At 35.3% G+C, this 144,179-nt stretch overlaps 1 protein-coding gene across 1 annotated transcript; it reads right to left on the bottom strand.

The window, feature by feature from the left end:
* Window positions 1-56,961: 56,961 nt before the first annotated feature.
* LOC136032701 (uncharacterized) lies at window positions 56,962-135,369 on the bottom strand. Its single transcript, XM_065713005.1, has 6 exons — window positions 135,170-135,369; window positions 132,738-133,081; window positions 119,356-119,505; window positions 97,343-97,522; window positions 82,647-82,841; window positions 56,962-58,343 (listed from the first exon to the last, which is right to left on the bottom strand). Exons 1-6 carry the CDS (start codon window positions 135,210-135,212, stop codon window positions 58,143-58,145), a joined length of 1,113 nt encoding a protein of 370 aa, XP_065569077.1. The 5' UTR covers window positions 135,213-135,369; the 3' UTR covers window positions 56,962-58,142.
* Between the last annotated feature and the right edge of the window lie 8,810 nt (window positions 135,370-144,179).

Here is a 144,179-nt window from a genome sequence, read left to right as displayed (position 1 = left end):
TGTGTAGTAAAATTACTTCGCTTAGCAATGAGGCGCCCATGGTGTTCCATTTAAAGCAGTAAATGCATTGCGTTTTTATGGCACTTGGTATTAACGAAGTGACATATAGCAATCGCAAATTCTGTCGGTCTGTCTGTCTGTCGGTCCCGGTTTTGCTACTTTAGGCACTTCCAGGTAAGCTAGAGCGATGAAATTTGGCAGGCCTATCCGGGACCGGACCAGATTAAATACGCCCGCCCTGTAAATTTTCTTATGGACAATTTTTTAATCCTTGCTGAAAATTGCCCCACCTCCCCTCTTTAAAATTTCTTGCAGAAGATTCGGTCGGATAAATACTCCTTAGCATAGTTTCATTTAAAAGACTTCAAGTTCTCATCGGTTTTTCCGATCACTCCAGAAATCTCCCGTTCCGTGGAAGCTATTTCCTGGAAATCCAACCACGGCGAAAATTTCCCTCTGACAGTTCCCTCGAAACACTTCCACATGCAAATGAGGTGAATAGGCAAAGACAAAAGTAAGAGAAATATTAAGAGTTCCGTACAGGAGTTCTTTGAAATCTCCCTAGTGTAAAACTTACCCTGGAAAATTCTCCCCCGGAAGTTTTCCTCCACATGGAAAATTATTCCCATAGAAACCCATTCAAAGTACAAAATCGACCCTCCCCCGAAAAGTATGTTCATTCTTTCCTGAAAACAAATATTATACCTAGACAATGGGCAAATTTTATATTTATAGACCTTTCCCCAGGGATAATTCCCAAGGCATAATTTTACGAACTTTTCAACTACGTTAAACAAAATAGCTATCTCAAAATTTTGATCGGACGATTTTGGGAAAAACAGGGTGGGGAGGGGGGCTAGTTGTCTTCCAATCTCCAGAACTTTGGATCTCCGTTCAAAATAGCCCCCTCACAATGTTCTTGGGCCATTGGTTCGGTATAACCACCCCTGGGAAAACAACAAAACGAACAAATAAACACTCATCCATGATCTTTCTTATGACAAACATACACAATTCCACATTTTTGTGGATAAGAATTTGAAACTTCTATCGTACGGTTCTCTGATTCGCCAAGTCTGATGTTATGATTTTCGTTAATATTCTTTTACTTTTAGGGGGTGTTTCGCCCTTTTTCAAAATCAAAAAAAAATTTCTCAGGCGCGTAGCCTTTTATGGGTATCATTAAGCGCAATGAATTTTTTATAGTCGGAATTAGCATAAGAAGCAAATTCTTGTAATATATTAGTTAAAAAAAAAAAAATCTGCAAAACAAGTTTTTCAAAGAAAAGTTAAGAGCACCATTAAGCCGAAAGTGGGCTGAAATATAAAATAATATTTAATTATAATAATTAATAATTAAAATAATCCTCCTAGCGTATAACTATCACAAATCACAATAAATAAATAAATAAAGTTCAAAACGAACAGAAATTACAATAAATAGCCTAGATAAACTCAAAACGAGCAAAAATTAACATTAATACATCCCACATTTCTAACATTAGTTATAACCCCCCATTCCTTCTCAAGGTTAGAACATTATTTGCGCTTTACTGAAAAAAAAAAAAAAAACAAGAAAAACTTAAAGCGTGTTTTGTTTTTAGTAAAGCGCAAATAATTTCCGGAGCTTTCAATTATGTTGAACAAAATGGCTATTTCAAAATTTTGATTGGTTGAGTTTGTGGAAATGGTGGGCGTGGGAGTGGGTTTAATAGCCCTCCAATCACTTTGGACCATTAAAAAGGGCACTATTCCTTTTAATTTTCAACCGAATGAGCCTTTTTCGAACTTTCTACGACAACAAATAGCCATCTCAAAAGTTCTATCAGACGCATTTCAGGAAATCTTGCCCTGAGGGCTCTAAGGGGGGGGGGGTTATCCTCAAAGGCATAATTTTCGGACCTTTTATTTACGTTGAGCAAAATGGCTATCTCAAAATTTTATTTGAATGTGTTTGGGAGAATGGTGGGCGTGGGGGGGACTTAGTTACACTGCAATAAATGTATATATATATATATATATATATATATATATATATATATATATATATATATATATATATATATATATATATATATATATATATATATATATATATATATATATATATATATATATATATATATATATATATATATATATATATATATATCCGAAAAACAGAAGAAAAATAGCTTTAAATGAATAAAAAATTGCAATTAAATAGCTGTCAGTGTTGACCATACCAACCCTGATGTTGTGTATCGTGCTTATGCCATAATTTCGGGTATTTCGTGCAAGATATTCAAACGGCTAAAATACTTATTCTTAGTTTTTACCAGAGTCCTTCCCGTCATGTCAAGATTCTATCTTCAAATCAAGTGTCATACATAACTAAAAACTATCTAATTTATGGTCAATCAGAAAATAAAGCTCTTTAACATGCAAATCTTGTGGCAACAACTTGACTGAACAACCTGATGCTACGCACGATCAATTTCTAGCTGTATCAACGAAACGTAAAATCACAGGGAGTCCTACCGAACAGGAACGTACATGGAAATTTGTTTTGAATGATGTTAACATTTAGGGGGGGATAGGGGGAATTGCTTTGAAAAGAGTAAAAGAAATTAGCTATAAGGAAAATAAAGAATCTCAAGCTTTCAGAGAAAAAGGGCTGATGCCTTTCTCCCTGTGTACATGACTGTTGCTGTGAGCTCAAATTATCACTTTTTAGAGGGAAACCTGATGGTCTTTGTGAGCTCCCTTGGCACGTGTAAGGAACATCTCGTATAGCATTCATGATTTCACAATAATTCACAAAAAAGAATGACAGCTGAGAGCTAGGTATCACATCATTACTTCTAACTCATCACTCATCAGTTGCTTTCTGTTCAAAGGCTTCCACTGTCCCCAAATTTTCAGGGATTTCCCTGTAAATCTTTGTGTCTCCCCGAAAAAATTGCTTGGGCCTGCGAGTGCTAAAATTTAAATCCTTCCCTGGTTATACTGAGTAAAAAATTAGTCTTCCAAGGTTACTGATTAAAAAAAATTACTGACAATAGTCAGTCAAAACTAGTTAATATTCCGCCTGCATCAATGAGTTAAAGATTCATTTTTGTTTTACTTGCCAATGGTATTTTCAAGCCAGCCAAATCAAATTCTTTCAACTTGGATAAATTTATGTAATTTTTTGTTTTTGTTTTTTTGCGGATCCCTTCGCAATCATCTTAGTAGTGACGGCCTGCTAGCACGTACACTTACGTTAAAATCCGTTGGCTCGTAAAAGAACAATAGACTTGGAAGTCACGTATTATGACCAAGGTCGTATTCAGGGGGTACGGGGTTTGACCCCCCCCCCCGAATTTTTATCCAACTCGTAAAAACGTAAAAAAGGGCATATAAATAATCTTTATGCGATTTACAAAGCTTTTTGTGCCCTCCTCCCGAACAAAAATCTTGGATTTGCCCTGGATTATGACTGTCATTTGTTTGATAGTTACTCTATAGTTTCTTGAATTGACCGATTTAAGCCACTTTGCCAACTGTAGTGGCATAAAAATGATGAAAAACTTCTCTCGTAATCATTTTTGACAAATCCTTTTGATAGAATCTTCGTATGGGTATTTCCTAACATTTATGCTTACACAAACATCCATTCAGAAAACTACGAGAAAATACAGTAAAGATTTAAAGAAAAATTACGATAGTTTCTTTTTAAATTTTTTTCAGTGCCCTTGGGTATACCACTGTTAACACTATTGATGTGCATAGCACATAAGAATGTCTTTTCTGGATTTATAGTACCTTTATTGGCTCGTAAAACAGAAAAAACTTGGAAATTACGTATTGTAATCTACAATCAGTTGATAGTTCTTAGATTTATAGTCGGCGTTTCAACTTCGAATCAGAATTAATAGTTTGCGGTTGAACACAAATTTGAAAACCAGTTAATATTATGATAATCAACAGAAATAAAGTTTTAGTAAGAAATACGCCTATGGTTTGAAACTAAATAATTTCTAGGCGTTAATTACCAATCATTCTCACAAATTTTAGAATATAATAGTTGAGAGCTATATGCCGGCTGTATCATCTTTTTTAAACAGTTCATCATGAACACGAGATACAGTTCGTTGCTGCATAAGTTTTAGGCCAGGAGGCAAGATTAGCATATCAAGCTCGGTGTATAATAACACCCTAGACCGCCTTAATTAATATGTGGCAACTGGCCCAAGGGCGGATCAGGGCGCCACGAGAAAAGAACTTGAAAATAAATAATTGTTGCTTCTCACGGAAGTTTCAACTTCTATATTAACTATGGTTGTGTGCCAACGAGCTTATATCATGAATATCATTGTGAAGATCAATAAACTTATCTAAAAATAGTTCCTATTCTTTTTTATTGGTAGCCATTAAGTTTGTTTAGTGAAGACACGAAACTGGGTGAAGCAAATGACTAGGTGAAACAAATGACTAGGTCAAACTAGGTGGAACATTTTTCAAGGTCTAATTTTTGAAGAAATCTTTTTATTTAATGCTATCTTATCTTATTAGCAATATTTTTTATTTTTCTAATTACTTTATTTAATTATGCTTCATCAATTGTTGTATTATTTCATAAAAAAAAGGTTCATCGAAAACCAATGATGGTTCATCAAGATTATAAGATGGGTTAAGGTTCACCGATAAAATCTTCAACAATCCGGAAGAGACGAAAAAGGCCTTCGCCGACTTTATCGACTCCTGAGGATGGAATTCCAATGGAATTATATTTCCATTGGAATTACTGGAATTCCAATGGAATTAATAGACCTAAGTTAGGTTGACAAAAGTGCAGTGAATCAAATGTTGCTTACTATGATTAAATTTAAGCATTCAGCAAGATTGAAGATGGGTCACAAAATTGGATAAAACTTATGAAACAACCTAATATTCATCAATAGTTAATATAGTTATTAATATTTTACTTCTAATTATTTATTAATTGATTATTGTGTATGAATTATTAGAATTAATTAATAACTACCTGTTATTCATATCTATTATATATAAATTAATATACATAGTTTAGATTGTTTATTTATTAAAAAACATATCAAATAACAAACAATTAAACTAATTATTTTTTTTAATATTAAGTTATGACCAAATTATTTATGAATATATTTATTACTAAGTTGTCCTAAAAAGGCCTTTTTTTCAGTGAAAAACTGTGCAACTTTTTGTCCTTTTGCTTCATAAGTAGCTGAACAAAAATTTATATTTTATTTTATTTTGAATATACTGTCTCCATACTTTCGTATACAAAGCAAAAGGGTGTATCTGGTAATTTTTGAAAATTAGTTATAAAAGGTCGATAATTTATCAGATTCGATTTTTACCTATTGTAGTTTCCGAAAACACTACATGTTTCTAGCACCACGTCCTTAGTCCTTAGTACTAAGGACTTGGGACTAAACCCGTTCAGATTAAATAGTAATAGATAATAAAAGACTAAGGACTGATAATTAGGATCAGTTTACGTACGAATGGATTAAATCATAAGATTTGTGGTTATGGTCTTTTCAAACAATTCGTGGTAACGAGCTAGGAGCGACTCGGCCCGACAGTAACCGAAACTCTAAGAGACGGAATTTCAATAACAGTAGTTACTTCATAAGAATTGGCTTTTTATGCTGATTCTGAGTAAATGAAATTCATTGAGTTTAATGTTAACAATCAATAGATACAAGCCGAAGAAATGTGCCGTATTTTCGAAAAAGGGGTCAAACAACTGTAAAAAGTCAAGGAATCTTAGTGAAAATTATTTCATCAGGTTCAGCGTATCAGAGAACCCTACTGTATAGATTCAAGCTCCCATCTGTATTTATTTATTTCTTCGTTTCCTTAGGGGTGATCGTATGGAAGGAATGATCCAAGAGGTCGGGAGAGGGCTCGTTCGAACGGAAATTAACATTGTGTAACCCTTTCTTGTGACCATAAGGATTGGATGCCAACTATTTCCCCTCCCTTGCCCTTTTTTCTCCGAAGTCATCCAAAATTTCGAGATAGCCATTTTGTTAAACATAAAAGAAAAATCTAATAGCCATGCCTCTGGGAGAGACATGATTCCCCCACAACCCCCAGGGAAAAGGTTGTTATTTATAAAACTTGCCCATTGTTTACATATTAACTAAAAAAACTTTCCGAAAAGAAGTTTTCAAAAGAAAAGTAAAACGCTAAAACTGAACTTGAAACTGACAGACATAAATTCCTATAATAATTCAAATTCAAAACGACCAAAAATTACTACTAAAGAGTAAATCATACCCAAAACGAACATAAATTAAACAAACAATCGTAGCAAAGATATAGATAACATGAAATTGAAATTGAAATTGAAATTTAAATTTAAAAGAATAAATTTTACTACGAACAGGAGTTTACCCACGGCCCTCCTCCCCCTCCCCTATCCACAAAAGACCAAAGCCTATTGTGTCGTTTACGTTTTTTAAAAACTATACGTCTCTTGATTAGTCCTTGAAAAGAACAAATAGAACTAAACTGATATTTGATATACAATGGTGCTAATTGGTTAAATCTCAGGGGTTAACGATCTTATTTCAATAAAATGTTATTTTTGTTTTTTAATCTTTTAATTATAAGAGAAAATAATTATAATATAATTTGTTTTCGGTAAAGCGCAAAAGACGCAATAGGCTTTGAACTTTAACGGTTAGGGGGAATTCGCAGTGAATTTTGTTCATTTGAAGTTTGATTTGAGAATGAAGTTTAATTTTTACTCGTTTTTGATTTTTACTGGTGAAATTTACATTTTAATTTTTAAGATTGGTGGCCACTCTACTAAAAACCGCATTGCTACATATAAAGGCATTTCTTATTAAAAATTAATTCTCTATTTTTTCTCTTTAATTCTCTATTTTACCATGTACATGGTTATGGATTCTACCTAACCCTTCCAAACATTCATATTTCAATATCACTGTCCTCTGTACTTTAAACAATGCGAACATTGAATGATCTGCTAAATTTCAAACTCATCAGTGAGAAATCACGCAATCTATAGAATTGATTAGAGTGGTATAAGCCGGATCAAGGATTTACTGTATCATGATCGTGTGCTGAGAAGCAGCAGGGAACCTCTAGTATTTTAATCACCACCCTCTTGCACCCTGAGCCAAGTAATTTGCAGTAAATCCTAGACGAAGGCAAAACTAGCCCGAAGAAAAGTTTGAGAGCACGAACTTTGAAGAAGGAAAATATTTTATCGATTATAATTGATAACTAATGATCAATGATACTTAATTACTGAAACAGATTTAGTCGGTAAAATGTCCATATTTATTATGAAACCTGAAGCGAATGTTATAGGTACTTCCCCCACCCTGCGTTTAAGTTAAAGCTCAAACCAGCGGCATCAACTCACGGGAATGTGGGGGGGGGAAAGTATTTTTCCAAGACAAGATTCGTAATTTTTGTCCAAGGAAAACACTCAAAGGAAATCTCTATTAAAATAACCCATCGAAGATAGTTTCAAATATAGAGAGTAGAAAAACCTAGGGGAGGGGTCGAATGTCTCTCCTTGCCTCCCTAGTTGACTCAAGCTGTAACAGACACATACCCAAGCAAGGAAGAGAGATACGAAGAATCTCTTTAGATCAATTCAAAGAGCCCTTATCCCCCTCCCCCCAAAAAATATGGGCTGAAAACTTTACTCTTTGTTACTCTTTAGTTATGCATATGTTTACTTGTCAAATTAACGGAGCAACTGCTTCCGGTTGAAGACTTGTAACCCATGCAAAGTTCAAAATAGTTTTGTGAGTATCGAAATGCAACTTGATACTTCATTTTTTTTCATTTTTTTCATAATTATTTTCTGCTTATGGACATATTTTACTTATTTATCTTCATTTCATATTAATTCATTTCTGAATGGGAATTTTACTCTCTGGTAATTTTGGCAATACCATTAAATAAAGCTATATATTTAACTTGTTATATATAATGCTATATAACAGTACAATGGTAAAATAAATAATGTTCATTAGAACTCAAAACAGAGGGGTTATAAAACATTAAATAAAATATAGAAATATTTGTAGGAAGGGCGAGCATGGCTCGTAGTTGAAGAATGTTGTGTTTTGGGACACAGTTCACCCTCTGCGCGGTAAAGGGGAGGGGTTGTCCATAAGCAAAATCTAATAGTTTAATAATTTAATTTCGGTGCCAGCCCACTAAAGCGGATCGAGGTTCAAGCCTCGAAGGTCCATTCAGAGAAATGAATTAGAGAGGAGAGAGAGAGAGAGAGAGAGAGAGAGAGAGAGAGAGAGAGAGAGAGGGAGAGAGAGAAGGGAGAATTATGGAGATCACAACATCACTCAGTAAGAAAAAAATAATGAAAAATAGACTAAGTAAATTAAATAGAGTCCGATCAATAATGGAAAAAAAGTATACTTCTAAGAAACCCAGTTTTTTTTTTCATATACTTAGTGACTAGCCCCTTTGAACTGATTCATGCATCTCCTACCATGCAATATGACTCACTTTTACAGGACTCGAGTCATTCAAACAATAGAATTGCCGATCAAACTGTTCTTGGTAACGAACTGTAAGTAAGGTGTAACTCAGCTCAATAGTAACTGAAACTAAAAAAAAACGAGTTATGATGACAATAAATATATCACAAGAATCGGCTTTTAATGCTGATCCCAAACATATAAAATTTATTAAGTTGTTGAAACGCTATAAGTCTAAGAAAATTGACCTGATTTTTGATCAAGGGAGGAGACATCCCCCAATAGTCAAGGAATCATATTGAAAATTAAACCAACGGGTTGAGCGTATCAGAGAACCATGCTACAGTTTTTAAAGCCATCTTTAAAAATGTGAAATTTTGTGTTTTGTTTTTCGCTAGAAAAAAAACCATGGATACATGTTTATTGATTTGTTTTCTTTTCCTTATTTCTTTGTTCACCCCAGGGGTGATTGTATAAAAACAAATAGACATAGTAGAATGGGATAGGGCTCATTTGAACAGGAATTAGAAGTTCTAGTTCCCTTTCTAAGAGACAAAAAGTAGGAGGACAACTAGCCCTCCTCCCACGACTTTTTCCTCAAGTCGTTGGACCAACAATTTTGAGATAACCATTTTGTTCAGTACAGTTAAAGGGTAAAATAACTACGTTTTGGGTATGACACGGCACTTCAGAGCCCCCGGAGGAAGGACCGTAAGTTAAGAAATTTGCCCATTGCTTACATATAGCATTTGTCATTGGGAAGTATATCGACATCTTCAAGGGGAGGGGGAGATTTATTTTTTATTCTTAGCCCTTTCTGTTTGTTTTCGAATGACATATTACATAAGCCAATTATGTTGTTGCAGCAACACCTTGGGTTTGTCCTGTTTTATATGTGGTTATCTTCTTTTTCAATCTTATGCTACGTATTTCAATTATTGTAAAAGAAGTGGTAAAGATAAAACCTTATTGTGAATACCGTATCCTATGACACGGTATTCCATCTTTAGACTACAAACAGTCAAGCAAAGTCTATTAGGCCTAGGACACTTGTTCGCCTGTGACTTCAAGCAAATTCAGTCCCCCATTTTGCATATAAGTCCACTGGACATATAGAACGAGGTATTGAGGATGGGGCAGCTCCCATTACATACGGAATAATTTCTGTTCGTTTTAAGTAATAATTTAACTCCTTGCTTTCAGTTAAAAAAAACTTATTTAAAAAAAAAAATCTGATCGTTTTCAAACAACATCGGGAAAGCCGCCTCCCACCTCGATGAAAAATCCTCCAAACGAAAAATTCCTCCATGAAGACTTCCTCCCGCGAAAAATCTCCCGCGTAAAATACTCTCTCCCAATTCCATCAACGCTGAAAATCCCCTTCAGGAAGATTTCTTGCGGACAATTCCGCATGGAAAATTTCCTTACCCTATTTTCATTTTAAAGAAGACTTGTATTTTACTTGATTTTTTTCTAATCATGCCAGCAACCTCTTCCCTGTGGAAAACATTTGCCTGGAATCCCCCCTTCCAAATAAAAAGTTTTTCCCCTGGAAAATTTCCCTGGAAAATTTTCCTCACGAAAAATCCCCCCTCGCTAAAAATCCCCCCAGATAATTCTGACCCCGCTGAAAAATCCCTGGAAAATAGTCACATGTAAAATTGAGTCGTCAAAGAGACAGTAAGACAAGTAAAACAAATTCGTGGAGGAATTTTGACAAAATATCCCCGTAGAAAATTTACCCAGGAAATATCAGCCCTAGAAACTTGCCTCCCCGTAGAAAATTCTACCCGTGAAAAGTCCCTCCCCCGCAGAAAAATGTATGTATACTGCCCAATAACAAATACCATGTTTAAACAATGGGCTACTTTCATAACTTACAGCCCTTTCCCCAGGGGATGTAGGGAGCGGGTCTTGTTATTCCCAAAGGCATAGTTATTGGGTCTTTCAACTATGCTGAATAAAATGGCTATCTCAAAAGTTTGATCAGATTATTTTGGGGAAAAAGAAGGGTGATAGAAGGCTAGTTACCATCCGATCTTTTTTTTTGCTTAAAAAGGGCACTAGATATTTCAATTTTTGTTCGAATGAGCCTACTTCAGATCTTCTAGGACCATTGGTTCAATATGATCACCCATGGAAAAAAAAACAAAGAAAAAAATTGCAGATGAGAAAGCTACAGGGTTCTTTGAAACGCTGAATCTGACCGTCAGAGGCGCCATTTGGGGGGGGGGGGGCGGGGGGGGTAGATTTTTCAGGGGGGCCCAAGCTTCCACCACAAAGGGCCTTTTTCCGGCCATAATTATCCATTATGTCCAATATAATCCATTCTGTTCAAATGATTTGAACTAACTGCACGCGTATTAGCCAAAGAGCGTAATTACCTGACAACCCTTGGGGTAATTACGCTATTTGCTATTAATCATTGTAAACTTTGAAAACATAATATTAGTCTCAAGTTCTGTCAAATGCCCCATGCCCACCCCAAGATTTGGCCCAAATGGCGCCTCTGCTGACCGTGCAATTTCCCTTTTGATTTCTTGACTTTTTGGGAGTGTTCCCCCTTTTTCGAAAATCAGGAAAATTTTCTCAGACTCGTAGTTTGATGGGTAATATTAAACTTAATAAGTTTTATATAATTAGAATAAACAGAAAAAACCTATTCGTTTGACGTATCTATTGTAATCAATTCTGTTTGTTAGAGTTTGATTACTATTGTACCGAGACACTCCTTAATTACAGTTCGTTACAGCGAACTGCGTGATAAATGAATTAATGAATGAATGAACTTTATTACCCGTTAAAGTATAAAAAACACAAAGTACGGAGTATTATAAATAAACAAAAACGATAAACAGCGAAGAAAAAATTCAAACTAACAAAGACAACATGGACTAATTAACCAGTATCAAAATGGCAATGTTGATTTTCATTCAAAAGTCGATAACTAAAATAGTGAACTAATATCTGTCATTAGGGCAATTGAAAAGTAAAATCGCAAGTTAATTGAACTGACATTTATTTCTTTCAAAATTTGTGCTTCTGTTTTCAGCTTATTGACTGAATACACAGGTTTTTGAACTTCGTTTTCTGATTGTGTAATTTAGCTTCAGTAGTACTTTCGTGTCACGTAAAAGAAACAAGAATTTTTCAACATCAATTGCCATATAGAAATTTGCACCGATTTTAAAACCAGTAAAATTTGGGTGGAATTCACGCAATTTTCAAAATTAAATGATCTAGACCTTAGCGTATGTTATTTTGGTGTAGGCTATATCTGAACTGAATTGAATTTACTGAAAAAAAACAAGAAATATATAAACATTTACAAAATCAACAATAATTTACATACAAAATACTTCAACTTGCCCCCCCCCCTAAAGCTCTATGTCCAGGAAAAACAGGGGAGAAATAAAACGAAAAATTAAACAAATACATCCATCAAATGTGTTTTAAATAATTCACTCACATCACCAGCCCAAGCAATCCCCCCCACAAGCAATCCCCCCAAGCTATGCTGGGGAGTAGTCTATGATTCTATCTACACAGATAAACAGCAGACCCAATCTGCAGACAACATCAGAAAACCAGGGGTAACGACATCAATTTTTTTTCTAGCTGCAAAATAAGAAAAGATTTGAGCTAGAACTGTCTCTTATTTGGAACCAATATTTACCTTTATACTGTTGTGAAGAATCTTTGTTAATTGAAGCACGAGTTCCTTGGTTCTTATCTCTCTCTTGCTGGTATTACTTTTGGTGCCCGTAATATTTGATTTTTATGGCACTTGGTATTAACCAAGTGACATATAGCAATCGCCAATTCTGTCGGTCTGTCAGTCGGTCTGTCGGTCCCGGTTTTGCTACTTTAGGCACTTCCAGGTAAGCTAGGACGATGAAATTTGGCAGGCGTATCAGGTTAGCTTAAATTAGCTAAATAAAATTGGAGCTTAATACATAATAATTAGCTTAATAGCTTAAATTAGAACTAGTTGTTTTCCCAATTTGACCATCTGGGGGGGGGGAGTGGGGGCCGGTTAATTCGGAAAAAATAGAAAAATTGAAGCATTTTTAACTTACGAACTGTTGATCAGATCTTAATGAAATTTGATGTTTGGAAGGATATCGTGTCTCAGAGCTGTTATTTTAAATCCTGACCGGATCTGGCGACATTGGGGGGGGATATGGGAAGGGGAAACCCAAAATCTTGGAAAACACTTCGAGTGGGGGGATCATGATGAAACTTGATGGGAAAAATAATCACAAGTCCTAGATACATGATTGACATAACCGGAACGGATCCGCTCTCTTTGGGGTGGTTGGGAGGGATAATTCTTAAAAATTAAAAAATGAGGAATTTTTAACTTACGAACGGGTGATCGGATCTCAATGAAATTTGATATTTAGAAGGATATCGTGTCTCAGAGCTCTTATTTTCAATCCTAACCGGATCTGGTGACATTGGGGGGAGGGGGGAGTTGGGAGGGGGAAACCTAAAACTTGGAAAACACTTAGAGTGGAGGGATCGGGATGAAACTTAGTGGGAAATATTAAAAAATGAGGAATTTTTAACTTACGAACGGGTGATCGAATCTCAATGAAATTTGATATTTAGAATTTTGAATTTAATGAATTTTGATATTTAGAAGGACATCATGACTCAGGGCTCTTATTTTAAATCCTGACCGGCATTAAGCCTCTTATTTTCCTTTTTAAATCAATCTATTGATTTATAGAATTTTGTTAGAGCTCATACCATATGATCTCTTGGCTCTTAGCTCTTCTCGCCTCGTCACAACTGCCATATGAGCTCTTAGCTCTTGTTTTTTTTTAACGCTAAAAGGCTGGGTAGACGCAGCGTTTTTCAATTTAAAAACGGCCGTATATATGCAACACGGTATTTGTAAAAATAAACTAAGAAGAAACTAAGAAGGCAAGGGGACGGAGTTTACTAAAATGACAATTAGGTTACTGTTGTTTGATTATCTTAACCAAAACAAGAGCTAAGAGCTCTTACGGCACTTATGACGAGGTCGGAAGAGCCAAGAGCCAAGAGCTTAAATGGTATGAGCTCTAGCAAAATTCTAAGAATGAATAGATTGCTTTAAAAGGAAAATAAGAGGCTTAATGCCGGTCAGGATTTAAAATAAGAGCTCTGAGTCACGAGGTCCTTCTAAGTATCAAAACTCATTAAGATCCGATCACCCACTCGCAAGTTAAAAATACCTCAAATTTTCTAATTTTTCCTCTCCCTTCAGCCCCCCAGATATTCGAATTGGGGAAAACGCTTTACCAAGTCAATTTGTACAGCTCCCTGGCACGTCTACCAATTTTCATCGTCCTAGCACGTCCAGAAGCACCAAACCTGCCAAAGCACTGACCCCTCCACCTAACTCCCCCAAAGAGAGCGAATCCAGTCCGGTTACGTCAGTCACGTATCTACGACATTTATAAGCATTTTCTAAGATTTTTCGTTTCCCCCACCAGCTCCCCCAATGTCAACAGATCTTGTCGGAATTTGAAAGAAGAGCTCTGAGACATGAGTTCCTTCTAAATATCAAATTTCATTAAGATCCGGTCACCCGTCCTTAAGTTAAAAATTAAATAAAAAAAACGAGTTTTTTTAACTGAAAGTAAGGAGCGACATTAAAACTTAAAACGCACAAAAATTACTTCGTATATGAAAGAGGCTGCTTCCTCATCAACGCCCCGCTCTTTACGCTAAAGTTTGACTCTTTCTCTCAATTCTTCTTTTTAAAACAGTAAAAAACTTTAGCGTAAAGAGCGGGGCGTTGATGAGGAAGCAGCCTCTTTCATATACGAAGTAATTTCTGTACGTTTTAAGTTTTAATGTCGCTCCTTACTTTCAGTTAAAAAAACTCGTTTTTTTTATTTAATTTCTGAACGTTTTTGAATCAATGCATGTTTTGATTTTGGCTCTCCGCAGAGGAATAATCAAAACGAAATTTTGCATATTTTTTTTTTTTGGGGGGGGGTGCTAAATGGCATTCTCATAATTTTAATCGAATGATTTTGAGAAAAAAAGAGCGGGGGCGAAGCCTAGTTGCCCTCCGATTTTTTGGTTAATTAAAAAGGCAACTAGAACTTTTAATTTCTTACGAATCTTTTTATTGGTAAAAGATTTACGTAACTTATAAATTAGCTTACGTAAAGAACTTTTGTATTCTCATGTTTTTATTATATATATGAGGGGATTCGCCCCATCGTCAGTACCTCGCTCTTTACACTAAAGCTTAAATTTTATCCCAATTCATTAAGAATGACCCCTGAATCACAAAAGCCGTAGCATAAATAGTTGAAATTACTAAAAATACTTTAGCGTAAAGAGCTAGGTATCATAAGGAGGTGAGCCCCTTGTATGGGTAATAATTTCTGTTTGTTTTAAGTTTTATTGCTGTTCCTTACTTCCAGGTGAAAAAGCTTTTTCACATTTATTTTTTAATTTTTTTTTTAAATAATGCTAGTAAATCCTGCTCTCCATTCATGGAAGTTTTCTTCTCCCATGACAAATTCTCGATGGAAAGTTCCCCCAGCATATCCCCCTCTTCTCAACCCCTCCCCCCAACCAAAAAAATCCTCCTGAAAACGCCTGTATACTTCCCAATAACCATTACTATATGTAAGCACAGGTCAAAGTTTGTAACTTGTTGCCCCTCCCACGGGGACTGTGGGGGAGTAAGTCGTCCCCAAAGACATAGTTATAAGGTTTTTCGACTACGCTGAATAAAATGGCTATCTCAGAATTTTGATCCGTTGACTTTGGGAAAATAATTAGCGTGGGAGGGGGCCTAGGTGCCCTCCAATTTTTTTAGTCACTTAAAAAGGGCACTAGAACTTTTCATTTCCGTTAGAATGAGCCCTCCTGCAACATTCTAGGACAACTGGGTCGATACGATCACCCCTGGGAAAAAAAAAAAAAAAAACAAAAAAACAAATAAACACGCATCCGTGATCTGCCTTCTGGCAAAATATGCAAAATTCCACATTTTTGTAGATAGGAGCTTGAAACTTCGACAATAGAGTTCTCTGATACGCTGAATCTGATGGTGTGATTTTCGTTAAGATTCTATGACTTTTAGGGGGTGTTTCCCCCTATTTTCTAAAATAACGCAAATTTTCTCAGGCTCGTAACTTTTGATGGGTAAGACTAAACTTGATGAAACTTATATATTTAAAACCAGCATTAAAATGCGATTCTTTTGATATAGCTATTGGTATCAAAATTCCATTTTTTAGAGTTTTGGTTACTATTGAGCCGGGTCGCTCCTTACTACAGTTCGTTACCACGAACTGTTTGATACCTCAATTTTTCTAATTTTTCAAAAGTAACAACCCCCAGCTCCCTCAAAGAGAACGGATCCGTACCGTTTATGTCAATCTCGTATCTGTAACTTGTGCTTATTCTTCCCATCAAATTTCATCCCGATATCTCCACTTTAAGCGTTTTCCAACGATTTCCGGTTTCCAAGATTTCTCTTTCCCCCTTTCAACCCTCTATGTCCCCGGATCCGATTCGAATTGAAAATGGAGCATCAGAGACATAAGATTCTTCTATATATCAAGTTTCATTGAGATCCGATCACCCATTCGTAAGATACCTCGATTTCACGTTTTCCAAAAATTCCGGCTTCCCCCTCCAACTCCCTTCAATGTCACCGGATCTGGTCGGTATTAATATGATCCTTCTAGATATCAAATTTTACTAAGATCTGATCACCCGTTTGTAAGTTACAAATACCTCATTTTTCTAATTTTTCCAAATTACTCCCCCCTCCCAGACTCCAAGAAAGAGAGTGGATCCGGTCCGGTTATATCAGTCACCTATCTTGGACTTGTGCTTATTCTTTCCACCAAGTTTCATCCTGATATCTCCTCTTTAAGCGTTTTCAAAGATTTTCGCCCCCCCCCCCTTAATGATACTGGACCCGGTCGGGATAAAAAATAAAAGATCTGAGTTTCGAGGTCCTTCTAAATATGAAATTTCATTAAGATACGATCACTCTTTCGCAAGTTAAAAATACCTCATTTTTTCTAATTTTGTAGAATTAACCCCCCCCCCCAACTCCCCTAAAGAGAGCAGATCCGTTCCGGTTATGTCAATCCTGTATCTAGGACGTGTGCTTGTTTTCCAACCAAGTTTCATCCCGATCCCTCCACTCTAAGCATTTTCCAAGATTTTAGGTTCCGCCCCCCCCCAACTTCCCCTTGATCGGATAAGGTCGAGATTTAATATAAGAGCTCTGAGACATGATGTCCTTCTAAACTTCAAGTTTCATTTAAGATCCGATCACTCCTTCGTAAGTTAAAAATACCTCATTTTTTCTAATTTTTCAGAATTAACCCCCTTCCCCCCAACTCCTCCAAATAGAGCAGATCCGTCCCAGTTATGTCAATAACGTATCTAGGACTTCTGCTTATTTTTCCAACCAAGTTTCATCCCGATCCCTCCACTGTAATCGTTTTTCAAGATTTCAGGTTCCCCCTTCCAACTCCCCCAATGTCACCGGATCTGGTAGGGGTTTAAAATAAGAGCTGTGAGACAGGATATCCTTCCAAACATTAAATTTCATTAAGATCCCATCACCCGTTCGTAAGTTAAAAATATTTCATTTTTTCTATTTTTTCCGAATTAATCGGCCCCCAATCCCCCCCCCCCAGCTGGTCATTCTCATTTACAACTAGATATGATCCTCGCTGTCACTTATCGTCTTACCGCTAATTTCGTTGTCCATCACTTTCATTTAGGGTTCGTTGTGATGCGTGCTGCCACATGCCTTCTAATTACAGATCTGTCTCTGCTTCACTTTCATTCATCTTTATCTCAGACACTGTTTCCATTCCTTTTGCTTAAACTGTTTGTATTCATTCATCGTCTTACATCTTTCATCTTTCAAACATCTCAGGATGCTTTTTCACTTGAAGAAATCGTAGAAATGGAATGGTGTGCCTAAAAATGAGATTTGTGGAGTTGCTTAATACTATACGTAATGTGCTAATTGATTTCTTTGCGAAGCAAATTGTGCTTCCAAAATGGAAATAATTTACCAAGAATACGCTACATTTTCTGTGAAAAAGCATTATTTTGTGCAAGCGCCCGTTCTTAAATGCTGGAAGAAAATTGCCTGACAAGTCCTTTAGGTTTCGCCAGTTTTTATTTAATGACTGTCTCAAAATTTTGATCCCATACCCTTTTTTTGTAGAGGCACAACACAAAGCGCATAGAAGATACCTTTATCTTTTGCGAATCAGCATTATTCCATTGACTTCGTTTAAATTAATCAAAACTAATAAAGAAAATAAAACAATGACTCTAAAAAACTTTAATAGCATCGATCACAATAATGACTAAATTGTGATAAGCAAGGTATTACTCACAAAACGATATTTCTAATATGTATACCCTAAACAATATAAAGAATAGTACCTAAGACAAAGGAATTACCTAGACTTCGACCCTCCTACGACTGAGGGCGCATAGGGTAGTGAGGGTTGACCTCCAACTTGACCGATCTTGTGCCAAAGACCAAAGTTCACTCAAAGTGGTTCGGAGACTCGTTGCTTCTTTCTCCTGGGATCTGCCAAGTGTACTGCGTTGTTTTCCACTCCTTCGAATGCCGGGAGGGGTCCAACACCATAAATCGTGTGGGAGGCGTCCTTCGCTCATACAGTTCATATACCCCAATACTTCCATCTTTTCATTCTGATCTCGTCGGTTATCAGTGGTTGTTCGGTATCAGCCCTAATCTGGGCATTTGTTACTCTATCGGTCCAGTGTACCGCAAGGATTCTACACAGGCAAAACAAAGGAACTATGTATAAACCTAAGTCGCAAACATATACCCTCTTCAAATCCCTTTATTTTTACAATTGTTTAAGTGAATTTTAAGTTGCCCTCACAAGTCATTTGCTTCATATTTATGCCATCATTCCAAAATACTCTCCTTCGCATGTTTCTGTGTGTGACCTAAGTTAAATCTATTTTTTAAATGTTTTTAACGCTTGATTAAAGTCGATTTTGAAAGAAATCCATACTAAACCGGGATAATTTCCACGAACAGATCCAATCTGCGCATTTATAAGGGCTGCTATTTGAAATGTTGATATTTCCCCCTAAAACATATTCAATCCATTTAATGATATTCCTAACAATGTGACAAACATAATATTGCTAAAACATAATCAATGACTAACAATGTGACTAAAACGTATTCAACCCATTTGATGAAATTCCTAACAATGTGTCGAAAAATAATGTGACAAAAATATATTCAATAACTGACATGGTAATGAAACCCATTCAATCCATTTGATAAAAATCTGTCTAAAACCTATTCAATCCATTTGATGATATTTCTAACAATGTAACATGATATTACCGTTATATAGTGACAATTAATAAAGACTTACTCATCACCCATCCAAAAATATGCAAAGAATCCTCGGGGCCATGGTTCGGGAGGCTTACAAGCATCTGGGTAGCTGGGTCGTAAACACTCATTAAAACACTAGACTTCAAGCACTGGACTCAAGCGTCCGGATTGAAAATTCCTTGATGTTCAAATGATTTTAGATGTGTCCAATGGAGATGATGCTTGTTTAAATGGGTTCATCCCAATCTTCAGTAAGGCTATAGAGTATATAGAAAAAATTATAAATTTTGCTATAGCAGGAAAGCATTGGATGTATTTCTGGTGAAGAAAAAAAAATGATTGCTGATTCACATTGACCCATCCTCACCTTTCGTAATATTAAAAAATTAACACATTTTTCATCTAGTCCTGTTTTTGCACAATTCACCTATTTTGATCTCTTTTTCAGTCCCCTTATATCCCCCTCCCCAACCATGAAATTAGTTCGTGTCCATTCCTTTTTAAATAGATATTAAATGACAATAGGGCCTCAAATACCCCCTTAAAAGACCCTATGTTTACTGCTATAATTCACGTCGTCTTCCTAGCTTGTTTAAAATTTTTAGGTTGCAGAAGATTCACAGCTTTATGTTTATGATTCCAAATTCTTAAATAACAAAGGTATACCTAATTTTGAATTGTCTATGGTCTAAAATTGCGTTGGCTACCAGTGCTAGCTTGTCCAAAAAGAAAAAAAAAATGGGTTTTCACTTTTGTCTACCTGCTGACCGGTTTTTCACGTCCTTTTTACTCCTATAGTGCCCCATTAAGCTCTTATTTCTACACCTTAGTTTTTTTCGTTTCTTCTAATTACCAGACTGACAGACGCCTTGCTTAGTTTCACTTGTACAATTATGACTTTTGAAGTAAAGATTGCGAAACTTGGAAGCACCTGAAAAAATTAATATATTTAATTTCTTTTTTATTCAAACAATATGGAGTTATTCTTTGCATGATTCAGTTTTGTTTTCATTCTTTTTGTTCTTTATAAATACTTTGTCCTTTCTTTCTTTCTTTTTAATTGCTTTCTGATTGCTTTCTTAATCCTTGAATCCACCTCTTCAAGATGTATAGTGGTAAGTTGTAATTTTAATTTTTAAGGTTAGAGGGTCGCATAAATGCAGGTCATCCTCGAATGGGGTGAGAGGATGCCGCAAGGAAAGGTTTAAAGGAAACGGGTTATAATTTATCCCAGGAATAATTATATCATATTTGATACCTATGATGGATGCGACAGCGAGAGCTAAAAGCGACACCGAGAAACACATGGAATCGCAAACAAAAATATTGTACACCTAAATTAGCGGTTAGAAGACAAATCAAAATTACAATGACGCCATGCAAGTTTATGCATGATGATGAAAGAATCTGAACAGTTAAGGCATAGAAAAATACATCAAACAGTTCGTGGTAACGAACTGTAAGTAAGAAGCGACTCGCCCCAACAGTTACCTAACTCTAAAAAATCGCATTTTGATAACGATAGATATTTCAAAGGATTGGCTTTTTATGCTGATTCCAAATATGTAAAATAATGTTACCCATCAAAAGCTACGAGCCTGAGAAAATTTGCTTTATTTTTGAAAAAGGGGGAACACCACCAAAAGTCAAGGAATTTGACTGGCACCATCAGATTCAGCGTTTCCAGAGTTGAATTTTCCACCTCCAATCTTTAAAGATGTAAAAAAGTTTGTTTTTTGCCAGAAGACATATCACAGATGCGTGTTTTTATTTTCGTTTTTTCTTGTTTTTTGTTCTTCCCAGGGGTGACTTTATGGAATCAATAGTCCTAAAAGATTAGAAGAGGGCACCACAAATTTGGAGGGCAACTAGCCCTTATTCCATGCCCTTATTCCCCCAAAGCCACTTAGTCAAAACTCTCAGATAGCTATTTTGTTCAGTATAGTTGAAACATCCAATAGCCATGATTTGGGATGACATGAGTCTCCAAAGCCCCCAGAGGAAGGGTCACAAGTTATGAACTCTGTCCATTGTTTACATATAGTATTTGTTTTTAGGAAGTATAGCGACATTTTCCGTATTTTATGGGAAAAAAATTATTGCAGGGAGAATTTCCCTTTGGAATGCAAGTTTTCGGGGGTGAACTTTCCAGGGGAAATTTTACATGAGGGGGGACTTTGCCAGAATCCAAACGACACACTCAAATTTTTCGGCTTACTCTCTCGTTGGCGAGCCCATTTTTTACCTGACGATGCTCGGGGATTATTTTCAGCAGGGTTGTAATTCTCTAGCGCACTTCTACATGGGAGGGGGGATGTCCAAAGGAAAACTTCTCCTAAGAAAAATGTTCTGCGGAAGAAACTTTCCATGTGGGGAATTCTGGAAAATATCCATACATGGAGACTTCCGCCATGACCTGAAAAACGATCAGATATTAAATATAAATAATTTTTGCTTTCGAATGAAAGTATGCTAGGGAGTATTGTTCTAGCGGAATTGTAAATTTTCTGGAGGAAATCTTAGCGAGGATGGAATTACCCGGAGGTAATTTCCCGGGGTAAGGATTTAAAGCAACAGAGTTTCTATAGAGGAGTTTTTCGTAAGGGGATTTTACACGGGTTAGGGGCGGATTTCTTGAGATTATGAGAGAAACGATCAGAAACTAAATAAAAAACAAGATTTTTCTAACTAAAGTAAGGAGTAGTATTAAAACTTAAAACAAACAAAAATTATTCCGTATGTAAGAGGGCGATGCCCCCTCCTCAATACTTCACTCTTTACGCTAAAGTTTGACCTTTCGTCCTAATTCTTTAAGAACGATTTTTGAACGCAAGGGCCATTTAATTAGAATCAAAACCATTTAATTAGAATTAAAACCAAAAAAACTCTAGCGTGACTCGAGGGGTATGAGGAGGTGTGTAATATACGAAATGATTTCTGTTTGCTTTAAGTTTTGTTGTTACTCTCAAAAACTTTCAGTAGAAAGTTTAATTTTTTATTCAATCTGAGGTAAAGATGAACGAAACGGAAGCACAAATAGGCCTTCGGTTAGAAAACATGCAATAAGAATAGTTATAACCAAGAACGTGTCCAGGATTTTGTCGAAGTAGGGAGGGGGATTTGAAGAAAAAAATTGAGAAACAAATCAAACATTTATCATCCTGCCCGAAGTCACCAAAAACTTAAAAACGTGTTTTAATAAAATTTCAAACCAGGCTCACGAATTACAGGGGGATGTTGCATTCATATTGCTCTCCCCCCTAGACTCTGAAAAATAAACTTTTGTATTTCTGAAAATTCCTCCCTCAGCTGCTCATTGATTTAGAAAGATGTCTTTTTTATACCTTCATTAAAGGAATTAAGAAAAATCTCCACCCATTCCCCTCAATTCTCTGTGAATTTGCTTCCCTGCTTAAGAACGAGTAGAGATATCAGCTGTAAGTTGAGCACATAATGAATGAAACAATCAATGAAAACACCAATAAAAACAATAAATGAAAACAACAATGAATTATGAACGCATTGTGCCAATGTTTCAGTTACGCTTTAAGTTGACAGAAAACTAACCTGAAATGGGCAGTAATCAGCACCAAAACACTTTCAGGAGTATAGATCGTATAGATCATATAGAGCACAATATAGAGCACATATAGAGCACAGTATTAAGGGGTTTATTTTAAAAACTACTATACTAATGATAATAAAATAAAAATTCTAGATAGAAATGAAGGCTAGCTTTCATAATATAACTCGACTAAGAACAACTCCTATGACTCATATGCACAGATGCATCTATAGTTTTTATATATGAAAGCTAGCCTACATTTATATCTAAATTTTTATTATTATTATTAGTACAGTAGTTTTTAATGGAATTTTTGGTCAGTAAATACCTATAGCAGTGGCAAATTCAGTGCATTTGAGGTAGGGAGGGGGAGATGAACAGTGAATAATTTGAGTTATCCTTAATAGCAAACACATATACGAAAGGTACTAATATAAATAAATAAATCTTGAATATTCAAAGACACTCTCATAAATCTTCCAGGCAGGAGGAATTAGGCACTCAAAAACGGAGGCGTAGAAAAAAGTTTGAAATTGCAACGGTTTTCGTTGAAAGATTTATCATATAGAGTACAAGATTAAGGGGTGGCCACCTCCTTCACAATTAGGGAAATTTAGTTTTTTTTTTAAGTTTTATGGTCACTCAGTATTTACATTTGAAAACATATGTCTTTTCTTTTTCGTTTAATTGAAGAAAAATTCTTTTTCTTTCCCGCAGAAAGAAATTTGTCTTTTAATATTTTTTTTTTCATTCTATGTAATGTTTTCCAGCACCCCGAAAAGTCCTAATCAAATTGCAAAAAAAAAGAAAAAGAGATGTAACCAACAAAAATCATAAATCAAAATAAGATTCCTCTTCCTGGATTCAATTTCCCAAAACAAGGTCTTACCTAGTGCGATTTTGTGCTTTCGAACTGAATTTATCTCTGCTTGGTTCTGAGCTGGGGGCATGGATTGATTTATGGGGCTTAGGCCTAATCCAATCCGCTGCCAGGCTGGGTGAAAGGCTAGCTACCTATGCCTGTAAAAAATATTCGTTAACTGGTCGAAAATTGTCGATGTCCTAAGCACCATCAGTGACTCTGAAGGATTTTTTTTTTTTACTGGGTTTTAGTTTACCTGAAGGGTTATAACCAATCAATCCAAAAACACAAACGTTTTTACATTTAAAGGGGACCGGTATGAATTTTATTAATCCGCATAATCTAATCATTGTTATATTAGTCTATCTTTTATTATTCACTCTAATGAAACATAAACACCCTACACAGTCTAGCAGAAGATACACAGTTAGCCCCCTTGACCCACTTTTAAGCAAACAGCGGTGCAAAGCATGTACATGTTTATATGTTTTTTATATGTATATATTTTTTCAAGTCATATTCGGACTTGATGCGCTGTCCCTTCTTTTTTTTTCTTATAGTTTGGTTTGTCATATAGATATTATCATTGCAAAATCTTATCAACAGATTCTAATTCCGGCAATCTGCTGGCGTGCCAATCCAGGTTGGTTCGTTTACCCATAGCTTCCCAATAAGGTCCCTTGAACATTTTTAGGAGACCTATTTGAGTGCTATTAATCCAAATAATATAATTACTTAAATTTCTCACTCTGTCTTTCTTTATTAATGCACTCCAACGATCTACAATAACAAATGAAACTTGTTAAAATAGTTCGTACCGAAGTTGTACCATGTTATACGAAGTGGTACGTTTGCGGGAACTTAGCAGAGATAGAAGTCTTCTATGTGTGTGTGTGTTTTTTTTAATAACCACTTTTCAAACATTACGTGGTGCCGATCCATCTCCCATCTTCAAAAATGTTGAATTTTGCATTTTTTGCAAATTATTTTGCAATTTTGCAAATTTCTAATTTCCTTATTGACTATTGGTTGACTTTTCATAAATTGGGTCAATATTTACATTTCCCGTGTCCCTATTTGTTGAAAGATTAGCAAACATATATTTTTTAATTTCTAAAGCCTCCCTTGCCCACTGAGAAAAACCCCTTCCATTAGAAATAGCTAAGGTTTCATCAAACTGTATAAAATGTTCAGGTTGAAAGAATGTATGTTCAGCCAGAGCCGAAACAAAAGTTTCAGGAGACTTGCTTAATTGTAGGGTTTTTTCTATTGTGTTGCGATGTTCAATAAATTTTTCAAGAAATTGTTGGTGAGTTCTACCAATATAAGACTTTCCACAAGAACAAGGAATTTTATATACCCCACTAACTAAATCTCCCGGGTTGAATCCTTCCCAGAAAGGAAACTACCTAATGGTCTCACTGATTGGAAATATGTACAAATGTTATGTTTACGCATAATTCGCTTAAGCATATCTACCAAAATAGGTGCATAAGACAAAGAAACAAAACGCTTAGGCATATTTAATTCTGTACACTGCGAAACTCCAATAGCCACATTGTTATGTTTAATGTGTGTATTTTATAATGTTTTATCAATGAATTTAATCGGGTACTATTACACAATAAATTATCCCTCAAATACAACAATTCAGAATCAAAAAACTCCTGGGAATAAATTCTGAGAGCTCTATCCACCAGTGCAATCACAACCCCTCGTTTTACTGAAATAGGGCGGCACGAATGAAAGTCCAAATACCTATCACTGTGTGTGGGTTTTCTATATGTTGGGAACAGTAAATGGAAATCACTTTTAATCAATAGGATATCAAGAAAAGGTAGTTTGTCATTTTCTTCAAACTCCACTGTAAATTTTACATCTTTACAAAACTATTTAAATGTTTATGGAAAAGGTCTAAGGACTCTAAGCCGTGCTTCCAAATGCAAACCACATCGTCCATGAATCTGTCCCAGAAACAAGGGGAGAGCCTAAAACTGTGTGTAGCGGAGATTTCAATAGAGTCCATGAAGAGATTTGCCAACAAAGGAGAGAGAGAGATGCCCCCAAAGGCAAACCAAACACCTGTTTGTAAGATTTACCTCTAACTCCAAAATAAAGAGAATTTTCATTTGCAAGGATAACCAACTTCGTAATGATTTTAGTCTCGAAACTCACCAAGGTCACATCTTGTATCAAATCAAAATGCTTCTGTAATTTAATCATTAATATATCTTTGAAATTTTTCCATTACAATGTGAAAAAGTTATTTATATAATATAATGTAATAAATAAGCAAAAGTTATTTACTATATTTAATGTCTGTTGGAAGGCACAAAACGAAAATTTGCAGTTGCAGTTAGTACAAGTGATGATTCTTTGCAACCAACACCTGAACTATTAATCGTGATAAGGTGTGAAATTTGACAACCTGGACCATCAATTGCGACAGCATCAAGGCGGGTAGCTAAAGCAAAGTCCATTGCTAAATTGTCTGAAGTGATCAAAATCCAAAAACGTGTCAAAAATGAAAATGAAGAGCAAAGACACGGGTGGTTAGAAGATATGCGAAGACGACAATTACAGCATGTAAAAAATGAAACGGAAGAGCAAAGACATACTCGGTTAGACGAGATACGGTTAGACGACATTGAGCAAGTGAGCAAGTCAAAAATGAAAAATGAAGATCAAAGACACACGCGGTTAGAAGACTTGTGACACTGAGCATGTAATCGAGTGAAAAATCAAGATGAAGAGTAAATACACACACAGTTAGAAGAACAGAGGTGGTGTGTCAAAAATGAAAATGAAGAGCAAAGACACGTGGTTAGAAGACATGGGAAACGATGCATGTGATCAAGTCGAAAATGGAAATGAAGAGCAAAAACACACGCGGTTAGAAGACATGTGGCACCGAACATGTGAGTGAGTCAACGAAAATCAACCTGGACAACGAGAATCAAAACGAGTCAAAGATTGAAAATGGTAGTGAGGATGTTTGGGTTTGGGATTTTGACATGGATAAGGTCATCAATGTCTGCCATACCTTTGTTAAAAAAACAACAACAAAAAAACAAAGGTTCGGCGATATATATTTCATAATGACGAAAGATAAACCGAGGTAAAACGAACTAAACAAATAGAAAATGATATCTATGATGATTGGGTTTTGGATTTTGAAATGGATATTTCTAGAAATGGATACCTTTTTTTGAAAATGGATACCTTTGAAAATCAAAAATATAGACTAGTTAAGTTGTTGGAAGAAAAAGAAGATTTTTGTCCCTCCACCTGAGCAATTAAAAGAAACAAAGGGGGTCGTTAATACCTTTCAAACCTTTGAAGATCAAAAACCTCGACTACATAAATCGTTGAAAGAAAAACAAGTTTCTGTCCCGTCACCTGAAGAATTAATAGAATCAAAGGCTCAGCGTTATGTCTTTCGTAATGACGAAAGGCATGCCGAAACAAAAGTTAAAGGTCCAATAAAATAAGATGTAATTTTAAAAAGGTAGCACTTCTAATTTAAGGTCCACTTGGACCTTATGACATCAAGAAAAGGCTCAACTTGTCTGCATTTAGAAGACAAGCGACAATAAGAATCTATATATAGAAGCCTGCCGCGTTCCGAGTGCCGGGACCCACCGGTGAAACTGCCTGGCTATCTTTGAAGTTTTTCCTACGTCCTAGAAACATTTTTGTGTCCATACTTTTTCATTTATCTCTATTTCCATCAATAAAAAAAAAAATATTTATTGGCTTGTTAGAATCCTTGATGATTAGACATTGTATGTAATGCCATCATTTATTTTTATAATGCACTTGTCTCCTCAGATTTTGGTTTTGGTGTCTTGGAGGCGGGTGGTGCATACTGCGCCAGTATTAGGTGGTACATAGTGAGCCACTGACTCACTATGTACCGCAGCATTATTCATCCTCTAAAATTTATTGTTACCTTCTGTACATGGCAAAATGCCAAGAAAAAGAATAAGAAAACAAGAATTAACCAACAAAAGTACGGTAAGTAAACCAGGTCCCTATAATCAGCCGTTCTCAAAATATGGCAGACATGATAATTTGATGACCTTCACATCCTGACCATCTATGATATAGGTCAGAAAATTGTCGGCAAATTTACTTCAGCCAAACGAGGCTCTCTAGTTACAATGACTGGAACAGTTGCTGTAAGTGGAAATTTCTTACCGCCTTATTTTTTCTTTCCAAGAAAGAAGTTCCATCCCACCATGTGGGAGTCCAAATGGATCTTGGAGCAAACCCGTCTGACGCACGGGTCGAGAGCTGGTCTGGGGCAAACCCGTCTGGGTGGATATCACTAGAGTTGTATTGCGAGTGCTTGCAGAATTTAGGGTATCACGGATAGATAATCACAAATCATATAGTTTGGTAAACGCTTTGAACATAGCAGAGGAAAATTGCGCTAAAAAAAGATCCCATTTTCAAAAGTCCAACTTTTAAGATGTTGTGCCCTCGCCCTAAGACATAATGCATTGATATAGGATTTTTTTTTAATTTATTTACTTCTTGTGATGAAACATTCAAAAATCCTATACGATATGCTAATAGAGTGAAGATACCTCAAGTCTTTAGAACTAGATTTTTATTTTCCATACGACATATAGAGGCAAATGTTGGAATAATTTGCACGAATTTTTTTAGAAGTCGGCAAATGTGTGTGATTTCCTTTCAGATTGTAAAACAATTTGTCTCCAGTTGTATGATTTTTGAAGAATAGTTTAATTGAATTTCTTTCACTCTCATGCCCCCCCCCCAAAAAAAAAAAACAATGCAAATAAATAGCATAAATTTTATTCCTATATTTAAGGGGTTACTCCGAGGAAGCGAAAGCTTAAGGAGGGTTAATAGTTCTGTTGTATTGCTTTTTTTCAGTGTTTTATTTGTATCTTTTGTTGTTTTTTGTTTCCTTGAATAAACCCCGTTATTAAATTGAAAATTGAATTGATAATTATTAACAGTTGACAGTTATTATGACAGTTTGTACGGTAATATTCACAATGAAGTTATGCTAATTATTCTATAAAAGCTATTAGGGAGAGGTCGGTGGATATTTTTGAGAGATAGGGTAGGCTCGAAGCCTCAAAAGTATATTTTCAGGCCCAAAATTTTCCATTTTTTCTTTAGAGATCCTTCAGATATGTATGTAAGGGGGATAGACCCCTCAAAACATTCTCTCTTTATTTTGAAGGATTTGCGTACAATATCAATACTGGGAGCAAAAGATATCCTTCTATTGATTAGATATATGAGTGGGAAATGAGATCATTCTCATATATTTACCTGCAGAGAGGTGGGAGGAATGTGGAGAAACAAGACGTACCCTATTAGCCCTAATCGCTTATTTTTGAGAAGATACAAATAATAAAAAAAAACAATAATTTTTTTTAGTTCATACCATCCAGAAATTTTTTTTAAGTGGTGTTTTTTTAGGAATGATCAGTGTATTGGAAACATCGTAGCGTAACAGTTAAAACTAAGTCGAAAGAGTGGACGGTGTAGAGGTAGCGACTCACCCTGTAGCAAATGATATAAAAACGAATATAAATTAAGTTAAAAAAAAATCGCATGATGATAAAGAACAACAATAAAGCATAAATCAGAAACTACGCTCTGCAAATATGAAGGAGGGTATCCATCCTGAAGTTCATCCAACTTTTAACCACAATTTCAAAATACTATGGGATTCGATCAAGGGCTCAATAAAGCATAAGATATTCAAGAGCGAGAGGACTAGGGGGCGATAGATAGATAGATTTATTTTCCATATAACAGTAAAATAATTACGTAGCATTCTACAAATCCCAACATAGGCTCAATGGCCTGTAGGAGGGGGGTTATGAAAAGATCAAATAAACATTAAATATTTAAACTCTCAACATTTAAACATATAACAATAACATTAACAATTAAACGTAAAAACATAAACATTTAAACTCTTAACATGTAAAGAATTTGCTTCATGAAACAGAGAAAAAAACAAGGGAGTTCACAAAATAAGCTATCAAACTCTAATTAAATCACAATATCTATAATAATAATAATAATAATAATAATAATAATAATAATAATAATAATAATAATAATAATAATAATAATAATAATAATAATAATAATAATAATAATAATAATAATAATAATAATAATAATAATAATAATAATAATAATAATAATAATAATAATAATAATAATAATAATAATAATAATAATAATAATAATAATAATAATAGTAAATGGATAGCACTATATACGTCAAGGAAAATTAATCACATGAAAAACTAATTTTTTTTACGAGTCTTTTGAAGGTGCCGAAAGAGTAGCTTTCTCGAGCCGAATCGGGAATGGTCTTCAATGTCAAATGACACGCAAGAAAAGGATTAAAATCGGATCTTATTGTTGGTGTATGCGGAATTTGGGTATTTAGAGAACTATGGAGCAGATAATTTGACTTAGCAGATATAAAAGAAGACGTAAATCTAAGGAGCCTAGGAATATTACCATGGAGATGAAGAGAGTTGGAAGACGGACAGGAAAGAATATGAAGTTTTTTATATTCGCTTAGTTGCCGAACGATTTACATCCTGGATAAGATTTATAGCTTTATCACAAGTATTCGGAAGTGGTTTGAGAAAAGAACGGAAATTAGACATCCATATGACTGGACAATAAGAAACATAATAATGAATTAAGCTGTGAAATAGGATTCTTTGAATTAGTCAAAGAAAAATATGTTTGAATATCCTTAGAATACCGAGGTTTCTGCATACCTTCATTTTAATCAAATTAATATAGTGTTTAAAAGACAAATTTTCATCTAGGTGAATACCTAGGAGACAGACAAGACCATCCTTTGGTCTACCAATAAAGCCTTTGGATATATGAATTTCAGATAATTAAGGACAAGTCTGAGATATACGAGAAAAAACTAACAAACTAGTTTTAGAAACATTTAAGGCAAGAAAGTTAGCATCAAACCAAATTGAAACTCTCTCGAAGAGGTCCGCTAACTGTGTACGAACCTCATCCTCAGTTCTCCCAGAAGTAATAAGGGCGGTCTCATCGGCAAAAGTAACAACAGAGTCCGAGGAATGCAAACTATGGTTATGGGCACGGGAGAATGTTGGACGAAATAGACGACAGCAATAAAGAGGATTTTTATTTCTAACTGCAAAAATTAGGTCATTTACATAAAAAAACAGTACCGGCCCTAAAATTGACTCTTGAGGGACCCCCTGGTCAACACGTGATGGTGAGTGAAAAAGCGGGTCAACAGAAATGATTCTACCAGACATGAAAGGCTTGAACCAAAAAACGCACTACCTCTTACAGAAATATGAGAAAGTTTAAATAGAAGAAAACTGTGGGTAAAGGATCAAAGGCTTTACGAACATCCAAAAACAAAGCAGCATAAATCAAAAGGGAGTCTAGGGCAGAGTAAAGATAATTCAGTAAAACTGTACGAGCATGCTTAGTAGAATCATTTGCTCGAAAACCAAATTGAAAATCGTGAAAAAAAAATATTAAGACGAGAAAGCATCACCTTCTCAAATATTTTGTTAAACACAGACAACAAAGAAATTGGCCGATAGTTTGCTGGGTCATTTCGTGTTGGCTGGATCATATATATATATATATATATATATATATATATATATATATATATATATATATATATATATATATATATATATATATATATATATATATATATATTGCAACTTCTTAACTTCGGATACGGCATTATAAATGGCATTTAAATAATTTTTTTTTAAATGGTAGTAGCTAGCGACGTTAAATTGAAAAGAACGTAGTGTCTTGACAGTGACGTCACTGAAGGTGAGGGGGACGGCAGTCCCCTCTCAATAATTTGGAGAAAAAACTATTATATAGCCCATTCCTCTTGACTCTCTAGATGTGAACCTCTCTTGTCCCTCCAACAAAAACGCTGGAGCTACGCTCCTACTTCTTCACATTAAAATTTAATATTTTTACTGGCATTCAATAAATCTTCAATAAAGCCTTGATTAAAGCCTTTGGGTGGCAGCGCTTCTCATATAAAGAATAATAATTTACGTTCCTTTTTTAAGTTTTAGCGCCTCTTTAGACTTCCATTTGAAAAATCTTTCCTATATAGCCTATTTAATCTAAATGAATTTTTACATTTAATATCAATATATTTAAACCAAGATCAATACAAACCTGGGAGATAAGGTCATATTACAATAAATGAAGATTCCACATTACGTAGGTCTGAAACCTCCGTGTTCTTCATCTTAAATAGATATGATAAGTAAATTTTATGTTCTTTAGTGTGATTTGATAGTTTTGAAACAAACCTTACAAATTCGATTACAGCACGTTGCATGGGTCACTCATGGCTTAAGTATGTCCAATATGTCTTTAATTACGCCTTGCGTGATATGAAGAGGCATGGCAGGAATTTGCCATTTGAGAAAATGGCCCTCTAAGATGTAAATTAGGTGGCAGAGATTCGGTGGCCTCTCGAAACCTTTCAATGCTTACTTTTTACTTCTTGCAAAGTCTTGTTACATTTTGATACCAAAATTAAATCAAATACAGTTCTACTTCCATATGTCGTGACTATGATTTTAGTTGCTCAATCATTTGCCAAAATGAGAGTTAAAATTTATTGGTAGTATGCACACTTATGTCAATATTTCGTGATACCCTACGCAAGCTCATGCTTCGCGCAAATGTTAAATCTTGTGATAGTTTGCATTATATTTGCATAAGAAGTAAGTTGTACAAACGTTTCGCAAATACTTTGCACTTTTGTTTAGTGAACAAAATGTCCCAGAACACTCGAATTCGATATTTATTTTATTTTACGAGCATATTTAGAATGTATTTGTGAAGAAGCCAAAATTCCCCCATCATGACTTCACTTCTCTTGACGTCATACGGTTCTAAAAGTAGAATCTTAGTGTTTAAATATTTAATTATTCGTTTTAAATATTTAGTATATTTATTTTTTATTATCTATAATTAATTATTTTGATATTTAAGTATTTATAAAAATTAAAATGTTTAAGCAAACGTTTCAAATTGTTCCTTACTGACGGTTTTCTTTTTATACAATTGTGGTCTTAGGCAATTCAACTGAGACCAATCAGGCAGACCCTCTCCGATTGGGGTGAAAATGGTCATACTAAATTATTTAAAGAAAGTAGGAGCTTTGTAAGAGGGATTAAGGGGCGAATCTCCGAACAGAGTAGGAAGGAAGAGAAATCTATGTAGCTCTTTGGCATTAAGGGGCTTGGTGCTGCTAAAGGGGGCTCGGTGGCATTAAGGGACATGGTTTTAGTAGTAAAAGTAGCAGTCAGTTTAGCGATTTGGGGCGGACTTGCACAATTTGGCACTTTTTAAGGTGGTTTTTTGTTAATATATTAAATTACCTCAATTTTAGAGCCACTTTTTTGAAAAATTCAATCTTCAGAAAATTTTTGGAGGAAAAATGGAACCTTAGGTGTCATTTCACTTTTATAGTGGCAATGCTTTATATCAAAGATCTGGCAATGCTGTTTGAGGCGTTTTGAAAATTATACATGGACATTTTTTTTATTAGAGTGATTCTGGAACACTTTTTCGTGGCAGTTCTTTTTTTTTTAACTTTACGTTAGACACAACTAATATTAAACAAGTTTCCTGTACACTTATTCATTAAGCTTCAAGTTCTTCACTAGAGCCCACATTTTCAAATTTTGTAATTTAGGATATGTTCTGGTACCAATACTTTAACTAAACATGGAGCAAAACAGTTTAACAGTCAACGAATCTTCATGAAAATCCCACCATCAGATTCAGCGTATCAGAGAACCCTACAGCTGAGGTTTCAAGCTCCTAACTACAAAACTGTAGAATTTTGTCAGAGGAAAGATCATGGATGTAAGGTTTTTTTCAAGTGGTGATTGTATCAACTATTGGTTCTAGAATACGGGGAAAGGCCTCAATCGAGCAAAAATTAAGTTCTAGTCCCCTTTTTAAGAGACAAAAATTGGATGGCAAATAAGCCCCCTCCAACACCTCTTGTTTACCAAATTTGATCAAAAATTTGAGACAGCCATGTCCTTCAGCATAGTTGAAAGGCCCAATAGCTTTGCCCTTGGAGATAATATAACCCCTCAAAGCCCCTGGGGAAATATCTTAAGTTATAAAATTTGCACATTGTCTACGTATAGTATTTGTTATTTGGAAGCATCCATACGTTTTCAGGTGGGAGGAGTAAATCTTCTTCTAGGGGGATTTACCATGGCGGAAATTTTCCATGGGGATGGGAGTCTCCTGGAGGAGAGTAACTTTTAAGTGGAAATTTTAAACAGGGAGAATTTGCCAAAATTCCTATACGGCATTCTTTTTATTTGTCTTGCTTTTTCTTTGCAGACAAGATTCTACGCGTAGAGACGTTAATAGTAATTGTCTGGGGTAAATTTTCACCGGGATTGAATTGTCTAGAGGATCTTTTCCGTAAGGGGAGGGGATTATCCTATGGAAGTTAAGCTAGATTTTCTAGCATCATTTAAAAAAAGCTATCAGATATTACATAAAAAACATTTTTTTTTCAAGTGAAAGTAAGGAGCAACAATCAAACTTAAAAAAACAGAAGTTATTACGTGTATGAGAGGGGATTCCCCCTCCAATACACCTTCTTCTTTACACTAAAGTTTGAATTTTGTCCCAATTCCTTAAGACCAACTCATGAAGTACAAGGGATGGTTATTTAGATGAATAATAAGCTTCTTTAAAAGTACTAAAAAAATATACTGTGAAGAGCGAGGTGTTGAGGAAGGGAAAACCTCCCTCATATACGTAATTATTTTCTGTTTTAAAGTTGCCCCTTACTTTCAGTTGAAAAATCTTTTTTTTTATAAACACTAGTGCTAATGAGCAGGACAAAAAGTATTTTCGAAACATTATAAAATATTAGCATAAAGAGTTGACAAAAAGTATTTTCGAAACATTATAAAATATTAGCATAAAGAGTTGAGGGTCTAGGAGGGAACAGGATCAAAATTGTGAATACAAGAATTAAAAATTGTTCATTCTAAGTTTTAATGCCCGCCTTAGCTTTCATTCAGAAAAGCTTGCTTGTATAATTTAATTTTTACTTGTTTTTAATGCCATGCCAATATTAGCTCAAAATGCAGGGAGGTCTACATTTAGTGCAAAAGTTATTGGATTCAATTAAGAAAAACAATTTCTTCTTGAGAGAGCATTTTACTTTAAACAAAAATGAACCAGGCCAAAAATATGCACCAAGACTTACGATTGACAATTAATCATAATTTTCCCACCAGTCATCATCGAAATGCGCCATTCAGGGTTGCCAACTGACGACGTCGTCAACGTGCAACAAGGAGAGCCGAATAAGTGCTTTTTCTACCTAATAAGTGTGAAGCCTGTTCATTGAATTCTTTAACCAGAGTTTTGGAGCCCAGTGATTAAAATCAATCCATTAAATAATAAGCATCATATATTGAACCACATACTGAAAAGATCATAAAGAGGACACAATGCATAATTTATTTTTATTATTATTTTTTTGAAAAGGGCACTTCGTATAAAAGGAATTGTCGTAAAAAATTCAAAAGGGTCTTATTTGATTGGAAATCGAAAGGGCTAGGATCCGTTTTAGTATTCAAAAGTGATTGGAGGGTAAACAGCCCACTCACGCTCATAATTTTCCCATATACACCCAATCAAAATTTTGTGATAACCATTTTGTTCATTGCAGTTGGAAAGCTCAGTAATTATTTCTTAATTATTTCTCTCGAGAGAGAGAGAGAGAGAGAGAGAGAGAGAGAGAGAGAGAGAGAGAGAGAGAGAGAGAGAGAGAGAGAGAGAGAGAGAGGGAGGAGAGAGAGAGAGAGGGAGAGAGAGAGAGAGAGAGAGAGAGAGAGAGAGAGAGAGAGAGAGAGAGATACAGACAGACAGAAAGACAGAGTCAGACACATAAACACACAAAGACAAAAACAGAGATAAGCAAACAGCCACTCAAACACATAAAAACAGAGAGTGTACCTCTTAAACCTTAAAAGTTCTGTCATTGCTAAAGAAATTGCAGCTTATCCTTTGCTCCTTTCTAAGTTGCGACGTTAAAAATTTTGCCTACGGCAAAAAAAATCAACTTTTGAACTGAGACAGATGGAATTTTTTTTTTCGACGGCAATCGATAGCTCTTGATACGCTGATTAAAGTATATGCATTTTTGAAACTTTTTTGAAATTTGAAAGATCCAAGGGGTTGACAACTTCAATAGTAGGGTACACACTGAAACCAAAAACAGACCGATATCAATTGTGAGACAAGTAGAGGACTTGTAAGCAACAGTTGGCTGTTAGACCATAATCATCTTCGGCAATAAGGGGTTTGCAACTTTGGCTAGTTGGTATGCAAAATATTTGTTTCCGGTGTATTTGATGGTAAGACCAATTTGGTACCAATGGTAAGATATGCAGGGGACTTGTAAGTAATAATCGTCTGTTAGGCTACAATTATCTTCGGTGAAGAGGGGCTTGTAACTTTTGCTAGTTGGTGTAGCCTACCCATGCTCACTGTAACCTAGAATTAAGTGTTTACGCAACGGGTACAAACGATAACGTAAAACAATGAGGTAGTTTCTTAATAATTAGTGTCACCTATGATATTTTAATCCTGAAAAGTTACGGATAGCTTTATAATACCTACTAGATTATATAAGATATTGTTCCAAGTTTTCATCCGTCACGATGTCTACGATTGAAAAGAATAAAGTTCAACTGGCTGCAAAGTCAATTTAGTCCCTTCTTTCGATATTCTTTTATTATTTTGTTTTTTCAACGCTGAGGAATATCCTTTGATTATGTGATTACTGAACGCGTTCTTCTTTGAACAGAATGTTTTAAAAGCTTCGATAGGCTGACAACTTCAGCGTTTAACCAATAGCAAAGAAACAAAACCAAAGTGTTGCTCTCGCAACACTTTATTCGGCGAAGCCAGAGAAAGGTTGCCGCAAAACTTCACGTTGCTCAGGCAACGTAGGTCTAGTTTTAGGTTCAGTTTGTTTTGATATCCATTTATTCATTCAGAGTTATCTCTTTTTGTTGCAAGTTCATGTTATTATATAGATAAATATATGAATTAGTTTTTACTTGGTTTAGGTTCTAATAAAGCTCTTTATTTTTGTCTTATTAACTTTTTTTTTCAAATTTCAGAATCGTTGCTAAAAGTTTTGTATACGTCTTTCATAGCAAAATTTAGATTAATCTTATTTTGTTATTGAAATCTAATCATAACGGTTTTTTTTCAAACTTTCCCTATTATTTGTTTCTTATTCCAAAGAAAAAACAGAGATAATTGTCTTAACGGCTATACGCTAGCTAAAGCCCCTACAATCCCACTACAGCTCTAAAAGAAGACAACGGAACAAAAGAAAGGCGGATGCCACGGATGGCTGCACAGTAAGAATTTTAGTGGGTCCATTATTACTATATACCCTGTCGATCCTCGTTACGCTCAGCTGAACCTCTTGATGTAATCCTTATTCAGTTTCTTCAAATGTGGCTATTTGTATGCTTATTGGAACAAGCATCCAAGGATAATCCTTTTTGTGCAGATGGAAATGCAACGGTTATACCGCGCACGCGTGGGATAACGGCTGTAAATATAAAGGGATTGTGTCAAGGAAAATGATGGGTACTGATGAAAATTACGAGCAACACATATGACCCTTAAGCTGAAAACAATTAACCTAACATGCTGAGTCCGTATACATTCGACTGCCTAAAATCAACAGACTCGACGTGAAAAAAAAGAGTTGTTTTGAGTTAGATGCCTTATCAAACAGTTCGTGGTAACGAACTGTAGTAAGGAGCGACCCGGCTCAAAAGTAAACGAAACTCTAAAAAACGGAATTTTGATGCTAAAAGATACATCAAAAGAATCGGATTTTGATGCTAATTTTGAATATATAAGTTTCATCAAATTTAGTCTTTGTCATTAAAAGTTACGAGCCTGAGAAAATCCTTATTTTGGAAAATAGAGGGAAACACCCCCGAAAAGTCATAGAATCTTAACCGAAAATCACACCATCGCATTCAGCGTATCAGAGAACCTTATAGTAAAAATATCAAGCTCATATCTACAAAAATGTGGAATTTCATATTTTTTGCCAGAAGACAGATCACGGGTGCGTGTTTATTTGTTTTTTTGTTGTTTTTTTTCCAGGGGTCATCGTATCGACCGAGTGGTCCTAGAATGTCGCAAGAGGGCTCATTCTAACGGAAATGAAAAGCTCTAGTGCCTTTTCGAAGTGACCAAAAAACATTGGAGGGCACCTAGGCCCCCTCCCAAGCTCATTTCTTCCCAAAGTCAACGGATCAAAATTTTGAGATAGCCATTTTTCCGCATAGTCGAAAACCACAATAACTATGTCTTTGGGGATGACGTACTCCCCCACAGTCCCTGGGGGAGGGCTGCAAGTGACAAACCTTGACCAGTGTTTACATATAGTAATGGTTATTGGGAAATGTACAGACGTTTTCAGGGTGATTTTTTTTGGTTTGGGGTTGAGGGGAGGGGGCTATGTGGGAGGATCTTTCCTTGTAGGAATATGTCATGGGGGAAGAGAAATTCAATGAAAAGGGTGCGGGATTCTCTAGCATCATTACACAAAAAAACAATGACAAATAAACATGAAAAAGTTTTTTCAATTGAAAGTAAGGAGCAGCATTAAAACTTAAAACGAACAGAGATTATTACGCATATGAGGGGTTCTAAAAATATTTTAGTATAAAGAGCGAGGTATTTAGGATAAATACTTCGCTCTTTATGCTAAAGTATTTATAGTAATTTCAACTATTTATTCTACGGCCTTTCTGATTCAGGGGTCATTCTTAAGGAATTGGGACAAAATTTAAGATTTAATGTAAAGAGCGAGGTATTAACGAGGGGACAAAGCCCCTCATGTACATAATAAATAAATAAGAATATAAAAGTTTGTTACGTAAGTTAATTCTTAAGTTACGTATATTTTTTACTAATAAAAACGTTCGTTAAAAATTAAAAGCTCTAGTTTCCTTTTTAAGTAACCGAAAAATTGGAGGGCAAGTAGGCCTCCTTCACCACCACTTATTTCTCAAAATCGTCTGATCAAAACTAAGAGTAAGCCATTTAGCCAAAAAAAGAATTAATATGCACATTTCATTTTAATAATTTATGTGCGGAGAGCCAAAATCAAACATGCGTTAATTAAAAAACGTTCAGAAACTAAATAAAAAAACTATTTTTTTTTAACTGAAAGTAAGGAGCGACGTTAAAACTTAAAACGAACAGAAATTACTCCGTATATGAAAATGAATTGTTCCTCCGCAATCCCTCGCTCTTTACGCTAAAGTTTTTAATTGTTTTAAAAAGTAGAATTGTGGCAAAGAGTCGAACTTTAGCGTAAAGAGCGAGGGATTGCGGAGGGGACAACCCATTTCATATACGGAGTAATTTCTGTTCGTTTTAAGTTTTAACGTCACTCTTACTTTCAGTTAAAAAAATAGTTGTTTTTATTTAATACACCATTGAAGATTAGCTCTACTGGATCTATTGGCGAGGCTTGTATTATTTTGAATATCTTCTAGTGATGTCTGTGAAAACAATAGGTGCGAACAATAGGTCAATCCTTGTTTTAGAAGACAAATAAACTCTCGTTTTTCATGAAACCAAGCAACTTCGAGCCGCATATGCTCATAACTTTTACTCTGATTTTCTAAGCTGATGTTCAGTCTATTTTTTCGACAGTGTTCTTTTTTCTTATGAAAATGTAGATGACCATATCCACTTATAATATAGCACAGGCCTATATACACGATATTCATTAGGAGGGGGTGTAACTTCAAAACTGACACTTGAAAGTAGCCTAATTGTAAGAGAAAGGAAATTTTATGAGAAATATTGATTTTTTTGGCGGGGTGAATTTCCCTCTGTAACTTGAGCTTATTTTGTGAAACAACGCAAAAGTTATGACGCGTTTAAGTTTCTTACTTGCTTTGAAACATAGGTCTAATCAAAATGACGTAAGACCTAATCATTTGACGGTTTTGTGTTGGTTGGGTTCGAGGAATTTTCGAGTTTTTTCATCCTCAGTTTCGAACTTTGATACTTTTTTAGTGAAACAGATATCCTTCAATTTCACGTCCGGTTTTAACAGTGGAAAAAGCGTCATTTGTAATATAACGTCTCTAACGATAAGAGGTAGGTTGAATTTGCCGTTTCCATCCAACCGTGGTAATTCAAAAGGAGGTATATTGCAAAGCACAAATTTTACACGATAATTAGAAGAGTGAAAAAACTACGAGATATTTCTTGGGCTATTAATCATTAATTATTATTGTTACAATTATAATTGATCATTATTAATTATCTTTATCAATTCGGTTATCAATTATTAGTTATCTTCAATTACAATTATTAATTACAATAATTATCATTGTTATCAAAAAATAATTGTTTACACAAGGAAGGTTTTCGTTTGGTCTTTAAGATAGGGTAAACACAATTCTGGTATAAGTAGTTGAAAGACGATTCTGAGTTTCAATCACTTACACATTTGGGAAATGGAGACATAGTACATATTGAAAAAAAAGAAAATTGTAATTTTCTTGACACCCAAATCAGATGTACGAAAGCTTTTATCCTACCTTAGTGGAGGGTATTACCCCTCTCCTTAGAAACTAAATACCATTTTCTAAATTGTATTAGCACATTATACACATTATACACATCATATAATAATAATAAACTCATTTTCTATTCCAATAACTGAAAATTTTGCATTTGAAGAAAAGGAAATATAAAAGATTTTGATAAAAGTTTAGAAACTCCCTGCGTTGAAAAACAGGAATCAAAATACTGCAACTATGCATCATCAAACAGCAATTAAAATGCATATACAACACAATTATAATAAATAATATAATTTTACACAATAAACCAGTCTCATACAACCAAATATAAAATAACCAGATAAAATAAATCTTAAATGATAAATACGATAACTCTTAAATCAACTGTTAAATACGTAGAATGAAAAAAACTTATAGAGAAGGAACCAAACCAGTAGTCTTCTTAACTAATCTACCTAAAGGTTTGTGCTTAGTCACCTAGCTCAAGGAGGGTACGTGTGGTGCCCCAAAACAGAATGCAAACAATGCCTTCTCACATCAAATACTTAGTACTTCCCTCTCTTTTTCATATTTTTACAGTTAGAGATGATGTGAAGTCCTCATACGCTCCGCATGTGTTGCAGTTGGGGAGTGGGGCCATTTTTTACTGGAATAGTGTTGACTATTCCAATTTTTGGAGTTCTATTCTTTTGGTTTGGCTTAATCCCTGGATATTTGATTGGAGATCTGAAAGGGAGCTAGAAATTGGTGTGTGAGGGAGCTAGCCTGGGTCTGTAGCTTATTACTACTATCTTCTGGGCTAGGTATAGCCTCCTTTCCTTTACGTTTTCCTTCAACTTTGCCAGTGCCGCTGGTTTGTGGAGGGGCATTACTGGTTGTAGGGGTTGATTTAACTCCGTTTAGGTTTTCTACAACATTGGTCAGACTGAGGGCAGCATTTTCAAGACCAACTGGGAGTATCTCTGAGACGAGTTTGCAAAGTGATGTTATTATCTGGACAGATCAGAGATCTGTCTTGCCACACCTTCAAACATGTTCGTATACTTCTTGTTTAGGTCCTCAACTGGATGGTGGTTAGGTGCCAAAGGAGGGAAGGAGTCTTTATGGGCCATAGGGACATGTTTTGTTTGTGTTGTAAGTCCCTTCTTCAAGACCTCAGCAGCAGTTCTCATGGGGACATTATTGGTGAAAGAATAAATTACAATTGCTTTCTTCTCCATGAATACTGGGTACTCCTGGGTATGAGCAACATGGTTGCCAGTGCGGTTAGGGCACTTGAGAACCTGATCTTGCTTTACTGTTTTGGATTAAGGACATTCATTATTCGTGTGTTGTCAACTACATAGTAGGCATCTTCTGCCTCTGCGACAATTTGAAGCCATGTGGCCAAAACCTTGGCAACTGAAGCACTGTATTGCTCAGGGAATAAACTGCTTAAGTGTATACCTTTCACCCCAAACAGAGATTTTCAGAGGGAACTGAATATCCAGATTGAAGGTGCAAACTAAAAGGATAATTGATGGGTTTGGTTTTTTAAAGGCCAATGTCACTTGTTCTATTCTATTGCCAACTTGGATCTCCTTGACAAAACCATCCAGATTGGTGACCTCCTCAGATGGGATAAAAACGATACCTTTTCTATTTCTGATTGAAGCAGGGTTGGAACTAGGACTAAGCACAAACTTTACTTTACATCCATTTACTGCTATATCGGTAATAGAAAGTAAAGCAGTAGCTACTGATTGGTTTGCAGCTATTATGATAATAGAGCCACCTGGTCCAAGTCTTTCTAGCGTTGAACTATAATGGATCCTGCGCTTATGATTTTGGAGGTGTTCAAACAGTTTTCTTGCAATAACTGCTCTGCTACCTAATTTCAAAAACCCACTGGTCTCATTTGGGCCTTCAACCCCTAAAGCTAAAATCCTAACACTAGAGTTATTTGGGTCAGGGGATGCAGGACTACTGACTGTCCTGTCAGTCATCACAAAAAGAAAAAAAAAACAAAAACAAAACGCAATGGGTTAGACATAATCAGGTAAAACAACAAAACCAAACCACAAAAAGGAGTCAAGTGGTATAATAATTCCCTCTGCTTGAAGCTTATATACAACATATATAACAACAACAACATTGTTTAGTTTCCAGGGATTAACATTATCATATATTAGTCAATTTGGTATCATTAGTCCTTTATTGTTATTTGAGCTTCGACATTTTGAAAAATAAATCACGCTGTTAAAAGACAAATAGTTTTCTATAAAACGGAAATGACGCAATAGGCTTTAGAGCCTTTACTGTTAGAGAAGGAGGAAGGAGGCAATAGCAAAACTCCTGCTTGAAGTAATTCATGTTCGTTTTAAGTTTAATTAATTATTCAATTTATTGTTTACTCGTTTTAAGATTTATTTTTTGATCAATATTTGTATATGTTACCTTTATTTTTAATACGATCATTTATTTTAATTTCTGTTCGTTTTGGGTTTCATTTATTCTTTAGTTGTTATTTCTGATTGTGTTGAGTTTGAATTGTTGTAGAACTTGACTTCTCCTGATTTCAAGGTTGAAATGACAATTTATTTTTCTTTAAAAGTTTCTATTTTGGAAAGTTTTCTTTTAAATTAATTTTCTAGTAAGAGAGGTTTTGTCCAAAGATCAGATCTTAAAACGTATAGAAAGAACAAGAGGCTTTAAGGGGGGAGTGTTATATGCCGGTGTTTTCGCTCTCAAAGACTTTTTTATTCAAATTTTCACCACGAGGCTGCATGGTAATTAAAAAACTTACTAAAATTGTGACAACTAATTTAACCAAATTTTGTTCTTGGGAAAAATAAAATGCGTATTTTCGCAGATATGCTGGCACAGTCACTCCCCTTATCTCCTAGTTATGCCACTGAATGACTGCCTAGATTTTGAAATACACATATGTCCTTCTCTTTGTGTTTCCCCGAATTGACGCCACTGATTAAGCTCAAACTTTTATTTGTATACAATCATTGAATTACTTCATCAATGATAGCCGTCTCAGTGGCATGAAGTATTTATTTTTTAGTCTAGTATGCCATAAGCCTGTGGTACTATCTTTGAATAGATCCTCCTCCAAACAGTGCTATCAAATGGCTGATAAAGAACGCGTAACTATAAAGCGTAAGTATGCCAAAAATGTCCTTTGTGGAGCGAAAATGACATATGTTGAGAGGAAAAAATGCTTGGAAGAATAGTTTGAACTGAAGAATTTAATACACAATCTCCTGAAAAATTATTCAAATGGAACATCTGTGCCCCATTTACCAACACTGCCTAAAAAAGATGCAGAAAGCATCTTTCACTAATAAAGGGGAGAGGTCGCTCTCTCTCTCAGAAATCATGTACACGAGGTGGCGCGTGCCAAGTGTGGAGGAACTTTGTCGAGCGTTTTGGAGAGTGTTCCATGCGTTTTGGAAACTATGCCAAGCGTGGCAGAATTGTACCAAACGTGACAAAACTGTATGGCGCATTTGACGTTCTGAGATGTAAGCCATGTGGAGGGAAGTCAACAGCCCTCTACTAAAAGGTTCCCATTACGTGGTGACAGAAAGTACCTTTAATGAAACTTTAAGGTTTCTAGCAGATCTGGGAGACACTGTCAGCATGGTATACCTTTAATTACTTATTACTGGAGTGACACGGATACCTTACGTTGAGTTTGAGAAACGGCACCACAGAGACATATTTAAAAGTGACTTTTACAGACGTTACATTGTCACGTGAATAATAGAACAAGTAAAGAAATGACAATACTAATTGCATACAATTCAAAAACGGACAATGATGTTTTGTGCGCTTTACCGACAGGGTATAAAGCTACTGTCAATTATAGTTTAAAAAGAAGGTGTCTATGCGAAGGTATTAGTAGAGGTTTGGGGGCTGTTTACCTCCATTGCAAAAACCAGAACAAGCTGTCATTTAACAGTAGGCTCGGGTACAGAGGTCTGCCACAAAATGCTCCTTGTGATATCTATTATGAACAAGGAAAAGGGTTCAGGGTGTGCAGGAGGGGTGTCAGGCCCTCCTTCTATTATCGTGAGTTTAGCAAATTTATTGATAATTTTTTTCTAACCATTAAATTACTTTTTCGCTCTGTTCCAACCCTCCCCCCTGAAAAGAAAATCATCTGTATATGTTCAAAATATGATAATTCTTATGTTAAAAATGTAACAAGAGCTTATTGGTTATCCATACTAAAGGGTCAGGGTAAGACCAGAGAAATGGGAGTCACTTAAAGCTAAGACGGTGTGCAATCCTTTAAATCTTTCTTGAGCTAATTTTGACCCCCCCCCCCCCAACCTTCTGAAGAGGATAGCAAATACATTTCTTACTATTTTAGCTTGTTCCTACAATTCCTATAAGTTCCTACAATTGAAAATAAGTGAACAAGCAACAAAAGCATGGCTGGTTATTGCTAAATTTCAAAGTTGAATTTTTTACGTTCAATTTCAAAGTTACTAAATCGTTGCAAAATTAATTACTGCATTTTTTTTTGTTAGCAATAATTCTAGCCATTTGAATGGGATGTGAGAAGGGGGGGGGGGTTGTAAATCTATAAAAATAACAAAAAAGCTGTTAAAGTTCCTTTGAAAAATTCAAAAATGTTGACAAAATCAGTTATGTTTATGTTCAATTTCGACGTTTCTAAATCGTTGAAAAACTAATTACTGCATTTTTTTTTTTTAGTAAGAATCCTAGCCATTTGAATTGGGTGTGAGAAGGGTGGGGGTGTAAGTCCATAAAAATAACAAAAAAGCTGATAAAGTTCCTTTGAAAAATTCAAAAATATTTACAAATTCGGTGCATTGACAACATGTGTGCGGGCAAGCTAAATACAACGGTGAATACTGGATACAATGAAATCGTTTTATTACATAATATAAATTTCAAAAGTTGAAAGGTTGAGTTTTTTTTAAAGCTCTTTTTTTGTTAGTGAAATATTACTTTAAGAGGCATAAAAGACTTGAGTTTTGAAATATTCAACCTTAACCAGAAATAACAATCTACGTATTACATGGACTCTTTTTTTTTGAATAGATTGTTTTTTGTATGGACTGAGTTTTTTATTATTATTTTTTTTTTTTTGAGCGCTCTGTCTCACCAAATGGTGTTTAGGCTGACCTGGCCTTCAGTTTCCTGGACTCGAAGTACGGCGTTACAAGACTTTACATTGTACATCTTAAAACTGTAAGTAAAGAGAATTGAGAACTGGAAAGAATAGACTCTGGTGCTGGTATTAAAAATCTCTGTCAACACCAAGTGCTATATATTATTTCCGAGCATCACAATTCCTTTGAAGCCGAAATCACCATCCTAGGAAATAATTTTGGTTCTAGAAAAATTCTTGAAAGTATCGTTTCAAAACTCAACGACTCAAACTCAACTCAAAACTCAACAGCCAAGGTTATGAAAAGTCTTCGATCTGGATTTTCCAGAAAAGAATTTGAAGCACATCCCAATTTAAGGTTTCTAAATATATCAGGTCTTTCTTAATAATAAAAAACACCCTACATACTGCTGCCCACTAGTCACTTTATGCTGTTAAAATATAAGAGAGGGTACATAACATTGAAATTGTGGCCCTTGTGCTAGCTTAAACTCAGTCAATACCTACTTTCTGTAGACTAGATTTGTAATTAAAAGAAAAATATTGACGACCAAAAAATTTTAATTAAGTATTGCTTCCAGAAAAATTCAGCTTCAATCCTGTAAAAATACTGAGTGATTATTTCAATAATCTAATTCTCTTATACAGACACGCGGGAATCGAGGATGGGACAGGGTGCCATTGCCCCTTCTCTAGATTCTGAAAATACTTTTTTTGGCATTTTTATTTTAAAAAAAAGAGCTAAGAGCTCATATGGCACTTGTGACGAAGCCAGAAGAGCTAAAAGCCAAGAGATCATATGGCATGAGCTCTAGCAAAATTCTAAGAATCAATAGATTGATATAAATTGATAATTGATATATAAAAGGAAAATCAGAGGCTTAATGCCGGTCGGAATTTAAAATAAGAGCTCCGAGCCACGATATCCTTCTAAATATCAAAATTCATTAAGATCCGATTACCCACTCGTAAGTTGTAAATGCTTCATTTTTTTTACTTTTTCCTCTCCCTTTAGCCGCCCAGATGGTCGAATCTGGGAAAAATGACTTTATCAAGTCAATTTGTGCAGCTCCCTGACACGCCTACCAATCTTCACCGTCCTAGCACGTCCAGAAGCACCAAACTCTCCAAAGCACTGAGCCCCTCCCCCAACTTCCCCTAAGAGAGCAAATCCCGTACGGTTACATCAATCACGTATCTACGACATTTGCTTATTCTATCCACCAAGCTTGATCCTGATTTCTAAGCGTTTTCCAAGATTTCCGATTTCTCCCTCCAACTCCCCCCAATGTCAACACATCTGGTCGGTATTTGAAGTAAGAGCTCCGAGACATGGATTCCTTTTAAACATCAAATTTCATTGAGATCCGGTCACCCGTTCTTAAGTTAAAAATACCTCAATTTTTCTAATTTTTCCAAATTAACACCTCCCAGCTCCTCCAAAGAGAACGTTTCCGTTCCAATTATGTCAATCACGTATCTAGAATTTGTGCTTATTCTTCCCATCAAGTTTCATCCCGATCTCTCCGCTCTAAGCGTTTTCCAAGATTTCTGTTTCCTCCTCCAACCCCCTATGTCCCCAGATCCAATTCGAGTCGAAAATGGAGCATCTGAGACATAAGATCCTTCTATATATCAAGTTTCATTAAGATCCGATCACCTATTCGTAAGATAAAAATACCCCGATTTTCACGTTTTCCAAGAATTCCGGTTTCCCCCTCCAACTCCCCCAATGTCACAGGATCTGGTCAGAATTTAAAATGAGAGCTTCAAAGCACAAGATCCTTCTAATTATCAAATTTCATTAAGCTCTGATCACCCGTTCGTAAGTTACAAATACCTCATTTTTCCGAATTACCCCCCTTCAACTTCACCAAAGAGAGCGGATCCGGTCCGATTATGTCAGTCACGTATCTTAGACTTGTTCTTATTCTTCCCATCCAGTTTCATCCTGATCTCTCCACTTTTAGTGTTTTCTAAGATTTCCAGTCACCCCCCCCCCAACTGCCCCCCCCCAATGACACTGGATCCGTTTGAGATTTAAAATAAGAGATCTGAGTTACAAGATCCTTCCAAATATGAAGTTTCATAAAGATCCTATCACTCTTTCGCAAATTAAAAATACGTCATTTTTTCTAATTTTTCAGAATTAACCCTCCCCCCCCCCAATTCCCCCAAATAGAGCGGATCCGTTCCAATTATGTCAGTCATGTATCTAAGACTTCTGCTTATTTTTCCCACCAAGTTTAATCCCGATCCATCCACTCTAAGTGTTTTCCATGATATTAGGCCCCCCCCAAATTCCCCCAATTTTGGCATTGAGACACGCCAAGCTTTGAGACACGACATCCTTCTAAATATCAAATTCATTGATATCCAACCACCCGTTCGTAAGTTAAAAATACCTCATTCTTTCTAATTTTTCATAATTAACCCCCCCCCCCCCAAACTACCCCAAAGAGACCTTATCCGTCCCAGTTATGTCAATCATGTATCTAGGACTTGTACTTATTTTCCCCACCAAGTTTCATCCCGCCTCCACTCTAAGTTTTTTCCAAGATTTTAGGTTTCCCCCTCCCAACTTCCCCCCCCCAATGTCACCAGATCCAGTCGGGATTTAAAATCAGAGCTCTGAGACAAGATATCCTTCCAAACATCAGATTTCATTAAGATCTGATCAACCGTTCGTAAGTTAAAAATACTTCATTTTTTCTATTTTTTCCAAATTAACCGGCCCCCACTCCCCCCAGATCGTCAAATCGAGAAAACGACTATTTCTAATTTAATCTGGTCCGGTCCCTGATACGCCTGCCAGATTTCATCGTCCTAGCATACCTGGAAGTGCCCAAAGTAGCAAAACCGTGACCGACAGACAGACAGGCCTACAGAAAGACTGACAGAATTTGCGATTGCTATATGTCACTTGGTTGATACCAAGTGCCATAAAACGGAGGGAAATCTTTTCCCCTGCCTACATTCTAATGAATTGACACCCCTGCTTTTGTTTTTTTGTTTTTGTTTTTTTTCAAGCTGCCAAACGCAGTAGTAAAAGTGACCCTGCTTTTTTTTTATCTTTTGTATTAGATCTCTGATATTTAATCACCGTTTGTCAGCTCCTTCTTCCATCCCTATATACAAAGGGGAATTTCGGTTATGTGCCCTCACAGAAATATCCGGGTGGAACTTTCGCGAGTTTGCCTAACCAAAACGGTAATTTCAAACGGTATTGCAGGAAGACTTTGAGAATTGGCAGGATGACCTTAGGAGTGGCGACCCCGAAAAAACTGTAGCCCAATAGAAAACACCCATTGCACTTCATTCTTATTAGGATCGAAGAAGAGCGTGCACAGCTCTGTGGCCTTAGGTGGCTTAGTGCTGCAGTGAGTTGTTACTGTCAGTAATAGTAATATCTATCAGTTTTTCACAATCTTTGGCTACTTTTGAAAAAGATAGGTCATTTTTCTACTTTACCTTGACCTTTCCTTTATTATGGGATGTTAAGTCTATGAACAAGACTTTTCTTAAATAATCAAAAATAAGGCAAAAAGCACCAAAAGAAATTATTTCAATAAGTGGGATTTTCTACTAAATTTCATATAATTCAGAGTAGACAAATTTTTGGAATCATGACCACTGTAGCTATTTTTTCATTATAACAAAGACGCTGTAAAATATACCAGAAGGGTGCGCTTTTAAAGATGAAACTATACACTACCTGGTCTTAAAGCGACAATTTTGGAAATTGGTAACGCGGTCTTCTTACTCAAGGGATGGTAAATTGTCAAAAATCATTAACGCCAGGTGTTGAACGCCCTCTATGGAGGAACTGGGCCACACATGGCATAAGCTATACCATTTGCAGTAGAAAGAGACGTGGCATAATGGAAGTATTCCTCTCATGGCATTGTGAAATATGCACCAGGCGGTTGAGAGTTGCACCATATGCACTAGGCGGTTGCCAATCTCTTTTCTCACTTCTATTTAAGCCTGGACTTGAAATATCGTCAAGCTAATTTTTTTTTATTGTAATTATTGTCTTTACCATAGAATTTGAATGACTAATACGACATTCCTAAATCATGTTTAATAATCATGTAAATCCCCTAATAATCTGCATCTTTAACCATAGTCTTAGCTAGGTTGTAGAAGTCCTTGCAAGGAAAGATGGCTCACTTATAGGAAAGCCGTTAAATATTTTGTCTCTACCAAACGCAGCTTAATTACACAGGTCTACGAACGAAACATGTGCTTTATGTTTATTATATACGGTTATATGTCAACACGTATAATACAAATTATGTGCTTTATGTTAAAATATTTATTATTACAACCTCCCATGTTTTCATGACAAGATATACAATGTCCGATAAGGAAAATAATTGCCTTTTACAACTTAATGTTATGTCTTTATCTTATGTTACTTAATTTCAGAGGTCTCTGAGGAAGCATGTGCTTATGATTATTATATATGTTCTATAAGCTTGCACATATAACAGACATGGTACATTAAATGTAAACATCTAATTCTACCACAATATTATATGTTTCCATGACAAGATATACAGATATCGAAAATGATTACTTATCCGCAACTTCATCTTATAGTACTTTCCCAGAGGTATCCGACGAAGTATTTTTTTATACTATTATATAATCGAACAGTTTGTGGAACAGTTCGTTAATATGGTACAATATTAACGAAAATCACACCATCAGATTCAGCGTATCAGATAACCTTATTGTAGAAGTTTCAAGCTCCTATCTTCACGAATATGGAATTTCGCATTTTTTGCCAGAAGACAGATCACGGATGCGTTTTTATTAATTTTTTTTTCCCAGGGTTGATCGTATCGACCGAGTGGTCCTAGAATGTCGTGAGAGGGCTCATTCTGACGGAAATCAAAAGTTCTAGTGCCCTTTTTAAGTGACCAAAAAAATTGGAGGGCACCTAGGCCCCCTCCTACGCTCATTTTCCCAAAATTCACCGGATCAAAATTCTGAGATAGCCATTTTATTCACCATAGTCAAAAAACTTAATAACTATGTCTTTAGTGACGACTTACTCTCCCGCAGTCCCCGTGGGAGGGGCTGCAAGTTACAAACTTTGACCTGTGTTTACATATAGTAATGGTTACTGGGAAGTGTACAGACGTTTTCAGAGGGATTTTTTTGTTTAGGGGGAGATCTGAGGGGGGAGGTACGTGGGACGATATTTCCATGGAGAAACTTGTCATGGGGGAAGAGAATTTCAATGAAGGGGACGCAGGATTTTGTAGCATTATTTGAAAAAACAATTAAAAAATAAATATGAAAAGTTTTTTCTACTGAAAGTAAGGAGCAGCATTAAAACTTAAAACGAACAAAAATTATTACGCATATGAGGGGTTTACCTCCTCGTTATACCTACTTCTTTACACTAAAGTATTTTTAATAATTTCAACTATTTATTCTACGGCCTTTGTGATTCAGAGCTCATTCTTAAGCGTGGTATCAACGAGGGTTGAACCCCCTCATACACGCAATAAAAACATACGAATATAGAAGTTCGTTACGTAAGTTAATTCGTAAGTTACGTATGTTTTACCAATGAAAACGTTTGTAAAAAATTAAAAGTTCTAGTTTCTTTTTTAAGTAATCAAAAAATTGGAGGGCAACTAGGCTTCCTCCCTCACTCCTTTTATCTCAAAATCTTCCGATTAGTTGCAATTAATTATTATGCAAATTTCGTTTTAATCATTTATGTGCGGAGAGCCAAAATCAAAACATGCATTAATTCAAAAACGTCCAGATATGAAATAAAAAAAAACAAGTTTTTTTAAATGAAAGTAAGGAGCAACATTCAAACTTGAAACGAACAGAAATTACCCCGTATATGAAAGGGGCTTTTCCTCCTCAACGCCTCGCTCTTTACGCTAAAGTTTCTTACTGTTTTAAAAATAGAATTAAGAGAAAGAATCAAACTTTAGCGTAAAGAGCGAGGTGTTGAGGAGGAAAAGCTCCTTTCATATATGGAGTAATTTCTGTTCGTTTTAAATTTTAATGTTGCTCCTTACAACATTTAAAAAAAATTTGTTTTTTTTTTTTATTTGATCACATCATAAACGCCATGTTCTATAGTCAATATTTTAGTATAAAAAAACTTATTTAAATAAAATTCGGATAAAAATAAAATTCTAACTATTTGTTTGTATGCAGATGTTGACTTGCCTTGGTCTTAAATAAAAGACATTTTGTTGCTTAAATAAAATTTTGAAATTTTGAATAGAAAAATTCTGGATATAGTTTGGGAAATTTCGCATTTTCTACATAAAAAAAAAACAAAAAAACTCAAAAACTCCTGCCACTGTGGTGAATCCGCATATGGGCCAAATCTTGTAGTAGTGTTTTAGCATAAAGAAATTTGTTGAAAAGAAATTCTGCTAAAAATATAATTCTAATTTTGGCTTATTGAAACACAATTCTTCATTTGAATATTATATAGACCGTGAAATATTAAAATAGAATATCACAAATACATTACCTGGTCTTAAAGTACCAATTTTCGGGTTCAATGACTATTTTTTTTTGCTTGAGAGACAGTGGCGTCAATTCCCGAATATTAGGGGAGGAGACAAAAATGTATATTTCAAAATCTAGGATTGCACTTCTGATGTGTTTTTTTTTCAATGTCTTTAATAAATGTATTTTTCAATTGAAATACTGAAGAAAATATTTTTCAAGATTAGAGAGGGGGAGAAAAATCTTGGGGAGCCAATGCAATTGACTCCACTGTTGGGAGATTGCAAACTCTTGAAAATTGGTGACACCAGGAGTCTCACCCCATGTATGGTGGAAGAGTGTCCAAAAGCATATCCGGAAAAGTTCCATGCGTAGCATGAAAAGTTATATCATGAAAGAGTTGTACTACGTCTGGTGGGATAAGTGTTGCTCCTAAGTGTAAATGTAACTGTAAATTCTTAGCTGTGGGCTTAATAATTTGCATATTTTGTGGACTTATATTTGCATATTTTGAGTTGGTTTGGTCTTTGTTTCTTAAATATAGTAAATTTGAGTAAATTTAAATGTAGTTTCCCAAACTTCCTTAACGCCAGGTGTCTTACGTATGGAGGAAGGGTGCCATCAATCATGTCCCGAGGTGTACCATGCGTGGCGTAAAGAATTCCATAATAAGAGAGTTTTGCCACGTATGGTGGAAAAAAAAATTCTGGGATGTATACCAGGCAGCGGAGAATGGCCCATCTCTCGCCCACTACTACTCAAGTATGATATTGAAATAATATCATCGAGCTATTTTGAACGTAATTATTGTCTTTGCCCTAAGTTATGAATTACTTATAAGTCATTCTTAAATCAAAAGGTATATTTACCATCTTTAACCATTGCCTTTTTTAGATACTTTATAAAAGTTCTTACAAGGAAAGATGACTCACTTATAGAAAAAGTTTTAAATATTCGTCTTTGCCTTATACAACTTAATTACACAACTTTACAGCTTCTTTATTTTTATTATAAAATGGTTCCATATTGACACGTATAATATACACTAAATTTTTATTTTACTATATATGCTGATACAATATCCCATGTTTTCATGACAAGATATATAATTTGTGATAAGGAGAATAATTACTGTTTACAAATTAATCTTATGTCCATATTCTTGCTACTTATTGCAGATGTCCCTTGCGAAACATATATATACTGACACATATAATGCACTTTGTATGTTAAATGTTAACATTTAGTATTCTACCACGACATTATATGTTTTCGAGACAAGATATATAATATCAGTACCAAAAAATTTAATATTATCGGGCTATAGTTCTTGAGGTGTACGACGAATTATTGTTTTATGACTACTATATATGTTTTTAGGTTAAGAAATGTTTTACACACACTGTATTTTTTTTATCTAAAACATACTTTTACAACATTCCTTGTTCCATAAAATATAATATTCCTTTTTTCATTAAACATATAATGTCCACAGAGGTGTAGCTAGGGTTTCCGGCATCCGGGGGAAATTCCAGTTTTGCCCCTCTAAAGAGGTCCAGTTTGGCACCCCTTATATCCTTACTAACGTAGCGATTGAATCAAACAAAGATCTATCCGTTTGTCGGAGACAAAATGGTCAGCTTCTTACCAGTCAAAAGGAAATGACAGAACAATGGAGACAGTACATAGCTAGTGTTCTTAACCAACCACACCCCAAGAACCATCTGACATCTCATGCCAGTCACTCTTTAATTTTAATATATATTCAGAACCAATTATTCACAATGAAGTTGATATTGCTCTTAGGTCCTTAAGGCATGGCAAAGCTGCTGACCATGATAAAATCCCATTAAACTACTTAAGTACGGCTAAAATGCTACCAGAAAACCACTTTTTGAACTAAAAATAAAAATATGGAATGCTGAGTCCATCTGAATTGGAAAGGGGATGATTGTCAAACTTTTAAAGAAATTAAATCAGTATATCAGTATGCAATAACTGGAGAGGAATAACACTCCAGACTATAGGAAGTAAGGTTCTCTGAAAAATAATGTTAAATAGAATTTAAGGACAAGTAGATTATGCGTTAAGAGATGAACAATATGGTTTTCTACTAAATCAATTGTATTGCAACCTTATTCTCACCCCTCGAGTACGGCTTGTATGAATTTTAGACACAGATAATCTGGGTTTTCATCAACTTTCTGGAAGCTTTGGATTCAGTCCATCGTAGAAGGATATGGAAAATCCTTTGGTTTTTGGAATCGCTGAGAAAATTAGATGATCAAAGCCCTGTATGAAGTACAGTTGGGTGTAGTACAGACTGTAACGGGGCATACGGAGTGGTTTGCTGTTGAACCTGGTATGAGGCAAGGACGCCTCATATCTCCAACTTTATTTACTTTACTCATAGATTTTGTTTGAGGTCTTACAACTTCTTTGACGGGATGCTGTAAAGCCATCTTAGATACATGTATGACTGCAACTTTGCAGCTGATATAGCTGCAGCTACTAGCTATATAGCCATAGCTTCCCAGAAGACAGGTAACGAAACTTTCTGGAGCTAGCTTTGAAAACCTCCAAAACTCGCCTGCAGATCACGAATGAAGACATCTGTAAAAATAATCAAACAGTTCGTGGTAACGAACTGTAGTAAGGAGCGACCCGGCTCAATAGTAAACGAAATTCTAAAAAACGGAATTTCGATGCTAAAAGATATATCAAAAGAATCGGATTTTTATCTTGATTTTAAATATATAAGTTTCATCAAATTTAGTCTTTGTCATCAAAAGTTACGAGTCTGAGAAAATTTGCCTTATTTTGGAAAATAGGGAGAAATACCCCATAAAAGTCATAGGATCTTAACGAAAATCACACCATCGCATTCAGTGAGAAAAAATTTCAAGGTTCAATCTACAAAAATGTGGGATTTCGTATTTTTTGCCAGAAGACAAATCACGGGTGCGTGTTTATTTGTTTGTTTGTTTGTTTTTTTCCCCAGGGGTCATCGTATCGACCAAGTAGTCCTAGAGTGTTGCAAGAGGGTTCATTCTAACGGAAATGAAAAGTTCTAGTGCCCCTTTTAAGTGACCAAAAAAATTGGTGGGCACCTAGGCCCCCTCCCACTCTCATTTTTTTCCCAAAGTCAACGGATCAAAATTTTGAGATAGCCATTTTGTTCCACATTGTCGAAAACCATAATAACTATGTCTTTGGGGATGTCTTACTCCCCCACAGTTCCTGGGGGAGGGGCTGCAAGTTACAAACTTTGACCAGTGTTTACATACAGTAATGGTTATTGGGAAGTGCACAGACTTTTGCATGGGGATTTTTTTTTTGGGGGGGACAGGAATCTATGGGGATATACGTGGGATTAAAAAAAATCCCCGAATAATAAGTTCCTTTTTTTTAATGAATCATCAAATTGTCTTGCGACTCGTCTTGGGTAAAAAAACACAACAAAAAACTTTATATACTAAAATTAAAGCACACAATTAACTATGAAAACAGAGAGGTAACATGTATGCCTAAATGTAGCAACACTGCTCATTTTTAGGTAACTGAAAATGATGCACACACCCAGACATCTTTTAGAGAGAAGAGTCTTTTCTCTGAAGAGAAACAGTAGTAACTAGTAAGTGAAACCCCCCCCCCCTTCGTCTACACATGCCTTGAATTAGAACGAAAATTTTCAAGATAGATTATTGAAAACACAGCTTCTACTAAATTCAAATCAAATTCACGAAGCAAATAAAATATGGAATACTTTTTATTTTGAAAATTAGAATGAAACATCCAATATAAAATACAATTACACAAAACCCCTAACAGTACGTTACTCTTAAAAGACTTTCTTGGACATCTGGCATGGGCCAACTCCTTATAGACATTTTAATAACTCATGGCATTCATTTTTACCAACGTTATTTTTCTTGGGATTATAAATTGAATATACACATACCGCTATTATAGTGATGGTAACCAGTCTTCTACTTTTCTAGGAGATAAAGGGGTTAAAATGGAAGTGCATTGTTAAACCAATGCTTAACTAAATATAGGCTACATAAAAATACAACAAACCACCAGAAATTGTCTTCAAATGTAGTGTAGGACGTTGGAATCAGAGGCGCCATTTGGGGGGGTCAGGGGTGGGCAAATGCCCACCCCAGATTTTCCAGGGGGGCCCAAGCTTCCACCACAAAGGGCCCTTTGCTGGCCATAATAATCCATTATGTCCAACATAATCCATTCTGTCCAATTGATTTGAAATTGCTGCACGCCTATTAACCAAAGAGCGTAATTACTTGACGACCCTTGGGGTAATTACGCTATTTGCTATTAATTATTGTAAACTTTGAAAGTAGGTAAGATACATAATAAAATTCTCGAGTTCTGTCAAATGCCCATTTCCTAGATAATTACGCGACACGAAGTGAGTCGGGGGGGGGGGGTCAAGATGGAGTTTATGCCCACCCCAAGATTTGGTCCAAATGGCGCCTCTGGTTGGAATATATTTAATAGTTTTTCTCTTAGGGTTTGGCACGAAAGAGTTTGACATGCATGTAAAAACCGAAAATTTGGAATGTACTGTTGAAAACTTAAAACCCATGAGACTTTACCTTTGTTATTACTTTTTCTAGCTTGCACTCTAGAAACAGGTTCAATGCATCTTTTAAAAGTTTAACCCAGAACTATAACACTTATAACATGCAACTTTATAACTATAAATACTACAAGACTTTCACTGAGTATAGGTGGCCTCACCCCAAGAAATACTTAGATGTATTTAGGCTACTGGTAAACTTACAAATGACTATCACTTTAAGATTTATGTTCTCTTTCCACGTTTTTGCTATTTTATTTGTCTACAATCTTACAGTTTCAAAGAGTTTGTGGTAACGAACGCGAAGTAAGAAGAGACTAGGCCCAATAACAGCCTAAACTGTAAAAATAGGAATTTTGATAACAATTAATACATTAAAAGAAATAGTTTTTTTCTATTGTTTCCAAATATGTGAAATTCATTAAGTTTACTGTCTCCCATCAAAAGCTACGAGTCGGAAAAATTTTGCCTGATTTTCCCCAAAAAAAGAGGGAAACATCCTCAAAAAATTAGGGGATCTCATGAAAATCACACTATCATATTCAACATAGTAGAAAACCCTATTGTACGGATTTTAAGTTGCTATCTACAAAAATATGGAATTTTGTACTTTTCTGCCAGAAGTAAGATCATGAATGTGTGTTTATTTGTTGTCTTTTTCCAGGGGTGGTTGGGGCTTTATCGGAACTGTTTTTTTTTGTTTTTTTTTAAGGGAGCATAAGCTTTGAGCTTTAATCACTCAGTGGCGCCCAGTTTACTTAGAAAAAAAATTTGCTCAGCACCATCAATTTTACTTCACAAAATTTTGATGTTTAGCGAATTTTTTCTCTACTCAAAATCTAAGCAATTTCTAGGAGGCAGATGCTTCTGAATGACAAATAGACAAGTTCGGTGCAAAATTTGAAGGTAAAGCATGATAATAAAGAAATAGAAAAAAAGATGTAGAAAAGACAGAAAAAAATATAGATAGTACGTTAAGATCAAAGTTTCAGTTAGTTAGTGTAGGTTCTATGTTTAAAAGACATTCTTATTTGTTTTTTTTTTGAAAAAGATTCTTTTTTTTATTATATAAAGCTCTGACACAATTAAGTAAGAAATGGATGCCAGTTGAATGCCCCCACGGAAGAGTGCACCAGCAAAGGTTTTGGATTAGCAAAAGACTATGAGAGTACTCAGGGTTTTAGTGGCTCTGGTGCCGACTCATGTACAAGCAAAACTTATGGGGACAAAAGTATACCTTCGGGTGCCCTCTTCCATGTGTAAAACTTTCTTTGAGCCAGAAAAAATAATGCACGAGAAGAACTAAACTCATTAAACTTAGTAAAACTAACCATCTTCTTCTGTAAGAAGGAATCAAGTTGAACGAGCTCTCAAAGGTAATAGGGAATTGATTTTATCAATTACTTATTTGATTTTTTTATAATTGATTTAATAATTATTAAATCATATTAAATCAAATTAAATCAAATTAAATCAAGTTAAAATTTAACAATTATTATTTGATTGATTTCTTATAATTTATTTAAGGAATTGATTATAATTGAGTAAGAAGGAATTGATTTTATTGTCTTTTTTTAGCAGCAACGATGTGGCAACGAAGGTGTAGTCTTTGGATGAATTTCACGTAACTCGTTTCCAAATTTCTCTCATTTTTAATTCGTTGCACTAAAATGTTCTTTAATTTCAGAATTTGCCCAATAAATTATTTTTCAAGTATAGCTTCAACGTCTTTCACAGCTTTCACCAAGAAAAAGAGATAATGGAATATTTCTGCTTTTTTCTTAATGTCTTTAAGAATTGGCACCATAATAGAGTTCCACGCTGCGATGTCCAATAAAGCCTTTCAACTCGTCACTGGTTTTATTTGAGTTTGAAATTATTGCCTTTTGTTTTCAGAGTTTAGTATCTTCAAAATTATCATGGTTTTTAGTTGAGCAGACTTCTTCGATTGGAACGACCCAGGTGCACTCTTCATCTCTTTCATCTGAAATTGATCTGCTTAAATCAGCGTCAAGTACATTAATGACGTATTCACTAGCTGTGCATTCCTTGTCACTTGCCAAATTCTTTCCTGGCTCAACGGGATACGGAACCTGAAATTAATTTTATTACTATATATATATATATATATATATATATATGAAAAGAGAAATCACCAATGCAACAGCACAAACACAAAAAAAAAGAAAAAAAAAGAGAGAGAGATAGAAGGAGAAAAGGAAGACTGTTTTCCTAAATTAGTGATTAATATAGACCAGCACTTGAATGGGGCCTTAACCCTACTCATCCATACAATCACATAGGTCAAACAGCATAGCCATACACAATCAACCATAAAGAATAATCCATGGACAGGCAGTCATGTCGTCAATAAGTATAAGTCGTCATTTACCAAACAATAGAAAAAATAATAAAGACATATAAAATAATAGAAAAATAAAATAATAAATAACAAAGTTCAGAGACAAATATCCCAAAGAATTTGTTTTCGAAATCTAAGGGACGACTTCACCCCTACCCTTTCAATTGGCACCACTCTCGGCAGGGGTAATTCCACTCTAAAACAACCATTTTCAAAACTCTATATAAAAAAAACCATCATCTCAAATTGAATTCAGAAAGCTTTTGTGTTTCAAAATGATGAAAAATGACAGGAAATGCTTCAAAGGGGCTATAAGGTCACATTTATGCTGATTTTTCAACCTAAATTATTGTACAAACTTTGGCTGGCTTCGGAAATGAAGCAGGGACAAATATTTTGGTTCTATTTGTGTCTCAATGAAGTTTCCAAAAAAAACTTCGAAAAACGCAGAATTTTTTCATGTTCATTTTTATTGCGTTTTTACGACTTGGACAAACATTTCGGGGGGGAGGATTCATTTTCCCTTTATCTCCCTCCCTCCCTGGATACGGGCTTGTTGATGTTTATTTATAGTTGTTGCGAGGCCATTTGTATAAAGACGAAATTTCATTGCCCCAAAATGTATCCAAAAGGAATAAAAGGTAGACCAGTTAGCATAAATCTGTAACCCTTTTCCCCTGAAAAATTCCATGCTTTGCGATTTTCGCTTACAAGTTACTCTCGAGGATAGAGGAAAGATTCCCCGAACAAAGAAACCTAAGGCGGGGGAAGTAAAGGTCAAAAACTCTAAAATCATGCTTCAGGTCTCCTAGGCTGTAAGTACCTGCCTACCAGTTTTCAATGACTTTAGTCACGTTGTTCAGAAGGTAGGTGCACATCTATCCATTCTGTCCCCTTAGCACAGTTTACCAACCCAAATAAGTTTAGTGTGGATTTTACTGCTTCTGGGCAAAAGACAGAGAAGGCTGGCTGGTTGACCTTTACACTGAAAATATTATACTGGAGGGGGACTGTGCGGCTTTGGAAGAAACATGACCCCTCATTTTGCGTCTAACCGTCCACATACAAAATTCTTGTATTATCTGCTTCGATAAAGGAAGAATATACCCACTTTTCCACTAAAATCAGGAAGCAAATTAAGCGGGAGGGGAGCGTGATATGGACCAATTTGTGTCTCAAATCATGTACGAGGTATTGAAGTGGCAACGGGCGAGCTTTAAGCTTTAAATTATCTAGATTTAATATCCTTCATGATATCCTTACAGTTTCTATGTTACCTATTTTTTACACCGACTATCGCATTTCTTTCTTCTTTTTTAGCGAAAAGTATTATTACTTAAGCGTATGTTACAAAGGGAAGCCAAACTACCCCATTTCTTACACCCTGTGTTGTATTCACCCATTGTAGTCATGTCATATTTTGAGTTTGCAAAAAGAGCGCAAAACCTAAATGCTTCTTTTCTGTAAAATCTTAAAGAATAAAAAAAAACTTTTTCAATCACAGCATCTCCTACAACTTGCTACAAGTGAACTCTCTGCTACTTTACAATAAAACCCTCTAATGTTTAAACACCAATGCTGAAAGAAACAGCCTGCATAATTTATGAATAAATGAGGATAGAGAGAATGAGCTGGTTAACTGAGTCGAAAATTATTACTACTACTACTGATAATAATAATAACTCACTGCAGCACCAAGCCGCCTGAGGCTAACACAGCTACACACACTCTGCCTCAAGCCTAATCTATTCAAGGCCTCTCTCTTTACACCCTCCCAGGAAGTTCCCATTTCCTTTAAATATTTATCAATGACATCCTCCCAACCCAAACGAGGACGACCTGCCTTCCGTGTAGCCCCAGACGGTTGGCCAAAAAGGACAATCTTCGGGAATATGTCATCCCTCATCCGCAGAACGTGGCTTAGCCATCTCAACCTTTCTTTCATTATAGCCCTAGAAAGTGGGATTGAACCAAACTTTTCGCACACCCTACTGTTTGAAATACGGTCAGTCAGTCGGGTACCCAGAACAATCCGTAGGCAATTTCTCTGGAAAACATCTAGAAAATTTTCGTCTGCTTTTCAGAGCGCCCATGCTTCAGAGCCATATTTGACCACTGTCATCACTGTAGCTTCCAATATTCTAATCTTGGTTTAGAGACTTATCTTCATATTCTTCCAGACTTTTTTTTAACTGTGAGAAAACACCCTGAGCCTTTGCTATTCTACTTTTAAAATATTCACTGCTCTCACCGTCTTTACTAATAATACTACCAAGGTAAGTAAAGCTGTCAACCTGATCAATCTTTTCGTTACCCAACGTCACCTTTTCATCTTCACTTATTTTTCCTCCCCATTTGATTCTGCGGTCTGTAATTGCCTTTCCTGTGCTCCTTAAGACGAAGTCCATCAAAATGATCCGTATAAAGGGTGATACAACACAAACCTGCTTATCTCCTGATTTAATACACAACCAGTTGCTAACCTTATTTCCTACTTTAAATGTGTCGAAAATTTTCTACGTGTGTCGAAAAGGTTGACCGAATGGATGGCTTTGGTTTCATAGGTAGTAGAGTTGCCAGACGGAGCGCATTTGCACCATTTCGGGCATTTTTCCTGGTGGCTGCGTTTTGAATTTATCAAATCGACTCATGTTCTTGGAAAAATCGTTCATTTGATGCATTTTCAATGAAAAGATATCGATTTCAGGGCATTTTCACTTATGTGGTGGCGCAACTTTAAACCGGACATCTGGGAAAACTGCTAGATAGTGTTATCAAACAGTTCGTGGTAACGAACTGTAGTAAGGAGCGACCCGGCTCAATAGTAACCAAAACTCTAAAAAATTGAATTTTGATATCAATAGCTACATCAAAAGAATTGCATTTTAATGCTGATTTTAAATATATAAGTTTCATCGAGTTTAGTCTTACCCATCAAAAATTACGAGCCTGAGAAAATTTGCCTTATTTAGGAAAATAGGGGGAAACACCCCCTAAAAGTCGTAGGATCTTAACGAAAATGACACCATTAGATTCAGCGTATCAGAGAACCCTACTGTAGAAGTTTCAAGCTCCTATCTACAAAAATGTGGAATTTTGTATTTTTTGCCAGAAGACAAATCACGGGTGCGTGTTTATTTGTTTTTTTTGTTTTTGTTTTTTTTCCCCAGGGGTCATCGTATCGACCAAGTGGTCCTAGAATGTCGCAAGAGGGCTCATTCTAACGGAAATGAAAAGTTCTAGTGCCCTTTTTAAGTGACAAAAAAAATTGGAGGCCATCTAGGCCCCCTCCCACGCTCATTTTTTCCCCAAATTCAACGGATCAAAATTTTGAGATAGCCATTTTGTTCAGCATAGTCGAAAACCATAATAACTATGTCTTTGGGATGACTTACACAATCCCTGGGGGAGGGGCTGCAAGTTACAAACTTTGACCAGTGTTTACATATAGTAATGGTTATTGGGAAGTGTGCAGACGTTTTCAGGGGGATTTTATTTTGTTTGGGGGTGGGGCTGAGGAGAGGGGGCTATGTTGGAGGATCTTTCCTTGGAGGAATCTATCATGGGGGAAGAAAAATTCAATGATAAGGGCGCAGGATTCTCTAGCATTACTATAAGAAAACAATGAAAAATAAACATGAAAACGTTTTTTCAAATGAAAGGAAGAAGTAGCATTGAAACTTTAAACGAATAGAGATTATTACGCATATGAGGGGTTCTAAAAATACTTTAGCATAAAGAGCGAGGTATTTAGGAGGAGATAAATACCTTGCTCTTTATGCTAAAGTGTTTTTGGTAATTTCAACTATTTATTCTGCGGCATTTCTAATTCAGGGGTCATTCTTAAGGAATTGGGACAAAACTTAGGATTTAGTGTAAAGAGCGAGGTATTAACGAGGGTACAAACCCCCCCGTATACATAATAAAAATATAAGGTTATGAAAGTTTGTTACGTAAGTTAATTCTTAAGTTACGTATATTTTTTACTAATAAAAACGTTCGTTAAAAATTAAAAGTTCTAGTTGCCTTTTTAAGTAAACGAAAAATTGGAGGGCAACTAGGCCTCCTTCTCCACCCCTTATTTCTCAATATCGTCTGATCAAAACTAAGAGAAAGCCATTTAGCCAAAAAAAGAATTAATATACAAATTTCATTTTAATAATTTATGTGCGGAGAGCCAAAACCAAACATGCATTAATTCAAAAACGTTCAGAAATTAAATAAAAAAAAAATATTTTTTTTTAGCTGAAAGTAAGGAGCGACATTAAAACTTAAAACGAACAGAAATTAATCCGTATATGAAATGAGTTGTCCCCTCCGCAATCCCTCGCTCTTTACGCTAAAGTTTGACTCTTTGCCACAATTCTACTTTTTAAAACAATTAAAAGCTTTAGCGGAAAGAGCGAGGGATTGCGGAGGGGACAACTCATTTCATATACGGATTAATTTCTGTTCGTTTTAAGTTTTAATGTCGCTCCTTACTTTCCGCTAAAAAAAATTATTTTTTTTTTATTTAATTACTAGTAATGATGGATGAAGTGGAGATAAAATGTTTTTAACTAAAGGGAAGTTTTATCAAGTTGGAAAGCAGATCCGGAATAACTTCCCGTAGATTTCTATAGACAAAGACAAACAGGAATAATTTCTATTCGGGTTTTCGCAACTTGGAAACGCTTTTCCCTTTTTCGGAATCCAGACAGGTTGTGGAAAGTACAACTGGGAACCCCATTTCTTGTTCAATTTTCAAAAAGGCCGAAGAAAATGGAAAAAATGTTTTGTGAAAGCAAATTTTAGTGGCAAAAATGAAGAGGGCCAGTTCTTATTCCAAAGTACAGGCAGGCTAGATAGCCGTAGCAGATGTATTTCACTAGTTTTCATGCTCCTAGTGTCGTCTTCGCTTTCCACTTTCCCATTTTCGCTTTCCAGCTGTTTTCGAAATGTGTGACCGAGTAGGAAAGTGTTTCCGAGAATCTCTTTAAAACCACCTTTGAAAAAGTTTAAAAGAATAAGGCGGTACATTAAAAAACAAAGATTAGGATGTTAGTGGCCGCTGTAATGACTGTGGTTAGAGATGGCTCTAGAAATGAGGGCGCTTCGGAATGTCGCAATGACATGTTAGATTTTTTCGTAAGAAATCGTCTTAGACTTAGGGAGATGTAGGTATTGGTTTGACTGACCGTAAATCAAAAAAGTAATCTCTTATGAAACATGTGGTTTCAATCTTACTTTCCTGGGCTATAAGGAAAGAAATATTGGCAATGATGATAAAGACAATGATGTCCATTGGGGAAGGGACAATTACTCCCTCCTTTCTAAATTCCCCCAGTTTTTGAAAAATGCTTCATTTGGTATTTTTATTGAAATATTTCCCCTCTAGTACTTTAATTGAAAAAAATCTCAAACTTGCCCCCCTCTAGATTTTGAAAACATTTTGCTTTCCTGTCCCTAACTAAGTTTTTGTGAATTGACATCCTTGCCTGGTTCCAAATTGATCTCTAGGACAACCTTTTTACAAAGACACGATATACCTTTCATTATTTACTTATACTTATGTCCATTTTGTTATATTTGCATAAATTTTTAGGAACATAAATAGAGATAAGATAAATAGCATTATGTTTCCCTGCAATTTTGTAAGTGGCACTTTATATTTGCCAAAAGTCGCTCCGTTGACAGGGATTTCAATCCAAATGTCGCTTCACATCTGGAATTTAACCCTTAAGTTTCATCTTTGGTGGTATGAGAAACCAAAGGAGGGAAATTAGCGGAACAAGCCTGAATTAAATCAAGCTATGTCGGCGTAGCTAGTAATTATGAAACCGACAGTATAAGTTATTGCAGCAATGTAAGAATGGTAAGGACTAAAAAAAATCAACGGCACTTGGGTTTCTGATAGATACTCCTTCATCATGTCAAAGATGATATACTGTGAAAATTCTTTAAAAAAAAAAGTAAGAAAAAAAATAGTTGAAATGGTTGTACGATGCTTGTTCATGGGCCGAATCATGCCATACTTCAGTGAATTAGAAGAATTGAATTTGGTCAACAATGTGGCTTTAAAATATGTTGCCACCAAGGCCGTATCCAGGGGGTAGGGGGTTTGACCCCCTTTTGAAATGTTTATCAGACTCGTAAAAACATAAAAGAATGCATACAAATTTGATGAGTTTTTATTTTTTTATCCCCCCTCCCGAAAAAATAGTTTCCCTGAACAAAATCCTTGATACGGCCTTGGTTATAATCCTTTCAAAGGTATTGCTTATTATTTACGAGAAAGCCGTGATTAACAAACATAACCACCAATAAGGTAAGTAAGCATGTGGACGTCGGATCAGAAAATGGCATAGTAAATGCGAACTACCATGTCTAGGCCTACGCCATATTTTCGAGTGGAATTGGGACTCTGAGCCAAACTTTCTATTTCAAGTCAGGACAGGAAAAGATGGAGACTGAAAACTCCTTCCTGGCCCTCATTCTGGCTTTAGAATCATTCAGAAACATTCACCTAGCACAAAAAAAAGTTGTTTTTGACAAAATGTTACTATTCTGTGCTTGTACCCACAGTTCACACAATTTAACTCTTCGTGACTTTATTTCATTATCTGTCCTTTCACATAAAAGACTCCTGAATACCTGCCCGAAGCAGTTAAAGAAACCTGATGCAGTCCTCCACCTGATGCAGTTAAAGAAACCATCTTTTAATGATGTGTTCACGGGCCGGTTTGATGCCTGAATTTGAGACTGGTCATGCATAATTGGAACAGAATTCGAAGTGATCTTTTAAATTTTCCCCCAGAAAAATAAAATTTGATGTTGCTTAGTTAGAATTCAGCCCGGGTACGATAATTCAGGAGGTATTAAGTGACCTTGCTTGTAACCTTTTTTGATCTTTTTGTCGAAACGAATTGCGCTCGATCGATTGTTTCCATCCACTTTTTCAAACAAATTAAACCTTATTTGAGTCTAAAGATAGTATTTTTCAATCGTTTTCAAAAATAGATAAAAATAGAACTAGAGTTTTTCGAAAAATAGAATTTTAGTTTTTTGTCTAAAATACACAATCTTTCTAAAATCTTTTTTATCTTTTGGTCAATTTCTAAAAATGTGCGTAATACATGATCGAACTAATGCGGAAATATATACTTGTGCCAAAAGAGCTTGTGCCCAAAAATTAAACCCTTAGGTTCACAGAGGAGCAAAAGTTGCCCATCAGCGCGGTTTGGATGCCAACTTTGACTTAAGCAAATTTTCTAAGTAACTACCCAAAGTTAAACAATGCTCCTCTTGTTGGTGGTTGAAAACCTAATAAAATGATTTAAAAGGTGAATTAACTCAACAGCTAACCTTTAATCATATAATAATAAACAATGAAAAATGTACTTCATAGAAATTTTGCCAATTCTCCCTTATCGACAGCTCATAAAATTTATTATATTTCTACGTCTCAACAAAGTAACATTTTGGTTCATTTCAAATCCTTTTCTATAGTTAAGTAGTTAATGTGGACAAAATTCAACCGTAAAGCCTACCCTCCCCATCCCCAAATTATATTCCAAATACAGCCTTGAGTAGAGGATCCGTTCCTTTATAATAAGCAGGCTTTGTCAAGTGGAGGTGCAGTTTCAGGGCGTGATTTTTTGAATAGAATATTTTGGGGGTAAAAACTGATGACGTAAAAATCTTATTTGAACATAACTGCATCTAACTACATTACCTATCTAAGCATTTCCATCTATGTGTACATAGATTTATTCATCTACTGCTAATACTAGCAACTCACTGCAGCATCAAGTTACCTGAGGCAGGCCCAGCTACGCATACTTCTCCTCCATCCCAAAATAGTCAAAACCTTCCTCCTTCTTTCCTTACTATTTAAATCTTTCCTCATGACATCCTCCCACTCCATTTGGGGACGACCTGTTTTTTGTTTGGCCCTAGGCGGTTGGCCAACAAAGACGATCTTGGGCAATCTGTCATCCTTCATCCGCAAAACGTGTCCAGGCCATCTCAACCCTCCTCTTATTTTAGCCCTAGAAAAGGGTATTGAAGAACCACATTTTTCGTAGAGGTTAATGTTTGAGATAAGGGAAGTCAGTTGTGTACTCAAACCCAAAGTAATCCGAAGCAGATTCTCTGGAAAACATATAGCAAATTCTCTACCCTCTTTCAGAGCGTCCACGCTTCAGAACCATACTTGACTACTGTCATCACTGTATCTTTCAATATTCTAATCTTGGTTTACAGACCTATCTTTCAAACTTTTTTCTGCTATAAAAAACATCCTGGACCTTGGCTATACTACTTTTAACATCTTCAATACACTCACCGTCTTTACTAGTAATACTATCTAGGTGAGCAAAGCGTACACTTATTGATCTTTTCGTTCCCCAAAATCACCTCTTCACTTTCTCTAATTCCTAGTCTTGTTACCATTAATTTCAAACCTTTTCGCACCCTGAACTCAGAAAACCTCTAAAAATTCATTCATTTTACTGATTTTCTCATCGTGGGTACTACTAAGTCTAGGGGAGTTTTACACCCCCAATTGATTTCGTGTTCTCATATTGCCTTTGCTATGGCTCTTAGAACAAAGTCTATCAAATGACCCATATAAATAGAGATAGAAGGCTACCCTGCTTAACTCCTAACTTAATACGAAGCCAGCTGCTAACCACATTTCCTACCTTAACCACAGCAGTATTATTCTCACACATAGCACTATTCACTTTAATGTATTTATCTGGTAAACCATACAAGGACAGGGCCTTTGCTAAAGCTCTTCTATCAGCTGAGCCAAACGCTTGCTCGAAATCTATAAAAGGAGGAAAAAGGGCTTTGATGATTTAGGTAGCTCTTCATTATTATTCTAAGAATGAAAATTAGGTCGAAAACTACCCTGTTCTTCTCTTAACAATTTATCTACAGCATCTCTAAGTCTAAAAAGTATCATCATACGAAGTAAATCACTTCGTATAGAAACCAAGCTAATGTCCCTATAATTACCACACTCACTATTATTACCTTTCTTATTGATTGGTTTAATTAAAGTCTTCCTAAAATTGCTACACACTTTGCTTTAGTTCAAAAATGATAATCATGATCTTCAATCAGTCTATTTATTCACCGAATAAATTTTCAACAAAACACCTCAACATAGACTCCCCCGTAATGCCAAAAAAAAACAGGGGAAAGACAAAAATGAAACAAATACTAAACACACACAAACAGACACACACACACACAAACACACACACACACACACACACGCACACACACACACGCAGAAATCAAAAGACCGAAACATTAAGATATTTTAAGAACCCTCTGCCCCCCCCCCAAAAAAGGAAAATTATATCGCTATCCAATAAATTAAATAAAATTCCAAAAACATATTTGAAACCAAGCCACAACAAATATTAAACAAAACTCGACACCCCTCACAACAAACATTTCTAACCCAGGCTAGGGTACCCTGTCCCTCCCCCCTGTCCAAAAAACAAAATTATAAACATAAACATCAGACATTAAAAATGTCTTAAAATTCTTCAGAAAATACTAAACGAGTGACAATCTTGCGCTGACCCGGGTAGGCTATTGCAAACGACATGACAAGCAATTAATGGATTAAAATCAGACCTCATCGGTAGAGTAAATAAAATATTAAAATTCCTTGAATTGCGAAGATGATACGTATACCTATTAGTGATGAAAGAAGGAATATGTCTTTAACCTCACAATTACCATGTTGAAAAAACTCATTTACCGCACATTCAACATCCGGGCTTGATTGTTTTTAGTCTTTTTAACACTGTCTCTAATTCTTCCTCAAAAAATAAATTTTCTTCACATTCAAAGTGTCACAAACTGCTTCAATTTCCTTAATATTTTTTCCTGTAACTCTATCACAGTTTAGCACATTCTAGAAATGTTCTGCCCATGTCACTTTAACTCTTTCCTTACCACTAAGCGTGGCCCCATTCCTATTCTTAATGGGACAAGTCTAGATTGACTATTCCCTCTCAATTTATTAGCATACTAGTACAATATTTTACTATTATGCCGTCTGGCTGCATCCCCTGCATTCTCATATTATTTGTCACTCAAATAATTCTTATACAAGCCCCTCTTTCTCTGTTAAGGAGCTTTTCTCTCTGTTAAACATAAAGCATTTTCATTAATACTCCTCACTACGTTTCTAATTTTCTTCCCTAGTAAACAGCAATAAGTTATCAGCTAGTAACTGGTCAGGTAATACTACCTCAACAGACCGATAATACTAACCTGATACCTGTCGCACGTTCTGGGCATAATAGTTTCTGATTTTCATATTGTATAGAACTTGAAATTTCATTTATTCATTCAATGAACTTCAGGCGTTACCAGTCTTTTAATGTACTGGATGGTCTTAACCCAACCAAATGGTCCAGTTATACAGTTGAGGGGAATTGGACCCCCTTCTATCAACAGATTTTTCGTGTATAATTCGCCTGCTTTTTAGATTCTTTGAACTAACCCCTCCCCTTTAAATCAGTTTCTGCTTATATATCTGGAAGGACCCTCCGCAGAAAAAGAGACCAAAGGGCTACCAGTCTTTCAATGTAGTAGAAGGTAATCCTCTTAATCCAACCCAAATGACACAGATATGCAATTAAGGGGAATTCGCCCCCCCCCCCTTTTATCAACAGATATTTTGCGTATAATTCACCTGCTTTTTCAATTCTTTGAACTAATCCCCCCCCCCCTTAAAATCAGTTTCTGCTTACTCACCTGGAAGAAACCCTCGCAGAAAAAGCGACCACGATATAAATTTCATATCCTAGAGGTTGGACACGTTTGCACATACCGTCTATACAAAACCTAGAGACAGGGTGAAACCCAAATGCGGACCGATAATGTTTTCAGATAGCCTTCTGCACTACCATAAATTTGATCCACGTGGCACGAGTCTTCGCTCATAAACAGCCAAACTGTCAGACCACTAGGGTCAGGCTCACAAATCAGCGCCTCTTTTTTGCTTATCGGTATTTTATAATGCAAAGATATTCCAATCGGTACTATTCTAGCATTGTCTGTTGCAATGAACACCTTAATGGTTTTTTTTTTGCCTTTATTCAAGCGCAAAATATTTTGAATATTTGATACTATAGATTAATTTTTTAAACAATTTAAGTTTTATAGCTGCCAAAAACTTTGAGACCATATTAGCACAAATGGAGCACATTAATTTTATGGTTATATTTACAGTCTAAACTTAAAATTGAATACTTAAAATATTGTTAAAGCGTTTTGACATTTTATGGACAAGATTTATTGACATGACCTATCTTAAGTAGCTTCTTTACTTATTATCTTCTTTATTATCAGGGTCATTGCAGGCCAATATGTTTGGGGGGAGCGAGGAATTTTACCGACTGGATGGTAATTTTTACCGACTGTTTTTTATGGCACTTGGTATTAACCAAGTGACATATAGCAATTGCCAATTCTGTCGGTCTGTCTGTCTGTCTGTCTATCGGTCTGTCGGTCTGTCTGTCGGTCCCGGTTTTGCTACTTTAGGCACTTCCAGGTAAGCTAGGACGATCAAATTTGGCAAGCGTATCAGGGACCGGACCAGATTAAATTAGAAATAGTCGTTTTCCCAATTTGACCATCTGGGGGGGAGTGGGGGGCCGGTTAATTCGCAAAAAATAGAAAAAATGAAGTATTTTTAACTTATGAGGGGGTGATTGGATCTTAATGAAATTTGATATTTGGAATGATATTGTGTCTCAGAGCTCTTATTTTAAATTGCGACCAGATCTGATGACATTGGGGGGAGTTGGACGGGGGAAACCTAAAGTCCCGGTTTTGCTACTTTAGGCACTTCCAGGTAAGCTAGGACGATGAAATTTGGCAAGCGTATCAGGGACCGGACCATATTAAATTAGAAATAGTCGTTTTCCCGATTTGACCATCTGGGGGGGGGGAGTGGGGGGCCGGTTAATTCGGAAAAAATAGAAAAAATGAAGTATTTTTAACTTATGAGCGGGTGATTGGATCTTAATGAAATTTGATGTTTGAAATGATATTGTGTCTCGGAGTTCTTACTTTAAATCCCGACCGGATCTGATGACATTGGGGGGAGTTGGAGGGGGGAAACCTAAAATCTTGGAAAACACTTAGAGTGGAGGGATCGGGATGAAACTTGATGGGAAAAATAAGCGCAAGTCCCAGATACATGATTGACATAATCGGAACTGATTCGCTCTCTTTCGGGTAGTTGGGGGGGGGGAGTAATTCTTAAAAATTTGAAAAATGAGGTATTTTCAACTTACGAACGGGCGATCGGATCTCAATGAAATTTGATGTTTAGAAGGATATCGTGTCTTAGAGCTCTTATTTTAAATCCCGACCGGATCTGGTGACGGGGGCGGGGAGTTGGGAGGGGGAAACCTAAAATTTGGAAAACACTTAGAGTGGAGGGATCGGGGTAAAACATGGTGGGAAAAATAAACACAAGTCCTAGATAGATGATTGACATAAACTTAACGGCTCCACTCTCTTTGGGATAGTTGGGGGGGGGGGGTATTTCTGAAAAATTAAAAAAATGAGGTATTTTTAACTTACGAACGGGTAATCGGATCTCAATGAAATTTGATATTTAGAAGGATATTGTGGCTCAGAGCTCTTATTTTAAACCCGACCGGATCTGGTGACATTGGAGGGGGGAGAGTTGGGAGCGGGAAACCTAAAACTTGGAAAACACTTAGAGTGGTGGGATCGGGATGAAACTTGGTGGAAAAAAAGCACGAGTCCTAGATACATGATTGACATAACCAGAACGGATCCGCTCTCTTTGGGGTAGTTGGGGGGGGGGGGGGGGGGTTAATTCTGAAAAACTAGAAAAAATGAGGTATTTTTAACTTACGAACGGGTGATTGGATCTCCATGAAATTTGATATTTAGAAGGATATCGTGTCTCAAAGCTCTTATTTTAAATCCTTACCGGATCTGGTGACATTGGGCGAAGTTTGGGGTGGGGAAACCTAAAATGATGGAAAACGCTTAGATTGGAGGGATTGGGATGAAACTTGGTTGGAAAAATAAGCAGAAGTCTTGCATACGTGATTTATATAATTGGAACGGATCCGCTCAATTGAAGGGGGGGGGGTAATTCTGAAAATAAGAAAAAATGACGTATTTTTAACTTACGAAGGAGTGATCGGATCTTCATGAAACTTCATATTTAGAAGGACCTCGTAACTCAGGTATCTTATTTTAAATCTCAACTGGATCAAGCGTAACTGGGGGGGGGGCAGTTGGGGGACCGGAAATCTTAGAAAATACTTAAAGCGGTGAAATCAGGATGAAACTGGATGGGAAGAATAGAAACCTGTATAAGATACGTGACTGACATAACTGGACCGGATCTGCTGTCTTTGGTGGAATTGGGGGGGGGGGGGTAATATTGAAAATTGAGGTATTTTTAACTTACGAAAGGGTGACCAGATCTTAATGAAATTTGATATTTAGAAGGATCTTGTGCTTTAAAGTTGTAATTTCAAATTCCGACCAGATCCTGTGACATTCGGGGGAGTTGGAGGGGGAAACCGGAATTCTTGGAAAACATTAAAATTAGGGTATTTTTATCTTACGAATAGATGATCGAATCGTAATGAAATTTGATTTTTAGAAGGAATTCATGTCTCAGAGCTCTTATTTCAAATCCCGAACAGATCTTTTGACATTGGGGGGAGTTGGAGAGGGAAATCTTGGAAAAACACTTGGAGTGGAGGAATCGGGATGAAGCTTGGTCGATAGGATAAACAAATGTCCTTGATTCGTGATTGACAGAATCGTACTGGATTCGCTCTCTTTGGGGGAGTTGGGGGGAGGGGTTCAGTGATTTGGCGAGTTCGGTGCTTCTGGACGTGCTAGGGCGATGAAAATTGGTAGGCGTGTCAGGGAGCTGCACAATTTGACTTCATAAAGTCGTTTTCCCAGATTCCACCATCTGGGGGGCAAAAGGGAGAGGAAAAATTAGAAAAAATTAGGGATTTATAACTTACGAGTGGGTGATCGGATCTTAATCAATTTTGATATTTAGAAGGACTTTGTGACTCAGAGCTCTTATTTTAAATCTTGACCGGCATTAAGCTTCTTATTTTCCTTTTTAAATCAATCTATTGATTCATAGAATTTTGTTAGAGCTCATACCATATGATCTCTTGGCTCTTAGCTCTTCTCGCCTTGTCACAAGTGCCATATGAGCTCTTAGCTCTTGTTGTCAATAGCTAGCATATTTACACTGTACATCTTATTACACTTATTTACACCTCACAATTTACACTGTACATCTTAAAGCATTAGGACAAAAGGTTAAAATTTAGCGTAAACAGCGGGCTATTGAGGAGGGGATAATCCCCTCCCATTATACGAAATAATATCTGTTAGTTTTAAGCTTTAATGTTGCTCCTTACTTTCAGTTAAGAAAACTTATTTTATTTAATTTCTAATCGTTTCTCAAATAATGTCGGGAAATCCACCCCCCATCTCCAGAGAAAACCCCCTTACACAAAAAATCGGACTGTAGGGGAGATCTGAATAGATTGTCAAAATCAGCATCCAAATTGCAATAGACCTTTTAAACCAAAAAAGGGGAAAAAACGAAATTAATGATGAAACGAAATAAATAATAAAAAACGAAATGAAACTTTGAAAAAGCACTGCACAAAACAGCAAGGGATGGAAAAACTGCCTGTCAAAAACGGCAAACGGAATCATATTAAAACAAGATATTCTTTTTATTCTTGAGCAAGAGAAACCGAAACATTATGTCACGAACGAAACAAAAACCCCTTTAAAAGTATCCCAGTTATTTTTTTATCTACACATAGAACGATTCTTATAATATTTCGCTGTGTTTATTATGCTTTTAACCTTGATAGATCCCATCCTCCACGGCAATACTCCGCAATGGAAAGTTTCTCCTGCAGAAAACTCCCCCGTCAATAATTTTCTTCCGCTGGAAATTCCCCCAATGGGAATTCCTGCTACTACTACTACTACTACTAATAACTAACTGCAGCACCAAGAAACTTGAGGCCAACACAGTTCAGCACACTCCTCCTCCATCCTAATCTATTCGGGAGAGAATTTTTACCACAGACCCCTCCACCCACACACTATAAGAAAATTCAAATCTCACTGATAGTTTACCTCAAGAAATTCCTCTGGAACGTCTCCACATGTAAAATTGAGTTGACAAAGAGAAAAACCAACAAAAAGAACTCCGTATAGGAATTCCGGTAAACTAACTCCTCTCAAATTTACTCTGAAAAGCTCATCCCCGGGAATTTCCCTCCCTCTGAAAATTTTCCCCTTTGGAAATTCCCCCACTTGGAGAAAATACCCCCTGGGTAATGTTTGTATAATTCCCAACAATAAATATTACATGTAAACAATGAGCAAATTTAATAATTTGCAGCCCTTTTCCCGATGACTTTGGGAGGGGGAAGCCATGTTAGTCCCAAAGGGATGGTTATTGGATATTTCAAGTATGCTGAACAAAATTCCTAGCTGAAAGTTTTCATCTGTGACTTTGGGGAAAATGGCGTGGGAGGGGGGCTAGTGCATTAATTAAAAAACATGCATTAATTAAAAAAACGTTCAGAAATTAAATTTTAAAAACAAGTTTTTTAATTGTAAGTAAGAAGCGACATTAAAACTTAAAACAAACAGAAATTATTGCGTAGTTTTTTATTGTTTTAAAATTAGAGTTGTGAGAAAGAGTCAAACTTTAGCGTAAAGAGCGAGACGTTTAGGAGGGGACAACCCCTTTCATACACGGAATAATTTCTGTTCGTTTTCAGTTTTAATGTTGCTCCTTACTTGCAGTTAAAAAACTTGTTTTTTAAATTTAATTTCCCATAAGATTGAAAGATTTTAATTGTGTACAAATGGCATTTCCAGGAAATGACGAAAAGCCTAAAACAAAATCTGGAAAATGTTTTATAGCTCATACCTTCAATTTCCTCTTGTTTCTGGGGCCCGAAAGAGCTGGGTCCTAACATTAGAAAACCAAATATAATTATAATTAAAAACTGGCTCAACTGGCAATTGCCAAAAAATAGTCTCGGAAATTTAAAAATTTTCAGAAATCGCAAAGCTCTATAGTTGAAGATAAGCTGAAGATTGCCAAGCTCTATAGTAGAAAACCAAATTTAATTATAATCAAAAACTGGTTCAATTAGCAATTGCTCAAAAATAATCTCATAAACTTTGAAATTTTCTTGCCAAGCTCTATAATTGAAGATAAGTTGAAGATTGCCAAGCTCACCAAACTTAAATATAATTAGAAACTGGCTCAACTGGCAATTACCCAAAAACAGTCTCAGGAATTTCTAAATTCTGAGAAATTGTCAAGTTCAAGATAAGCAGATTCTTAACTAAACTTGGATTCATTTTTTAACAAGTCCAAGCTGGCAACAGGCCTCTCTCCACAGAACCCTTGAAAAACCTTAGCAAAAGAACTTTTTGTCCAATTTTTTTTTTGGACAAACCGCCCAAAACTTTTGTCCGGCTCGTATAAACGTAACTAAAATGCATATAAACATATTTTTGATGCGTTTTTCACAACTTTTCCCTGGTTCCCTGGTCGTAACTTAGGCTGCATATCCATTCCCGAAAATCCCATTCATTTAGTAGAACAACTTTCCTAGTTGGCGAAAATTTACGCTTGTAGCCTCTTACGAAGGATTTTTCTAGAACTGGGACGAGGCTGTTGAGCAACCCGATATTGCACCCCTTTAAAAAGTTAGGCTTTCTTTTAAAGTCTATATATTTCATAGGCATGAGTCCGTTCAGGTAGGGGCGTTATGCCCTTTTTTGTATATGTTTTTTTGTCTCTTAGGAGGGGGAGGGGCTGAAAATTCTTTTTTTGGCTTTTCCATGATTGTATGTCCAAACTTCTTACGTATTTTCTCACATTTCAGAAGCAAGCTGAAACTACCCATGAACCCTGTCTTAAGGATATTTCTGAACTATTCAGTTCAGTCATAAATCACATTAATTAATTTTAGTATTTCTTAACGACCTGAAGCGATGCCAATATTTACTTTGAGACTACTGACTCTGGTATGTGATAAAGGCGACTTTCACTTTAATAGCACCTCGTACGCAAGGGTGGGGGCATATGTCTGTGTTGAGCTGGCCAAATTAGCCTAATTAGATAGAATCATGATAATTATGGCATTATCTTATAGGTAATTGAAGATTAATTGCTAAAAAGATAAAATTTAATTCTTTACATTACTTTTGTACTGCACTATAATTTTGTTCGTACATTTTTTGCTAGTGTATAGGCTATGCAATACGCATTAAGGTTAGGTTTAAGGAATATGCCCTCAAAGAGGGGGGGGGTCTCTTCATGCCCATTCAATAATAGATGAAACTAAGCATGGGTTACAAGTACGGGTTTTTGACTGGAATCGAATTAAAATTAAGAAAACATTGATAAAAGCAATTTTCTTTATATCTTTCTTTATCAATTCTCTCTTCATCTCTTTCTTTATCAATTCCTGTTTCAGCAAACATTCGCAGTTCCTGAATTCTCTTATCGGCCAATTACGAAGGGTATTTTTGATTTTGGATTTCGGGTCACAAATGAAAACTGGTTGTCTTTAACAGGAATTAAATAAAAAAAACTAGTTTTTTTAACTGAAAGTAAGGAGCGACATTAAAACTTAAAACGAACAGAAATTACTCCGTATATGAAATGGGTTGTCTCCTCCGCAGTCCCTCGCTCTTTACGCTAAAGTTTGACTCTTTGCCACAATTCTACTTTTTAAAACAACTAAAAACTTTAGCGTAAAGAGCGTGGGACTGCGGAGGAGACAACCCATTTCATATACGGAGTAATTTCTGTTCGTTTTAAGTTTTAATGTCGCTCCTTACATTCAGTTAAAAAAACTAGTTTTTTTTATTTAATTTCTGAACGTTTTTGAATTAATGCATGTTTGATTTTGGCTCTCCGCACATAAATTATTGAAATGAAATTAGTATATTAATTTTTTTTTGGCTAAATGGCTTTCTCTTAGTTTTGATCAGACGATTTTGAGAAATACGGGGTGGGGAAGGAGGCCTAGCTGCCCTCCAATTTTTCGGTTACTTAAAAAGGCTACTAGAACTTTTAATATTCAACGAACGTTTTTATTAGTAAAAAATATACGTAACTTAAGAATTAACTTACGTAACAAACTTTTATATTCTTATATTTTTATTATGTGTACGAGGGGGTTTGTACCCTCGTTAATACCTCGCTCTTTACACTAAATCGTAAGTTTTGTTCCAATTCTTTAAGAATGACCCCTGAATCAAATAGGCCGTAGAATAAATAGTTGAAATCACTAAAAATATTTTAGCATAAAGAGCGAGGTATTTATCTCCTCCTAAATACCTCGCTCTTTATGCTAAAGTATTTTTAGAACCCTACATATGCGTAATAATCTCTGTTTGTTTTAAATTTCAATGCTATTCCTTACTTTCATTTGAAAAAACGTTTTCATGTTTATTTTTTCATTGTTTTTTTTTTATAGTAATGCTAGAAAATCCTGCGCCCTTTTCATTGAATTTTTTCCCCCATGGCATATTTCTCCAAGGAAAGATCCTCTCATATAGCCCCCTCCCTCAACCCTACCCCCAAAACCAAAAAAATCCCCCTGAAAACGTCTGTACACTTCCCAATAACCATTATTATATGTAAACACTGGTTGAAGTTTGTAACTTGCAACCCCTCCCTCAGGGAGTGTGGGGGAGTAAGTCATCCCCAAAAACATAGTTATTAAGATTTTCTACTATGCCAAACAAAATGGCTATCTCAAAATTTTGATCCGTTGACTTTGCGAAAAAAATGAGCGTCGGAGGGGGCCTAGATGCCCTCCAATTTTTTCGGTCACTTAAAAAGGGCACTAGAACTTTTTATTTCCGTTAGAATGAGCCCTCTTTCGACATTCTTCCACTTGGTCGATAAGATGACCCCTGGAAAAAAAAAAAAAAAAAAAAAAACAAAAAACAAATAAACACGCACCCGTGATTTGTCTTCTGGCAAAAAATGCAAAATTCCACATTTTTGTAGATAGGAGCTTGAAACTTCTACAGTAGGGTTCTCTGATACGCTGAATCTGATGGTGTCATTTTCGTTAAGATCCTACGACTTTTAGGGGGTGTTGCCCCCTATTTTCCTAAATAAGCCAATTTTCTCAGGCTCGTAACTTTTGATGGCTAAGACTAAACTTGATGAAACTTATATATTTAAAATCAGCATTAAAATGCGATTCTTTTGATGTAGCTATTTATATCAAAATTCAATTTTTTAGAGTTTTGGTTACTATTGAGCCGGATCGCTCCTTACTACAGTTCGTTATCACGAACTGTTTGACAGTGACATTGGTGATAAGATTTTTAACTTTAAATAGCTGATTAAAACTAAACGCACAGAACTCTTCCTTGATAAAAAGGTGAAAACATGTTATAACGACAAAGCATACATCACAAGCCAGTTTGAAAAATTCAATTAGATTTAAAGTGAATTTACTGAAACTTGGTAAAACGTTCAAAGCTTACTCACTGCGTAAACATATTAAAAAAGAGATACGTAAATCTGATTTTTCATAGTATAAGCATCAAGTCAAGGATTTATCCTCCACTAATCCAAACAATGATATAAAAGAATAAAAAGAATTTGTGGACAAACATAAAATATGATTAATTTCCTTCCCCACAAATAGCCCTTAGTTACGGCCAATGACCTGAACAAATCCATTTACTAAGTACAAAGCCTCCCTCCCTTCACTTTAGACAGTCCTCTTAATTTGAGCTCTATCAATCCTCTTTATCTCGCCCTCAGACGTAGAAACAAAAATTAAGAACATAAAAAATGCAACCCTTGTCTGCTTGATATTCCGATGAAACTAATTAAAGCCTTTGCTGATATTCTTTCAATACCTTTGTCCATACTTTTTAATAAAATTACTTCATCTTGTAAATTCCCAAATCGCTCAAAATTAGTTTTTACTGCTCCCGTGAAAAAGAAAGATAACAAACAAGATTCTAAGGGATTCCGCCCCATTACACTTACTCCTCTTTTCTCTAAATTATGTGAAAGCTTTTTAGCAGAGTGGGTGAAAGTAAAGATAATTCCAAATGTTGACCAGAGGTAATTCGGAAACTTAGCTCTACTTCCCGTTTACCTCTCTGCGGGGAGTATTTTTCGGGGGGGGAGGTTATTTTCCTCTGGGGTTATATTCCACAGAGGGATATTTTCAGCGGAGGCGTTATTTTCCTCGGAGGGAGGGGGGGTCCCAGGGGAGGATATTTTCTGGAGGTGGCGGGGGTGAGCGTCGGCCACCCGCTCTACATCCACCACCGACTACCTGGTTGATCTTATGGCCATATAATGTAGTGCAATTGAATAACCCAACACCTGGCTCAATATTTTAGCAGTGGACTTGCAAAAAGCTTTTGATTTAATTAGCTAAAACACATTGGTAAAAAGACTATCCAATGAATTTCGAGTTGACCTTTTTAATTAGAATAATTGCGTTTTTCCTCTTTAACAGAATCCAAGTTGTGAAATACGTTAATGTGAGTTGAGATCCCCCTCCTGGTTTACAATGGAATGCCATTGTGACTACGCCATTTAGCTATATGACAGTTGACCCTTTAAAATCAACAACATTTCCAATTCATTTTCTTAAGACTCCTCCTTCTTTTACCTACCCTATCCCCCGTAGAATTTCAGTTAGCGTTAATGAAAATATCTCTAATGTATTGGGAATTACTTCGAAGATTAAGTTAAAACTTTTATGGGGGGCAAATAGATAGACCTCAAATTGTGACTTAGGGGAGGGTTAGAGGTGAATTCAAACGCTGTGTTTATCCAGGTCATTGAAATAACATATCGGTAGATTCTCAGGTATAGCTTGGAAACTTAAGTTGAAACTTTTAGGTAACGATGGGCAAAGGAAGAGTGGGAAGTGTGGCAATGGGGGCTTCAGATTTTGCGTTACCGGACGAAGAAGGGCTAAACGACTTTTGCCTTTGATTGACCAAAACTTTTGTGTATCATAACGCCATATGGTGCTTGGATTCTATGTGAAGTTCAGTAATGATGTAAATCAGAAGATACTGTGTGTTGCATAGTTATCAGAACGGTTTGTCTGGGGGATACAAACTTGAAGCTTTCAGAGATTGTTGAGCAGGGACAAGCTGTCATTCAACGATGATATGAGGAAGAAGATAGAACTAAATCCGAGAGGATTGGGTAATGCCAGGTCATTAAGATACCATATCTACATCTCTTAGAAACGGCTAAGGAATGGATTTGAAACTTTCAGGTAGTGTAGGAGAAGGAAGAAGGAGGGTTAGGGAAAATTCAAATTTTGAGTATGCGACAGGGAGATGCTAAAATGTTGTCTAATGAACCTAGATATTTTTTTACTGTACTCCTCGGCGACAATTAGAATATATTCAAGCATTAGTAGCAATGTAGACACAAAGAACTGTGGTATAAGGCTGTCATGATAGTGTATCTGTAATATCTCGTTAAAGGCTCGGGCTATCAAATTGAAAATGTCATGGAGTGCTAGGGTGGGGCAACTGTGCCTCAAGTTTTGACTTAAGGAAGGGAGCAGATGAGGGGGGATGACTATAAGCCCCAGGACCTACACTTTATTGCTATTTAAGTGACAAGGTAAACCAAGCAACTGCACACATGTGTTGCCTGGTGATGAAAACAGCATGTCTGCAATAGCGTGAGAACACAATAGGATATCAAGTTAAAACTCAGCATTGGTTGGAGGAAATAGTAAATGAACCTCAGCTTTTTACATGGGGTAGGGAGAAGATGGGAAGGGTCTAAAATAAGCTTCCAAACAGTCCAAAACTTGTCGTACTAGGACCCACATTGGACTAAAATTTATTCCCAGTGAAGTAGCGGCTTAACAGGAAGAAACCATGCGTACCTCGGTTATCGGAATAACGTGTCAACAAAATATTTTTGTTTCTTAGACATTGGTTTGTCCAAAAAAGGACCGACAATCTGATTGAAATTTATCCATAAGCTAGTAAGTCAAGAGAACCCTTATCAAAAGAAAAACAATTTACAAGAGTTATTTTGCTGTTGAATGGGCCAAAAGCTTTTACTTCGATTAACAAGAACTTATAACAAGTATTTTGGTGTGGTTACTTGATTTTCAATATTTTTAATCATTCTTTTTTTCCTTACTTTTTCTGTTTGGTTTTCTTTTTTTTCTTAAGAAATTATTTTTGATCGTAACCGAAACAATTTTCTTCTCGAGTTGCTTGACGAGACAGATTTTTTCAAAGATAGTTACTCACAGGAAAATAAAAAAAAAATGCCGAAAACGAAGTTTTTCGAAGAAAAGTAAGCAAGAAAGTGTGTCAAAATGAATCCGTTTATTCTATTTATGTATAACAGATTACAAGCAATATAACTTTTTTTTTATTTGTTTTTTCCCCAGAGGTGATTGAAGAGAACTGATAGTCTTAGAATATTGTGGAAGGGCTCATTAGAACGGAAATTAAAAGTTCTAGTGTTCTCTTAAGTGAACAAAAAGATTGGAGGGCAACTAGCCCCCGTCTCGTGCCCCTCTTTCCCAAAATATCTCGATCAAAACTTTGAGATAACCATTTTGTTCAGCATAGTTGATAGATCCAAAACTATGCCCTCGGAGATAGCATGACCCCCAAAGCCCTTGGCGATAAGTCAAGCTATAAAATTTTCCCATTGTTACGTATAGTGTTTGTTATTAGGAAGTATACAGGCATTATTTTGAGGTGGGGGCGGGGATTTTATACTCGGGGTGAGTTTCCTTGGGGAGAATTTTCCGCGGGGAGGGAAATTTCTGGAGACAGAATTTTTGGGAGAATTCCTATACGCAATTCTTTTTTTGTCTTACTTTCTCTTTGCCAACTCAATTTTGTACGTGGAGACGCTCCGGGGGAATGGTCCGGGGGATTTTTTTTGGCGGGTTCTGCTTTCATGAAAAAAATTCTACGGGAGGGGGATTTCCAGAGTGATCAGAAAAACGATTAAAGTTAAGGTCTTTTTCATATTAAAGTATGTTAAGGAGAATTTTTCAGCCTGGATCGTCCGCAAGAAATTTTTTCGAAAGGGGATGAAATTTCTTGGGAGGACGGAAATTTCTGGAGGTTATTTAAAGGGAGGGAAGGTATGTTTTATGTGGAAGGAACTTTCAACGGAGTTTCCCATGTGGGGACGGAGTTTTTCATGGAGAGTGAGCCAGATTTAGCGGCATTACTTGAAAAACGATCAGAAATTAAATAAAAAAAAGATTTTTTTGAACTGAAACTAAAGAGCAACATTAAAACTAAAAAACAACAGAAATTAGACCGTATTTCAAGGGATTTCATCCTCCTCAATACCTTGCTCTTCATGCTAAAGTTTAACTGTTTGTCCCATTATTTTTTACTCCTAACAACGTTAATTTTTTATATGTGTTTTAAATTTATTTTTATATTTATTAATTCATATTCTATATATATATATATATATATATATATATATATATATATATATATATATATATATATATATATATATATATATATATATATATATATATATATATATCTTAAACAAAGCATGAAAAAACAAAAAGAGAAATAAGAAAGGCAAATTCATATATAAATAAAATCTAATCGCGTTAATATATAAGGCACAGGCCAGAATGTGAAACGTATATGTTTAAATTAATCTTCTGAAAAGGACTCTAACAAAAGGAAACGGACTTTCTTTTTAAAAATCTTACTTATGACCTAAGTTTGAATTTGAAATGTCAAGATAAAAACAAAATCTAGAGGAAGTCAAAGGTAATAATTGAAGGCAGGTCAAGGAAACTTTATTGGGCATTGTAGATTGTATGGGCGTATTATGAATTGATCCGTTGGAAGAACTCTTATACAGATACTGCACCTACGGACTGTAAATAAATCCAACGTATAGGTCTCTTACCTCTTTAAATCTCTGTTTCTTCGAAGAGTATAATGAGCAGAAAATGAGGAGTCCAATAATAAAGAAAATTAACACAATTGCGGATACAGCGAAAACGGCAGGATGGATCAGAGTCGAAATAGTTAGAGGTGAGTGGACCAGTGCATTAACATTATCCATTACTCCTGGATGCATTGCTAATATATTGAAATTTCCCTGAAAGAGAAACTTATTTTGGGGAGCCTGCATTAAAAAATAAAATAAAATGAATAGAGAAGACATCTCACTTTATAAGTGTCCATAACTTGCAGCTAATTGCTATCCTGAAAAAAAACAACCGTGATGCTACGTAACAGGCGCACGAAGCGTCTCTGGAACATCAAATGGGTAGGGGTCAAATAGGTAGGGAAGCGTCATCCAGAACGTCAAATGGGTAGGTGTGGTACTATGCGCGGGTTTGGGGAAAGCTTTTCCCCCAGTTTTCTATACATTAGAAAATTAAATTAATTCTATTTTATATTTTACACTCCCATGGTACACATTGCCCTCCCAGATTATGAGGTCTGAAACCACTACTGCAAATAGGTTTACGTTCCTCACAAGAATGCACACATTTAATTTTCTCTTATTACCCTGGAAGCCAATTGACCATTGGAAGCATTTCTCACTGCAGAGATCGTTTAAAGTCAATAAGTAATATTAAAAGGGGCTTTTTTACGTATATTGGTAAGTATATCCTATTTTGCTTTGAAGTTGGGGGGGGGGTGATTTGAAACTATCAAGAATTTTTTCAGGGAGGGATTAAGGGGATTGAAGATTTTGTATTTGGGTGGAAGAGAAACAGTTTTCTTTATCCAGTTCTCAAACAAGACTGAAACACGAAACTTCAAAAACATATCCTAAAACACTATCAAGCGAAAGTTGAATCGAATTATAGTCAAAGTTGTGTCAAAATTTGTCAAAGTTTTGAGCCCTATTTTAATCACTCTCAAATACTCAATTGCTTCCAATTTTGTCAGTATATACACTTCCGATGACAGTGCAATAATACAAGACATTTCTTGCTGTTGCATATCCTTCCTTGTATAAATAAAACAACAAAAATGGGAGTCCGGACAAAGTATAAGCTACAAAACAAATACTATTACACTAACCTGATAGCGCAATGGTGAAAACACTTGCCTGTGACTGCTAGGTTCGAATCTTGGATGAGATTATTGTTTTTTGAAATTGACAAGCTTAGAGGAAAGATCAGGGGTGCCAACTGGACATAGTTAATGTCCAAAGGACATATTCCGATATGCCAGGACATAATGGCAGAATAAGGCAAAAAAAGACATATCTTTGAAATTTTGGCCACAAAGTGGACACATTTTCCAAATTAAATGCTAAAGCTTAAATCTATTTATGTTTTACGTTCTATATTGTATTTTTTCGGAGTTGCTTGCTCTTTCCTGAAGCAAACTTTCTGAAAATGCCGTCAAAATTTTTTCATCTACGTATAAATGATTTTATTAACTCTAATTTCACTTGCCACAGTCAAGATACACAGTGACACAGTGTTGTCTTTTTCGTATACACTCACTTCCAGCTTCTGAAAGTGAGACAAAAACCTCGATCTACTTGTATCAAGTATTATCACTTATCAGATGAAAATGAGAAGAGAGCAAAATGAAACTTTGGACTCTTGATGGTCTGAAACCAAAACAAAAGCTAAGCTGTCAACCGCCCAGGGTAAGTTCCTTCAGTTTGAAGATTTTTATCCCGGCTCAATAGTAGCCGAAACTCTAGAAAACGGGAATTTTGATACCAATAGATATATCAAAAGAATTGAGTTATTATACTAATTCAAAATATATAACTTTCATTAAGTTTAGTCTTACCCATCATAGGTTCCAAGCCTGAAAAGATTTGCTTGGTTTTTGTAAAAGGGAGAACACATGTATAAAAGTCATCTTGATAATAATCACATCAGCAGATTCAGCGTATCAAAGAACCCTTCTGTATCGGTTTCAAGCTCCTATCTAAAAAAATGTGGAATTTTGCATTTTTTGCCACAAGATATATCACGGATGCATGTTTATTATTTTTTTTTTTTTTTTCAAGGATGATCATTTCAACTTTGTGGTCTTCTATCAGGAAAGTGCTCATTCGAACGGGAATTAAAAGTTTAATGCCGTTTTTGCACATTCTATGACAGGTGTGATGCACGAAATGAGAAGTGGCAGAATAGACTCATCAGGGAAGAGACTTTTGCATCTTAGGATAACTCCTAGCTTCTTGGAGCAAGAGGATCTAATTTTTCCGAAGAGAAATTAACTCCAAGTAGGTGAAGTGCATCAACTCGCATTATTGCCTCTCCTTTGCAGAGGAAATCAGGATGTGCGCCTCATATTACGCACCTTAGAAATTAGGTGCTCTTTTTTTTCGATGCGTTAAAACTTACAAGCCATCTGACCACGCCTCAATTCTCTCAAGGTCAGCCTGAAGCTCCTTGTGGGGTTCGCTGGGATCTTCGTCTTTTACAGTTGATATTTTTGTTGTCGTGTCATCAGCAAAGTGGTGAAGTTTTTTCACAAGTTTGTCCCCTAGGTCATTTATGAACACCAAGAAAAATTTGGCCCAAGATTGCTTCCTTGGGGTACTCCTGATGAGAATGGGTGTTCTTTTGATATGAAGCCATCGAGGACCACTTGAAGTGATCGTTGACGAAGAAAAGAGAAAACCTTGCAACGAAGAAACAATATAGGAAATGGAAAGACTCTCTTTTTCTTCATTTTTTATATGCGTGTATTTTTGCTAATGTGTTTGTCTGTGCTGCGTCAAGGTGTAGCAGTTGCTTTGTAAAATTGTTCTCATTTGCTTTTTTTTTCTTTTTGCTTCTTCATAAGAGACGGTTTTAGGGGGGAGAGAAGGGAAACTTGTCCCGGGCGCAGAAATTTTAGGGGCGCAAAATTTCAAACAGTTAATCAAATGGTTATAATTAATTCTTTTTTTAATAAAATAAAGCAGTAGGCGCAGATAATGAATGAAAATAATTAATAAACTATTATTTAATTAGTAAAATAAAAGCAAATTAAAACAAAAAACTAAATAATAACAATTAGAGAATTGTAAATTAAATAATTAACAATAACTGAATAATTAAATTTTTTGAATAATAAATTTTAAATATTAAAAATATAAATAAATTTAAAATCAATTTTTTTTATTAAATGAAAATTAAGTTCAATTGAGAAATTTGAAAAATTTGGTCCAATAAAACAGGCACATTTACTTCCGCCGTTTACCCATGCCGTTTGACCAAACACTTGGAAAACTACAAGTTCTATGACTATCTTAGCTCTATGACTATCTACCTTAGTTCTACTGGCCCCAGGAATAACGCATGGACAGATAATAGATAGACATATCTATCTATTAATAAATGAACTAACATCATTTTTATACAATCCTAATAAGGGGGCCTAATGCCAGAATTGCCTCTGACTCAATTGGACTATCTGTCTTGGCTTTTCTACAATTAGCCAAGACTTGATACCCACAACTATTCCATTTTAATTCAAATTCTCCTGAAAATTTTGTGGGAGACAGGGCGGGGGCGCCAACCAAAAATTTTGCCCCGGTTGCAAGAGAGGCCACAACCGCCACTGCTGTCCAATTCTCTCTGTTTCTTCTTATATTTGAATAATTCAAGGATCCTTAATCTCAGTTAATTCAAGCCACGGGATCACTCTGTTCAGAAGGAGTCAACTCCAAGCTGAGGAGTTTCGATGACACGGAGCAAAAAGGTGCTATTTCCAGAATCAGAGTAAAAGTGAAATATATCGGATACACTGCAAAATGAGCCAATTGCTGATCAAGCGCGAAAACGGTAGCGTTTTTGGCCAGTTTGCACCCTAAAAAGTAACTTCGGCCCGAATAGGTTCAAAAAGCTTCCAAACAAAAATTCTTAGATATGCTCCCAATTTATAAGAAAATAATACCCTACCTTGAGCTGTGTTGATTTATTTTACATTTCATTCATTTATGCCTAGTTTGACATAGTTGCCCGCAAGTTGTTGAAGAGATGAGAGTCAATAAACGCTACTGTTGGAGGGAGCGGTGTCAATTACCAAAAAGAGTGCATTCTTAAATCCAGACTCCTCAAACGTTCATAGTTCTCTTAGGTCTGCACGGGATGGGGAGAGGATCAATGCCCTAATACCCTACCATCATCTGAAGCATCTTGATGCTTTAAGAGCTTTCCCATAGCTTTTTGTACTAGCCATTAATTCACCCGAATTCACTTTAGAAACTCCCCCCAAGATCTCAGAAACCCCCCCCCCAAAAAAAAAATAGACCCGTATGTATGTGCTTACAGAATAAGTGTAGTCTATGAGTCAGACATGTTCAGAGTGGGTCTCGAGGCCTGTGTCTTCCACTGAACTCACATTTTTTTCATATTCAAATGAGGTTCAAGTCCCCCTCCCATTTAAAATATTGTATACGTGCCGGGGCTAAATATGAGATTCAAATTTAATATTTACTAATGACGATAGTTGTTGTAAAGCGGCGCCCACCGCTAGGTTTGTTGTTTTATGTCTATCAGTGTCTATCAAACGCTGACAAGAAAATTACAGCTTAGAGGAGATATAAATGCAGATTAACAACAAAAATGCTTTGAAAATGTTGAAACGTTGACAAAGAGCGAATATTGCAGCAATTATTGTTTACTGTACCAATTTGGTGTAGAAATGGAATGCAACGTACAATATTTAATTGGTGAAAGTTGGATACTTTTGCAAACTAAAATCTGTTACTTGTGCCCTTGAACAAAGAGCGATTTAGTTGTTTCAACATGCAACATCGCGTCATAAGCGAAATAATTTTTGCTTTTTTCTTAAAGGGATACTTCAAAGAATATTGGTTATTTACAAGAATAGGAACTGGCACAAGTGTCGACAAAAAAAAATATCAAATCCATCTAGCGTTTGGCGACGCTTGGATTTTTAATGTAATAATAAGAGTAATTAATTTAATTAGTACAGTTGGTAAAACTAAGGTACTAATAAGCATTTACTCTCAGTTCCCGACAAAGAAAAGGGAATTCAAAGCTTAAAAAATGCCAAGTGTCGCCAAACTTTAGATGGCGTGGATAGTTTTTTGTAGACAGTAGGGCCAGTATCCACTCTTTTAAGTAAATTTGTTTCCGCGATAAACATTTACAATTAAGAAGAATTTAAATAATAGATATGATTCCTGAATACGCATTAATGGCAGTTTTCTTAATACGAAGATTCAGCAGTAAAAGAATTTAGATGCATGAGAGTTCAGTTGAATGGGGATGAGTTGCACAGGGGGTTCAGCTGTACAAGGGTTCAGCTACATGAGGGTGGATTTGCACAGGGGTATTCAGTTAAACAGGGGCTCCGTTTCCCCTGGGGTTAGATGCACGAGGGTTGAGTTAGATGGGTTCAGCTGCAAGGGGTTCAGATACACAAGAGTTCAGTTACAATAGAACCAAAAACAAGTTTAAAATATATATGAAATATTATAAATATCAAGATATTAAAACGAATAGTAACAAGGTATCACTTCATGAAAAAGTTCGGGTTTTACAAAATGCATTTTTTGAAAATCCGTGAAGGGTTAGATTTGTTTTTCCCGATTGTTTTCAACAAAAAGACAAAGAGGGTATTTTTTTTATTGAAAACTCCAGGAAAAGATTTTTCCTAATCTAGGAGTAGACAATAATCCAAGTGGATGTTTCACCCTTTTCTAATTGGCAAAAGTAAGTATTAATGCAATCAAATCTTAAAAATAAAAATTAAAAAATAAAATGTTTATAACTTAAAATTCATCTAGAGTCAATGAAAGCTAATAAAAGGGAAAAAGCTATTTTATTACATTATAATTCGTACATAAGCAATTATACGAATCAGATAAATGTTGCTAACCTGTTTATTAACTTAAATCTCAAAGAATACTTTAGAATTTTGGCATTCAAAGTTGAAACTCGCTTTTTTGCCAACTTTCGTTACATATTTTATTGAAGTAAACATGCAGAGATTAAGCTGAATAAGAACAATCAAATCAGGTTTTGATTACAATTTTAAACTGTAAATGAAATGTTAGGAAATAGCACGTACTAATGCTGGGAGAGCCGAATTAAGCACTGATTAAGTTGAGAAGTATGCACGGACAAAGGTGCCAATTGAAGGGTGCAAAGACGAAGCAAGGGGCAGAAGGTAGAATAACTGCCATTAAGATTTGTAAAATTTATTTTCTGTATTTTTGGTAGATAAAAAATAGAAAAAGTGTGCCCCTAGATTTTGTAAAATACTTTTATTTCTTATATTTTCACAAAAAGAATCAAAAAGACCAACACCCCGCCAGGTTTTTGAGAATATTTATTTTATCTTTCCCATTATGCCTACATCAGTATTTACTCATTATTAAATTCCATCAATCATCTGGCACTAAGTTGAAATGAAAGAGTGATGTATAGTAAAATGCATGGGAAATATATAATTTAGGCTATATATCTGCAAATTAGAGAAGTGGCGGTGTTATAAAGTGAACCGCTATTAGGAATTAAATTAGTAATCCTAAAACTACTAAAATACTTACTTATATTATTCCTAAAAGCACTTTACTTTACTTTAACCCCAATTCCCCCTTCCTAATGTGCAAATATATGGCCCAAATTATGTATTTCCAATATGCTTTCCCATCTGTCACTCTTTTCAACTTAGTACCCTTGAATAATTAAAAATACTTAACAATTTAAATAGTGAATAATGAATAACTAATAATTTGAATAATTGTATAGGTATATTATCTTCATAAGAAATTTAAGAAACCCTTACACCTTTTTTCTTATATTTCCATTATTAAGAATCCAAAAACCCAAAACCACTCCCAACCTCCCTCCCCCAGATTTTAAGATATAATTTATTATCTTCATAAAAAAAAATCCCAATCCCCTATGTTTTCGTGAATTAGATGTGCAAAAATAATGTTCGGAAGCACGTGGTAATTTTACGAAAAGCTGTTTTAAGCACTAATTAATTTTGAAATTAAGCACAATCAGTAAGAGGAGTCAAATCAAATTTTGATTAAAATTTTAAGCATTAAATATAATGCTAGGAAATAGCACGCGCCAAAAACAAACCATTAGTAACTCTTGCAATTTGTGGTTTTCCTGTGATTTCTCAAAAAAGGAAACAAACATAATTTACTATTATTAAGTAGTTTCAACAGTGAAATATGTCTGTCCTGTTTTTTGTAATGGCTAACTGGCATTTTTCAACCACGCAAAGCAATTTTTAACGGATTGCAAAAGTTTAATGGCCTATTATGTTGACCAAGATTATATGCAAAAATTGTAGTTAAAAAAGTATTGAAACTTCCTTATGACACTGATTATTTATTTACACCCTTTTTTGTACAAGTTATCCAATGTTCTTTTTGAGTCACGGGGCCTTGAGTTCAATCCAATCATACAGTTTTAAATTTTTGACAAAGGGCAACACACCGTTTTTATAAAAAGTTTTCGCTAAGAATTTTATAACAAAATATACCTGTGAAGAATTTGGACCAATTTTATACTTTGGGACCCTTAATTTCCGTCGCCAATATTTATTTCTAATTTGAGCTTCCCTGATGAGTTTAATCAGGGAGTTTAATTATGGTGGGCGGTTGCGCAGGGAATGAAACATAATGTTAAAAAGAAGTGTACGGTACTTGTTGATTAAACAATACACAGCCAAAAATTACGCCTAGGTTAGGTCTCAGAAAGCCAGCTTCATTGCCTTAAATAGGAATGAGGGGTGACGGAATTCATTGTACTTGTATAATTTGGGCTATATATTTGTACAATAGGGGGGGGGGGTGTAGGTCACATTACGTTAAGTTAGGCTAAGTGCTGTCCAGATACTCTACCCCCCCCCCTAGTGTGCAAATATATAGCCCAAACTATATTATTATAAAGTTATATTTTATAAAGTTCTTAAACTAAAAGTTCTACGAAGTTTACATTTCATCGGATTAACTTAACTTTACTTCTTGGGTTTATTTCGTTTAATAAACAGGTACCAGAAAAAAAAGTGCTAAAAACGCGAAAATGCTGAAGTTGCGTCTTTATTTGACGTATTATATCAGCCAACATGTTCATTTCAGTGTTTAGAAACGTTGCAAAAATTGCCTTTTTCGATTGTAAGGATTTCAAATTCAGATTTTTGATGTTCAGACCTAAAAGGGATAAGGGCACAGAAAACCAGCCAATGGGCAAAAACACATCCGGACTGTTAAAATGAAAGACAAATTGCTGGAAATTGTGACAGGGAGGAAAGTGTTGGAATAAACAAAAAGAGATAAACTAATGATAACTCTAGAAATCCTGTAACAAAAAATTTAACTGTGATTATATAAAACTGGGAAACACAATTTTTTTTTATTATTATTTAGCTTCAAGCGCAACTTTTACGCTTAATTCAAACATAAGTTAATTCTTTAACTCAACTTAAATTCGATAGTAATTTTAAAATAATAAATAGCATAAAGGTGGAATCAAATTTCTTATAAAATTATAAGGCTTGAATCTTACTACGGACTTTATCGAATATATCTACCATATATTTAGTTGATATACAAGACAAGACTACTAAATTGACTTCGCAAGTTCAATGATTTAGGTTAAAAAAAAAAGGTAAAGTAAACTTCGGCAAATTTGCAATTTGCAACCAATTAATATGTAAACTAGATCAAGTTTGGTAAAATTAGAAAACTTACGAACAACTACTTCGTAAACTAGTGCAGATTTTAAGCAAAATCGGTATATCTACAACAGATGCTATTGTAAATTTAGTAAAAGTTGGCAAACTCGTTAAATTCGCAACGAATACTTTTATATTTATAAAATTCAGCACTAATATAGCGCAAATTTTATATTAAAATTATGCATTTTATCAGTTTCTTAGAACTTATATTGCAGGTCAACAGATTTCCCAAAACATCACAAAAAAGCTGGTAGCAAAATTAAAAATTCGGTATTTTGATACAATATTTAAAATAATTCATAAAGCAAGTATTGTCTTTCGGTGAAAATTATCAATAATTATTATAGCACAAATATTTTCTATCACTCAGATTAAAACCGTAATAACATTTTTATTTTTGTTTTTAATTTGCGCGCTCTTGATGACAAGAAAAACAAATCTTAACTGTTCTGGGGACTTTTCATGCATTGTAGCCCTTTCAATTCAAACTGTAATTACATTTTTTTTTTATTTCGCATAATTTTGTGTATACAGTTTTAAAATTTCTTTTGCTAGTAAAATTGTTGATAATTCAATCTAGCAAAAAAAGTACTCTTTAGAAATTTTTTTGGCCTGTGCCGAAGATTAGTACCTAAACGAAAATTTGACATTGTATTGTGGATGGACTTCCCCAACTATTGCCAGTGACGAATCTAACGGAAAAATTCAAAAGATATTTTTAAATTTGTTTTGGCAAAATGTAGGTACCTTGAATTAAAAGAAAAACACATTTTAATTGTTCAAAGGAGTTTTCCTAACGTAGTTTTGCATTTTAAAACCAAATTGTGGCTAGACATTTCCCAAAAGCCTTGATTTTTACATAAAGATTCTCTGAAGTTTTCTTGTACTGGCTGTATTTAACTCACAAATCATTACATAGCAACTCGGATATCTTCTGTCAAAACCTAGCATCTACAGAAAAATTTATATTGGCCTACATCTACAAAGTCTACATCTGTACCTACAAACAACCCTACCATCAACACGGCAAATCCAACGGCACGGTCATAATTTTTCCATTTACTGTGCCTTTTTTCTGGACCTAGTTTCAACAGAGGTAAAAAAGATTTTATATATGCATCCAAATTCTAGTACGAATACAATTACAAACCTACGTCCTTTAGAAAGCAAAGTGACTAAACCGAAGGAAATCAAGTTTGATAAGCTATTTAAGAAACTATGTATTTTCACCTATTTCTCCCGTTTCAAAAAGAAAAAAGATTATTTTTCCAATTTTATTGGAATTCAGAAAAATGTAGATGCTAGCTTTCGGTAGAGGATGACCAACTTTAGGCGATGCAAGTCAATGTGTTTATGATGCAGCGTATGGTGCTCTAGATACGTTGACACTTTCATATTAAAAATTTGTTTTATCAAGAAAAATTTGATTTAATTAATCAAATTATTTTGAATTAATTAATCAAATTAATAGTACAATTAAGCTTATTGTTTCAAAATTTCATTCTTCATGTTTGATTAAAGCAAGAAAAGAGAAACTTGATTGTTTAGTAAAGTTTGGTAATGCAGCTTAGCATGCTATATTCAAGCATGTAATCAGATTTTTTTTTTCAATAATAGTTTTTGTTTTTTTGTCTTTTTTATTATTGCGTGTCGGATCTGAACATAAAAGGTGTTTTTAAAGCTTTCCTAGCCTTAAGAAAATTAATTGAAACTTAATAAAATTTCCCAAAAAATATGTAAGCAAAACTGTTGGCGATGCAATTGTGGGGTCAGATTTTGAATACAATGTGTAAAGTCGTTTTTGAGCCTCATATTTTACCCAGTGAGCACGAAAATATAGCTATAAAATCCCCCCTAAACATAAGCCTATTATTGGTAACCTGTTACGAATATAATAATACATCAGAGAGGAGATTTTAATATTTCACTTTGATAACACCTCACTAAAATGGCAAATTCTGGTAAAAACTCAGGCTAAAACCAGGCTCGAAACCTTAGGCTAAAGTCGCGGACACAGCATATTAGCGCTAGTAGTCTTCGTGAATATATATACATATATATATATATATATATATATATATATATATATATATATATATATATATATATATAATATATATATATATACATCTTTCCCTAATATTTTTTTTTAAATTTCAGGCTCTTTTTGAATAGACGCTTGGCGACAACACGTGGAACCTCCAAACAGTATAGTTGATCTCGACTGAATAAAAACGGATGTAGATCAGCCTCTCCAGCTCATCATACAAAGTTGCAGGCTCTGGTAAGTAACGTCAAGGATCTACTCTCCATCTCCAGTTTTGTTGTGCAGTTCCAGTTCTTAGGTCCAGTTCTTAGGTCCAGTTCTTAGGTCCAGGTTTTTGAACAAAGTCTATATTCAAAAACTAAAGATTTCAAAGGGGGTTTACCTCATATAATGACTTTGTATAAAAGAGCTTATTCATTATATTAATCAGCTCTTCAAGGAGTATCGATTAGTGTCAAAAAAGAAACTGTATCTCTTTTAGTTCAAAAGTTGATTTTCTTGTTTTGAGCCAATTTCTAATATCACTATCAAGAAAGGAGCAAAGGAAAGCATCCTTTTTTTGTAGGAATGAGATAGCTATTAAATACCTGGAGGAACATATCATACCGTCCTTCCCCGTTATTCTCAAACACCGAAGATGGGGACAAAAACTCAACCAAAATTATTTAAACAGAGGTATATATATATATATATATATATATATATATATATATATATATATATATATATATATATATATATATATATATATATATACATCTTTCCCTAATATTTTTTTTTAAATTTCAAGCTCTTTTTGAATAGACGCGACAACACGTGGAACCTCCAAACAGTATAGTTGATCTCAACTGAATAAAAACGGATGTAGATCAGCCTCTCCAGCTCATCATGCAAAGTTGCAGGCTCTGGTAAGTAACGTCAAGGATCTACTCTCCATCTCCAGTTTTGTTGTGCAGTTCCAGTTCTTAGGTCCAGTTCTTAGGTCCAGGTTTTTGAACAAAGTCTATATTCAAAAACTAAAGATTTCAAAGGGGGTTTACCTCATATAATGTCTTTGTATAAAAGAGCTTATTCATCATATTAATCAGCTCTTCAAGGAGTATTCATTAGCGTCAAAAAGGAAACTGTATCTCTTTTAGTTCAAAAGTTGATTTTCTTGTTTTGAGCCAATTTCTGATATCACTATCAAGACAGGAGCAAAGGAAACCCTCCTTTTTTTTAAGAATGAGATAACTATTAAATACCTGGAGGAACATATCATACCGTCCTTCCCCGTTATTCTCAAACACCGAAGATGGGGACAAAAACTCAACCAAAATTATTTAAACAGAAATAGCTCGAAAAATAGATGCCAATACTTTCAAATCCACAGGGAAACACCCATTTTTTGGGGTTTCTAAATGTTTAAGTTTTAATTTAATTATTTCTGATAATTATTTAAATCTGAGAGAGGCCAGCCTAAGTCATTGTCAAATCTCTTCAAACTGGACACAGTGATTAGCCAGGTTGTGTTTGATCAGCCCCTTCTACTCACATTGAAGGGAGCTTTGAAAACTCGTCACATAGTAATGAAAATAAAAATATTTTTTTTCAGTCTGCCTGTAAAAACTATTTGTTCTTAGATAAAAAAAAAAAAAAAAAAAAAACCTTCAATGTTTCTGACTTGGGAAGCAGTGGCGACATTTGAGGGGGGTGAAGCAAGGGGCAGTTGCCCCTTTCCCCCCAAAATTGGGAGAAAAAATTGCTATATAGCCCAGGTCCCTTTATTCTCCGGATGTGGACCCATCTTGCCCCCCTCCCCAATAAAAATTCTAGAGCTATGCTCCTCATAGGATTTAGTCCTAGAGCAGTCAGGACATCAGTTGCACTGCAAGTGTGCAGCACACTTTCATTTGAGTCTTGAAAATTTCAATTTTTAAGGGGTAATTTTTATTTCTTAATTTACTTCCAGGTTGGCGGTTTTTTTTATTGTTTTTGTTTTACTCTTTTTAGTATTTGGCAAACACAAGTGGAACAGCCACGGTATAATGTCCGTCTCTGAATTCCACTAACCTTAGACAAGGCCTTAGACTGGGTTTAATTCCGCTGGCTTTGGACCTGCTTTCTTTCTTACTTTGCTACATTTCTTTTTACCCCCCTCGTAAATACATAAATTTTTATTCGTACTGGTCTTTGGTTTCAGTTAAACGCTTGATTTTTCATTATTCTCTTATTGCTATATTATTGATTTTTCATTTTTTTTCCAATATTGTTCAAGGGTTATTCTAAATAGTCATATCAGTATATCATATTCAAGGCTAGTGGGCTGTTTTTGCCCAAATTAGGCAGATTGTGACACAGAATGACAGAAATTAGAATTTCTTGTGGTAAGATCTGGGACAAGATAATGCTTTATTGCAGAAAGACAATCACAAGCTAATCAACCCAAATCTCAAGTTCCAGGCTCAAAAATATAAAATTTAAAACATGAAGCACAAGAAGACGTTAAAAAACAAGTTCACAAACGAAAAAAAAACTAGTTAAATCAGGACAATTAATTAAAATATGGAACATGAAACACAAGACCAGAATTTAAATTTCGTCAAGCAGGAGTAAAATAAATGAAAGGCTAAGCAGAGGAGACTTAGAAGGCTTTCAAGAAGAACAAAAGACAATAAAAAAAGTGACATTAAATGGTAACTAACAAATAAATAGAAGAAAACATTTATCTTAGGAAAAATGATAATATTTTTACAATTGCTTTTTTTTGGTCAGATGCTGTTTTAATCAGGCAATGTAACTTCTTCGATGCTTCAACATTAGATTCGGAATTTTGTACACCTTTTTGACTTTCCTCTGTGCTGGTAGTAATGACGGACTTCGTTGTAAGACAGGATAAGTCTTGCCTTCTTCCTTTTATGACGGTAAGACATGAGGTTTCAAGGAGGAAGGAGTATGGAATTTTACCCACTTTGTGTATAATTTGGTGCGAATATTTCTAAACAAAATCAAATCTTTTGTTTAGTTTTCGAGACAGATGTACCAGACCTGACTGGTACTATCTAATAATTCCCTGAACGATCGCTAGCGTATGCTAGTGATCGTTCCGATTTGTTTCGATTGTTTGTAATTCTTTAGTGTTTTTTTTTTTCAATATTGATATGCTCGTAGGAGCTTAAAGCTATTGTAGTGAATAAAAATATCCTATTTTGCAATATAACATCCAATGAAGTACATGGACAACATCACTGATAGGATAAAAAAAATCTTTATTTTTATATCCTAGCTCAGTCAGTTCTGATTTACCTTTAACCATTGTTGTGTTGAGAATTGAAGCAGAGGCCTTGAATTCCCTTCATCAGGTTAAAAATAGTACGGAAAGCAGTAGAAGGCACCGGTAACGCAAATATTAGCAAACAGTGCATAAAACGTTAAACTGGACTGTGTTTGACTGAATAATCAGGGGATCGGGACAGAGGCGAAGCTAGGATTTTTAGCACAAGGGGGAAACGTTAATTTTACTCCCTACCCCCAACATCCCTACCAAAATATAAGTAGATCTTAGTGTTGACAAAAAACTCGGTTTGGTTCCCCTTCAGAGTTTGCACTAGGGGACAGTTGCCCTCCCTGGCTCCCCTAACTGCACCACTAAAGTATCTTCAGGTGGCCTGGTGGTGCTTTAGGGGGCAAGTAGTAGTATTATGACAAAGGATATTAGTTGTTTAAAGCTAATAGAAAAACAAGATAAAGTAAAAAGAAAAAGGATAGGTCACAGGTATGTAAGGTCTTAAACCTCCTTCTTCTCGATTTTTCCCATCTCTATCTCTGTTTATAGCATAATTTTCCTTCGAAATTATACCTGCAAAAGTGATTTGCTCAATATTTGTTATTAAATATAGGTTTTGTTTTATTGTCGATGAATGACTTACCTCCCTCTCCATTTCATTTGCCTTTTCTCGTAGGATCTCTACCAAATACTTAGAAGGGTAGCAAAAACTTCCATTTTCCGCAGTAATATTCGACATCGAAATGAAAAATTGCACTTGTTGTCCTTCTGAAGACTTGAAAATTGGAGAAACAAAAATGATAGCAGATATTTCAATGTTCTCCTAGAATGATTTCATTCATTAACTCTTTATATTGCTATTGTGTTATTTCCTTCTGAAGTCTAAAAAAGTGGAACAACAAGAACATGAGAAGCTACTTCAATACTCTTCTGGCAGTAGCGTACATTCACTAAATTTAGAAGACAGGGGGTCAAGATGTTTTTTTTTAATCTAGGGGGAGGGGGTAAATTTATTGATTTTTCAGTTTTTCCACTGAAAATACCCCAGAAAAGGGGATTTTTCAATGAAGATGTATCGAAAAAGGCATTTTTCAAATCAAATGGGGCAAATGCCCCCATCCCCCCTTCAATTGATATTTTTGTCTGTTGCTTGCAATATTTTATAATTTATCTATCATTAATTCATTAATAACTTAATTCCTCCTGAAGTCTTAAGAGTTTGAGCAGCAAAGAACCGAAGAAAACCTCGGTCTTCTTCATTAATGTAATAGTGTATACATTTCTTCTGAAGACTTGACGCTAGGGTAACAAAAGAAATAGCAACAACATTAATATTAATCTAAAACACAATTATTTTTTGTGCCTTCAAATTGATCAGTTTTTTAACAAATCTACAGGGCTTTTAGAAGGACTAGAGCCCCCTAAAGTTTCTAAAGACCACGGAGTCATTTGCGCTTTACTGAAAACGATTTATATTACGAGCAAAATCTTTATTTATCTTAGCATAAAAAAAGAAGAATGTTACAAGGCTAATCAAGGTTTAAAAATAAAAGTGTGAATATTCCCCTCTCGAAAATCCTCTAAACGGCTTGAGTGTCTTGTATCTTTATGTAAAAAAATATGTCTTTTGATCAGTGTATTTTTATTTTTCAGATGACTGGAAAGAACCAGCTAAAGTAGACTTATTGTTTAACCTGTTTATGATCATAAAAGATCGATCTTCAAAACGTATTTAGTTTTCAGTAAACCGGAAATGACACTATGGCCTTTAGAAGGCTTAAGAAATGATATCCCAACTCCTTTTTGTGTTCACGTCGGTTAATTTTAAGTTTGATTCGATATTTCTTTCAATTTCTGTTCATTTTGAGATTCATTTACTCATCTATAGCAGTATCTGTTTTCTTTCTGTTCGATATGATTATTTATTCTAATTTTTTTTTCGGTTTAGGTTTCATCTATTTACTGGCAGTAATTTCTGCTCATTTTATATTTTAATTATTATAGGACTTCATTTCCGTTCGTCTTACGTATTAATTTCTCTAAAATACTTGTTTTTTGAATTTTTTCTTTAATTAGTCTTTGTTCGTCTTTATTTGGAATAGTTTTATTGTCGGTTCACATTAGGAATAATTCTAAAGTTTATTTTGCAAAAGTGTTTTACCTTAACAGTCAAACATGAATAAATTCTAAATCGCATTGATGTCTTAAGTGCAAAAATATTAAGATGGATCAGTGACATAGCACCTATAACTACACTACCCTCTCATCACCAAATTAGGAATAACTTGCTCCTAACCCATTCTTTTTTTTATACACATCCTGAAATGTTTAACTCCAACCTCCAAGCTATTCCCAAGATATTGCAAATATGGTATTTTGATAAACTGGATACATGGCGTATCATTTGATTTAATTCAAATCTCTCCTCCCAAGTCACAGTTCAACGTCTGGTTTCCTTTCCCGATGCCATAAACACTCACTGAAAGTTTCGATGTGATACCCTCAGCCGTTCCCAAGATTTTGCTGATACATCATTTTGATAAGTTGGTAAAATATTGTTTATTTTAATTAACCTTGATAACAAACCACAAACTGCTTGATAATGAGATATCAAATATGAAATTCTCATATGATCTAGGTATGCAATTCCCATGTCATCCCCAATATATTATAAATAGACCGTTTTGTCATCCTGAAAATTGAATTTTTTAGGACTAGGCATAATTCCTTTTGATATTTAACTCTGTAGACATTTTAAGTCCCATAGAAGCTTATAGCACAAAATGTTCTGGTGTATCAGAGAGATTTATTTTTATACCACTTCCCCTCTCCCAATGCAAAATTTGAAAATCCATTGTCCTATCCATGCCCTTCCCTTCCCAAACAGTACCATTGGTTTTAACTTCAAACCCCAAACCGTTCTCAAGACATTGCATATGGCAATCTCCATGACCAGAATACACACAGTGTCTTTTCGTTTGCCCTGCCCCCTTCCCAATCCTAAGTTTGAGGCCCACTTTATCCCACCCTAAGCCTCCCTAAATTTTAAACTTCGGCCCGACTGCTGATCAATATACCCCTTAGCATTCCTTTAGTTTCATTTTAGCATCCGTAGCTGTTCCTGAGATATTGCTGATGTGACAATTTGACAACCTGGATACAAATATGATTTAGTAAAACACTCCTTCTCATTCTTCCCAGGAAGTTTTAAATTAACACCCTTGGTCATTTCTGAGTTATCACAGATTAAATAAAAAATGGGTTTCTTGAACTGAAAGTAAGGAGCAACATTAAAATTCAAAACAAACAGAAATTATTCCGTATATAAACCACAGTACCTTGCTCATCACCCCAAAGTTTTGAACACTTTAAAAAAAGCTTCTGATTCTAATTAAACGGCCCTTGTGTTTCAGGGTTCCTTCTTACAAAATAGGAACAAACAGTCAAACTTTACCGTAAAGAGCAAGGTAATGAGGGGGGGTCGACCCCTTCATATACGGAATACGTTCTGTTCACTTTGAATTTTAATGTTGCTCCTTATTTTTGGTTAAAAGACTTGCTTTTTTTTTACTTTAATTTCTGATCGTTTTTCAGATTATGTTGGTAAATCTGGCTCACCCGCTATGAAAAATTCCCTCCCCTTACGGGAAACTCCTTCTTGGTAAGTTCCCCCCACAAAAAATACCCCTTCTATATTCTCTCTGGGCAATTCCATCCTCGCTGAAGATTTCGCCCTCCCCCGTAAAATTAATTGCAGACAATTTAGCCTGAAGAATTATCCTTAGCATACTTTCATTGGAAAAAAGACTTTAAGCTCTAACTATTTTTCTCATCATTATGGAATTCCACCTTCCACGGAAATTTTTTCCCAGAACTCAAAACACGCTGAAAGTTTCTCCAGGATAATTCCCCTGGAACATCCCCACATGCAAAATTGAGTTGACAAAGTGAAAGTAAGACAAATGAAAAAAATTTGATATAAGAATTCTGTCAAATCTCCCAGAGTGAAATTTCCCGTGGAAAGTTTACCCCGAAGATGTTTCTCCCCACTGAAAATTATCCCCATGAAAACACACCACGAGCACAAATCCCCCCCTAGAAAATACCAATATGCTTCCCAATAACAAATACTATACGGAAACAATGGGGAAATTTTATAACTTAAAGATCTAACTCCAGTTGTGGGGTAGTCATCTTATCTGCATAGGCATAGTTTTGGGGCCCTCAAAATGTGATGATCAAAATGACTATTTTGTTCAAATAGCCGAAATGGCTTTATTAAGATTTCCAATGTTTTTGATCAATCAACAAGTGGACTAAAACTTTTAGTTTCCGTTGAAATCAGCTTTCTTCCTATGTTTCAGGACCAGTAGTTCGATACAATCAACCCTGGAGGAAAACATCAGCAGATAAACACGCATCCATGATCTTTCTTCTGGCAAAAAATACAAATTTCCACATTTTTGTAGATAGAGCCTTAAAATTTTTATAATAGGAATTTTTAACTGATGCTGCGATTTTCATGAAAATTCTTTGACTTTTATGGGGTGTTTCCCCACTTTTTCGAAAATTAAGCAAATTTTTTCCGGCTCGTAGGCTTTTATGAGAAAGAATAAACTAAATGAATAATTTGGAATCAGCATAATAAGTCGATTCTTTTGATATATCTATTGATATCAAAATTGGTTACTATTGAGCTGTGCCTGCAGTTCGTTACCACGAGCTGTTTGGTGCACTCATATAACAAACTAGATCTATATAGGGTCTTTGGTTTAATTAAATACCCTTTCCCATATTGTTCATTAAAATTTTCAACTTAATACCCTAATCCGTTTCTGAGTTTTCGCATATACGTACTTTTGACTTCCTGGATGTACATGGTGTGTTCTTATTTTGTTCGACATCCACCTCAACATACCTTGAAAGTTTCAACTTTATATTCTTAGTCGTTTATGAAACATTGCAGATACCCCCATCTGACAACCTGGACACACATGGTGGTTTTTAGTCTAGCTCCACAATCTCTGAAAGTATCTACTTAATACCCTTAGCCATTCCTTATATATGGCAGATACGCCCTTTTGACAAACAGGATGCACATAGTATCTCTTCATTCCGTTCATGAATTTTCCAATATACGTTAAAACAATTGCCAACTTGCGTCATTTACGGCTCTTGTCCTGGATTACGCCCTTGGTGGCTATGTTTTCCACGAATGTATATTTATTAGACCTTGCGACTAGCCTAAAATGAACAAAATGAATTTCAAAATTTGGATCGGACGAATTTGGAGATTACATGAGGCAAGGGGATAGCAAAAGAGGTAAGGGAGGGGGATGGTTGCCCTCCAATCACTTTTGACATTAAAAATGACATAAACTTTATGTTTTTGATGGAATAAGTCCACTCCAAAGTTTCTACTACTACCCCTCCCATATGAAGTGGTTCTAGGAAAAAAATAGCAAACAATGAATTGAAGGCAAATGGCTTTTACTACAAGCAACGTTGTAATAACGTTGCTTGTTGTAAAGTTGCTTGTTGTAAAACAACAACGTTGCTTGTTGTTTGTGTAGTAACGTTGCAACGTTGAGCGTTGCCTGTGACACAAGCAGACTTGTTTTCGTGATGGTTGAACAGCACAATAGCTTTTGAATATATCAGTCTGACTAACTGTATTTTCACTGAGTCCCTCCCCCAAGTAAATTACTTGACCCTATACCCCTTGACAAATCGAAGTCCTGCATACGGCTTTAAATTCATGAGATTACCTTTTTTTAAGTAGCAGCCAACGATAAAGATGATTAGATACTGACGTTGATTGATTGAGAGGCACAAGATTTTTTGTAACTCAACAAAAAAGGTTAATAGCCAAAGAATTATTTGATTTCCTTTTCTTTCTTTTTTTGCCACGTAAGTATGGTTTATCATGTTGCTTAATGATGGGCCAAAAGGAGAAATTGAAAAATCTAACACATTGATTATACGATGCGTCTTCACCTGATAATTAATGTCAGATGTTATCTGTCCTGTTGATGTATTTATTTTTTATTGTCCTGCAGCATAGAAAAAAGCTTTTTCACATTTGTTATTTGAATATGTGTTTATAAGACGTGTGTGAACGAAAAAGGGGGATACAAATGCATGTAGGGACGTTATTTTTTAATGCAAAAATTGTAACTTTTGTCTGTCTTTGAAAGTTAGTGATTACCAGTATAGGCTTTACATTGCGGCTGTGGTAATCAAAAGTGAACATACTGACATATGCCATTTTGGTCGAAAAAAAGAGCATAAAAAGTTGGTTTTAGAATATGTTCCCTTTATCCCTATCTGGCACGTACGCAGGGGGAGCCTTCGGTCCTGCCCCCCCCCCCGAAATTTTGTGAAATGTTTAATTACTCCGTGGTTTCTTGGGATTTCTGGCAAAAATAGGACATTTATTAAGAATCTAGATACATGTGTGAAGCCTTTTTAGGGGGATTTTACAGCATACAATTATGCGGTCAAGTCACTGCCCAATTATTAATCCATTTTCTGTCTAACTTTTACCCTCTTTGAAGTAATTAGCAATTGAACTGTTATTTTTTTTAAAGAGAGTTTGCTTTTCACAGCAAAATAGAATTATCCTTGATATTAGGGCGTTTTGCCCCCTTTTCAGGATAAAGTACAGCTTTTAAAGGATAAATTTTGGAAACTATCATTTTTCATTAAAATCTACGTTTTTGCAATAGAAGAACTACCCCCGCAGCACCCATATTGCACTGTTAACCCTAAAATTTCCCTTTCAGTGGGATATAATAGATTAAACACTGGTTCTAAATCACTATGAACATAACCTGAGCCTAAAACGTACTTTTGAGGTTTCATTCTTCTTCCCCCCATCCGCTACAATACTACAGATTAAAGTTAATCTGTATTTTCCGATATACGTGCTATTTGCATTACTAAATAAAATGGTGCTACTTTATATCTGCTGTTTCGAAGGTTTTAGCCCCCCCCCCCCCCGAAAAAATTCCTGCGTACGTGCCAGATCCCTATCTTTCAGAGTGACCTCAGCCAATAAGCTTTTTTCTGTTTTTTGGCTCTCCTGAAAAATTGCAAAAATGGCGTAGGCTATGTAGCACTCTTAGTTATCACAGCCGATTGGTTCTCGGTCCAAAAAGGTGTTATGTGACCTTTTTTTGTTGAGGCGATATTGCTACAGTTATAGATGATGGACCGAAAGAAAGAATTAAAAGATTTAACGAGTTGATTATACGGTGCGTTCTCATTGGTTCGAAGTAATTTGTCCCCATTAGCCTCATCCTTCAGAGCGACGAAAGCCAACAAACTTTTTTCAGTTTTTTTGGCTCTCTTTAAAAGTTACAAAAATTGCGTATATCATACTTGCAATTATCACAGCTGATTGGTTCTCGGTTGTCCAAAATGTTATGTGACTCTTTTTTGTTGAAGCGATATTACTACAATGCTGAATAATGGGCCAAAAGAAAGAACCGAAAAATCAAACACATTGATTATACGATGCGTTTTCATTACAAACATCAAGAACAAGAAGAACAACAGGGAATTCTTTTCGCAGGGCAGTGGAAATCTAATTTGAATGAATATTTCGGCCCTATATCCATGGTTCGTCCTCAGCAAAACATAAATATATGGAAGAATAAAAACACAACAAAATACGACCAATTCTTCTTTAATATATTTATGTTTTGCTGAGGACGGCCCTTGGACATAGGGCCAAAATATTCATTCAAATTAGATTTCCACTGTCTTGTTAAAAGAATTCCCAATTGTTCTTCTTGTTTTTGATGTATGTGATGGAAAGGCAATGTGGTCTCCGTATCTGTTTGCGTTTTCATTGGTTCGAAGTAGTTTAAAATACGGTATATGACCCTTTTTATCAAGACGATGTTATCATTTTGCTTAATGATAGACGGAGAGAAAGACTTGATGAATTCAACAAACTGATTATACGATGAATTTTCACCCGACAATTAATGTCAGATTCTATCTGTTCTGTTGACGTATCTCTTTTTATTGTTCTGTCATTAGAAACATACGCATTTTAGTAGTTTTTATTTGACAGGCAAAAGACATAGTGCCATCTGAAAAGAGGGATGACAAGTATGGACACGATTTTACGAGATTATAACTTCTGTTTACAACGTTCGCATTAATTAATTTTTAATGGTATGGGCTTTATTCCGTGTGTTGCCTCACAGAAATTTCATCTATTTCCATCTCGAGCAGTGCTTATAGCAAACGTTCGTAAATAGAAATCACTACTTCTCACTCATGTTAATTTTAGAAGATACCGATTTTCTTTTGGTAGAATTGAGAATAAGCACTAAAATTTTTGGACCAGTGGAAACGCTGCCCTCAAAAGATACCGCGTTATATTTATTTTATTTTTTACCAAAATATACCAGATCTACTTTCCTAAAATACTTAACAGTTGCAGTTTTGAATATTGTATATCAAAATTCCGCTTGTTTCATCTTGAACTTGACAGCAATTTTTTTTTGCAGAAGTATATATTTGTTACTAACGATCTGAAAATTATATACTGTATCTCTCACTCATTTCACGCTCGAAAGTATAACAGTTCAAAATAGGGCTGAAACCTTTTAATCGACAGTGAACAGATATAAAAATTTTAGCTGGATTTTTATATCTGTTCACTGTCGATTAAAGGTTTCACAGTTCAAAAGAGGGCTGAAACCTCTTAATCGATAGTGAACAGATATAAGATTTTTAGCTGGTTTTTTATATCTGTTCACTGTCGATTATAAGGTTTCACAGTTCAAAATAGGGCTGAAACCTTTTAATCGACAGTGAACAGATATAAAAATTTTAGCTGGATTTTTATATCCGTTCACTGTCGATTAAAAGGTTTCACAGTTCAAAATAAGGCTGAAACCTTTTAATCGACAGTGAAAAGATATAAAATTTTTAGCTGGAATTTTATATCTGTTCACTGTCGATTAAAAGGTTTTAGCCCTATTTTGAACTGTTATACTTTCGTCATGGAAAGGCAGTGTGGTGTTCGAAGTTATCTACATTTCAACCTCCTATGTGTATTTTGCGACATAGTGCCCTATGAACTCCCACAGCTGATAACTACTCCTACGCCCATTATCCCATGGTGATTATCCCATCACTATTTTGACCATGACACTCTCACCACAACTACCAATCTCTCGTTTTAATATTATTCAGCACTATTATTAATACAGTTTATTAGTCAACATTGCTGCTATTAATATATACGAATACTAATCTGATTGAAAAAAAGATTAGGGATTAAGTTCTTAAGAACGCGAATTTCTAAAGCTTAACAGCACGATTATTAAGCTTAACTCCAGGATAAATTAATTTGAGATTCCATGCTTAGAACGAATGGATATGATTATGAAAACTTATTTCATAGTTTTTATTTAAATCAGTCAATATTTTATACTAATTCAAAAATTTTAGTATATATTTATGTCGATAACGCTATAGCGTTACTTCTGATAGGCAATGCAAAACAATAAACATAAATAAATAAACAAAACATAAATAAATAAACATAAATTAAAGTACCAAGGATATCAAAATAGGACTAGGAATTTTTTTGTCCTCTAAATCATCTTTGGCCAATTCGCTCCTGATTTTCTAAGATTTTTCTTTTGGTTGCTCAAGAACTATGAATTTTTTTTGGCACTGCCACTTTTTGTCAGTGCTGCCGCGTTGAACCATGAATATTAATAAGAAAAACTAGTTCATTGAATTTGACGACTCCGTCCGTAAAAATTCAAACCTTAACAATATGCTAATTCCGAAGAATATATACATCTTCAAAGGAAAGCTACAGTCTCTCAAGCTGCTTAGTGCCATAGGTTTTTAAAAAAAATTATGTTGTTTTTACCGATGTTTCTTTTTTATAAATCTTTGTGCTCGTTGCCATCGAAATTACACCGTTGCGTTTGAAGATCTTTTTACTAAAATCTAATCCCCGATTCTTCCTTTTTTTATGACATATATGGGTTTGCATGTTTCCGATTAACCAATTCAAAAATTATATTTCATTTTGATTGTCCTTGATAGTTTAAACACGCTAGGACTTGTAACAAAACAGAACATTGAAACACTTTTTAGATAAAACGGTTGAATGAGATTCTATATTTAAAGGCGTCCACGAACTGATGGCCACTAAATACTGGTCAAAGGAAGAAGCAACAATAATGAGACGAGGACCGTGTTCAGAATACTTGTTCGGGGGGTATTTTTTTCAGGAGCGGGGATTTACAAAACCAACACATATAAAAAATAAGTTTTATGCATTTTTATTACGTTTTACTAGTCGAGCAAACATTTCGGGTCGCGGGTGAAACCCCTAATGTCTCCTCTGAATATGGCCTTGAATGATTCAGTAGCGATTCACTACTTCAGACCAACCACATTCTTCTTAGACAATAAACTCTGGGGTGACTAGAAAAAAAAGTGTATATAGTCTCTAGCTTTTAAGAATTAAGAATGCCTAAAGGTTTAAAATATGCAATGAGAGAAATGGCTCTGTAGTAGGCATATACAAGAGGACATTTGTCCATCTTACTATGTTCCCATTACCCCTTCTCCCAAATCTTGTTGTTTTTCTTATACTTTCTATTCAATCTGCCAATTCTTCGTGTATTTTAAGGTGCTTTCCCTCCATAAGAAAATCACCTAGACTTGGCAGCCTATAAATAGGACTGATATTAATCTATTTTCTGATCCAGTGCCAACCCTACCCTAAGTTTTTTGTTGTTATATTTCGGCTAACTAACTACTAAATGAGGTTTGTACGAAACATGACATTGTTTAGCATAACAAGCCAAATAGAGGTGTACTCAGAAAAACAATTTAGTAGCAAGTAAATATTACTCATCAACATTGTTTTAATTTTGGCCAGGCTCTAGAAGATAATAAAAAAAAAACAAGTTTTTTAAACTGAAAGTACTGAGTGACATTAAAACTTAAAACGAACAGAAATTATTACGTATATGATGGGATTCTCCTTCTCGTCAATACCTGGCTCTTTACGCTAAATTTTGGATTTTGTTCCAATTCTTTAAGAAGGACCCCTGAATGACAATGACCGTTTAATTACAAAAAATGGCTCTTTTGAAAGTACTTAAAAACTTTAGTGTAAAGAGCGAGGTATTGAATAGAGGGCGAACCCACTCAAATACATAATAATTTCTATTCGTTTTAAGTTTTAATGTTGCTCCCTACCTTCAGTTGAAAAAAAAATCATTTTTTATTTAGTTTCTGGTGTTTTTCTAAATAATAATGGGAAATCTGGCACCCCCTCATGGAAAATTCCCTTCTCCCATGAAACATTCAACCATGGAAAGATCCCCCCACGTTACCCCCGACCCTCCATCCCCACCAGAAGATATCCCCCCTTAAGAAATTTGTATACATCCCAATAACCAATACTATATTTAAACAATAGGCAAAGTTCATAACTTGCAGTCCTTCCCCCGAGAGCTGTAGGGAATTAAGTCATCCTCAAAGATATAGTTGCTATGTTTTTCGACTATACTGGATAAAATGGCTATCTCAAAATCTGATCAGGTGAGTTTGGGAAAAATTGAGAGTGGGAGAGGGCCTAGTTGCCCTCCGATTGTTTTTGGTCACTTAAAACGACTCTAGAACTTTTAATTTCCGTCCGAATGAGCCCGCTCGCAATATTCTAGGATAACTGGGTTGGTACAATCACCCCTGGGAAAAAAGGTATGTGTTTAGTTTAGAGCACTTAAAAATGCTAATTCTAGAAGCACATCCATTTCTGGTTAACCCACCTCCTCCATGGGGCAAACTAAAAATGCGTAAAGTGGGCTTTCTTACAGGTAACATTACCTATAGAGCGAAGCGTATTAGTCCATGATCCCCGCGGGCAGCGGGGTGAGGTCTGTATTCTATATTTATTTAATAAACCTCATTTGAGGTTTTTTCTTTTTTTTTTTGGTTTTATCACTCATTGTTGAATAAATATAGAATACAGACCTCGCCCCGCTACCCGCGGGGCTCATGGACTAATACGCTTCGCTCTATAGGTAATGTTATCTGTAAGCAAGCCCACTTTACACATTTTTAGTCTTGTTGGAGGTGAATTTTAGATAGCTAAATAATGGATACACTTCCCTAATAATGACAAAGAAACAATATGCGATCATCAGAATCTTGCTATTTGCAGTAATACGCACTTTAGACAGCTTGGAACGAAACTAAAGTTTTACCAAAAAAACTAATTTAAGCAAATAAACACGCGCCCGTGACCTTTCTTCTGGTAAAAAATAAAAAATCCACAGTTTTGCAGATAAGAGCTTGGAACCGCTAAAGTAGGGTCCTCTGATATGCTGAATCTGATGGCGTGATTTTCATTAGGATTCTATGACTTTTAGGGGCTGTTTCTCCCTTTTTTGAAAAAAGGCATATTTTCTCAGGCTCTTACCTTTTGATAGGTAAGACTAAATTTGGTAAAGCTTATATATTTGAAATCAGCATAAAAATTCAATTTTTTTTATTTCTCTATTATTATCAAAATTCTCGTTTTACAGTTTTGGTTACTATTGAGCCGGGTTGCTCCTTACTTACAGTTCGTTACCACAAGCTGTTGGATGATAAACCCCGGGTTCGAAACTGTAGCTGATAGGTATTTTTTTTTACTGTTTTCTATTAGTAAAAATAATGTAGTGATGTAAAGATATTAAAATTTAGTTATATGCTTATAGCTATTACAAAAATATCAACTCAGGTCAGTTTAAATAAAATTAATTAGTATAATAATACTCAATTTTAGACCAGTTTGATACTGGAATTTACCCAAAATTAATGGAGGGGGATTTAATTAACTAGAAAAAAGGCTGATGTCATCAAAGTGAATAGATTTTTTTTAACATAATATATTTGTTTATATTTATATTATATTTATATTATATTACATATTTACTTAATTTTTTAATAAAAAAAATTCAGTCCAAAAAATGATAATACTTGGCAAAATTTTTATAATATCACCGCAAGTTTCACAGCAAAATTTGTCTAGTATGATTTTAATAATACTAGACAAAATTGGGTAATACCAGGAAAGATTCTGATAAAGCAATGCAAGATGTTCGATAATATCACCCAAGATTTTGATAATACCACACAAGATTTTGGTAATACTTGGCAAAATTGTTATAATACCACACACATTTTTTTTATTACCTGGCAAGATTTTTATAATACCAAAGAGGATTATCATAATATCTGAAAAGATTTAGATAATACCACGCAAGATTTTGGTAATACTTGGAAAAATTTTGATAATACCATATACGACTTTGATAGCACCATTCTTGATTCTGTTAATATCAGACAAGTTTTAGTAGTTCCAGAAAATGTTTTGTTAATATCAGGTAAGATTTTAATATTTCCAAACAAGATTTTGTTAATAGCTCGCAAGATTTTGATAATACCATATAAGGTTTCGACAATACCAGAGAGGATTCTCATAGTATATGACAAGATTTTGATAATACTAGACAAGATTTGGTAATACCATGCAAGATTGATAATGGAATGGAAGATGTTTGATAATGTCACGCAAGATTTTGATAATACTATGCAAGATTTTGGTAGCGCTTGAAGAAATTTTTATAACAAAACATGGCTAAAATTTTTATCAATATCACTACCTATGATTATATGACCACCTTTCCAAAAAATCATTTGATAGAACCAGCTGCTAATAGCCTAAAAATTCTGAGTCCAAAAAATATCCTGAAGTAAAAAAAGAAAAAATGTCACTAAGAACTTTATTTTTCTAACAGGAAATTTCACGACTAACATATCTTTATTATCTTCATTTCGCATTTCGAAAATATCACACATGATTTACGTATCTTGTTTGTCATTTGAAGACATGAATAAAAAATTTAAGTTAAAAAAATTAAAATTAAAAAAAATACAAAAAAGGGAGCAAAAAGCTGGGGGAGGGGCATTGGAACCCTTAGAGGTGGAACATGGATGATCAAGTGCTGTCGTATAATTGCTTAAAATATATGAGACTCTATTATTTTCAGCTTTATGCACACGCCAATACTAAACGTTATTTTCAAATGACAGAAAAATTTATTCATATAATTGTCATGACTTGAATATTAAACATTATAATAACTGGACAAGGGTTTTTTTTTCAATGAAGATCGAATATTTGCTTATCATGTCCTGACAGGAATAGGTAGGTCATTCACCCAAAAGTGTCGGATACCTTTCAGGGCGGCTGGTTATGTTTCTAGGTTAATGCTCTATTTCAGCATATGCAACCTCAAATGACCAAATAAGGAGGTTCCCTCTGTAGTATAGGGAAGATTTAGTGCCCAAAATAAGGAAGTTCCTTCCGGATTATTGTCCCTTAGACTACTGATGTTGAAAGATATCTATCGTTATTGACATTTTGACTGACAAATTCAGACGGCTTAACCTGGACTTTTCAGGATTTTCAGAAACCCTTCTCTTAGGTTTAAAAGAAATATATCGTATATAAAATTTGTACTAGAGCTTTTTGCTGATGAACTAGATGTCTCTGACTTCTGATAATCGAATACCTATTTCTCTGAAAATTAGGAGACCATAATCCGAAATTTTCAAGGGACCGAGCATTATGAACATACTTTCGAGATGTATCGCCCGGTCCCCTTCACATTTAAAATCTTAAATGTGACAATTTGAAAACACTCAAGTCAGACAGACTTCAGTTACTTGATGATGCGACCGGATAGTCAGTCTTCGTCAAATTCTATAAGATCGTTTAGAGATAAGCAAGAGACAACTCAAACTTTGTTGACTTTTTTCACGGACCTTCGTGAACTTTTTGACTTTGTGAACTAAGATGTTACGTGGAAAGGGATAATAGACGATGGACGGCGCCTTCAGACGTCTAGAATCTTATAAATCTTGAATGAAAACTAGCCTAAATATTGATGGTGAGTTCTGACATTTTTATAATCTTAGGAACAGTTCCTCGAGGGCATATCTTGTTCCTCACCCTTTTCAATTTTGACATTCTTTGGATATTGAAAGTATTAAACCACGCGCATATGATTTGTCAAGTAACCACTTTTGTTTCCATCTTTTATAGTTTTCTGTGTTATCCTATATTTTAAACCCCACACGCCCAGCTCAGGTCGAGGGATAGAGGACTCATCATAATTGCAGGTATAGATTTATAATAAAATTCGCTTGTTACTAGGTTACATCTGACGTTTCAACTGCAAAAAGCTAGATATTAAGTGCTGCAACAGTTGTTGAACTCAATACTTCTGGTATCTAAAATGATTCACTACTGATAGTTGGTTGGAACATCGAACCAAAATTGTGAATTTTAACATATTATTAATTTCACTTTATTTATTTTATTAAAAATTAATTTTATTATTTGAAATTTTAAGATAAAATAGCACAAAAAAAAGTCTGACAAAAATTAAATTGAAGCTGACTGTGTCATTCTTTCATTTGATAAAAAAAAACCTGAAAATGGTAATGAGTCTCATAAGAGTAATCAAAAGAGAAATTTGGTCCAAAGCAAATCCCATCCCCCACCACTCACTCTCTGCATTGTCGGATAATATATGATGTCTTTATTATTGTTATGATGGTTTCGAGTTAATAATGCCCATATAGAACAAAGGATCAACCCCTAATCACCATTACCAACTGCACTGGAAGACCAAGAACGCTTCGTAGTACAACATTTAAAAAAATTTTACTTTTTTGGCAAAAATAACAAAAAAACTAATCCTTACCCTCTCCCCTGTAAAAATGTAGACGGATTTACTTTACGTCTTAAAACAAATATCTCTAACGCCTTTGATATCGATAGAGTCAATACTCAAAAGTACTCCAACTTTTATTTATTGCGTTCTTTTTATCCCATTAGACACGTGAACATAAAAATTATAAAACACTTTTCTTCTTCATTTTTAAGTCTCCGGCCGCCATTAGGCATAACCATGGAGCCAGGGTAAGGGGGGCTGAAACATACACTCTCTATGACCACAGATGATTTGAGAATTTTTTTTTTGCAAAATGAAAGTCTCTGAAGCCTTTAATGTGAATGCATCAGTGCTCAAAAAAATTTCAATTCTGATTTATTCCAAGTCTGAAGGAAAAAACTTCATTTTCCACTTCATTTTTGTCTCTTTGACAAAAAACTACGATTTAAAAGTTGCATTTTCATCAGTTTTGAGTGATTTAGAATGTTTTCTTAATACTTAAATTCAAGCCTAAAAGACATTCTTATGACTGTGTATTTCAAGTTCAAAACGTCTGTATTGTTACCAAATAAAAATTCCGATTTAAACTAGGGAAAAATAACCCCCTAGCACCCGATGGATAATTCTAGACAGGCTCAATTTCCGTTCTAAAATTTAAGTCACTGAAGCCTTTAATGTAAATACAATTTGTGGTCAAAACGTTTCAATTCTGATTAATTCCAGGTCTTTTTTTCATCCAATTTATGTATGAAAATAAAACCATTAAAAGCATTTTTCTCCGTTCTTGAGGCTTTTCTTCGTTTATTATAGCCATCTGTCATAATAAACGGAATCAAAGGAAGGGGACAGAGGCATACCAGCCCCATGAGTTGTGTGATTTAGAGGGCAACTTTTAGCTAAGGAAAATGTAATTACTATCCTTAGGAATTTGCCACTAGTTTTATCTTTTAGCTTTCGGGAAGATTTCTCCGTGATTTGTAGTAAATTTTGAGGATGTTATCAAACAGTTCGTGGTAACGAACTGCAGTAAGGAGCGACCCGGCTCAATAGTAAACGAAACTCTAAAAAACGGAATTTTGATGCTGAAATATACATCAAAAGAATCAGATTTTCATGCTGATTTTAAACATATAAGTTTCATCAAATATAGTCTTTGTCGTCAAAAGTTACGAGCCTGAAAAAATTTGCCTTATTTTAGAAAATAGGGGAAAGACCCCCTAAAAGTCACAGAATCTTAACGAAAATCACACCATCGCATTCAGCGTATCAGAGAACGCCACAGCAAAATTTTCAAGCTCCTATCTACAAAAATGTGGGATTTCGTATTTTTTGCCAGAAGACAAATCACGGGTGCGTGTATATTTGTTTGTTTGTTTTTTTTTTTTTTTTTTCCCCAGGGGTCATCGTATCGACCAAGTGGTCCTAGGATGTCGCAAGAGGGCTCATTCTAACGGAAATGAAAAGTTCTAGTTCCCTTTTTAAGTGACCGAAAAATTTGAGGGCACCTAGGCCCCCTCCCACATTCATTTTTCTCTAAAGTCAACAGATCAAAATTTTGATCTTTGAACTTAAAACGAACAGAAATTACTCCGTATATGAAATGGATTGTCCCCTCCGCAATCCCTCGCTCTTTACGCTAAAGTTTGACTCTTTGCTACAATTCTGCTTTTTAAAACAATTAAAAGCTTTAGCGTAAAGAGTGAGGGATTGCGGAGGGGACAACCCATTTCATATACGGAGTAATTTCTGTTCGTTTTAAGTTTTAATGTCGCTCCTTACTTTCAGTTAAAAAAAACTAGTTTTTTTTATGTTATTATAAACGGACTAGTTGAAGTTTTATAGAATTTCTAGTCACAAGAATGCCTTTTAGGCTTGAATTTAAGCATTAAAAAAATTTTTAAATCATTCAAAACTGGAAAAAATGCAACTCTTATTTGGTAGTTTTTGGTCAAAGAGACAAATAATGATAAAAATTTGGAAGGTTTTTCATCGAAATGGCAACCCTGTCTAATTAGCTTACTCATACTAAAAATCGTTATTTTGGAAGCAAACTGGATGGTTTTGGATATTTTTTTTTTATTAAATCAGTTCGCCACTCACAAGGGTTTCCACACTATCAAGACTCCTAGCCCCAGCTCTTCTAATTCTCAACAGTTTCTATTTAGCAGGGTTATGTTGTTCCTTAAGGGGTATATATGACATTCGAAAGCAGAAAGATCCCTTCATTACCCTCAAATACAGCCTTCCTGACAAAACTAAATGGGCAATCTTAATTTTTACGCGATGAGTCAAAATTGAACTTTGAGCGCTATCTATTTTTAAGTTAATATAAAGGAATTTAACCTTTGCAGTCAGACATCTTTTAAGCTGCAGAAGAAGTGTACTTTTAGTTCAAAACGTCTGTATTCATTCATTTTAAATGTTTATTAAAATAATTTCAACGTAGGAATCTTTGCTAGATGTTTTTTACATAGACTTGTTAAGCTATGGTACTTTTGCCAAATAAAAATGAATGTTTCTAATGTTATCTTTGGATATAATTACTAACAAGTTTCAAGGTCATGAAATAAAATTTCATAAACATATTTATTGATTGGCCTGGGATTTTTTGTTCTTTGAAAACTAATGTTCTTTAATTTCAGAATGTTTACCAAGAAAATGCTGGCGTCTTTATGAAAAAGTTAGCCATCATTATCGTAGTATACCGCCAGGAGGGAGCTCTTTTGTCGAGCGAAGAGCCGCACATACATGCTTCCAGCCTCGCCCATGGCTAGCTCAGCCTACTATGGCTAGAACTTTGGGTATTTCTCCCACCCCAAGACATTATTTACTTTCATTTGTTCTTTTTCAGTGATAATTTTTTATACTTTTATAAGTCCAGGATTATTTGTCTCTTACAAATTTGAATTACAAAAGCGAGAAAGGATAATACCCAATGTCTCTTATGCTGTGAAACTGACCCAAACTAAAGGTTCCCTACATATATATATATATATATATATATATATATATATATATATATATATATATAGCTGTGTTTATATTATGCAGTCTTAGCTCTTTATATTCCATTTAAATAACAAGAAATGAGGATAACTTCATGCGTTGTTTGTCTATTAAAAAGCCCGCTGTGGTTTTCATTTCAGCAAGCCGTCCTGGCTGAGTGGTTGGCGCGCTGGCGTGGGAGGTGTCCGAGGGGCACGGGTTCAATCCCAGTTGTGACCAGTTATTTAGTTTGGGACGGGGGTCAGTGGCGTGACTCTGTAAGCTCAGCCAGAGTCGACCCAGCTCTAAATGGGTACCTAAGACATCTGGGGAAGGTAAGCAGGAAGGGTGTGTGAAAGCACAGGAGGGTTGGCCCCCAACCCCCCATTGCGCTTCCTGGCTGAAGGGCCATGAAACGCAGCACCGCCAGTTTGGACCTTAAGGGTATCGTGCCGTCTTACTTACTTTACTTTTTTGTATTTTTAATATTCCTCATTTAGCTCAATTAGGATCGTAAAGAGCTCGGGAAATCAGGCTCTTTCGGTACGGAAAACCTCAGAAAGCGGAATTTTTGATACTCAAAGGGCTCGTGATGCTGGCACTTTTCCTATTATTTATATATTGATCAATAAATTTCTTGTAATTATTTCCTTAGTCAATAAAATGGACCTACAATAAAAAGATTATCAAATCGCTAAAACCTTTTTCTATTTTGAGTTAGTCATGAACATTACCTCATCAAACTTGAATTTTATAAAGTCTATTGTTACTGACGCTAATTTGGCTGGTAACAGGATACTTTAAGGTAGGAAAAATACATTTTTGAAAGGTGATACATATTTTCATTCCAGCAATATTCTCGGTATGTATAGAAGTCCAATTTTATCACTTTGATTTGCAGCAAGAACAACAAACACCTGGAAATTTTACAGTTGAACCAATAAAAATTAAGATAAGTTAGTTACTGGTTATTGTTTATGTCAAAATGGAAATTTATATTCCATTTTTTTCAAGCTCCTATCTACAAAAATGTGGGATTTCGTATTTTTTGCCAGAAGACAAATCACGGGTGCGTGTATATTTGTTTGTTTGTTTTTTTTTTTTTCTTTTCCCCAGGGGTCATCGTATCGACCAAGTGGTCCTAGGATGTCGCAAGAGGGCTCATTCTAACGGAAATGAAAAGTTCTAGTGCCCTTTTTAAGTGACCAAAAAATTTGAGGGCACCTAGGCCCCCTCCCACGCACATTTTTCTCTAAAGTCAACAGATCAAAATTTTGATCTTTGAATTTAAAACGAACAGAAATTACTCCGCATATGAAATGGATTGTTCCCTCCACAATCCCTCGCTCTTTACGCTAAAGTTTGACTCTTTGCCACAATTCTGCTTTTTAAAACAATTAAAAGCTTTAGCGTAAAGAGCGATGGATTGCGGAGGGGACAACCCATTTCATATACGGAGTAATTTCTGTTCGTTTTAAGTTTTAATGTCGCTCCTTACTTTCAGTTAAAAAAAACTAGTTTTTTTTATGTTATTATAAACGGACTAGTTGAAGTTTTATAGAATTTCTAGTCACAAGAATGCCTTTTAGGCTTGAATTTAAGCATTAAAAAAAGTTTTTAAATCATTCAAAACTGGAAAAAATGCAACTCTTATTTGGTAGTTTTTGGTCAAAGAGACAAATAATGATAAAAATTTGGAAGGTTTTTCATCGAAATGGCAACCCTGTCTAATTAGCTTACTCATACTAAAAATCGTTATTTTGGAAGCAAACTGGATGGTCACAAGGGTTTCCACACTATCAAGACTCCTAGCCCCAGCTCTTCTAATTCTCAACAGTTTCTATTTAGCAGGGTTATGTTGTTCCTTAAGGGGTATATATGACACTCGAAAGCAGAAAGATCCCTTCATTACCCTCAAATACAGCCTTCCTGACAAAACTAAATGGGCAATCTTAATTTTTACGCGATGAGTCAAAATTGAACTTTGAGCGCTATCTATTTTCAAGTTAATATAAAGGAATTTAACCTTTGGAATCAGACATCTTTTAAGCTGCAGAAGAAGTGTACTTTTAGTTCAAAACGTCTGTATTCATTCATTTTAAATGTTTATTAAAATACTTTCAACGTAGGAATCTTTGCTAGATGTTTTTTACATAGACTTGTTAAGCTATGGTATTTTTGCCAAATAAAAATGAATGTTTCTAATGTTATCTTTGGATATAATTACTAATAAGTTTCAAGGTCATGAAATAAAATTTCATAAACATATTTATTGATTGGCCTGGGATTTTTTTTTCTTTGAAAACTAATGTTCTTTAATTTCAGAATGTTTACCAAGAAAATGCTGGCGTCTTTATGAAAAAGTTAGCCATCATTATCGTAGTATACCGCCAGGAGGGAGCTCTTTTGTCGAGCGAAGAGCCGCACATACATGCTCCCAGCCTCGCCCTTGGCTAGCTCAGCCTACTATTGCTAGAACTTCGGGTATTTCTCCCACCCCAAGACATTATTTACTTTCATTTGTTCTTTTTCAGTGATAATTTTTTATACTTTTATAAGTCCAGGATTATTTGTCTCTTACAAATTCGAATTACAAAAGCGAGAAAGGATGATACCCAATGTCTCTTATGCTGTGAAACTGACCCAAACTAAAGATTCCGTACATATATACTGTACATAGCTGTGTTTATATTATGCAGTCTTAGCTCTTTATATTCCATTCAAATAACAAGAAATGAGGATAACTTCATGCGTTGTTTGTCTATTAAAAAGCCCGCTGTGGTTTTCATTTCAGCAAGCCGTCCTGGCTGAGTGGTTGGCGCGCTGGCGTGGGAGGTGTCCGAGGGGCACGGGTTCAATCCCAGTTGTGACCAGTTATTTAGTTTGGGACGGGGGTCAGTGGCTTGACTCTGTAAGCTCAGCCAGAGTCGACCCAGCTCTAAATGGGTACCTAAGACATCTGGGGAAGGTAAGCAGGAAGGGTGTGTGAAAGCACAGGATGGTTGGCCCCCAACCCCCCATTGCGCTTCCTGGCTGAAGGGCCATGAAACGCAGCACCGCCAGTTTGGACCTTAAGGGTATCGTGCCGTCTTACTTACTTTACTTTTTTGTATTTTTAATATTCCTCATTTAGCTCAATTAGGATCGTAAAGAGCTCGGGAAATCAGGCTCTTTCGGTACGGAAAACCTCAGAAAGCGGAATTTTTGATATTCAAAGGGCTCGTGATGCTGGCACTTTTCCTATTATTTATATATTGATCAATAAATTTCTTGTAATTATTTCCTTAGTCAATAAAATGGACCTACAATAAAAAGATTATCAAATCGCTAAAACCTTTTTCTATTTTGAGTTAGTCATGAACATTACCTCATCAAACTTGAATTTTATAAAGTCTATTGTTACTGACGCTAATTTGGCTGGTAACAGGATACTTTAAGGTAGGAAAAATACATTTTTGAAAGGTGATACATATTTTCATTCCAGCAATATTCTCGGTATGTATAGGAGTCCAATTTTATCACTTTGATTTGCAGCAAGAACAACAAACACCTGGAAATTTTACAGTTGAACCAATAAAAATTAAGATAAGTTAGTTACTGGTTATTGTTTATGTCAAAATGGAAATTTATATTCCATTTTTTTCTATTTTATATTCCATTTTATGTAAAAATTTTGAAATTTGAATTTTTCAATTTGAAAAATTTTGAATTTGAAATTTTGAGGTAACTTGAAAATTTGTCGTTGTTCTTTTCAATTTTAGAAAAATATTAATCTCATTTTCAGCAACCTTAGTGATAATCTATGCACAAAAAAGCAATAAACATATAAAACACAAAGTATAAAACCCCGAACATATAGAGATACATTTGTGAAATTTGGTCTTACCAGGTTATTTTTCAGTGTTTCTACCAATGCTTCTTGAAATCCACTCTGGCCATACCAAGACAGGTTTGAGGAGTTCAAAATGAGTGAGACTACGCAGAGGGTTTCTTGGCTTTTCAAGTCCAGTAAATCCATAATGTACACGTCTGTCGTCTATAATTCAGATTTAAAATATAATTACCGAAGTCAGACAAACTACATCGAAATTAAAGTAAATTAAAGTAAACAAAGGGATTAAAATTAAAATTTTTTCAGTTTAATATTCTTAAATTAAACTTAAATTAAATTATAAAGCTTATATTCTAATAGAACTTCTTAAAATGACAGATCAGTTTTGTGGAAGTTTTTAACTATTTTCTTGTTCAAAAATTAGCTTTCTTATCTATGGTTTAGGAAAAATTTTCATTGTTGACTGTAACTTTTAATGCTTAATTCAAAAATGCAATCACATCTTTTCTAGTGCGCGCAACTTTTTTGTAACATTTTTAACTTTTTTTTGCGCTAAAACTTCACTGGATTATGTCTGTAAATGTAGTGTAAAAACATGTTTTAGAAGCATCATTTATTTTCTGAAAATCGGTTAATTTTCAAGATTGGTGCTGCAGTCTTTTAAGGTCTCTTAAAGGCTGCATAGTATCTTGCGCATATTAATTGATTTGGAAGGTTTTTTCGAGGAAAAGGGAGTGTAAAATCAAGAAAATTGTTAAAGAATGAATTGATTAAAAATCATTAATCATATAGAGAGCATAAGAGAAAAAACAGCTAAGTTGTAGAAATCCGGAGAATGGAGATCTTAAAGTGTAGAACAGTTCAAGAATTTTTTCCTCGTAATTCGATTATTCAAGTTTAATTGGGCTGGTTCACTTGAATGACTATCTAAGAGCCTTTTCAATACGACAGGGATAATTGATAGACCATTGGATAAAGGTTGCAATCATGTTGTTAAAGGTGCTAAGTGGCAAATCAAAATTCAAAAGAAGATCAACTTAACGTTTTAAAATAGGCTTAGTTAATTTTTCATGGCTTAGTATGGTCTAAGAGATCCAAATTCAAACTGCCAGAACCAAAGAAGAAATTCTTGAACCAGTTCTTAATTCCAGAACCAAAGAAGACATTTTTGAAAAGCTTTGTAAGCTTTATATGGACAGTAGGAAGGAAAAGAAAAAATTCAAATAAATATCTTACTTCTATACAAAAAAGGATCCTTAGGGCTGAGGAACAAAGAATCTAAACAGTACCTTAAAAAGGCACAAATCTAAAATAAAAAAGAATCAAAAGAAAAAAAACAATATACACAATAACTACTAATTAAACTAACCAATTGAAAAACTAATATGAAAATAACCAATATAATATATATATGTAATAATATATGCAGCATCTCCCAGTTTTTATGGTTCAGGCTTTTTGTTTCTCAACACTGAAGGCACCAAGTCGTACCCCAAAAAAAAGATTCATTTGGTTGTTTTTTCTTTCTACTGGCCGTAGGCTCATTGTTTTCCAAGATTTTTTTCATTGGTTTTATTATTATTTGTCCATAAGAGTATGGGTAGCTTACAAGAGCGGGAAATAGCGCTATTGTCGACAAAAAAACCTCAACGTCATCTAGAGTTTGGCAAAAATTTGGCATTTTTTTCAGTTTAATAATGAAAAACAAATCATTTTTGCAGTAGGTAAAATTAATATAGTGATAAGTGTCTGATTTCAGACCTAGAAAAAAAGATTACAAGGCTCAAAAATGCCAAGTGTCCCCGAACGCTAGATAGCGTCGATGTTTTATTGTCGATAAAAGTGCCAGTTTCTACTCTTTATAAGTTGCCAATACACTTTGGTTTATCCATTGATCTTTCAGACTATTCTAGGACGCAGGGATTAATTAAGCTCATTTTAAAGCGTCAAATTGATATTCTGCCTAAGTTTAGTTTTCAGCCAAAAATGAGCAGAAATAAAGCCAAATAATCTTTCTAGCGTAAAACTACCACAAATCACCAACAATAAATAAATAAAGCCCAAAATAAACTGAACTAACAATAAATAACCGAGTTAAACTCAGAACGTGCAGAAACTAAAATAAATAACTCAAAAAGAGCAGAAACAAACATGAGTAGGGCTGACAACTCCGATGCCTTATCAAGAGCAGAACATAATTTGCACTTTACTGAAAAAAAGAAGCGACAAATGACCGTGGATTGTTAGTTTAATATACATATGCTGATATTTATTTCTTAAAGTCTCAAAAAATTTTTGACTTGTTAAAGTTAAGAAAGGAAAGCCTTTAATATGTATTTGTTTTCAGCAAAATACAAATTATGTTCTGATTTTGAGAATACATGGAGGTTGGCAGCCCTACTCATGTTAATATTCTGGTCGTTTTCAGTTATTTATTTTAATTTCTGTTGGTTTTGGGTTTCACTTATTTATTGATGGTGAATACTGGTAGTTTTACGCTTGGAAGATTATTTGAATTTATTTCTGTTCAGCTTTGGTTTAATGGAGCTCTTTACTTTTCTCTGAGAAACTAATTTTGTGGAAAAAGTTTTTGAAATTAATTTCTGTTTGTTTTTATTAATATTGTCTTTTTAATGGAAAAAGAAAATAATATTTTATGGCTTTTCGGCTTTTTTCTATAAGAGTTCATAGTTTGGTTTGCTATTTACATGCTGGAGAACTTTTTCAACAATATTTAGTAACATACACCCTTTGAAAATTTTTTACACAAATAGTATTGTTTAATTTAGTTTTATACCTCCTCAAATTGGCCTGAAAATTAAACCTTAATACAGTCCCACAAAAATTATATCTATGCTCTTTGAAAACCTGGATATACACTCTTTTGGTTTAGTTAAATTTTTAGAGCAGAAGTAATAATAGTAGCAGCCTTGAAATATTCAAATTAATACCCCTAGTCGTTCTTGGGATATTGCTGAGATGTTTTTATTGGCGGCCAGCATTCACACTATACCTTTTGATTTAGTTTTATAGCATCATTTAGCTTTTAAGCATTATGGACAAATTGCATAACTGAGGGGGGTTAACACACCCAATATCCCTAAAGATATAGTTACTTCACATAGGTATAAATGGAGAATTAGTAAGTGACATAGTTACCAAATGGCTGTCTCAAAATGTTGATTGGATGTATTCGGAAAATGAATGGGCTTAGGAGGAGGGCTGCTTGCCCTGTAATCCATTTTGACTCTTAGAAAGGGCACTAGAACTCTAGCTCCAATCGAAATAATTCTATAATAGTTTCAATGATTTTACTAGTTATGATAGAGCAGCTCTGCCTATGATATCACTTATCCGCCCTTTTGAAAACCTGCATGCTTATAGTTCTTTCGTTTAACTGAAACTCTCCCTAAATATTCCCTAAAAATGCTTAATACCCTTAGTGTTATTAGTCACAGTAAGTGTAGTGGAAGAATTAATAGTATAAACGTAGTATCTTCTGATTAGTTCAAAATCTGCCATAACTTACCCTGAAGGGCTAACTTGATAATTTAAGCCATTCTTGAGAGATTGTTTTGACACCCTTTTGACGATTTCATGTTCAGTATCCGCATAACACCTTTGGTTTTCTTCAACATCCCCTCCGACACACAAAAAACGTTTCAACTTAATACAAACAAACGTCCCTGAAGCATTCCTGATAAGTCTTTTTGAGAACCTGCGAGGGAATAATGTGTTTCGATTTAGTTCAAAACAGCTTCAATATCCCTCAAATTTGTCGCCTTAATACCCTTAGCTTTAGTAGCAGTAGTAGCAGTAGTAGTAGTGGTAGTAGTAACAATAGAATTAATAGTAGTAGCGTCAACTTTAGTAGCAGTACTAGTAGCAACAGTAGTAATAATAGTTGCGGTAGTAGTAGTAATATGAGTTGAAACAGTAGTAGCCTATTATGATGCAAATATTGTCTTTTGTCTAGCTCATCATTCCCCAAAACAAGCCCTAAAGGGTCAAAAGGGAATTATCGTTTTGAAAACGAACCCGATCGAATAAACAAAAGATAGGGCACTGTTGATTCTCAAAAAAGTTTAACTTTTTGGTTTCTGTTTAAGTTTTTCGCCTTTCAATGAGGAATCAGAGGCCAAATTAGATGAAATATCTCAATAAAATAAATGTATACAAGCGGGGACACATACGATATTTTCATTGAAGTTGGCGCATAGCATATTTATAGGAAGACGGCTGATATACTCCTAGATACTGGGTTGACATCAAACAAAGAATTTAAAATTTTAAAAATTTAAGGAATTTTCCTTTCAAAGGATTCTTTGAATTGTGTCTTTTATTTTGAAGTATCGTTTCAACTTTGAGTTTCTAAAAGATTGACAAAAACCACGGTAAACATTAAAATAGTATAAATAGCGTCTAACCGCATAAACTTTTGCTAAAACACTCTTTTAAATTTTAGGAATTAGTCATTGTGTTGGATTTGGTTTCTGCAGCTTAGCATAGAACGAACCAAAGCCTATTGTAGCCAAGAGTTGCAACCCCTGTTTCGAAAAAAAGTATTTAATGAGAAAAAAGTGTCATTGATCGGTTACTCAGAAACAATGACTATTGTTTCGACTGTCTAAATAGTATAAGTTTATTGCAAGCGCAGTATTCTTAATCATCAAATATTATTGAAATAATTGATTAAATCCTTTTTTCAACAAAGAGGCAGAATTTTTAGAAACTAGTATTTGATTACCTCTGTAATGAGCTCTTCAGTACCTATAGACAATTAAAATCAAATCAATATCAATAAACACTCGTGGCTGCTACGTGCACATCTATTACAGTCGATTTTTACAGAAAATGACTTTTTATGTGCATCTGATGTAGTTTTTTATGTCGCGTTATCGCGACAAATGAGTAAAACACACCTCGTAATATCTCTGATAATTTTAATCCCTAAATACAAGTTGCGGGCTGATAGACTTCATAATCCCTTAATTTATGCATGGTGTGTGTTTAGTACTATCTGGTGGCAACAATTTATACGTGCTGTGCGTCCGGGTCTAGCCTTATAGGCAGGTTCTTATACCAGTTGTGTCAGCAATCTTTTCATGCAGCTTTGTCAGCATCATCAATGCTTAGAAAAAAGTATAGAGTGATCTTGCGATGAATAAGAGAGGATTATTTTTATTATGAATAAAACATGGTTAAGACCTTTTAGGTTAAATGGTTAGAAATGGTTAAAAATTGCTGTTTCCAGTACAATTTTCAAAAAGCCACTGTGAATACTTACTAATCCTTTTGTCTAAGCAGCTTAGCCAACTAGCTGTTTTCCATCATGGTGCATTAACGTATATGGTGCAACGTATGGTGCATGGTGCATCAGGCTCTAGACGTTTGTGTATAAGATACATACAAGTCTGGAATTGGCGCTGTTTAGAAGGAGATATTTTAAGAAAACAATTTTTACTTCAGAATATGCAGGTAAATTGTAGTTAAAACATTTCAAGTACAGCTCCCCTATACTTTATCCTATGCTGTAAACTATATATTTCCCATGCACTTTGCCATGCGTCACTCTTGCTTCAACTCGCGTTCCCGTAAATTAAATGAACTGTGACGGAGGAAAGAACCGAAAATTAACACTCGGGGAATACGTAATTTTGGCTGTTTACATATTAAAGGGAAGGGGCAGTAAAGTATAATGGATATGCAGTCACAACGTGCTAACTACAATTTTTTGCATATTATGAAGCAAGAATTGTTTTCTTAAAATCGTTTTTGGTATTCGCCTAGAGAACTAACAGGAGAGAAGGAAACATGCTAAGCAAACAATTATTACTTCATAAAATGCAGAATAATCATAGTTAACATATTTTGCATACAGCCTCACTATTCTTTACTTCCAACCTCCACTTTTGAGGCAGCATTCGGTGCAGGTTGAAGGGGTTCCGTTTTTTTCATTGATTAAAAATATAACGTCTGCTGTAGTTGTATCAGAATAAATTTATATTAAATTTTTTGGTCAGCCTGTTATGTAGCCCAATCCTGAATGAATTTAAAAATGATAAGTAATACTGCAACTATAGCCTTGAAAAATAATTTTACCAGAGTTAAACTCTTCCATTGAAGAACTTATGTATCTTCTGAAATTGACAAAGGTGTTGGAATACAGGTTGTGTTTTGTCACATTGATCTACCTTTAGCAAATGAAGCATCACGAGCTAAAACTATACCGAAATGAAAAGTCAAATGAATTGCGTTTTAAAAGAATCAAAGAGAGATCCTATCCCAATGGTGGTAACCTTTGCAAGACTAGTTCTTGAGATATCAGCCACAAGCCCAACAGCTCAACATTTTTCTTCTCAACGACAAACCTGGTGGTCTTTGTTAAAAGATGAATAATTGTTTTAGTGATAAACAACCAGCTAGAGTACGTCCATGAAAACTAAAGGCTGATGAAGGATCTAGTCTAGCTAGAAAAATGATCGAAGGGAGTTTTCATTATGTTCTTTTATTCTGTTTAATACGAACACGGTTGCATTTACTCAATATATTCACATCCAGTTCAGTATAAAAAAAAACCGCTTTTGACAGCGCAGTAGTCGGGTGCCATGTCCATGATCCATTGAAACACGTTTTCTTTGCCCTGCTTTGTTTCGTCCTGACACGGGTCAATGGGAAATTACTTCTACGCAGTTGATTTACTTCAATTATAATGTGAAGGTTTTCGCTTAGTAGAAAATTTGTCATTGTAGTCATATAATTTTTATTAACTTAGAGTAGATCATGGCAGCTTAATTTATCTATCATGTTGTTCGATGAAAGAACGCCCTCCGAGAAAAAGGCATATGCAATATAGCCATTTCCTAGCCCACTGGTTAAAGTCCAGTGAAGGTTACAATTACCGAGCTGTTAATATATTAGGACTTCTATATCAGAAAATCGAGCTTGTTAATAATATGATACCCCTCTATAGATACCGAAACCCTCTAACAGGTTCCTAGGGTAAAGAGCTAAGAACCTCAAACTTAATGTACAATACCTATAAATGAGAGGGCATCAGTATTTATAGAGGGTTTGTGTTCGAAATTGGTGTTTCATTGCACTCTTTGTATGGACATAGTTTTATTCCTTTTTTTAACCAGGCTGTGCATTCTTAATACAACTGATTTTGAATATTTTCATTTTCAAATAGAAAAAATGTAAACATTCAAGCGAGAACTGAGAAATACCAGAATTCTCCAGCTACATGTCAACTTGTTCGACTAATTCATCCCTGAAAACAGTTCCAGTCCTTCAGGACTAGACCTCTGAAAATAAATTAAGGACCTCAGAATATTTCAAGAGTATCAGAATAGGTTACAAACTCTCTGTTGAAAACATTTCCAGTTCTGGAACAGTATGATCATTACACCTCGAACTTTTAATCAGATTTTTATCTGACAAATACAGCCCCAAATCAGAAGACGCCAGAAAATAGGGAAGAGTAAGTGAGGCTATTGCCAATGAATCTTTCGTATTTGCTGAGCTTCAGCCCGTTCTTCCAAATAGTGGAGTGCAAAGTACTTCATTTCCGGATGTTTGTGTTAACCTCTTGCTGCCAGACCAACGAAGATTTTAATGAATCAGAGCTATAAAATACAAATAGTGGATATTCTGTTTTATATACTGATCTGGATTCAAGAAACGAACACGACTATCAGATGGATCAAGACAAAAGTTTTGCTATTGCATCTCCTCTGGCTGAATCAGCGAATAAAAGTGATGCTCTCATTAATCATACCTGCCTACAAAGGTGGAAACGTATCATTCCTCGATACGAGTCCAAGAGACATTCCTGAAAACAATTCAGACGTAGAAAAAGGAAGCTCCATGATTAACAGTATTGCATCATCTAAAAAAAAGCAGGAACAGAGACAGATCAAAGCCAGGTGGAAATCGAATAAAGAATTATTATGCTGGAAAGATGGTGAGTGGAAAGCTACTAAAGATTTAAAGCTTAAACGGAAAATTTGCCCTCAATGCAAACATTATAATATTGATTCTAAAACGGTTAAAGTTTTCGAATGTTCAATCATTCTTGAAAGTGAGATGCAGAGTTTGTTTGGCATTTTTTTGGACAAAAATTTTCTGAGAGCAAAAGAAGATTTACATAGCTACACTTGTCTCTTACGATGATTGTGAGAAATTCAAAGGAGCTGATCTTGGCACTTCTATAAGAAAAGGAACCCTAAAATACAATTTGAAAACCTCAGAGGGGATGTTAAGAGTTTGCAAGCAAATTTCTTTGAGTACGTTTGGCATTGGCAAATGGCAAGTGAAGAATTGGTCTGAATAGGCAATGAAGGACGGCATTAATCCATCAGAAAATCCAAACCAGCAGAAAACCTCAATTCGGTTGGATAATAGGAAATAAGCTTTGCAGAAAGAAAACAAGGTGCAGATAATTTTTGGATGACCTCCAAAAACTCCCATTAGACTATTGTAAAGCCTGTGAGAAGAAAAAGTATTTTGAGTTTCCAGTTGGGACTTCTAAAGAGTTTTTTTATGGTTATAAGGAGAAAATGAGTAAAGGAGAGGGTGATAGTGTTAGCTATGACCTTTTTAGACAACTGTTAAAAGAAAAGGACATTGGGATTTTAAGCCGAAGAAGGACCAGTGTGACATGTGCATGGCATTCATGTTGAAGAACCTTACCGAAGAGGAGTATTTTGATCATACATTAAAGAAAGAAGAAACTAGAATGGAGAAAAACAGTGACAAAACCAAAGAATGCTCAGGCGTAATTGTTGTGACAACTCATGAACCTGAATCTACGTTGCTTTGTCTAAAAATAAGAGCGTCGCCTCTTGACTACAAGCGGTAGCTCGTTGTACATAATTGGACTTCTTACAATCTTGTGAGCTGCTACTTATTGAACGAAACTGAATGAATGAAACTGAATACAGTGTGGAACGAAACTGAAGGGAAGTTGAATGCATCCGAATAGTTTCGTCAGTTATTTACAGGTTAGAAGACCTGCTACGGTCATAACCAAACACTGAGGCAATTATTAAGTGGAGCGATGGATGTTCATATTAGAACAAGTCAATTTTGCTATTATACATGAAGTGACTGTAATGTAGAAGTATCTGGGAAAATGACACAATGGAGTGTGACACTGAATGGAGTGTGACACTGAATGACACTGAATGACACAAATGGAGTGTGACACTGTCCGCCAGAAAATTGAAAACTGATGCAAAGATAGAGACGTTTAATTTCTAAGCATAAATGTATATGAGATGAAGGATGCTAAGCGTAATCCTTACCCTTATCTATTAAAAAAAATAAACCATACGTTTTTCAAAGACGTAGACAGGATTGAAGTATTTCCATGATTATAGACATGGGTGTAAAAAGGGAGAATCAACTATCACCATGACTGTTGCCTATAAATACAGTCCTCATAGATCTGTTTATAACAAGCTCAGACATACGAACGAAAGGACCATTCTGCCAAAATGGGCTATGCAAGTACCAAAACTTCAAATACTTACACTTCACAAAGAAACTCTAAGACTTGATGCATGTAAGTTAAATGACCTCACGGGATTTCTAGATGTCTTGCCTCAAGATACTCATGCTTTCTATAAGGGCATTAAAGCTAAGTGATGCATGTTTATTATATTTGATTATAAACCAATTTTGTTTTTTTTAGCAGGCCAGTAAAATTTTGTTTTAGATAAAAACAACCTTTCTTAAATCTGTAGCCCATAGCCTAACCCACACCCGTCACCCGTTAACACACCCGTCACACCCTGTAAACAGATTTTCAACCATTTAGAACTCATTGCACGTATGAATTTCTCTTTTCCGTTCTCAACTTCGTAACACACCTCGTAGAAAGAAAATTGGAGCCATACACAACTCGTATAAGCTGTTTATAGAATTTCAAATTCCTTACGGTAATTGAAATTTGTATCTACGAATAAAGGATTTTTTCCTGAGTCAAGTGGAATATTTTGGTATTTTTATTTAATAGGTCGGAGCAACAAATTAGTTTTTCTTGTCTCCCAAACAATTTGATTTTCGATCATAGGCGGGGTGCACGCAGCATCCGCAATATGTGAAAAAAGGAAGTGACTAAATTTAATGTAGCTGCGAGTCTGCATTCATGCTTTTAGGGGTGTTTTCCCTTTTTTCAGAAATAAGGCAAATTTTCTCAGGCTAATAGCTTTTGATGGGGAGGGGGGCTAAATTTGATAAGACTTATGTATTTACATCACCATAAAAATCCAATTCTTTTGATGTCTCTATTAGTACCGAAATTTCGTTTTTTAGACTTTCGGTTAATAATGAGTCGGGTCGCTCCTTAGTTACAATTCGTTACCATGAACTGTTTGAAAAGTGTGGACTAAATAGTCCTCTATGCCAATCTTATGCAGTCATACAACTGAGCTAATAAGCGTAAAAGACTCTTTAAGAAATCTGTTTACCGAGCCTAACGTTTTACGAATTCTTCTTTATATTAATTCTTGATGAATAAATATAATTTTCTTTTTATTTTGCTTATTTTTCCTTAATTAGCCCTTGCAAAAATAACTCCTTTTATACTTACCATTCCTAAATGGGTACTTTGGGGGGATTTGGTCTAGCATACAATTATTATTCCCAGGAAAATTTATTCCCAGGAAAATAAATAAGAAGCGCCTTCGAAAGGAATCTATACCATTATGGAAATGGTATATTAATAGCCATTGTTCAATTAATTGAGCAGGGTTTAAATATATTTTGCAGTTTCAAGGATTTTTGAGACCCCACACCGACACCACCTTTTGGCTACACAATGGACATAAAATTTCTTTTTACGCTTTTGATGATTTAGAGAGGATTTTTTTTTTTTTTTTTTTTTTTTTTTTTTTTTTTTTTTTTTTTTTTTAACGAGAATTCGTGTTTTGGCGGCAAAAAATACCAGTCACGAAAAGTCATTGGAATGTAAGCTGGCTAATAGGACAGGCTAGTTCAATTTTTACTAGTAGTCGCAATAACGAGTGAAAAAGCAAGTTTTTTAAAATTTGACCACACTCCCGTTGCTATAATCAATTCTTATTTACCAAGCTGTGTTAATAATTGGTGTCAGTCATTGTCTTGCAAGTTTTTCAAAAAAAAAATTACTTAATTCTTGAATTAATCGATAATATTACCAAGAAGAAAGTTAGAATCAGAATTTTCATTAAAGTCATGAGGGTAATAATATGAATTTAGCACAAAAAATACTCCCCAGAATCACTTTCTAGTAGCAAACTGGATTTACTTTCAGTCCAGCTAATTGTTTTCTTCTCGCGAATAACGGTATGGCAGCTTTAAGCTAGTTGCGAATAACAGAAATAATCTATGAAAGTTCAGCCAGTTTTACTTCCATCACCAGAAAAAAGGCCTTAGATTGAATTAAATAAAAAAAACAAGTTTTTTCAACTGAAAGTAAGGAGTGACATCAAAACTTAAAACGCACAAAAATTACTTCGTATATGAAAGAGGCTGCTTCCTCATCAACGCCCCGCTCTTTACGCGTTGGCGTTGATGAGCGTTGGCGTTGATGAGGAAGCAGCCTCTTTCATATACGAAGTAATTTCTGTGCGTTTTAAGTTTTGATGTCACTCCTTACTTTCAGTTGAAAAAACTTGTTTTTTTTATTTAATTTCTGAACGTTTTTGAATCAATGCATGTTTTGATATTGGCTCTCCGCAGAGGAATAACCAAAACGAAATTTGCATATTTTTTTTTTTTTGGCTCAATGGCTTTCTCATAATTTTGATCGAATGATTTTGAGAAAAAAAGAGCGGGGGACGAAGCCTAGTTGCCCCCCGATTTTTTGGTTAATTAAAAAGGCAACTAGAACTTTTAATTTTTTACGAATCTTTTTATTGGTAAAAGATTTACGTAACTTATAAATTAGCTTACGTAAAGAACTTTTATATTCTCATGTTTTTATTACATATATGAGGGGATTCGCCCCATCGTCAGTACCTCGCTCTTTACACTAAAGCTTAAATTTTATCCCAATTCATTAAGAATGACCCCTGAATCACAAAAGCCGTAGAATAAGTAGTTGAAATTACCGAAAATACTTTAGCGTAAAAAGCGAGGTATTAGAAGGAGGTGAGCCCCTCATATGGGTAATAATTTCTGTTTGTTTTAAGTTTTATTGCTGTTCCTTACTTCCAGCTAAAAAGGTTTTTCACTTTTATTTTTTATTTTTTTTTTTTAAATAATGCTAGTAAATCCTGCTCTCCCTTCATGGAAATTTTCTTCTCCCATTACAAATTCTCGAAGGAAAGTTCCCCCAGCATATCCCCCTCTTCTCAACCCCTCTCCCAAACCAAAAAAATCTTCCTGAAAACGCCTGTATACTTCCCAATAACCATTACTATATGTAAGCACAGGTCAAAGTTTGTAACTTGTTGCCCCTCCCACGGGGACTGTGGGGGAGTAAGTCGTCCCCAAAGACATAGTTATAAGGTTTTTCGACTACGCTGAATAAAATGGCTATCTCAGAATTTTGATCCGTTGACTTTGGGAAAATAATTAGCGTGGGAGGGGGCCTAGGTGCCCTCCAATTTTTTTGGTCACTTAAAAAGGGCACTAGAACTTTTCCTTTCCGTTAGAATGAGCCCTCTTGCAACATTCTAGGACAACTGGGTCGATACGATCACCCCTGGGGAAAAAAAACAAAAAAAAACCACAAAAAAACAAAAAAACAAAAAAACAAAAAAACAAATAAACACGCATCCGTGATCTGCCTTCTGGCAAAAAATGCAAAATTCCACATTTTTGTAGATAGGAGCTCGAAACTTCTACAGTAGGGTTCTCTGATACGCTGAATCTGATGGTGTGATTTTCGTTAAATTTCTATGACTTTTAGGGGGCGTTTCCCCCTATTTTCTAAAATAACGCAAATTTTCTCAGGCTCGTAACTTTTGATGGGTAAGACTAAACTTGATGAAACTTATATATTTAAAACCAGCATTAAAATGCGATTCTTTTGATGTAGCTATTGGTATCAAAATTCCATTTTTTAGAGTTTTGGTTACTATTGAGCCGGGTCGCTCCTTACTACAGTTCGTTACCACGAACTGTTTGACATGCTTCGCTCCCAAGTATGCCTGAACCTTTTTTCGGGTAGGCTGATATTTTCGAAGGAGCAAAAGTTCGAAAAAACCTATAAAGATAGTTGAGCTACTTGGAAAAAAAAGACACTGAAGCATAAATCGTAAATGTCATAAAAAAGGGAAACGGGCACTTAGCCCCCTCCCCTGTGCACATGCTAGTTAGTCTTTCATATGAAAACGGCATGTGTAATTAGATAAACATAAATGAGCGAAATTCATTTTAAAATAGGGCTAAGACACCCATTTTTCTTTAGCAGCGGTAAGTTGTTATATAAGAAGGAAAATCACCTTCAGAGCTAATGGTGTTGCGTTTGTTGTTGGCTTTCCTCCTTTCTTCTCATCTTGGTCAACTGTAACATTTTTGACATCAGGTTCAGAAATTGTGTTGGTGTAGTCCTCACTGTCCAGAGTCTCATGGCCCCCTTTTTGTGTAGAGGTTGGTGTTAATTGAATAATTTGAGTTGCAGGCCCAGATTGAGGTTGTGAGATTATGCTCAATTCTGATCCAATCGTTGTTTCATACTCAATCTCGGGGGTAAATGGACTTGTAGGTATCGTGTCATAATCAGTTTCGGTAAAAAATGGGCTTGCAGACGATTGTAAAATATCGTTTTCTTGTGCAAAACAGAGTCCTAGAAGAGATGATCGATTTAACCAATTAATTACTTTAAAATTTAATTAATTATTGTTTAGTCATTGTTGGTAGGGAAGTAACAGAATTTTTATTTATTTATTAATACATCAAACGGTAAGCAATAATGCTTGTCGCTATCACCTGTCACAAATAAATTAATCGCGCAACTCAATTTTAGCTTTCTGTAGTCTATAAGAAAGAAATCGCAAAAAATTGAGAGCTTATTAGCCTATATTAATTGTCTATTAGCCTATATCAATTGCCTATTAGGTTCAAAGAAGCATTTGATGAATATTAATATTTAAGAGAAAAACACTCGGATTATACTGCATACACACTTAATTGTTTATTAACGCGTTTTTTTCTACAAAAACACTTTTGTCCATGATACTTGCCCCCCTGTGTATGAAAGACTGCAATCATTGAAGATAGTCCACAGACTAAATTGCACTCAGGGAAAATCGCACACCACAAGTATAAAATTGTGCCATAAAATATTGCAATCATAGGACATCCCACTCAAATGATCAAACCTAGCCATGGATGGCATTTCTAATGCATTTAATTCTTTTTTTGATTTTGGCAGCCCTCACATAGTAATAGCATTTGTCTTTGTCTCTCTCTTTCCCCCTCTCTGTCTCTCTTTCCCACTCTGTATCTCTCTCTCTTTCTGTCTCTCTCTGACTCTTCTTTTCTCTTTATCTGCTTCGTCCTGTGCTGGTAACCAGTCAATATTAGTAAAAGAAAAAAGGATGTCACGTTTAAGAAGGATGAAGATCCCCCTTGTTCTTTACGTTAAAGGTTAACCTACAACTCTTCCAAAAATGAATATCTTCCCTGAAAAAGGTGCACCCTAATTTTGTTTTTATAATCAAGAGTCTAAAATTTGAAAACAGGATTTTTCAAGTCTTAAAGTTTAAATTTTCAGTTGAAGGAGGTGCTTTATGGGAGCTGTACTGCCTCCCCCAAAATTGGGCCTTCGCACAAGATCATTGTGCTTATGTTTGGCTAAACGCAATCAAGTACCTTATTATGCAGGGACTGCCCGTACACGGAGAGAAGCAACGTTTTCGGTTTCTAGTCCTCTCCCCAAAAGACTACAGCTTGAATATTTTAACCATTTTCTTCCCTCCTCTTAAAACAAAACAAAACATAGGTACCTGCAGGGACGTCATTTTGGGGCAGCTTGGCAATGATAATTCAAAGGACGACATATGCCATTTTGGTCGAAAATGAGCCGTCTATATGTGAAGGGTCAACTTAGCACGAGGAATCAAATGCTGCAGTCAGAATTGTCATATCTCGTACCGTTGTGAAGATAAAAAGAGACATAAGGGGCGTTTAGTCTCTGGTTTGTCAGGTCTTATTGCAATTACGAATGGCAGAAGAGGATTATTTTATGGATCTTTTGCATGGGGACCTGGCATTTGTCTCCTTTTTTGTCAAGGAAAAAGGAGGCATACGCCAAAAAATAGGATAATATTGAATAAGCTCAGAATACTAGAATTTCATGTATACCACTGAAAAGTGCGTAAAAGTTGGTTTAGATTATATTCCCTTTATCTCCATTATTCCTTCCTTCATAGCGACCATAGCCGATAAACTTTTTTCCACTTTTGGGCTCTCCGGAAAAGTTACAAAAATGGCATATTTCAACCTTTTAAAATCACAACTGAGCTGTCCCCACTTATTTACCAACTAATAAGCCACATAAACAAAATACTTCCTCACTTGAATCTTCTATGATTTTTTTTTTTTGAGAGGGGGGAATAGTGAATACATTTGGTGGATAGTAATAAAAAACGTATTAATAATTCGTAAAAGAAGTGCCTAGAAATTCAAGAAAAATTAAGATTTTTGGACACCGGCCCAAAGCTCCCCCTTATGGATAAATAGAATACAAAAAACAAGAGCCGATGCATTGGATCTAGTTCTAATCTATATCTTCTCATGTTTCCTCCATTCATGAGCAGAACCAGATATTTTTTAAACTGCGTTCATATTTCTTTTTTTTCTAATTAAGAGCTAGACTTTCAAAGTGCTTAAAGTGAAGCTCAATGCGCAAATTTAAATAGATAGTACTTACCAGACAAGATATAAACCCCAAAACACAGTGAGTGCTTAAACATTGCCTTCTGTTAACCCGATATCTTCGTTAGAAAAAATTACTAGCACACAAGTTCTGGAACTAAATTTCTATCTTCTGGTATGCGGCGGTCATATTAGAAGCAAGGGAGCTTGTGGGTGTTTCTACGAGATCAAATATCAAGTGCAGGCGAGCGGTCGCGATACGTGACTAAGCAAAACATTAATTTAGCCATTTAGCCAACAAAGGGTTTGAAACCATAAATTTGGTCATACCTATGTTTTCTAATAATAAGGATTAAAGTGTGTGTGTATGGACTTGCAACTAAAATTTTATTTATTAGATTAGGGTGGCAAAGGGGGGCAATTGTTCTCTCCTAGACTTTAAATAACAAATTCTTATTTCTATTTCATAGCTAGTTTCTATTTTATCATGGTTAACTCGTCGTTATTTCCCCCCTAAAATGAGCCGCCCTACTTTTTCATTAATCGGCGGCACTGAATAAAATATTTGAAACCTATATGCTTATAATTTATTTTTCACATTTTTTATTTGAATAAGAGTTATAATTTCTGGGATACCCCCCCACCTGTCCTCGCAGTAGATGGAAGAGGGGCTGATGTTATCTTGAACTGGTATGATTTTTAATGAAGTTGTAACTAGAAATGTTTTTATCCAGCACATTTTCAAATGCATATTATGTTTGTATTTCAAATATATATTTACGTCGAATAATTTTTGTCAGCGTGATTATTCAGACAAGTAAGGGCAGTACCGATTATTCAGCAAACTTAAACATCATGTAACATCATCTACTGCGAGGACAGGTGGGAGGGGGGCATCCCAGAAACTATACTCTTATTCAAATAAAAAATGTGAAAAATAAATTATAAGCATATAGGTTTCAAATACTTTATTCAGTACCGCCAATTATCGAAAAAGTAGGGCGGCTCATTTTAGGGGGGGGGAATAACGACCATAAAAATATATTGCAGTCAATGGGACTTTCTGTAACCCCATTTCAGCTTCTGATAATGAACACTCGTCAGTGACGTGAAGCAGAATAAAGAGCCTCAACGCTATGACTTCTCTTCCCTACAGCCCCTTTTACGTTTGGTGTTTTACGGACAAAGATGGAAGCAAATTAGCCAATGAAAGTGCAAGAAAACGGCTAACTTTCTCAATACAATCAGAGGCATTACTATAGCGTTAACATTGTAAAGATCCATTTGTGTTCAGTGTATTGTTTGTTTCTTCCCTCGCTCTTTTAACCTCCAGTCACTCTGCATGAAGGGGTGGTTTAAAAACTTTGGAGGAGGCTCATTTGATTGCAAACTGAAAGTTTGTGTACCTTTTTTTAAGAATCACAAGTGATCGGAGGGCAGCCAGCCCTCTCTCATGTCCTTTTTACCGACTCTGTTTTTTACAATATTTTATCTCCCTATATCCCAACATATCCGGTTATAATTTTGAAGAAAGCCACTTCGGTTCCAAATAACCCGAATGTCCAATAAATTATTCCTCCATGAAATAAACTCGCAACCCCTAAGACAAAGGCCATAAATAAGGCAAATCATCACTTGTTTACAAACAGGCTTTGCATTAGACAAAGGGGACATGTTTCGTTCTCGGATGTGCGATTGAATCTAAACTTTCAGGCACCGTTATTTGGCCAAGAGGGCAACCCATTTGGTTGTGGGAGTGGGAGGACCTTAGGGCCTCGGGAATGGTCTAGAAACTTTTTGTCACTTATCAGGTTGAACTTACAGCCGTAAGTTCCAGAGCCAAAAAGAATCTTATGTACTAAAGTTATATGGAGTCAAAGGCCCACAAAAAATGGGATGCAAAAAGAACCAAAACTTTTTTCTGATTGAATCTAAACTTATGTTTTTAAGTAATTTGGCTAAGAGAACCTAAATGCAGAATCGAAATCAAAAGTGAATACTAATACCTTGAAAACAAAACATGACGAAGGGAAAAAAGCACCAACGTACTTTTTCAAAACGGCTCACAACGCTTTAGACCCTTTAGGTAAAAAGAACCCTAATCTACAAAGAAAGTTTTAGTGTGAGATGCGGGTCCCCCTTGGATGGAACTCAAAAAGAGCCATTTTTTTCGATTGGTTTGAAATTTGTATCCTTGAGTTCTTGGGCCACGGACATCCCAATGTAAAAAAAGCAAAACTGAAGAGGAAATTTGGCTCCTACAAAATAGGTACAAAAAAAGGGCTGAAAATCATTTTTTTTTTTTTTAGCTGGGGCTCAGAACCCAGACTTTCAAGCGTCGCTACTCGGACCAGTAGGTGTTTCAGGCCTCATAGGTTGGGGGGATAAATACACAATAAGAGTGTAAAATATGAAATGAAAGGATTCAATGTCAAACGTCTGAAAGATTAGGGGACGGCTGCCCCCCAGACCAGGCCTAGAACCACCACTGGCAAGGCAACAAGCCCCCAGCTCACCGGTGCGTCTGGTGAAAATTTTGTGATACACGTCTTGTTCAAAATAGTTCAGAGATCATAAGAAAATGCCTTCAGAGTTGAAACAACCCCCCAGAACCCGGAGGAGCAAGGTTACTAAGTTATGCCCAGGGCATACAAGGTTCTTATAACACTGGAGGCATTGTTATATGGCTTTTGGACAGTTTTGAACACAATTATAATCTCAAAGTTTTTACCAGATGCATTTGGGGAAGACAGGGTGTAGGGGGAGGGGGGCTACTTGTCCCTCGATTTCTTTCGATTCTTAAAAAGAAAACTAGAACTTTAAATTTCCAGTCGAATGCCCTCTTCCAAAGTTTATACAACAATCCCTTCCATAAAAACCTTATGTACCCCCGGGAGCATAATTTACAACCCTTACCCTCCAACTCTGGGGGCTAGTGTCAGCCCCGGAGGCATTGTTATGCGGTCTTTGGACTATTTTGAACAAAATCGTAAATTTTGATTGAATGCAATAGGGGCAAAGAGGGCGTGGGGGGGGGGGGCAAGTTGCCCTCCGATCACTTTTGGCTCTTAAAAAGGGCACTAGGACTTCCTATTTCCAATCGATTGAGCCCCCTCCAAAGTTTATATGACCACCCCTTCCATATGAAGTGCCTATAGGAAAACAATAAAACATAAAATATTGCTGCCTTATGGCCTTTATTATAGGCAACGCTATAGCGTTGCCTCTAATTGGTCATTAAAAATAGCCCCTTCATGGCCAAAATTAAAATGGCCATTGTAAGAAGGGTAATATTTCAAAAAACTTGAAACCTAAGCTGAATCTTGCATTGCTTTTTAGTCCCCACAGCAGTTAGTTTTATTTCAAAGTTCAGGGCGATAACGGTAACGAAAAATATATCACTAGTTTTACTTTCTAGACTTCTAATGAATCATTTAAGGTTTCATTCTGAAATGGGCTTAAGATGGCTTTCTGGGAACTAATTAACATAATGTTTGTACCATGTGTTAAATGACTGTAAAAAAAACTTTTTAGCAATATTCTAATCCAAAACTATTATGATGGGGATCGATACAATCAAGGAAGCGAATTTAAGTCTTGTTACCCTGACTTTGTCAGCCTGTCATGGCAAAATAGACAATATATGTGAAAAAAAAAGGTTGAAGTTTCAAAATTCTGACATGGGGTGGAGGATTATTTTTGCTTCTTTTAAGATTATATATACGAAAAAATCTTTCTTAATTCATGATCCAACAAGGTACTTTGATTTAAGGGAGCTAGTCAACTTAGTTAAACAATCTTTTAAATTAGTATTATTTTTGGTTTAAATATATAGCAAGTTTCTTATCGATACTGATGAAATGAAAATAGTTTCTATAATCATTATCTATTAAAACGAATGAGGGTTATTATAAAAGAGTTCAAATGCAACCTTCTGGGGACTGCTTCTACTGGAAGTTGATCAATTGATCGCCGATGAGTCAATCATCAATCAACCGGTCGCTAGATGAGACTTTCGTTCTCGCGTATAAGTTCGGTGAAGAAGGTTACCAATATGGCCAAGATGACGATCACTCATTTTTGTAGTATTTACTCTGTCAAGGACTAAGTTGAAATAATTCTCAGCTGGAGAACGTTTCTAAAAGTTAAAAAATATTCAAAGACAACGAAATGTCCATAAATATAAAATTGATGACAGTTAAGCCTAAGCAATTCTCCATAATTTGAACAGAATAGTGACTGCCTGCTTCTTTTCATTATTCAACTGTTGCTATAACTACTGTCAACGCTTTGCAGCACCAAAACACGAGAGACTTTTTTCTGAGCTCTTGCCATCCCCTTCATTGACGGTCTAATGTACTTTCTTTGCTCCAAATGAAAGGCCTAAAACTCAATCTTAGGGAAAGTGTAATGCTTCAATTGTATAAAACGGAAGCCTAAAGCTTGATATTTTTTTTCACTAAAGCCCTAAAAAAAAAATCAAACCCCGTTTCTCGTACAGCTAATTCTTTGATCTACGGGTGGTCAAACATTCAGATTATTATTCACCAATAAATACAATACTCTTATTCCCCCTCCAAAGTCCCCATGGCCAGGGATAGAAGGAGGATAAAAAAACAATATAACCAGCAACCAAAAAGAGAAAGACATCCAAATCACACATAAGATTAAAAAGAAACCATACCTGAGGCCTGGGAGTCAAAGTGCAGAGTAGGCCACCATACGACATGAAATAAACACTCAAGGTACATCAACTCCACAGATGTACAGAAAGAAAAACATGAAACAAAATCCTATTCTGTTTGATATTTAACTAAATGGTCCTTGAGAATCCTTTTAAGAGTCCCAAACGAGTGGCATCTCATTACCAAAGAAGGTATGGATTTCCGAACCAGTTGACAAACATTGAGGGGATTCAAATATGACCGTACAGTACAAGTAGCAGGAATGCAGATATAATGTGAAGAATTGAGGGTATATGGAGCTGAATCAGAAACAAACACCGGAGTTTTTTAAAAGAAATTTTGGAAGATTGCCATGAAGCTAATCAAAGACAAAAGAAGCACAAGAAATAATGTAAATAGACCGTACGCTTAAGAGTGGTTTTGGTGAGGAACAGTTGATGATCATAGCCAGCCGCGCTGCTTCATTATACATGACAGAAAGTGATCGCAGTTTATAAGAAAAATAGATATTCATACATGAAGCAAGACCAAAGGCGTGAATAGACAAGGTAGAAAATAAAAACTTCAGAATAGATCCAGGAAATTTGTGTCCGAGTTTCCGGATGATACCCAAACTATGTAAGGCCTTAGCCCTGATCATTGCCTTATGATGTCTAAAAGAAAGGTTCTCATCAAGCAGGACACCAAGAAACCGGACTAGCCGATTACCTGGTCTGTACGAGGAGCCTTGGGTCACCTGAAGGTATGTAAGCTGAGGGAAGGCTATACCAATTCGAGAAAAAGCAATAAAATGTGACTTGGAAACATCCTCAATCCTATCTAATCAATGCTTAGACATTTCCTCTGGAAAATGAGCATAATATCTTCCTTATTCTTTGAAGTGTCCTCCTTTAAAAACCACCCGTTGACCACTGTTATGACCGTGGCTTCCAAAAATCTAATCTTAGTTCCCGGGCAAATCCTCGAATTCTTCCATTTTTTTTTCAACTGCGAAAAAGCACCTAAAGTCTTGCCTCTTTTTCACATCTTCATTTCATCCATCCTCTTTAAGGCGTTACGGTACCTCAAAGAATCACCCTATCCCCAATCCCCCCTATCTCGTCCATAAGCAACTTTTTAGTTTGTGTGGCCAAAGTGCTTTTGAATAATTTGCACGGTTTTGCCATAACTTTCAGAGCTTGTATAAGGAATCCAGTACTTTCCCAGAAATCTCAGAAAAACCATTACATTTTCGCGTTTTGTACTGGAGATAACGACATTATTTTTAATGAAATTTAAACTGTCAGAAAGTGTGAAGTCTGTTTTTTTAGATTAAATGGAGCAGAATTTTCTTTCTAAAGTCTAGGAAACGGTAATTCCTAAAAATATCCTTACAATCCTGCTAACAAAACGCTAAAAATCAGTTTAAAGGAATTGTTATTTGAGCAATTCAGCTGCTCCGGGAGTTCTATTGGTGCCATCAGCAAAAGGGACGTAAAGTTCCGTTGTCTTTTCAGTCAAATTTCACATTCAAACAATTCAACAGCTTTTGACGATGGATTACCACCTGGGACAATTTTCTAATGATCCCTTTGTCATATTGACGGTCTAATGAGACTGATAGTGGTAAAATGATTTTTAGGCACCGTAATAAAAGTAAGTAAGTAAGACGGCACTAGACCCTTAAGGTCCAAACCGGCGGTGCTGATCTCCGTTTCATGGCCCTTCAGCCAGGAAGTGCAATGGAGGGCTGGGGGCCGACCATCCTGTGCTTTCACACACTCTTCCTGCTTATCTTCCCCGGATTCCTCCAGGTACCCATTTACAGCCGGGTCGACTCTGGCTGAGCTTACAGGGTAATGCCACTGACCCCCGTCCCAAACTAAATAACTGGTCACAACCGGGATTGAACCCATGCCTCTTGGACACAGAATTCCCACGCCAGCGCGCCAACCACTCAGCCAGAACGGCACCGTATTACCTTATTGATAATACTATCCAAGTAAATAAAGCTTTCCATTGAATCGTTTTTCTGGTTACCCAGCATTACCCATTCTTTCTCATTTATTCTTAGTCTAAGCGACTTTGTTTCCTAAAAATTAAATTCTTCTAGCATCATGAGCCTTCAAAAACTCCAGGTATTGGCTTATTTCGATAATATTTCATCTAGTACACTCAATTCCTTCTGCAAGAGTTCGCCTTTGATACCATATGCTGTCTGTTAGAAGCTGGGAGTACACCAAGACAATTTTTTCTCGGCAGTTAGAATTGATTAGTTTTATAACAACTCCATGACATTCTGGGCACAGTAGTAAAACACAGGTAGCTAAACCAAAAGTTAAGTAAATACTAGACAATAACACTATTATTAAATTTATCAATGAGTGCAAAAAGGACCTTAAAATCTTAAAAAAAAAACTTAATTGCATGCTGACCAATGATGAGCGTGTCAGAAACACGGATCTGGTGATTTTCTGGCTTCGGCTGAAAGCGCAGTGCCTGGTTGGAGGCAAATCAAACAAAACTTCCCCTGTTTTTCAGTAGGGATCTGGGAAAACAAGAGGGAGTTAGATCAAGAAGCAAACTGCAAGGATCAGTTCTTGGTCCTATATTATTCTTGATATTTATAAATGATTTATCAATTGTCGAGATGATTTTTGCTACAGAATAAATGAACTAACGGTTAACCCCACTAATGAAACAGTTTTGCTTTTTGCTGATGACACGACAGCAATTACCACAGCTGATACAGTGCAGCTGCTTGAGAAGTAAATGAGGGAATCAGTTGTTAAAATTGTATCCTGGCTGAGGGTAAATAAACTAAAGATAAATACAAGCAAGTCTAATTTTGTCATTTTCTCGCGATCGTCAGACTTTTACCCATGGATGAAGGAATTAAATACGTCTAATGGAGTTATAAAACGGACTTTTTCTTCTAAATACCTCAGGATTGTAATCGATGAAACTTTATTTTTTAACCAGCATGTAAGTTTAACCTAGTAAAATTCTGGCGAGAAATCTAGGTATAATGAAGAAACTCCAACATTTTTTTCCTAAGTCTGTCCTCCACCATCTTTATTTTTCTCTTAAACACACTTTGTATATACTTTATTGTTCAAGTATTTGGCTCTCCACTTTTCTATCTATCCTTAAACCAATAAGAGTTCTACAAAATCACGCAGTTAGGCTTTTAGCAGGGATTCCTCCTCGTCAGTCTGTTCGGGAATTTTACCCAACCTTGAAAGTTTTGTCAGCTAGGGGGCCTCCGTGAATGTTATGTATTGTGGTTTATTTTTCGATTACTACAGGATATTTAACCACGAAGTTTTAGTGATTTATTGTGCGTTAGGTCTTTTGTTCATTCACATGATACAAAGGGTACTGTTGAATACAGTGTACTTAAAGTAATTTCTTCCCGTTCATGTTTTTCTGTTTTATATAGTGGTACACAGAAATGGAATAGTTTAACAAGTAATGTAAGGAGTATTGGAGACCCCGTTGTATTTCGAAAAACCATTAAGAAACTATTTTTTTGTAGAATATGAATTTTGATTCATTTATTTATTTTATTTATTGTGGTGGTTATGGTAATATCTAGCTCCCAGAGGAAAAGTAAAGTAATGATGTTTTTTATATTTATAGTTGAGTGTGGTGGTATTCGTGGTGCCGGTGGCCTAGTTTGCTTTTATTTATGTGTTTTGTATTCTCTATTTCACGTTTGGACAAGCTTTGCTTATTGGGGGAGGTAGTAACCATTTTTTTGTTTATTATCTGTTTGATGAATAAATCCTTTTCTCTCTAAAAAAAACAAATGCTACACAAAAACGCTGTTATTGAATTAATTTATGAGCAAAAAAAGGACCTAAAAAGGCTGTACTGAAATACTTTGATAAGAAGTCACGTTTCAATGAACAGTTAAAACTTGAGTGAAATCATAATAGAAGGTTTATAATGGAAGGTCTAACTATTTTATTCAGCAATTTATGAAAATAATTTATTAAACAGTCTGTGGTAACAAGATTTAAGTAAAAAGCAATTTGATGCAATAGTAAGAAAAATCTAAAAAATGAATTTTTATAACAAGGGATGCATCAAAAGAATCGCTTTTTTAGGCTGATTCCAAATACATAAAATTTATTAAGTTTCATGTTACTCATCAAAATGTTTGAGCCTGGAAAAACTTGTCTTATTTTCAAAAAGGAGGAAAACATCAGATGCGGTGTATCAGAGAACCATGCTGTAGAGTTTTCAATCTCCAGTCATTAAAAATGTAGAATATTTATTTTTCACCAGAAGAAAGATTACAGATACGTGTTTATTTGTTTGTTTTTGTTTTTTTTTCCTTTTTTCTTCCTAGGTTTGATTGTATCAAACCAATTGTCAAAGAAGATTGGGAGAAGG

Source organism: Artemia franciscana, chromosome 11, assembly GCF_032884065.1.
Source record: "Artemia franciscana chromosome 11, ASM3288406v1, whole genome shotgun sequence".
Classification (NCBI taxonomy): Eukaryota; Metazoa; Arthropoda; class Branchiopoda; order Anostraca; family Artemiidae; genus Artemia; species Artemia franciscana.
This window is presented reverse-complemented; position numbering and strand designations above follow the sequence as displayed.

Coding starts and splice junctions, on each gene's coding strand:
- LOC136032701 (XM_065713005.1), bottom strand. CDS start 135,212: ATGTTTAAGCACTCACTGTGTTTTGGGGTTTATATCTTGTCTG. Junction 82,842..97,342: donor CAAATGAAATGGAGAGGGAG/GTAAGTCATTCA, acceptor TTTCTCTTTCAG/GGAAATTTCAATATATTAGC. Junction 58,344..82,646: donor AGAAACAGAGATTTAAAGAG/GTAAGAGACCTA, acceptor AATTAATTTCAG/GTTCCGTATCCCGTTGAGCC.